The 144,179-nt window shown below is 38.8% G+C and overlaps 1 protein-coding gene across 1 annotated transcript; it reads right to left on the bottom strand.

Moving 5' to 3' along the window:
* Positions 1-25,876: 25,876 nt before the first annotated feature.
* adgrb1a (adhesion G protein-coupled receptor B1a) lies at positions 25,877-121,702 on the bottom strand. Its single transcript, XM_017486931.3, has 31 exons — positions 121,239-121,702; positions 90,916-91,843; positions 78,659-78,817; positions 77,349-77,423; positions 76,683-76,787; positions 74,122-74,286; positions 73,498-73,827; positions 73,302-73,403; positions 71,700-71,806; positions 71,416-71,610; positions 71,245-71,313; positions 69,166-69,274; positions 68,308-68,451; positions 65,085-65,160; positions 64,323-64,425; positions 62,515-62,558; positions 57,000-57,126; positions 49,651-49,760; positions 48,136-48,238; positions 47,884-48,034; positions 44,381-44,450; positions 43,979-44,045; positions 43,492-43,577; positions 38,270-38,368; positions 36,539-36,710; positions 36,311-36,406; positions 36,172-36,211; positions 33,302-33,927; positions 31,221-31,256; positions 30,960-31,118; positions 25,877-27,691 (listed from the first exon to the last, which is right to left on the bottom strand). Exons 2-31 carry the CDS (start codon positions 91,637-91,639, stop codon positions 27,497-27,499), a joined length of 4,644 nt encoding a protein of 1,547 aa, XP_017342420.1. The 5' UTR covers positions 91,640-91,843; positions 121,239-121,702; the 3' UTR covers positions 25,877-27,496.
* Positions 121,703-144,179: the final 22,477 nt, after the last annotated feature.

Here is a 144,179-nt window from a genome sequence, read left to right as displayed (position 1 = left end):
TCCGCTGGACTCAACTCTGACTCGGCCATTAAGGACTCGACTTGAGTCCAACTCGGCCCCTTTTGGCCTTGGTCTCAGACTCAATTGGTTAAGGACTTGGTCTTGAATTAAACTCAACAAAGGTGGACTCGGGCCCAACACTACTTTTGGCCATATAGTATATTTTTCTACTTGTTTAAGTGGAGGTGATACCCTGACAATCCCCGCCAACTTATAGAGCTTTTAATATATGATTTTTTTTTATAGGATTAATTGTTTTAGTATCATATTGTACTGAGGAAAAAAGTTCTGATGCAGACCATTCTTATGTAACTAAACATTGATCTTGTTTGTACATGCATTTAAGAGACAGAAGATGGGAGGAATAAAGGTAGGATTGACTTGCAAAACCAATGCAAATCAGCTCATATTGGTTATGTAGGAAGAAAGTGAAGAGGTCTTAGTGACCATGGCAGCGAGGGTGTTTATCTCCATGTGTCAACCTTTCAGCTCCTACTATCTTCATTGTTACCATGGCAAAGTGACATTTTAACTCACCTCAACTGACTGACAAAGGCTTTCTTTTAAAAAGGAATGACTATGGAGTGATTTTCCTAGCTAAGATGAATGCAGACAACAGGCCTGATCAATGAATGGTCTGATCTTACAGCCTTGCTGACAGAATTACTAATACACTGGACCCAGTGTACACCATTATCATAATGTTCTAAAGAACTTTTTCTGTCTTTGTCTGATTTATCTATGTCATCTAAAAGATCAGCAGAACTCAAAACTGAGCATTATAATAGCACTCACACTTGCATCACATAATAGCACTCAAACTCAGAAATTCACACACTTCAGCACACTTCAGACTTCAGTATATTATTATTATCTTTATTGTGTTCTTTCTACTAGAGGCACTACACTGGCAGACTTAGTTATGAATTAGACATTCGTTAGAACTTATAGGACACTACAATTAAGATCAATGTAATGTTCCTCAAGTTCACACACTTGGTGAGATTTATTATTTGTTGATTTACCAACTTTAGATTCACTGTCTAAGCATTCCACACTGATAACACCACAGTACATCTCAGATGGGTTTCTGTACCTTCAGATAGGACTGCCAAGTCACCTAAGCAATGCCTCTGGACTATACTGCTCAAAAAATCACAAAACAGGCAAGCAAACAAAAAGCAACAAAAAAAGAAGATCAATTCTATTGATTTTCTTTATTCAATGAAATAAAAAAAGATTGATAAAGCAAACCTCATTTAAAAAAAAAAAAAATTAAGTCCCTTGGATATTTATGAGATTGTTCCCTAAATTGAGGGATTTCTGAGATTTGGAGCTTTGTATCTGATAAGCAGAAATTAGCTGGCTGTAATGTGTCTGCTCTCTTTGTAAGAGAAAAGCCTGTGGTATTGACCAGGAAAACACTTTACTTTAGGTGTTTTTTTCTATTGCATGGTTTCCTCCTCATTCTGTCAATCTAATCTATCCAATTACTCAAGCCATTTACTTCTGAGCATTGCTGCACAATTGAAAAGAGATAAACAGCTATGTATACATTTGTACAACCACACTTTTTGTTATCAAGTATCTTGCCCATATACGCACACTGGTCTGTCACATAAATATCACATTGAATCAAACAAAGAAGTTAGGTAAAAATCCACTTGGTTTCAAATACAGCATGTTTTGCATATACACTGATGTTGTTGTGAATAAGTGTTCTCACTCACATCTATGTAAAATCTATTTTGTTTTAGATAATAATAATAATAATAATAATAATAATAATAATAATAATAATAATAATAATAATAATTCCATAACAACTGATAAAGCTGTTTAGTTTGGAAGTTCTGAAGTGTATATGAGAAAATAATTGAAAATTCTTGTATTTGGACCTCCTATGCTAATTGTTAGCCAATCAGCTTACAATAGTCAGAAAAAGGTTGTCACACAAATGCGAGAATCGACTGAGAACTCCCAGACTCCCAGACTGCAGTGTGGCATACAAACATAATTAATTTTCAATAGAACTCTCTACTGCAATTGGATCCTTCTATGACAGATTACTTTGCCTCACCATGGATGCAGCAGAGTCATGGTATCACAACGCCATGGCAGACTAAGGAAAGCTGATTGGAGAGCACCACCAAAACCTGGCCGAGCCTGAACTCACATTTTTCACATTTAATTTCACGCTTTCATATCGACCAGGATCCAGAAATATTAAGGCTGACTCGTTGTTCCATCTACATCCCTCCACTGACAAAGATCTGAACACCAAACCCATACTACCCTCCTGTTTTTTCAGAACTATCACTTAGGACATAGTCAAATAAATCTCTTACACTTCAGTATGAAGGTTCATACCACCCAACCTGAGGTGTAGGCTCATCACCAGGGCACACACAGTGCTAGCTACTGGGCATCTGGGGACCCAAACAACCTATCATCTCTTGAAGGCTAAGTACTGGTGGCCCACCATGATCACCAATATTCACCATTTTATTTCCTCATGAACAGTTTGTGCCCAGGCTAAAGTGCCAAGTATGCTGCCCACAGGAATGCTCCTGCCCATACCCACACCTCAATGGCCCTGGTCCCGAATTGCCACAGATGTCATCACTGACCTCCCTGAGATGGCAGCACTGTGATATTGGTCATCAGTGACAGGTTTTCAAAGTCTCTACATTTTATTCCCCTTCCTAGCCTGCCCACCACCTTCAGGACTGCAGAGTTCATATTTACCCATACATTTGGGTATTTTGGGATCCCAGAGTACATAGTAAGTGACTGGGTTACCCAATTCACTTCTAGAGTCTGGGCCAGCTTTATGGAGAAGCTGGGTGACACAGTGAGCCTCATGTCAAGCTATCACCCACAGTCCAATTGACAAGTTAAGCAAGGTAGTCATGAGACTGGCAGATTTCTGCCAACATTCTGCTCAGAGATCCAAGGGGATTGGGCTCAGTTTTTCCCATGAGCTGAATATGCACAAAACACCCTCCGCCACACCGCGATGCAACTGACTCCCTTCCAGTGTGTTTTAACTTACCAGCCACCATTGTTTCCTTAGAACACCAATCCCTCGGACTCATACACAGTAGATGAATGGTTTAGGCAGAGTTAGCAAGTATGGGAGAAGACACACCAGCGCCTAGAGCAAGTTTCTCAAAGTTACAAAGAGTTTGCAGACTGACACCATTGAGAATCCCCCAATTCCAGCCAGACAGTCCAAGGATGTAAAAAACTCAATCCCTGATACTTCAGCCCCTACAAGATCCTCTGGAACATCAATGAAGTAACATACAGTGAGAAAATGTGAGAAAATGAGTACAGCCCATGGAAATTGCATTTTTTTTTTTTTTAACATATTTGGACAAGCAAACATTTGATTATCTTAGAAACATTGCCTTTTAACAAAGGTGACACTTTCTGTCAAATGACACAAAATATTGACATTTTGTAGTAATTTTCTCAATGAATTTAACAGAAAACCAGATCAATCACATGGAAAAAAGTAAGTACATCCCTACATTTATCACACCTTCAAATCTATAAATTTAGAATCATGTGTCCAAGATTGGGTGCCAGTGATTAGAACCTGCTTAGGGAGTGCAGGTGGAACCTGTCTTTTTTAAATCTCTCACATCTAGTGTCTGGTGTTCTCTTTGTAACTGTGGCGTTTGGTGTCATCATGCCAAGACCTAAAGAGTTCTGTAAGGCCTTCATAAAAAAAGGTTGTGGATGCCTATGTGTCTGGCAAGGGATTTAAAAAGATCTCCAAATTATTTGAAATACATCATTCCACTGTAAGGAAAATCATCTACAAGTGGTGCAGATTTCAAATGCCAGTTTGACCAGGACTAGCAATCTAAGCAAATCCAGTCCAAGAGCAGACCGTCTGATGCAAAGAGAAGTCTCCAAGAACACCAAAATTTAATTTTTGTTCAAAATTTGTCAAAAATGACAACAGTTTCCATGGGGTATACATATTTTTCAACATGACTGTACAAGTTAGACCTACTACATCACAGTCAATTTTCACCCTCATTCCATGTTTCCCATCTCAAGCCTGGCAAGAGAGTTAGAGGAGTGACCCTTCCCATGGTGAGGATTAAAGACCAAGACTCTCTCACTTTGCCAGAATTGCCTTTTCTAGAACCCCACCCGGGTCATGCTCAGGAGGTTGAGGGGGGCTCTAAGCCGATATCACAACTTGAAAGTGGCCTTGAAAGGGTGCAACCTGTGGGCTCCTGTACAGTGGTCTGACAAGTGAAAAATAGCATGGGTGGGTGCTCACCAAAATCTTGCTGCTGCTGGTCTGAGTATGAGTAAGACAAACTGTGTAGTGAGTGTGTGGTTAAACTGCTCCATCAGCCATTGCTCTGAGGTATCAAGGGGCATGTTAAGAATCCTGTGCTTCCCAAACCACTGGCACAGCTCCTGTACCAGCCAGTGGCTTGCCCACATACAGGGACATGAAGCAGGCCCTACCCTGCCCATCATTGTTTTGCTTGTCTGCCTGGTTCTTCAGTCTTACTTACACATGCACTCACTTACACTCCCAGAAACCCACACACAGTGTCTGTTGATATATAGAGTGTTAGCATTTGCTGGTGTTCTTAGTGAATACATCTGATTCCCTGAGCAGCAGCCATCTGTTTAATGGGAGTTGGCACGGAGTTAATGCTGCTTTGATGAGCAAAAAAATAGAAGAAAAAAAACATTCAACTATGCTGCCACTCAGCTTCCTGCTTCCAACCAGTCATTCCACCAGATGAACCAGCTGAATGAGCAAATCCCCAAAGCCACACTCCAAAATCTAGTGGAATGCCTTTCTAGAAGAATGCAGATTATTATAACAGCAAAGGGGAACCAAATTTGAAATGAACTGTTCAATAAGTATATATGAATGTGATGGTAAGATGTCCGCAAACTTTTGGCCATATAGTGTATATGATGTCTATGTGTGTATTTACTGTAAATTAAAACTCAAACAGTCCTATCAAATATATTTGCGCTTTGGAGCTATGAGAGTCTATAAATGCTTTATAGTGTTGTCTAATGGTAGATAATTTGTGAATGTGGCCTGTAGATCAGTGCAACTGGTCTATGTGGGGCTCACAGACTCACAGAAATGCCTTGCTGAACTTATCAGCCTTTGACAGAGCCAGGGTAATTATCAGGGGAATAAAGGAATTTTATCTGTTGGTCAGTGGCAACATCAGCACACTGACAGCAGCCAGAGGGACAAATGAACACTAATGAATCTCCCAGGAGCCAAAAGCACAAGTCTGCACTTCAAGACACACTGAAGCAGCACCTCATCAATTAAAAGTAACATGTTCAGACCTTCATCTTGAGACCATTTTAGACATGACAACACTAAAAATGGTTTAATATGTTGAGCCTCTTATTCCAGACAGAGAGATGCAAATATCTTTTTTAATTAAGTAAATTATGAATGTTATTAGCTTATTTAAAAGCTAAATAAACTAAGTTCATTTATTTATTAATTTTCAAAAGCGGATTTAGTCCTTATGGTAGTTGACATAAAGGCTGTACCTTCTTTGCCTAGAACCTACCAAATGCCACATTTTCATGTTAGCTGTATGTGGTTGATGGAAACCCATAAATAAAGAATTTTTCAAAGTCTCCACCGACGTGACCACCACACAATTGCCCCTCTGACAGGACCATCCATCAAATAGTGGAGGGTCGAACTATTGTTAGCTTAAAAATCTAGCGACTGAAGTTTTCATTTCCACTGCAGGTGAATTAACACAGCAAGTGTTCTCATAATTTTACAGTAGGTGCTATTCAAAATAAATGTAAATCCATTAAATCAACATAACTTTTACATACCATTTATCGTTTTTGTTATAATTATTAATGGTTTTTAAAAAATTATTTCAATATATAAGATCAACAAACCTCACTCAGATGAAAGTGAGATTACCAAGAGACTGTCGAAATATGATAAAAAAAATCTAGATGTAAGTGACATGTCCAAAATGGGTTCAGAAGCATGCCGTGTGCTACGCTGGCAGTGACATAACCAAAAATTTATTTCAGCGGGATGAGGACGTGTACAAAATAAAACCACAATTATTTTCCTGATCTCTGAGGAGGATGTCAGACAGCAGTAGGCACTGTGATGACACAAAATTGTTATTTCTTCATTTAAGGTACAACCTACCATTGGCACCCTGTCCAGGGTGTACCCAGCCTTGTGCCTGATGCTCCCTGGGATAGGCTCCAGGTTCCCCCGTGATCCTGAAGAAGGATAAGCGGTATAGAAGATGGATGGATGGTACAACCTACCGTCAAATGGTCTTTTCAAAGTAAAGTCAAACGTTGCCATAAAATAGCTTAATGACAGTTCCACTGAACAAGATTAAAACCTTATTTTTGCACTTTTTATTATAAATCCTGATCTATTTTATAGTAAACTCCAACAGGTTACTTCACCGGCTGTCACCTCAGCATCTCTGTGCTTGTATTGTAGCTGTCTGGTTAGTAACTTTCGATCAGAAACAGAAAACATGCATCAATAAAATGTGATAAAGAAAGAAATGCATTCATAAAAAGCATTTATTACAATCAGTATAGTAAATATTATTACCTAATAGTCCATAGACTTAATAGTTGGTTAGCACTTCTCTTTCCTAGAAACACCCTTTCCTAATCTGATGTACACTTTGTTTTTGGCCCTTGAATGTCCCACAAACATGCTGAGGTGGCTCTGGCAGAGTTTGACACCCCTGATATACGTAATCTAAGGGTAATAATAAACATATATATATATATATATATATATATATATATATATATATATATATATATATATATATATATATATATATATATATATAAAATTGTAATTTAACAAAGAAAAACACAGAATCATTGATACGTAAATCATTAAGAAGAAGGACTCTTGGGTGGCGCATCTTTTCTAAAATGGAAAAGTCTTCAGGACATAGGACTTTGCATTTCCCTGTTTTTCAGTAATATGACAAACTGTGTTTTTTGTCTTATTAAAAAGGTGATAAAAAAAAGGAGATGCTTGTGAGGGAATGACTGTTTATAATGAAACTGTCTATGATGAAAGTGATAAGAAGAACTAACTTATTTCGCAGTGTCATATCACAGCAAACCACAGACTTCCCAACAGATACCTTGGACAAACATGGCTGCTTCAGACTACACTCCCCAGACCACAGACACACTGCCTCCCTCTCAGTCACCCAGCTTCTGATTGAGCACACCTGGGCTCAAACACAAACACACACTCACACACACACACTCACACACGCATGTTCACACACACAGGACGCTTTAAAAGGAGACTCAATCATGAACACTGCAAAGTATACACTCAGTTACCCTTTGTCTCTGATGTTACCAAGCCTTTGTTGATTATTGCTTCTCTGGTTTTTGACACTGTTTGTTTATTGTTTCTGATTTTCACCCAGAATACGCTAAGAATTAGTTTGTGTATTAATTAATCAACGTAAAACATTAGTTTAATAAGTATTAATACATTATTATCAATGTAATCACATCTTTTGTCTTAAAAATCTCTTGTCAGTGTTGTTCTTCTTGTTGTTTTTTTTGTAGAAAGAGCTATTTTTTCTCATGATAATTTCTTTTTTATTCCAGTGAAACGTTCTAGGTTTGGTGACAGTCAGCCAGGCAGCTCTGTTGTCATGAATAAATCCGAATTAACATCAGAATGTCAGTTGTGTGCTTTTTAGATTATCCCATAGCAGTGAGCCCATTGATGGATTGATGGAATTCACTGCCATCATTGTAAAATGCCACACAGCTTTTCTAATCCAGAGAGGTTCTTTGATGCTGTGAATGGATGAAATATTTTCTTCTCCCTTTGTTTTCTGAAATACAATCATGTGGGGAATATCTAAGTGAGTATTAAAATGTTCATTTCTGTATATATATATATATATATATATATATACAGAAATGAACATTTTATATATATATATATATATATATATATATATATATATATATATATATATATATATATATATATATATATATGTATGTATGTGTATATATATATATATATATATATATATATATATATATATATATATATGTATGTATGTGTGTGTGTGTGTGTGTGTGTGTGTGTATGTGTGTGTATGTGTGTATACATACATACACACTTGCTGCAATGTAAAGTAGTGAGTGTACAGCTTGTATAACAGTGTAAATTTGCTGTATCCTCTGTTATCACCAGCATTGTTTTAAAATGTCGTGCTTTAATTTGAATTAAATATATAAGGAAAAACTCCTGCACCATATTTCCTCTATAAATGAACACATGACTGTATTCAGAGTTGTGTTAGACATGCATACTTACAGGCTAGTACTCCAGATGTAACTAATGATTTACCACTTCTAATACAGATGCATAGGAGTTGTGTGCAGGACGGAGTTTGCTGCAAACAGAGGTGCTGTCTTTAAGGACAGGGTAAGCTGAGCATGAACATGGAGAACTTTCCTGGTTTAAATACTGATGTAACTGTAAAGTCACTGACTTTCAATACAGCCCATATATTTAATAAATTTCAGTAAAGACCATAGTTCAACAATGAATATCCCTAGCTTGATTGAAATATACTTACATGCCATGTTTCAAGCTCAAATTAAGTTTCATTCTCCAAATTATAGCAACCCATATGGTTTAATTATTCCATAGTAAATCAGCTTTCAAGAAACAGCATGCAAGTATGACTACAATTTATAACCCAGCATTTGTTTAAAATCTGTCTTCTTGTGTCAAGCAAATAATTAAAATTGTGTGCTTTTAAACACATACTGTATTAGTCAATTATTAGCGTACAATAAATTTAACTGAAGACTGAAGACTTTGTCAAATATTTAATTATTACTATGATTTTTCAAAAGAAATTGGATGAAATGTCCAGGGTAACATGCATAGCCTATGAGCTGGTTATTCAAAGGAAATTAAAAAGATAATGAAAAATGCACAGAGAAACATTACGTTTTAGGCATTTTTAACTTGTATTAAACAAATGTGTCAAAAGGCAATAAAGTAGATGCTGGAAGGTGCGGTGACATGTAAACAGTCTTTCACTAGCATGAAGATGATTATGAGCACATTTCTGCTACTCTGTTGACTTGAGAGTGGCACATAATGAAATATCCCTCTGTCTTTATGAAGTTCCTTTTAAGTTGTCTCCATTTTCCAGGTAGAAACTGCAGTCTTACAGAGAGGGAATGCATTATGAATAGAAGGCTTCTGCCTCACCTTATTACTTGCAACATCTTACTGCTTTAGTGAAGCTTCAGTGCTTCTGAGTCAAATCAATCTCCACTTTTCTTTATTAGCATGAAAGGGTTTCTCGCACCTTGCACTCTCCAAAAAGATGCATCGCAGAAGCATCCATTTGTAGCTTCAGTGGCCACATTACTTTTTAAAATCTAAGTGTGGTACAGATGCCATTATTTGTAATTGACTTTATATTCTGCTTTCTTATTTTTATTTTCCAAGAATACACTCTTTGAATTCTTTTTCAGATTGAAGAGGTGTCAAATGAACATCATAAATGTGTGTAGCAATCAAAGTGACTGACATCACTGTTCTGTTGAATTGAACAAAACGACATAAAGAAATCTTTTGTTTATTCAAATAAAAGATGAGAATCAGTAGCAAGCAACAGCAGTCAGAAAAAAAGGGGTATGTCAAAAAATGTGATTTTTTTATTTATTTATTAGTACATAGCTGTTACAAGGGTTGGGAGGGTTGCTTTAAAAATGTATTTCATTACAGTTACAAATTGCTTCATAAAAAATGTAAACAGTAACGTAGTCCAAGTATCAAAATATGAAGGTAATAGCATTCAAAACAGTGTTGCTGTGAATACAGATTTTAATACACTGAAAAAGACAAACTATTAGCAACACATAAATATATAAGTAAAATTGGTTTCACTCTGCTCACGTTTTACATTTTTTCCTACATTCTTTTGAAAAAAATATCAGATGCCACGAGTGTACTTTCTGCCATTACTTACACATTTGAATGGCCATGTAATAAGTTGAAATGTGACAACATGAAATTTAAAAATGACCTTATATATGGCCATGGGTATTGTTTTGACTCAGGACAGCTGTCATTTGCTGCCATATCATGGCTGACCCTGCGCTCTGACCCCAACTTTCTAACAAGCTGGGCTATGTGAAGAAAATTATTTCACTGTGCTGAAATGTATATGTGACAAATAAAGACTTCTTTTTCTATTGCCAAGTAACTGTTTGACGTTGTCCTACACAATAGCGCGTCACCTTTGCACGTTTACTGAGAGTAGGCTAATGGTTGAGAGGCAGGAATTTGACCAATAATTTCTACAAAACTTTTTATGATCGACCAATTGGTGTGCAAGAAGGCAGGAATAAGAGAGATGGGTTAAAGCAATGCAAATATGTGCACACATGATGCAGTATTAAACCATAAGCAAGTCATAATGGAACCAAAGCCGAATCTGGATTCTTTCTCAAATTTAAAAATTCTGGCCAGACGCTTTTTTAAGGTCAGAAAAAGAAGACATGTCTGGAAAAAAGTGAATGTATGGTTACCCTAACAAAAGCATTTCAGAGAACAATTTGTGTTCATTTCTACCAACTAACTAACAAACTAACTTTGTGCAAAATTCTCTGCAAGAGAGAACCAGAACTACAATGGCAAGCAAAAGTATGTGAACCTTTTGGACTTTCATGGTTTTCTGAATAAATTTGTCATAAAATGTGATCTGATCTTCATCTAAGTCAAGGGTATTGACAGATATAATGTGTCTAAAATAATAACACAAAAAAAATTCTGATCCCTCATGTCTTTATTGAGAACAACCAAAAAAAACCTTATAGTGCTTGTGGAAAAAGTAGGTGAACCCTTGAGTTAATGACCTCAAAAAAGCTAATTGGAGTTTTGTTAAGAAAATGAGTTTGGAGGTGTGGACTACAGCTACTTTGACTGATAAAAACCCCTCAAACTTTTGGAGTTTGCTCTGCACAAGAAGCATACGCTTATGTGAGCCATGCCTCTCCAAAATGAGCTTTCAGAGGATCCACGACCAAGATTTGTTGATTTACATAAAGCTGGCAAGGGTTACAAAGTGATTTCAAAGACTTTAGAAATTCACCAGTCTACAGTTTGGCAAACATTCTACAAATGGAGACACTTTGGGACTGTTGCTACTCTACAAAGAATTGGGCTCCCACTCAAAATGACACCAAGAGTACAACGAAGACTCAGCAATGAGGTAAAGAAACAACCCCGAATGACAGCCGAAGTTTTGAAGGCATCATTGGAACTGGCTAACATCTCTGTTTATGAGTGTACAATACGTAAAACATTTTACAAGCAGGGTATCTACAGCAGTACACCACAAAGGAAGCCACTGCTTACTAAAAAGAACATTGCTGCACGTCTGAAGTTTGCAAAAGAGCACATTGACACTCCGCAGCAGTATTGGCAAAATGTTTTGTGGACTGATGAAACTAAGATTGAACTATTTGGAAAAACCACACAGCACTACATCTGGCATAGAAAGGGCATGGCATATCATCATGAAAACATCATCCCAACCATAAAGAATGGTGGAGGAAACCTCATGATTTGGGCCTGCTCTGCTACATCAGGGTCTGCCCAGCTTGCAATCATTGAGGGGAAGATGAATTCCCAAGTATATCAGACAATTCTTCAGGATAATGTGAGAATGTCTGTACGTCAGCTGAAACTGTGTAGAAGTTGTTTGATGCAACAGGACAATGACCCAAAACACCGGAGCAAGTCCACAACAAAATGGCTTCAGAAAAACAAAATTCACCTTTTGGAGTGGCCAAGTCAGAGCCCAGGCCTCAACCCAATAGAGATGCTATGGAATAATGATAATGAGTCTTTATAAGTCACATATACAGTAGAGCACAGTGAAATTGTGTTCATCGCATACTCCGTCCTGTCAGGAAGCAAGGGTCAGAGGGCAGGGTCAGCCATGATACGGCGCACCTGGAGCAGAGAGGGTTAAGGGCCTTGCTCAAGGGCCCAACAGTGGCAACTTGGAAGTGCTGGGGCTTGAACCTCCGACTTGACTTGAATGACTTGAAGAGAGCCATACACATGAGATGTCCAAGGAATATGACAGAGCTAAAGTAGTTCTGCCAGGAAGAATGGGCTAAAATTCCTCCTGAACAATGTGCAGATCTGATCCACAGTTACAGGAAGCGCCTGGTTGAGACTATTGCTGCCAAGGTGGGGTCAACCAGTTATTAATTGTAAGGATTCACTTACTTTTTCCACTGCCATTTTGAATGTTGAATGAGTGTGTTCAATAAAGACATGAGGGATCAGAATTTTTTGTGTTATTATTTTAGACACATTATATTTGTCAATACCCTTGACTTAGATGAAGATCAGATCACATTTTATGACAAATTTATTCAGAAAACCATGAAATTCCAAAAGGTTCACATACTTTTTCTTGCCATTGTATAATCAAGCAGTTATGTATATTGTGTTATGTCAAAAGATAAATTTTTTTGGTTTAAAAAAAAAAAAATGTAATAGTATTTTTTTTTTTTTTTTACAAAATGTACGTGTAATCTGATTACTTTGTTTTTCGATGTAACTGTAACAGATTACAGTTAGCAGTTTTTTGTACCCTGATTATGTAATGCTATTACATGTATTCCGTTAATCCCCAAGCCTGACTGTTACGTATGACGTATGAAATAATATCATCATAATAATAATCTTCACTTTGATAAGGTATGGTCTGGCATTGTTGCTGAATGTCCTGTGATTAAACGACCTATTGTTTGTCTTGTGAAATGACTGCACACTCCTCCAATATTGCGTCTCAAATGAATGAGTGGCTGATGGGTTGGCAATTATGGCTGTGGAGCTAAGCACTATTGTTGATTTATTTTTAATGGCTTTTCCAATTATGAAAGCAACAATATCCATTAGAAGTTATTGTTGACGTATGCTGGTGCAATTGGAGTGCCGTTTTGTAGTTAGCTTTGTCATCACTTTGATTATCTCTGACTAGTCTTCTGCTATGAATCAGGAATTCTAGATCAATATTCAGATGAATTCAGACAGCCAAATAAAGCACGTGGACAACAGTGGTCATGAATTATTTCATTTTATTTCTTTCTCTGCTTGGGAAATACAGTATATTCACTTTGGAATGATGGAAACAGGTAACCAGTGGAGTTGATAGATGATGTAAACTGATCATTTGGTGTATGTGAGAGCTCGAACTGCTGCATAAGTCAAACTCTGGCAATAGTCAAGATGTAAAAATAATAATAATAATAATAAAATTTTCTAGGATAAAGAACATTTTAAGAAAAAGTGAATCAATATTAAAACTCATCTTTGAGTGACTAGGAATACAAATGCACAGATTCATTCAGTCATTCATTATTCTTTAGTAACTGCTTTATCTTGGTCAGGAGTCTATACTGGGAACAAGAGGTGTGAGATGGGAATACACCTTGGATACCCTCATTGCAGGACATCACACACAAAAAAACACACACATGTTTTGTGAGGCATGTGGATGGTGCTCTAGTGTTCAACATGGTCTCTACAACCTCAGTTGAGAGACCAGTATTCATGAGCTGTGCCCCTCCGGGGCCAGACCCACAATTTTCATATTTCCAGCCGAGGGGCATAAATCAACCCTCTGGCTTGAGACAGTAGATCCCTGGGAATCTCCCAGGGAGTGCCATCTAGCAGGGATATTATTGCTGAGAACCATATTCAAGATGGTCAATAAGGTGCTATGAGCTGCAGACGTAGACTGTCTTGGCAAACTCTCACTAGAACTTGTGGGAGCAGAGCGATCAGGGGAGAGGCATACAGATGTGACCTCAGCCACGTGTGTACCATTGCATCCAGCCCCAGTGGTGTGGGAGGAGTGAGGGTGAACCACAGCAGGCAGTGTTGCCTCCTCGGAAGCAAAAACATCCACTTCTGCTTGGCTGAACCTCCGCAATTCAGACTCCATCACTTGTGCGTAGAGCCTCCAATCCTTGGGCCTTAGCCCCTACCTCGACAGGATGTTTGCCCCCACATTCTGGTTGCCTGCAATGTACATTGTATTCACTGAGAAAAACTTTCCTTCCACCCAGAGAAGAATTAGCTGCGCCTGCCTGAATGTAACCCTTCCCAGTGGTTGATATATGAGACCACCGGTGTATTATTTGTCGCAACTACCACATGGTGACCTCTCAGTTGAGGAAGAAAGAATTTCAGTGCTAGAAATATGGCCCGCATTTCTAGGCGATTTATATGCCATTCCAGATGAGAGCCGCTATAGAAACCGTGAGCTGGATGGCTGTTTAACACCATGCCCCAACCCATGAGGGAGGCATCTGTCATTACCGTCTTGCAATAAGGAGACTCCCTGAAAGTGTGACAGAAGGCATGTAGGTATCACTGCATGACACTGATTACTTTCAGGGGTTTCATCCTCTGATGAAGCCCCCGACTTTTCAGCCTCCACTGAATGTGCAATAGGCCCAAAGGTATGACGTTGGCTGCTGCTGCCATAAACTCCAATAGTCTCTCGTAGAGATTGGAGGGGATGCTCAGACCCAGCTATATCTTTTGCAGTGTTGATAGGATTGACCCTATGCATGTTGGGAATAAAAACACCCTCATCATAGTAGAATCCCATATAACTCCTAGAAAGGTTGTCCTCTGCACTGGAGAAAACATACTTTTCTTGGGGTTCAATCTGAGCCCCAAGCTCCTCATGTGGGTGAGAACAACATCTTGATGTTGAATTGCCAACTCCCTGGATCGCACTAAAATTAACCAGTCATCCAGGTAGTTTAGTACACAGACACCCTGTAGTCGGAAGGGAGCCAGAGCGGTATCCATGCACTTCGTGAAGGTGCGAGGGGATAAAGCTTGAAAGAAGGGAAGGGCCCGATATTGGTACACATTGCCTCCAAACGCGAACCTCAGGGACTTCCTGTGACTGGGCAATATTTTTATGTGGAAAATCTGCCTCTTTTAGATCTATCATCACCAACCAGTCTTGGAACTGAATCTGTGGAATGATACGTTTGAGCGTCAACATCTTGAACCTGTATGTCCAAAGAGTACAGTTCAGATGATGCAGATCTAAAATTGGCCACATACTCCCATCTTTTCTGTGTACCAGGAAATAATGGCTATAAAAACCTCCCTCCCTCAGAGAAAGGGGTACATATTCTATTTACTGTTGCCACCACACTCACTTTCTGTGCCTCCGTCCACGTAGGGATTTATAGTAGGGCGAGAGAGACAACCTTTTATAACGTAAATATACAGTATCTCGCAAAAGTGAGTACACCCCTCACATTTTTTGTAAATATTTGATTATATTTTTTCATGTGACAACACCAAAGAAATGTCACTTTGCTACAATGTAAAGTAGTGAGTGTACAGCTTGTATAACAGTGTAAATTTGCTGTCCCCTCAAAATAACTCAACACACAGCCATTAATGTCTAAACTGCTGGCAACAAAAGTGAGTACACCCCTAAGTGAAAATGTCCAAATTGGGCCCAATTAGCCATTTTCCCTCCCCAGTGTCATGTGACTTGTTATTGTTACAAGGCCTCAGGTGTAAATGGGGAGCAGGTGTGTTAAATTTGGTGTCGTCGCTCTCACAATCCCTCATACTGGTCACTGGAAGTTCAACATTGCACCTCATGGCAAAGAACTCTCTGGGATCTGAAAAAAAGAATTGTTGCTCTACATAAAGATGGCCTAGGCTATAAGAAGATTGCCAAGACCCTGACACTGAGCTGCAGCACGGTGGCCAAGACCATACAGCGGTTTAACAGTACAGGTTCCACTCAGAACAGGCCTCGCCATGGTCGACCAAAGAAGTTGAGTGCATGTGCTCAGTGTCATATCCAGAGGTATAATAGATAATATAGGTATAATAGAAAATAGATGTATGAGTGCTGCCAGCATTGCTGCAGAGGATGAAAGGGTGGGGGGTCAGCCTGTCAGTGCTCAGACCATACACCGCACACTGCATCAAATTGGTCTGCATGGCTGTCGTCCCAGAAGGAAGCCTCTTCTAAAGATGATGCACAAGAAAGCCCGCAAACAGTTTGCTGAGGACAAGCAGACTAAGGACATGGATTACTGGAACCATGTCCTGTGGTCTGATGAGACCAAGATAAACTTATTTGGTTCAGATGGGGTCAAGCATGTGTGGCGGCAATGAGGTGAGGAGTACAAAGACAAGTGTGTCTTGGATACAGTCAAGCATGGTGGTGGGAGTGTCATGGTCTGGGGCTGCATGAGTGCTGCCGGCACTGGGGAGCTGCAGTTCACTGAGGGAATCATGAATGCCAGCATGTACTGTGACATACTGAAGCAGAGCATGATCAGTATGCATTATTCCAGCATGATAACGAGCCCAAACACACCTCCAAAACGACCACTGCCTTGCTAAAGAAGCTGAGGGTGAAGGTGATGGACTGGCCAAACATGTCTTCAGACCTAAACACTATTGAGCATCTGTGGGGCATCCTCAAACGGAAGGTGAAGGAGCACAAGGTCTCTAACATCCACCAGCTCCGTGAACTCCATGCCCAAGAGGGTTAAGGCAGTGCTGGAAAATAATGGTGATCATACAAAATATTGACACTTTGGGCCCAATTTGGACATTTTCACTTAGGGGTGTACTCACTTTTGTTGCCAGTAGTTTAGACATTAATGGCTGTGTGTTGAGTTATTTTGAGGGGACAGCAAATTTACACTGTTATACAAGCTGTACACTCACTACTTTACATTGTAGCAAAGTATCATTTCTTCAGTGTTGTCATATTAAAAGATATAATCATATACTTACAAAAATGCGACGGGTGTACTCACTTTTGTGAGATACTGCATGTTTTGAGTGTTTAATTAGACCAATTAAGAAATACTTTCTGTGGTTTAAGTGTGTCAGTCTTAGTTTGTTAAGTCATGTCATTAATTTGGTCAGCTGAGAACTATCCTGGAAATGTATGGATAAAATTTATATAATAATAATAATAATAATAATAATAATATATATATATATATATATATATATATATATATATATATATATATATATATATATATATATATATATATATAATATTAATCTATTATTACAATTATTATTAGTATTACAGGCTATAACAAAAAAAATAAAAAAAACACTCATACTGTGTATATTTAGTTAAATATGGTTCTAATATAAACTCCTTTTCCATCTCTCCAATCATATTCTGCTTGCAGGTGATCAGTTGGCATTTGATGATTTTTTAAATTTATTTTGTTTTCGCTTTTCACATTCTGTGTGATATATAATTATATTGGGCTTGTTTTGAGCTTGTTTTTGAAGCTGCAGTTGCTTATTTGTCTTGCGAGAGTTGGCAACACTGCTTCCTGGCCCGGACACATGGTTCTCGCTATGATGAGGGGCTGAATGTTGTAACCAACTGTCAGTCAATTAAATGGTAATGAACTTGAGTAACAACTCAGACATCGGTTCCAGTCAGACAGAACACAGTTGGTCGGTAACTGAATCCAACAGTTTTACACAGCTCATATAGCTTGTTAGTTTACCATCGGTAAATATTGTAAATAAATTATTTGTAAAATATATTTAATATTATTTTATATTATATTGTAAATAAAAATATATAAAGTTATATAATTGATGTTATATAATTTGATTATTTTCATTCATATTTTATTAATTTTTCTACCTCCATCAGTGAAACTGAGATATTTAGCAGATTACCTGATTAACAGATTTCTTCTGTTTAAAAGATTTTTAAACAGAAGAACAGCCCATCAGATGAAAAAGATAAAACAGAAAAAAATGTGCTATACTTTACAAATACAATTGAACGGAATTTAATTGAATTGAACATGCACACGCACACACACACACACACACACACACACACACACACATATATATATATATATATATATATATATATATATATATATATATATATATATATATATATATTTATATATATATATATATATATCTTAAAAATGATCAGTGGAAACAGGATCCACCTGAGCTCAATTTTGAGTGTCATGGCAAAGGCTGTGAATACTTATGTACATGTGCTTTTTTTGTTTTTTATTTTAGATAAATTTGCAAAGATTTCAAACAAACTTATTTCACACTGTCATTATGGGGTATTGTTTGTAGAATTTTGAGGAAAATAATGAATTTAATCCATTTTGGAATAAGGCTGTAACATAACAAAATGTGGAAAAAGTGAAGCGCTGTGAATACCTTCCGGATGCATTGTGTGTGTATATATATATATATATATATATATATATATATATATATATATATATATATATATATATATATACACACACAATGCATCCGGAAGGTATTCACAGCGCTTCACTTTTTCCATATATATATATATATATACATGAGCAACACACACTTGTGCTTCCTCTATTTTAAAAACAGCCAGGAGCATTAGTTTTGTAAATATTAATAGATAAAGTCTATATGCGTAATCATCGGAAATGATTTGCAGGTACAGCACTGTGCAAAGGTTTTAGGCACATGCAAAAAAAGGTTGTAGAGCAAAGATACCTTCAAAATAATGAAATTAAATGTTTCTACATTTAAAAAAAAATATCGTAAAGAGCAGTAAACAGTACTAAATTAAATGAAGTCAATATTTGGAATGACAAAAAATAAATAAATAAAAGTAGTAGTTTGTAGTACAATTACTGCTGTTTTATAAGGAAATTAGCTGGTAAGTTTTATTGAGCATTTTGCAGAACCAGCCACGGTTCTTCAGACTTTGACTGTCACACTAGCTTATTATATTTGCATCAAAACTCAGCAGCGTTCATTGTGTTTTTTTGTCTGAAAAGTGGTCTCTTATGTAATTTGCTACTTTTTTTTAATGACATGCAAACATTTTTCTGTAACATTTAATTTTGTGCTAGAAATCTAATGTTTGGGAATCTAAAATGTTTTTTGTACTGACTCAATAATGTAGAAGTCATAAAAGAAAAAAAAATATAACAAAGTTTGTACTAAAAAAATAGGGTGCCTAAAACTTTTGCTCAGTACTGTACATAGTAAAAAGAATGCCGGCCAAAAACAGATCCATGGGGACATGCCAAATAACTTAAGCAGTTCATTAGTCTTTCTCAATACAGATGAAATACTCTGTCAGTGAAGTAAAATAAAAGTAAACTAGCAGAGAGCAGTGGTAGCAACACAGGTGTGTGTGTGTGTGTGTGTGTGTGTGTGTGTGTGTGTGTGTGTGTGTGTGTGAGAGAGAGAGAGAGAGAGAGAGAGAGAGAGAGAGAGAGAGAGAGAGAGAGAGAGAGAGAGAGAGAGAGAGCAGGTCTATTTGTGTGGGCATGTGTGTGGGGTGTGTCTAAGTAGGTGTTAAAAATAGAGGGAACATTAATCACTGACTAGAGCAGATACAGATTATTGTGGATGGGTAAGTCCAGGTCTCTTTGGAAGCACTCCAGTCAAGAGAGTGAGAAGGCAGGTTGTAAATCAGAGCCTGTCTATGGCTGTCACAGTAGATGGATCTGAGTGGTATTTGTCACAAAAGTAGACTTGGAGGCATGGGGAAGATCAGGAACCACAGAAAACAACCCTTAGAGAAGGAGAAATCCCCCAAGTGAAACTTTGTTTTAAGTGGCTTTAAGGATTCTTGATTTTTCTATGTTGTATAGCGCTTAAAATATTTGGGATCAAATTTTTAAAAGAAGGAAACGGGATGAACCGGCATTTGTGCTAAGCATGCATAATGGGGTTTTACAGAGTCATTTTAAGCATTTAAGGTTTTTAAAAACCCAGTCAAAAGATGTTTTCAGCTATTATTAAAGCTAACATTCCTTGGAACTGTTATAAATTTATCAAGAATTATATGAGCAAACTGTTGCCCTGCACAGTGAGGAAAATACTGAGGGAGTTGCATGAATGAAGCCCTTTATTAGAGCTACTAAGAAAAAATGCATCACATGGACTTTGCACAGCATCACTGGAAGTACAGTTGGAATGGTATTCTGTGGTTAGATGAGGCCAAAATCAAATCTTGGCTTATGAAAAATGGGCAGTGCATACAGGGAAAAGCATCCATACATATCACATATCCACATAGAATTGTCACATTTATCACTTTTCGGAGGTCACATCCTGATACTTACACATATAACCTAGTCACATTTTATTTAATATGCTCAATTTCTTTTTTTGGACTGTAAATTCTTACACTCTTTTTTGTTCTCTGAGTTTATAGGGCTGCATCATATGGGATCTAATCAAGCCACCAGAGGTGAAAATTTTCAAAGTAATCTTGTTGATTTCACCTGATGAGCAAACACATGCAGAGCATAATTACATAGCAGATGCACCGAGAGTGGTGATTTCCATATAATTGAATCCAGATTACATTTAATTAGTCATCTTATCTGGCATGAGCTCAAGCACTGAAAACACAAGACTCTACAAACTATTTTAAAAAAAAACAACAACAACAAAAAACTACACTACAATAAATAAATAAATAAATAAATAAATAAATAAATAAATAAAGAACAAAAATATAACATCTGTAAATTATACAAATTTTCACTAATATGATGTAAAATATATTGATATAAAAAGCTAAATTATTTGTACTGAAATCTGTAAAAAAAAAAATAGTTATTTGGTGTGAAAGAACACGATCAATATACTGAAGAGAAAATAAAAATGAATTAATGAATGAAAATATTTTTGGTGTAAAAAAATACAAAAATGTCATATAATATTTAATATAATATGAGGGTAAGTCAAATGAAAACCTTAAAAGTGCAACAAAAAATATGATTTTTTTCCTCCCAGAAGAATCAGCACTGTAAAATAATACACTTTTGTAACATGTAAAGGAAATTTGTATTTGTATTTGTATTTGTATTTGTATAAAAATTTTGTAACCATTTGTAAAGGAAAACTTCAGATTTTAAACATATAACCAAAATATCAATACATTATGAACAATTGTATTTTTAACTGTTAATAATATTGCAACTTATAATTGATCACTAGACGTAGGAAACAATTAACAGTTAGTGAACTATGTTTTTTGTAGTTTATTATCAAATAAGATGCTATTCAAAACGCCAAGGAGCTTTATGATAAGCTCTAGGCCATTAATGCACACTAGAATTCCCCAAGCATCTAACCCTATCCTTATGTGTGAATGAATCTAGATTTTAGGTACAACAGATTTTATTTTTGATTTATGTAAGTGATATTGTACAGGTGACAGGTACACTATATGGCCAAAAGGTTTTTGTACACCTAACCATCACGCCCATATGTGTTCCTTCACTAAATTGTTGCAAATTTGGAAGTGCACAATTGTATAGAAAAAAATTTGTATGATGTAGCTTTTCAATTTCCCTTCACTGGAACTAAGCGGCCCAAACATGTTCCATCATGATAATGCCCCTGTCCACAAAATGAGGTCCATGAACACATGATTTGTCAAGGATGGAGTGAACCTCAACTTCACTGAACACCTTTGGGATGATTTGGAATGCTGACTGCTTGCCAGGCCTCCTCACCCAACATCAGTACCTAACCTCACACTTGCTCTCATGTCTAAATGGGCAAATACTCATAGCCACACACCAAAATCCAGAGGAATGCCTTCCCAGATGAGTGGAGGTTAGTATAACAGCAAAGAGGATTAAATCTGGAATGGGATGTTCAACAAGCACATATTGGTGTAATGGTCAGGTATGGAAACCATATAGTGTATGTGTATACATACATGTTTGTCCTGAATGAATGGTAAAACAACTTGAATGGGTTTTCACACAAAAAATATTTGCTTTTTAAATTTATGATTTGAAAAGCTCCTTGTTTCTCATTGTTCATGGGGAAGTATCGTTTGCATTCTGTAACGTGCCAAGCCTTTTATCCTCATTCTTTTGTTTCATGGTTTTGATCCTGTTCTCGTTCTTGTTTCTCGATTCTTGTCTTAGCCTGGTTTGTCCTGTTTGCCATTCGCCTGACCATGTGCCTGTTTTTGACCCCGCTTTTGATTCACGTTTTGGATTTGTCTGCCTGCCTCTCTTCATTAAAGCTCTTATCTGCACTTGCATCCATCTCAATACTCCATTACATGACACAGACAAAAATTGGCTTTATTTATTATTAAGGGTAATTTTAGTGATGGATCCAAATGTTCACATTTACCTACGTAAAATCCAATTCAAGTGTTTTATATTGAGCAATTGGACAAGTTTAAAAAAGGCACTAAAAGCTTTCAATTGTAGAAAACTACCAATTACCAATTGCTATTAAATGCTGTAATTGTTAGAAGTTAGGGTCATTTAGCAATCAGAACTCTCTGAAGACTTTTTTTGTATGTAGTTGAACAAAACTCTCCCTTCCAGATGCGTTTTTGCTAAATTTTACACAGATAAAGTCAGTGAAATGGGTCAGAAATGGCCGAATATGTCAATACTATAATACAGCCTCTTTGTATGTTTCCAAATTTTATCCATACATTTCCAGGATAGTTCTCAGCTGACCAAATTAATGACATGACTTAACAAGCTAAGACTGACACACTTAAACCACAGCAAGTATTTCTTAATTGGTCTAATTAAACACTCAAAATATACAGTATTTCACAAAAGTGAGTACACCCATAACATTTTTGTAAATATTTGATTATACCTTTTCAAGTGAAGTAGTGAGTGTACAGCCTGTGTAACAGTGTAAATTTTCTGTCCCCTCAAAATAACTCAACACACAGCCATTAATGTCTAAACCGTTGGCAACAAAAGTGAGTACCCCCCTAAGTGAAAATGTCCAAACTGACGTAAACTGAGTTCAAATTGACACATTTTGTTTGCAAAATGCTCTAATGCATACAAAACTTTAAAAACATGCAAGAGAAGCAAATATTTCTATTAACCATCATAAATTGTGCTCAAATGAATATATTCCTTCAATCAGTCATTACACAATGACCAACAAAATACAGTATGAACCTGCAACCTTCATTCGTGCTGTATGCCTGTGCCATATGTTGAATTTTACAGTACATAATCATAGTGTGTGCCAAAAAAAGGCAAGCAAGCATATCACAGCAGAAACAGTATTATTTTTTCCAAATGTGAATCCCCCCACCTGAGATATCAAACCCTACTGCACTCTACACTTTTTACTTAATTTTTAGATGCCCTGTTGAAATACTGTTTTATATATATATATATATATATATATATATATATATATATATATATATATATATATATATATATATATATATATATATAAATATATATATAAAGCAACATTTTCCAAGGGTTTTCCCCATTCATTTTATTCTTTTAGTCTTTCTGTGCCCATCAACTGTTATTTACATGCAAGACCTAAAACAAATTCAGACATTCATTATGGTACAGTTAGTGATTTGCACTGTTTATGGTATTACATAACCAAAAAACAAAGAAACTAAAAATTTCACCCAAAATCAGAAAAAATCACATTTAGTCCATTCGTTCATTTAATCCATTTGATGATTAGGCCACAGGTTCTCATCGCATTTGATGCTTTCCCTTGCAATACACACAAAAAAAATCCTTGCTCCTCTGCACCTATTACCAGGCAACCAGCATTCATTGCCTCCATAGAGACATCTGATCATATGGTTGGTTATCATACATCTTCCATTTCCAAGTAGTGAACTCCTCAATCGTGTTCAGAAAATGAGAGTATGCAGGGAGGAATTGTATCATCACATGGAGGTGTGCTGCAAACTATTCATTCACAGGGCGAGAATGGTGGAATTCACTGTCCCAAATGGTAAAATACAGAGTCATCAACAGTCCTCTATTTTCAGGTGGAACCAGTCTTTCATTCAGTGCATGCAGAAATATGATGAAACCCTCTCTATTGTATGGGCCAACAGTTGATATGTGGTGAAGGACACCATCATTGGAGATGGCAGATATTGGTGTCTCTCTGCCTTGGCCTCTCTTTACAAATATGTGCCTCTGGAATCTTTGATCCATGCTTACAAATAGGAAATCAAAGGTGGCATGGCTATAGATAGATAAGAATTAATTGCTGATTGAATAATTGTGCAAAGGATTTTCACACACGTGCATTTGCATTTGAGAATCATAATTATGCAAGTAATTGCTATTAGCTGTCAATAAAGCTTCCCTTTTGTTTGACACAATTAATGCAATTGAGAGTTTGGTTTTTGGATGTGTGTTAACTTTTACTAAAAAAAAGGTGTGAAAAATGTTTGAAACCAATGAAAAAGTGTTAATACATTTGCAAGAAAAGACTTTTGCTGTGGGCACACGGTGGCTTTGTGGTTAGCACGTTCGCCTCACACCTCCAGGGTTGGGGGTTCAACTGTGTGTGTGGAGTTTACATGTTCTTTTCGTGCTGCAGTGGTTTCCTCCCCCAGTCCAAAGACATGCATGGTAGGTTGGTTGGCATGTCCAAAGTGTCCACAGTGTATGAATGGATGTGTGATTGTGTGTGTGCCCTGTGATGGATTGGCACTCTGTCCAGGGTGTACCCTGCCTTGTGCCCCATGCTCCCTTGGTTAGGCTCCAAGTTCCCTGTGACCCAGTAGGATAAGCAGTATAGAAAATGGATGGGATGGATAGATGGACTTCCTGTCCATATTGCTGTTCTATGAAGATGATGATGATGATGAGCAAGTGGATCCCAATTTCATTAAGCATGTCTTAGCAAATCAAGAAAAGACTGTAAATAACTGTGCTCGCCAGAATACCACAGAATAATTCAGGCCATGTAAAACTTAACAGCAAAGGGTTCAGAGATGCATCGAGCAGAACAGTCATTTGTACAAACACTTAGCAGTTAGATCTTGTCCAACCAAGCGAAGAGGAAACTGTGAAAACAGATGTCCTCATGAATTAATAAGTCGAGTATGAAAAATTGCCTTATAAAATATGCTGGAGGGAAAATGTTCATTTAATTATTACTTTCATGTCATTCAGTGACTTTAGCCCTCCCGTGTGTGTGTTTGTGTGTGTGTGCACGTATGTGTGTGTGCATTCAACAGGCTTTCGTTCCGACTTGCAATTGCATAGTCACAAAGGCTGAGTTAGCTGTCACAGGATCATACAAGCAATATAAACAAATGAGTATTATTGTTCATAACAGATTTTGTTGGGATATTAAACAGGTTAGCATAACAATAGCACCTAATCAATCATAAATATTATTTCAATGCACAACTGAAGCTCATTAAACTACTATTTCAACTAGACTGCTCAAATTAACCTTTACCTTGTAGAGTACTATATGAAAATTACATTGCATATTTCATTTCTTCATTCGTTCTTTGATTTGTTGTTGAGAAAGCATATAAAATAAATTAGGCAGGACATTAGGCAGTCTGGCAATGAAAAAAAAGTAATGCAATGTTTATATTTTTATGCAAGAGTGCATAAACTATATTATTTAAATATAATAATAACTCATTTTTTAAAACCCGTATTTATGATAGGCTAAATCAGCACACTGCTGTGCTGTTCAGATTGGATTCCTGCTCACAGAGTGTAAATAATTCCAAGGCCACTCCAGTCATCCTCTCTGCCTCCTCTAATCACACAAGTAAGCAACTCTAGAGCTCAATATTCTCCTGATGATTGTCTGCCTTTGTTAGTTTATTTACTAATTTACATATGTTTGGGGGCACAAATGCACCGAGATGCACTTGTCAAGAACAAAAAACGAACAGGCAGTGTATACCACATTACAAACGATTATAGACATTTTATTAGAAATATGACACATTCATCTTGTGCTCTGAAAACTGTACATTAACAAAAAAGACCCAGTGAACTAAAAAAAGAGAGAGTGGGGAGGAGATGGTGGGAACAGGAAGTTTAGACAAGTACAGATCTTCTTGAGTGACAGTCAGTGATATTAAAACACACACTGTTACATAAAGTTACAGAACACTCATATAGTCCAGTAACCTGACAAGATTTGGGGATTGTGTAATGATTTTTATAATAAGAATAACAATATTCCCCAAGCACAGTAAGAAAGATATTTATAGGCTAAAATTCATTGTGTAGAACTCTTTTGGAAATAATTACAATGCTGTACAATACAACAGGACTCTGAAGAGTGAGCCTTGTGCTTTCTCTGTGTGCAACCATCGTTATGTCATCACATAAACTCTCTGCAAATTCATATACTCTTCATATCTAATTATAAGATACATTAAACGTATATTGTATATTCGTTCCCCTGACCTTCAAAACAATCTCTGAGTACTTTCATTTCACTTTCTCTTGCTTACGGTGATTGACACCTTTAAGAGTTCTGACAAGCTTGTCAAGGCATCACCATAAAGTGAAGAGCATCATGCTTACATGCCATGGGCACAGCACAGATGGGTATTATGTTCTCATCCACCACGACATGTCCTTTCTGTTCACATCTGGACTGAAAAAGCCACCAACAGGATCGAATGAGTCAGTTAATGAGATGCTGCTGAGTAAAACTGCAGACTTGCACAGATGTTTCTAAAGAATCCATGGATGGTTGGCATGTATTGGATGGTTCACTGGTTCATTTGGAGATAGGAGTGGCACTGACACAGGCGCTTTAGGTTGAGGAGGGTTGTGTGGTCAAATCTCTCATTTTGTGATAGTGGGGAGAGTATGGGCAGTTGTTCCTCTCATTAACAGTCATGTTCTGATGGCTTTGGGCTTTATATTTGGGTAATGGAGACCTTACCATCATGCCACCCATCATAGCCAAAGCAGCACAGAATCTTTTGTGGCACATGAGCAATAATAATAATAATAATAATAATAATAATAATAATAATAATAATAATAATAAAATATTACATTCATGATGACAGTTAAAGGATATGGACTGCCCATGAGGTTTTCTGGCTTTTCATACCATTTGTTTTCAAGATACCTTTGCTAAAAGGCTCCTTGTGGTTAATAATCCAAACATCCTTTATCCATAATGGTCTGAAATAGGTGTGTGTGTGTGAGTTCAAAAAAATGTAAGAAACTGAAGGCCACACATTCAGGATCCTCCATCCAACCACCTGAATTTCTGTTTCTCTTTTCCCATTTTGTTCCCATAGAAACACCCCAAAATGCCAACACTGCACTCACCCAGTCTCAACAGTCTGAGCAATGCCAAGCCATTTACACAACAACATGTTCAGGCCACTTTTTTCCCCAAGTATTATGATTGACATTCCAGCATCAAAATAAAACAAATTATACACCAGCAAAATTGCCCTGTTTCATCGCTCTTTCACATCTCACTCTCCCTGTATGTCTCTCTCTTTTTCCCTGCCAGAGGAGTTTTATCCCTACACCTCTGTGAGGAGCTGTAGGCTGCTCAGACTTCAGTCTGCAGGTCCATGATCTCCTGGCCCACCAGTGGTATGGTGGCGCTGGTCTTCTCCCACTCCACAGCCTGCAGCTCCAGAGGAGAAGCCTGTAATGGCTCCAGCTCCTTCCGCACCCATGATGGGGGAGAGTGAGTCTTCCTGATGCCCTCCCATGCCCGCTTGCTGGGTGTCTGCTGCTTATCCTGTTCAAGGAACAAACAAAAAGGGAACATATTTGTAACAATGTTGTGCATGGCATGGTTGCAAGGAGAAAGCCACTGCTCTCCAAAAAGAGCATTCCTGCCCTTCTGCAGTTTGCTAAAGGTCATGTGGACAAGCCAGAAGGCTAATGGGAAAATGTTTTGTGGATGAATGAGACCAAAATAGAATTTGTGGTTTAAATGTGAAGCATTATGTTTGGAGAAAGGAAAAACACTGCATTCCAGCATAAGAACTTTATCCCATCTGTGAAACGTGGTGTTGGTAGTATCGTGGATGGGTCTGTTTTGCTGCATCTGGGTTGGGACGGCTTGCCATCATCGATGGAACAATGAATTCTGAATTATTCCAGCGAATTCTAAAAGAAAATGTCAGGACATCTGTCCATGAACTGAAACTCAAGAGAAAGTGGGTCATGCAGCAAGACAACGACCCTAAGCACATTAAGTCATTCTTAAGTCATTCTAAGAATGATTAAAGAAGAATAAAGTCAATGTTTTGGAATGGCCTAGTCAAAGTCCTGACCTTAATCCAGTATAAATGTTCTGGAAGGGCCTGAAGCAAGTAGTTCATGTGAGGAACCCCACCAACATCCCAGAGATGAAGCTGTTCTGTACTGAGGAATGGGCTAAAATTCCTCCAAGCCAATGAGCAGGATTGATCAACAGTTACCGGAAATGTTTAGTTGCAGTTATTGCTGCAGAAGAGGGTCACACCAGATTCTGAAAGCAAAAGTTTTTTTTTGCCACTCACAGATATAGATATAATATTGGATCATTTTCCTCAATAAATAAATGACAAATTATATTATTTTTGTATGATTTGTTTAATTGGGTTCTCTTTATCTACTTTTAAGACTTGTGTGAAAATCTGATGATGCATTAGTTTATATTTATGCATAAATATAGACAATTCTAAAGGGTTCACAAACTTTCAAGCACCACTGTGTGTGTGTGTGTGAGAGAGAGAGAGAGAGAGAGAGAGAGAGAGAGAGAGAAGGAGAGAGAGACAGAGTGACTGAAAGTGTGGCTGACTGACAGAATGACTGACTGACTGACAGAGTGAATGACTGACTCCCCAACTGACTAAGTGATCAACTGACTGACTAAGTGACTGACAGAGTGTCTGGCTGACTGACAGAGTGACAGAGAAACTGACTGACTGACTGATTGAGTGACTGGCTGACTGACAGAGTGACTGACTGACTGAGTTACTGACTGATCGAGTGACTTCCTGACTGACTGACTGAATGACTGGCTGACTCACCAACTGCCTGACTAAGTGACTGACAGAATGACTGACTGACTGTCTGACTGTCAGAGTGACTGACTGTCTGACTGAGTTACTGACTGATCGAGTGACTTCCTGACTGAGTGACTGGCTGACTGACAGAGTGACAGAGAAATTGACTGACTTGACTGATTGAGTGACTGACTGACTGATTGAGTGACTTCCTGACTGGCTGACTGATTGCATGACTGACTAACAGAGTGACTGACTGAGTGACAGAGTGACTGATAGAATGACTGACTGACTCAATAAGTGACTTCCTGACTGACAGAGTGACTGACTGACTCAATTAGTGACTGAGTGAGTGAGTGGCTGACTGACGGAGTGACTGACTAAGTGACTAACTGATGGACTGAGTGAGTGGCTGACTGACAGAGTGATCAACTGACTGACTTGACTGATTGAGTGACTGACTGACTGATTGAGTGACTTCCTGATTGGTTGACTGATTGCATGACTGACTAACAGAGTGACTGACTGAGTGACAGAGTGACTGATAGAATGACTGACTGACTCATTAAGTGACTTCCTGACTGACAGAGTGACTGACTGACTCAATGAGTGACTGAGTGAGTGGCTGACTGACAGAGTGACTGACTGAGTGACTCACTGATGGACTGAGTGAGTGAGTGGCTGACAGACTACAGATGTGGCCTTTTTGGCCAAATGTGCATTTTTTCATGTGGTTTCACCTGAACTGACACGTGTGATCACGCGGCACCCTGCAGACACGCTTCTTAGAATTTAAATTAATTTCCTGTGCTTCACACAATAACCACCAGGTGGCGCATAAAACAATATACTGTAGCTGAACGCATAGTATACTAAAAAAACAGAATGTGTGGTCAGTAAGATTTAAGAAAAAATATTACGTATGGTTTTGTCCTACTGGTCTTGTCTTTCCTGCGCCTGCAGCATGTGTGTGATAACACATGATACCGCATGAAATCGCAGAATCCTTTACTCTTTGATGTGTATTTTCAATGACTATATCTGTAAATGGCAGAATGACTGAGTGAGTGAGTGATTGACTGACTGACTCAATGGCAGAATGATTGAGTGAGTGAATGAGTGAGTGACTATCTGAATGTATGGGTGACTGAGTGAGTAACAAATGTATGGGTGACTGAGTGAGTGAATGAATGACTGCCTAACTCCTAGTGAGTGAGTGACAGTAAGGGACTGAGTGAGTGACAAGTATTATTTTTGTGAGTGACTGAGGGAGGAGTGAGTAACTAAATGAGTTAGTGCCTGAATGACTGAATGAGTGACGGAGTGACTGAATGAGTGACTGAGTAATTGATTGAGTGACTGATTTAAAGTTAGAGCCTTGAAGTGCTTTGCATTTAAAAAGTGTTCCAATTTATAGTAGAAATGCTAAATGGACGGCATAATCAAATAATCAAATCAAGAGAGAGGGGAAAAAATGGTGAAAGAAAATGTACAGCAGCTTGAACATCAAATAAGTTAATTTATTTAAAAAATAAAATCCACCTCTCAAAAATGTCCCTTAACTTGAATGGAAGAGAATGCGGTACATGAAAAAAGCATTCACTTCCAGTAGCAGGTAATTTCACATCCACCTTGTCTGATTACATGCTGAGTTTAACCCTGTGAATCCATTAATCTTGGAAGCATGGCCCAATAGAAAGCATGTGGAGGGCTGAGATGACTTCTTTCTGGAAGACTAAACATGTAGGATTTGTTTATTTTTTACCATTTGTCCTCAATAAGAAGCTTTATCTGCTTCTCGGTCACAATGCGTCTTATCACTCACAAACAACAAACTAGGTATCTGGCTAATGTTAGCTGCTCATTGAAGCAGTATTTCTCTCCAGAAACACATCACACCAGGAATGGTGATAATCGCCTGATATTTCTCCACCCTGGCAAAGAAATTAGCAAGATGAGTGTGACTGAGAGGAAAAGGGAATTAAAAAAGAGATTGGCCAGGATGCTTACGCTAAGGTTGGTCTTATCACTGCCTCCAGATGACACGCTCCACCTCTTCCCAGGCTTGCTGTCCACCGGTGGAGATTCTCTGTCTTTCTCAGCATGCTGCAATTTTCTGTTCAGGTCCTGGAACATGTCCTGGTGGCGTTTTCTCGTGTGCATGATCTTCTGTGCAAGAATAAATAGGATAATGCAAATATCATCATGTACACAGTTCTCACATGAACATGTATTCCTTTTCACAAGACTACAGATGAATGCTGCAGGTACCTCAAAATCCAACTCTGCGTACCGTGATTTTCGTCTCTGCAATGAGTAAATACGAAAAACAATGTTAGGATCTTCAGTGTTACTGTTTTGTTTTGTTTGTTTTTTTTTAGAAGAAAAGACCACAGAAGCATTAATGTTGGGGCAAAGTCTGTAGAGCATCTTTCACTGAGAACTTGGCATGAACATACAGCAAACAGCTTGTGACCTCATGGCCTTTCGTTAGCCTGTCTCAAAGTGTCTGTGGAGAGCTTGACCTTCTGCTTGAAGCTGCAACTTTGCACTGCATTCTGGGAACATGTTTGGCCTGAGGTCAAATAAATCACCCTGGGCTCTGTGGTCACTTTGCTGTCCACACTAGTTACTGGCTAACATTCAAAAACGTGAACAAGAACTGACCTTTGGAGAACATCTATAATGCTGAACAGGCTAATTTGGGGTGTCCGTGCCACTTCTATTTGTGAGCAATGCTTATGGAATGACATTTTTTTTGTTCTGCTATTTAATTCCTCCAGAAATGCTCAAAGGTGTCCATTAGGAAAATGGGACAACTATTATACACTAAAGACAGTGGAGAGAAAAGAAAGAATGAGAAAATAAATCAGACAAGATCTGAATTAAGGATCTTACAACAATTAAACAAGCCTCATGTTCACTTTGAACACCATGAGAGTTTTATGATGGTGTTCACTTTGAACACCATGAGAGTTTTATGATGGTGCCTTTTGGCATGTATAGTTAATACAGAGCCATTTAGAAAAACAAGCCTGCTACTGGTATCATGAATAATTCATGCTGCACATCCTCTCTTAATTAAGCTACACATAAACAGTGTTGCAGTAGCTAAGTTTCATCATCATACAGCCTGCAGGTAGGCTCATAGTGATACACCGAGTCTGATTAACACTCATTCACTTTTCTGCCTGGTTAAGCTAAAGGCCTTGATAACCTTCTAGTAACTAATGAAATGCTACAAGTAGTGAAATAATTTGGCATGACTGTTGATAGTGTTTCATGCAATAGATGCAAATGAAGTATATTCAAATCAGATAAATCTTTTTTATCAAGATTATGTTATACACTCCTTTATGGACTGAACACTCCACATGCTGCACTTAGTGTTAATAATATTTTTTAAAAAAGATTTTATAACTATTTATAAATTTTAAGCTCTTTTAATATCAGATATGGAAAACATAGAAGTTTATTTGTAGTTATATCAGTTCTAAGTACAGACCGCTGGCAAAAAATGTCCAAATCTGATCTTTATCCTCATGTGTGATGGCAGTGTGAACAGTAAGGTACACTGAATCTGACAGTTTCAATTTAAATCTGGGCTACTTGCATATGTACTGAAATCTGGTACAGGGCTGATATGTGGTGATTTGTGATTGAAACTGTTGAGTCTCAAATATCATGAGATTTAGCCGCATACTGCCTGGATTTCACAGGCAGTCAGGACAAGCGTGACAACTTTATGCAGTGAGTTACAGGGTGTGAATTGCTTTAAAAACTAATAATTAACAAAACTTTCATGTAACTAGAAGGTTTCCCGATGAGATCCAACATTAAACAATCTATCTAATTCTATTTTGTGGCTCAGGAATGTTAACAAGTTACATGAACTACAAACCTAGATAAACAAGCTGACATTTATCAATTCTTATTTCACATGACTGATCTCACACTCAATATTCAGCTAAATTTTGTCAACAGTTTTCTTCTAATCATAATTGTTGTTGTTTTGTACATGAGGGTCTCCTGAGGAGTGTGAAATGTTCAGACTAGTATCAGATATTGGCTACACTAAAAACGTTAATTTGACCAACTTAAGGGAAAAAAAGTAAAATAAAAAAATTTATTAAATCTTGGAAATTGGGGTAAACTGGAGCTGTATTTAGCCACAGTAACAAACATCAGTAAGTGAACATCACCATGAGTAAATTGTTGTGCAGCACAATATATTATTGTGGCACAAAAACAGATGAAGTATATAATCTATGAATTAAAATTTGGAAACATCAACTTAAACTCCTAGATAATCTTAATATATTGCGTTAAAAACTACAGCCTTACTAACTTACCTCTAAGGAGCTCATGGACAGTGTGGAGATGGTCTCGCTCTTCGACATCACGCCTGAATTCCCTGGGTCCACTGGATCTAATGTGCTGTTAGTCCTGTGTGCCTCGCTGGAGATGTTCTGCAAGGGGGAGTCCTTCTCTGAGCATGGCACATTCACCCGTTCAGCAGGAAAACTCTTTAGCCCATATCCTGGCACAGGCTCTGTGCTAGCTGTGTTGCTCAGATGGATGAGTCTGGTCTGTGGCACATGCTCGATGCTGATGTTGTACTTGGAGTCCTCTTTGGTTGGCTTGCTTGTCCTGAGGGTGGTGGCAGTGATGGTATTGTTGTTGTAGCCTTGTGTCATTCCACCTCCCTCAGAACCCACGCTGTCCCCCTCCAGTTGCTTGAAAAGCTCTCCATCACATACGTAAATGGCCTTTGCACCAGGCAGCTCAGTGCTGATGCCTGCTGTAGCTCCTTTGTCACGGCGCAGTGTGAGCGTGTGGCTGCCATATTCTGCCACGTTCTGAAGGTGTACTTTGGCCATGCTGGCAGGCATCGTATTGAAGTTGGAGCCTTTCTGCACTGTGAGCTGCTGAGGGGCCAACTTCTCCTCACCCTGCAGGGAAGAGCGCTTACCGGGACCTGCGAGAGAAAAAGACAAGGCATCAAGATCAAGCTCTACAACACACTTAACAACACACTTCAGCTAAAAACACAGTTTCTTTTGCTTTGACTCTGCCCAAATAGGAGGGGCTGGATCAAGTCTGATTCCACCCCCTGGACTTTTGGTTCTGCAGCAAGAGGTACTTGACAAAATCAATAGGCACCACATTTAACACCACAATCCTCAGCAAAAGAATTCAGACCAGCTTAGCAGAATAACAGAAAAAAAACAAACAAGCAACATTTTATATATTTTTTCACCAGGGGGTTCAATTAACACACAAATAACTTTTGGGTGCATCCATTATATTGTAGAAATGAAGCTAGAAAGCTTACCTGACAAGCACTCTATAGGGGTTTTCTATTTATATAAAATGCCAGAAACAGATACATTTCCCAACATGTACCCATAAATAACAGTGTATTTGCTATGACAACATAAACATAAAAATGTTCTAAATAAACATGAGATAGTTATCTATAGATTAATTAGATAAACTTACATTTAACATTTGTTAGCTACTAGTGGCACAGGCATCAGCAGTTTTATAATGTGTAACCACTGAAACCACGTATTTACTGATAATCTTTCAGCTAATTCAATACATAGTGTACATTTGGTAAAGAGGTGGACTTTCAATGATCCTTCTCCCTCTGTTATAATGGTATGATAACTGTATAACACAGTGTCACAGGTTTTGGTAGATCAATATCTATTTGATTGATCAGTATCTGGCATTACTACAAGATTCATTCATTCATCTTCATAGACGTGATTGATCCAGACATCAGTAACTACTGCAGGGCACCATGCGTGCACACACACACACACACACACACACACACACACACACACACACACACATACATACAGCCAGACAGACACACACACACAGACAGCCAGACAGACACATAGACACACACATACACACACACACACACACACACACACACACACACACACACACACAGGGAAATCTCATTCAACATCATGCACACCTAGGGGGAATTTAGCATAGTGTTATTTATGTATGTGCCGTTATGTTTTTGGGAGGTAGGTGGAAACTCCACGCAGACCCTGGAGCTGTGAGATAGCAACTCTACTGCTGTGCCTCCCCTACTATAAGATGGTGACATGATATATTAAACTGCAGCAGCAGGGAAAACTTTAAATTAGATGTGCTAATGCTTATAATTTCAATGCTATTTTTTATAAAAAAATATCTAGTAGCATATTTCAAGGTATGCATCAAGCATCTATTGTGACATAATTATCAATACTAGTATAGATTAACAAGATAAAACTATTTAAAATTTACTAACCATAAATCAAGTTTACATGCCTAATCCTTAATGTAACATATTTATTGTTTTTTGCATTACAATTTGCCTGCATTATAGCAGTTCCATTATGGCCGCTCCAAATCTCAAACATGACTACTGGAATGAGTACATTTTCATTCATATTTGTTTATTTGGATGACATAAACAATCTACTAGAATGCCTGTTTATGCCAGTTGTGTTTAGAAACCAAAGTAGCTTGCTATTTAATATGGCACACTGCACATAGTTTGCTGCTTCTACTCAATTTAGGCAAATGATAAGAGATGTCTTTTGGAAAACAATCATTATGTGCTAGAAGCTCATGAGTGAAAGCAATGCTGTCAATGACAACAATGCCAGTACAAGCAGATGCTAGTGCTGTCACTATAAAAACACTCCTGATGCAGCCATCTTTGATGTAACTGGCCAGATAATGGACTATGTCCATTCAATTTATAATTGTACACACACACATAGAAAAATCACTCCTTAAACACACTGTCAGCCTTGTTGTGTCTCAGCTATGCTATGTGGCTAGATGCTGGTGTGATATGCCATCTGAGATAATCAGATTCACAGCTCAGATGGATATCAGAGTAGAGAGTGCTGTTTGATGGCGAGACGTCGGGAGGGACTTAATTAGGAGCGGCAGATCTAAGACGCAACAAGGGACAGGCAGCCCTATTTACCTGAGCATTACAACTCAGCGGCAAGCACACTGTGGCTCTCAAGGCAGAAATTGCATTATGGGTATGTAATGTGGTGCGCTTCTTGTCAAAACAGCCGGCCGCACCCTCAAGAGGCTGTCGCAATTGCAGTGGCTCTCAGGATGTGAAGCAGTTTGAAAAAAGGAAGCAATTCTCACTTAGAGGCACTGAAATATTAAGAAAAATGCATACCTGATCTGCAAGCAATGTCGACGTCCTTCTCAAAGTCAGTCTGAGGAAAACGCAAGAAGGCAGTTTTAGTGGAAAGTGGCAGAAGGGATATAGTGCGTATACTGACATCCTTACTGTGGAGTATTACTGATTTAATTACCATGAGCTGCGCATGACCATTCTGGAAAGAGCCTCCTGAGTCGCCATTTCCATCTTCCTGGCGGTCAACAACTCGACACTTCACTGCTTCTTGAACCTAAAGTACCATATAAACAGAGGTCAAAACCTGCCAGAAATCACCCATTTTAATTTTTCAGAAGATTTTATTTCTCCTTTTGGCCAAAAGATACAGTTAGTCATAGGTACAGTTTTGCCCATAATTGCACACCTCTCTGCGCAGGATGCAGTGCACCATCACAATGACAAAGCCCTCGAGGGAATCAAAGATGGCGAAGAGGATCTGGAAGAGAGCTGAGCGGCGGTCAGTTATGGCCAACACTGCAGACATCCAGGTGAGTGCTAACAGTGGCAGAACCACACATGAACTCCACAAAGATGCCCTACACGAAATGAGGGGAAATATAGACAGTTCAAAACGACAAAGGGCAAAGGTAAGAACTCCTGCCTTTACTGCTGGACAACTTTAACATGCGATAGATGAAATACATAATGTATTTTCCTATTTCAGTTTTAGATCTTTTGAGCATTTAGTATTTCAGTGTAAATCAGCATGAAATACTCAATTGCTCAATACAATTTTAACATGAGCCTGTTATGTATGTATGTATGTATGTGTATATATATATATATATATATATATATATATATATATATATATATATATATATATATATATATGTGTGTGTATATGTACATGTAATTAATAAAAAAATATATACTACCAAGACAAACAAGTACATGCATCCTTTAATTATATTCTTATATGTGTGTAATTCACATATACAATATGCATGTATGTTTGAACATGAATGAAAACATGGGAGGAGGAACAGCAGGTAAAAGAGTAACAAATCTGAATAAAGGACTATGAAGAACCCAAGAGAAAGGTAAATGAAAAGACAAATGAGATTTGAGACAGCAATGGACATGAAAAGCTCCCTGTCCTAATCCATAGCATGATAATAAAATTGTCTTAAACTTTGTTTCATTAATTTTATCATTAATTTTATCTACCATTATTATATATTCTTCTTCTTCTTCTTCTTCTTATTATTATTATTATTACCCCAACCAGTCATTTCCTTACTTTTCAGTTATAAGTAAACTGAATTGACCGATGACGCAAATAATTTGCAGAGATTCTTGCAAAAAAAAAAAAAACTATTTGCAATTTATTCTATGACCTCATTGTGGGCCTGTGTATCAATACATATAAAAGTGATATAAAACTATTTCAGGTCACATGAGGTCACAGAATATAATATGTATGATAACTCATCTACTATATATGTAGACACTTCATCATCTGCCTCCTTTCTGCACACACACACACACACACTGCAAATAATAGACTACTACACAATATCTAAACATTAATTACAACACTAATATTTTTTATACAAAAACATTCTCTGTAATAACTCATTATTATCTTCATATATATATGAATAGTAACTGCGGAGTACTTCTATAACTAGTGTTAAGGTAGTAAAAATTGCAGTGTTTTTCAAAGTTTTCAGAGAAACAGGAAAGACAAGACTCCTTTGTCAACCGAAATGACTTGTCCAAAAGGACACTTTATACTTTGTGACCTACACCGCAATTTTGACAATACATTCTGTGTAACCTAAACTCAACTAATCTCATACTTTTAGCCATTATGTTAACACACAGTGCTACACAAATACATATATGTATTAAGTTCTTAACATTTTCTGGCACCATACCATATTTTTTATATATTTTATATGGTATTCCCTAACATGAAACATGGGGGTGTTTCTCACTAGCTCCCTCAAGGAGACGAATCAAAGGGGAGTGGAGAATGTAGCAGGAGAAAATCGGAACCAAAGAAGAGTGAGGTAAGAAATAAGCAGGAAAGGAAAAGAGAACTGAAGGTTGAGCGGTAGAGAATTGGTAAATAATTAGCAGGACTAACATGGCGTTACTGGTAGCTGTGGTGGAAAGGTCGGCCGACGAGATAACTCCGCACTTGGCACATTTGAGCGTCATATTGTACAGTGGCACTGTCATCTGACTGCAAAGTCAAATCAACACACTGAAAATACACACATTCACTAACATACATACACACACTGAACCTTTGGCCACAGAATCCCCTTTCCAGCTCTCTGTCAGGGCTATGGGGTGTGTTTTAGAGACGGGGGAAATGACACTCTCAATTTTTATGTTTATTAATTGGCCTGATTCCAGATGTGGCACATGGGAGACATAGAGAACTACATTGGTTCATAACTGTGTGACTGTCATCATTTATGATTACATAAATATTATAAGATTTTAATTATTTGATGTGAAGCCTAAATGGTTTCTATTACTACACGATCTAAAGTCGTTTTAATGCAGCTACGTGTACAACAGAGACTGCCTTCATCACACTGTGAACTTGCAAACTGATAACAATATCTCACACACAATAAGCCATGCTAATATCATACATATTAAGCACACACACAGACAATTGTCTTCCTATACTTTTACAGACTTTCCATTTACATCATTATTAATGCAGCTAGTTAAAAGTTATGCTAACACCTAAATCTAACCTTAACCTTAATCTCAGAAACCAAATGTCTGTCTTAGTGGTTGTTTTGTTTGTTCGTTTTCCATAGTTTTCCTCTTTAGGACCAGCCAAATGTCCAATCAATGTCAAAACTATAAAGTATTCCTCTCTTTGTGGGGACATTTGGTCTCCACCAGGGTAGAAAATTGTACACACCAGCACACACAAACACATTTGCCTTATCCTTATGAGGACCTGCCAATTCCATTGGTAGCTAATTAAACCTATACCTACACCTTAACCTACCTACCTACCCCCCCCCCCCCCCCCCCCCCCACACACACACACACACTGCATCAAATTAATAAAGTATTAACAATTCAAATTTATAAAAAATGTAATTAAAATGTCTGTTCATTTAATATAGCCACCACATCTTTATAAGTATACTTCATTTCCTCGCTGTTCTCAGAATGCCGTGCACAAATATAGTTAGCATGGGTATATAACACAATGAGGTCACTCATTGTGACATCTCCAGAGACGGGCACATTCAAAAACCGAACAAAACAAAGAACATTATGTACTCATCTCTTATCTCTAAAATGCTACTCGGTTGTGATTCATTCTGTTGTCCACAGACACAAAATGGCCACTTGCAAAATAGCAATTAAAGCCATCAGCACGATACGGCTGGCCTCATGGCCAGTGAATCGATCCTGCAGCTGGCATACATGTAGATTAAACCCCACATAATATCAAAAATCCAATTCCATGCTAAAGGCCAATGCAACCAATAAAAGGTGGCTGCAGGCAGTGATATTAAAAAGCAATCAGTGTTTTTGTGAATTACAAGGTCATTTTACTAGTCTTTATGGTGAAGGCTAGAGGCACAGGAACACAGCTTTACTGCAGGAGCATATTGCTGATCGACTCTAATACACAGCTCTACTCCTGGCTTCATCTCCCGTCGTCATGTTTTTCAGTTAGACAGCGTACACATCCTCCCTCCACCCTGCTCCTCCGAAAGCTACATTTTAAAGAAGCCAACAGGAGTTTCATCTGCCTGAGGGCATGTGAGCCAGTCTGGGATGGAGGTAACTGCTTTTCCATCACTACTTCTAGCCTCTACCAGGTCGTATAGGCTTATGCCTGATTTTCATGTTACTAAAACTTCTGGCTTATGATCTTTCTTAGGAACTTCATCAATCCAGGTGGACAGGTCTACTGACGAAATTCTAATTATATCAAGCTTTCTATTAATAAAAAGCATTTAAAATATTGCTAAGAAGGTAAAATAGTTTTTTCAATAGATCAAAGGTGATTATTAAACGCAGACTAACAATGGGAATAAATTCATACAGACATTTCACTAGTCCAGGGTTATGCAACTAAAATTGGTAAATGTTCAGTTACATTAAATTACTTGCTTATGAAGACTAAGATAATCAACTAACATGACTGATCGGTGAAAACAGTTACCTTTTACGGCTTAAACATGTATGACTAGTTTATGGCTATAATTAAGCCAATTTGAAGTGGTTATGTTTGTTTCTCTCTGGCATTTCATAATTCAGAACCACAGACTGTGAACAGAAGAAGAAATATTTACTTGGCATTTGATGTGAGGTGAATAAACGCATACTTCCCTATTCAATTCAATTTTATTTGTATAGCGCTTTTTACAGTAGACATTGTCTCAAAGCAGCTTTACAGAAATTTCAACATGGTATACAGATATTAAAGGTACGAATTTATCCCAACTGAGCAAGCCACTGAGTGGCGACGGTGGCAAGGAAAAACTCCCTAAGATTCATTTTTAACTCCCTATCCATTCATATTTAAACATAGACTATAATGGCCAAAAGGTTGTGGACACCTGACCATTACACTGATATGTGGTTCTTCCCAAGACTGTTGCCACAAAGTTGGAAGCACACACGCAGCAATAAAATTTCCTTTCACTGAAACTAAATCTGATCCAGCATGACAATGCCCGTGTGCCCAAATCGAGGTCCATAAAGACATGTTTTGCCAATGTTTGGTGTAAGAAAGTGGCCTGCACAAAGCCCTGAGTTTAACCCCACTGAACACTTTTGGGATGAATTGGAATGCTGACTGTGCACCAGGCCTTCTTGCCCGACATCAGTGCCCAACCTCCCTAATGCTCTTGTGACTGAATAAACAAATCCTCACAGCCAGGCTCCAAAATCTAGCGGAAAGCCTTCCCAAAAGTGGATGCTATTATAACGGCAAAGGGGAATTAACTCTGGAATGGAATGTTCAAAAAAGCACATACGGGTGTGATTGTCAAGGTGTCCACAAACTTTTGGTCATATAGCATGTATAAAGGTTTTCACTGTCAACTTATCTTTACAGAAGCCATGCCATCAGTTCACTGATCAGACCAGAATTGATATATATATATATATATTTTTTTTTTTTTAAATTTGTTAAAACAAACCCATTTCTTATCTATTGTCTCTAGCCATGTAGCTAGTTGCTGGTCTGATGAGCTGCCTCGAGCTAAATAATTTACACAAATGCATGTGACTGGATAATCTGCAACAGAGGATTTGCTAGTTTTCCCCCCCACACATTTAGCAGCGTTGCTAGTTTTTTATTCAAATACTCAGTTCAATCTGCTAAAATACCAGCTGACGACCTCAAGTGCTGCTCAAGTTTACGCTTATCTATAATAACTCAATAGTTTGCTTAATATATGTGAGATGTTCACATTGTTTTATTCTGTCTATCTTCTGTGTTGGTTTAGTAATCACCAAAGTGTATAAAAATAAAGTGTCTCTGAGAAATCATTTCTGTACCATATGCTGGCATTGCAATTGAAACTGCCTAATAATATTCACCTTTAAAGTTCTGTATGGTAACAATGCATATCATTAGTCTGGCCTTTTCTATATTTCTTTTTTTGTAATCCTTTTCATTAAAAAAAATCCCAACCTGCATTGCCAAATCTCTGAGGTTAGCACACTAGCCATGTGTAGGTTCTGCACTGTGCTTAATTAGGCACAGCACACATTCATTATTTTAATTAAGCATGCTATGGATTTGAACCTCAATGAGGCCAAGGGAGAGACAGAGGGGGAGAGGGAGCCTTTGAAGGAATAGATGTCCTTCTGAAATTCAACGACACGCACATACACAGAGCAGGGGAGAGAGAGACAGAGAGAGAAAGAGAGAGAGAGAGAGAGAGAGAGAGAGAGAGAGAGAGAGAGAGAGAGAGATTAATTTAAATGTACCTCCTGGTCTCATTTCTGGATTAATTTGCATTCTTTAATTTGACATTGCTAAATTTTGAATAATCAAATCAAAGCCTCAAGAGCCACTTAATCTGTCAAATGGACTGTGGAAAAAGTCTGAGAATTAATCTAAGTACCCTACCAAGATCTAGTAATATTGACATTAGTCAAAGTATCAAGGTGATCTGAGGGGCCTTTGTCTGTGCCAATCAGTGCCCAGGTAGGCAGAAAGATCAGCCCTGAGTGGGAGCAAAGGGGGATGCTGTGGTAACCCTGGCACAAAAAGTAAGTAAGTAAATAAATAAATAAATCTGTCATAAATATCATTGCACAGACAGACACACTTGTGTTTTGACAAAAATGAAAGGAGAAACATAAAGCTACTGGATGCAGAAACAATGGCAGTGACGGCCACGCAGCAGCCTGCAGGCAAACATAAGCTGGTGCCCAGAAAGGAAATTAATATCAGAATGAGCAGTCCAGTGTCAAAAATAAATGCTATAACATAAATGACTATGGGAGTAACTGATTATTTGGTAATGGTATTAATGATCCATAACCACAACAGTATAACTGTCGTGATTGTACAAGCATAAAGTTAGACAATATAACAAATCCATACAGCACTATATTTAAGACTATAATAATGATTCTCAGTTCACATTATGATCAGTAGCCCCTTTATGTTATATGATTTAAAACTTATTTTAATCAATGAAAGGTAATGGGAAAACTGCTCAGGCTGAACTATATTGATTAGATATATGAAATGTTAGTGCATTGTTGTTTTATGTTTGCCTTTGCTGGGCTTGACTGCTTTCCTTTGAACAACCATTCCCATAAAACAAACAAACAAACAAACAAAGAACAAAAAAAAAAAAAACAGCCATGGACATGTACAAATTTAGAACATCTACTGCAAATAGCACCACCGGAAATTAAGAGAAGCTGGGGATACAGATTGAAAAAAAATCAATCAATCAAAGGAATGCAAGGCCATTTATGCATGCTATGTTGCTTTTGAAAGGATCAACAGCCAGTCCTCTCTGATCTCTCCACTGTCTCTACCCCCTCACTTCCTTCCTGATGTCTTTTGTCTACTTTCATCCATTAGTGAGCATTAAATTATTCCTACTGCTTTGCTAGAACAAATGATGCATATTTTTGTCTTGACCTTTTTATTCTGTTTCAATCCAGGACTCTCTTTCACGCTGTCCGTCTTCACTCTTCATCCCTCCCTCTCCTAGTTTGCTCTTTGACTTGATCAGTGACTAATCCACTTTTCCTATGTGCAGTCTTTGCAGGAAGAGAGACAGAGGTCTGGCTGCTGAGCCTATATGCTCTGCAGCTTTGATGGATGTGTGATATTAGGCATACCCTGCCCTCTCTTTCAGTTTCATATCAGTAATGCCGTCTTTGGACACCAGTTTGTTAAAAACCAGAATCCCGATAACCATGTTAACCTGGAGAAGAGAGAACACAGAGGTGAATGGACATTCACAAGACAAAACACATGCACTGATAAAATATAACTGGCACCAAGCATGATTACACAAAGCAGAGATTAACTCTCTAGATTCAATTATAGAGATTAGTCTACGCTGTTTTGTTTAAACAGACACCTAAATCCATAAATGATTTCTACCAGATATTGTGCTACAGGCTTTCTGGGAATAGTGTTTTAGCTAACTTAAAGGCCACTTATTGATAAGCAAATAAGGATTGTCTATTTATCCCTCCATCCATTTATCTATCAAAAGTCTCATTGCCTGCCCCAAAGAATTGTACATTTTTAGCAGCTGGCTAGGTGAGAGCTGAGAAGAAATCTCTCTCTGAAACAGGAAATCAAGGACCAAGAAAGTACCAAGACTACAGCTGCAGCTGGTCCCACAAATGCGTACAAGAGCCCTCCTTCCAGAGACAACCAGCAGCTAGCAGGGTAGGGAGAAACAAGGAGAAACAGAGAGAGATAGAGAGAGAGAGAGAGAGAGAGAGAGAGAGAGAGAGAGAGAGAGAGAGAGAGATGAAAGAGAGAAAGAGGGAGAGAGAGAAGTTAAAAAAGGGAAAAAAGGTGGACAGGGAAGGGAAGGGAAGAAGAACTGGTCAGACTGAGAAAGGTCATTTAAGACAGAGGATGTATGATCCATTACAGAAGAAGAAGTCTGCATGTTTGTGAAACATTAAATCCAGGAATCCATTCCGTGTTATTGAATAAGTGTGAAAAGGGTGCAACATACTGCAAAGGCTATGTGAGAAGTAGACTTACTAGTTAACAGTACCATATCCTTTAGCCTTGGTAAAGCCAACAGAGATGGCCACAACAAGAGCAGGTAAGCCTTTAGAAAATAAAGGGAGAAGAATGATTAGACAAGATCTACTGGATAATAATACATATGCCTAAATTTTAACAAGACAGGCATGTCTAATAAAGTCATTCACAATCATATAGCAAGAATGACAAAACACCAAACCAGAGCTGCAAAAACTAAGCGGTAAAATCGGTAATAATCAATAACTAAAATAATTGACAATGAATTTCTTTATCAATTAGTTGAGTCTGTGACGTTACTGTGGATAACCACCATCAGTGACATCACTTTACAATGGTGAAAAACGCATTTCTATGAATAAACACATCTGAAAGACAGCGGCGGTCACAGAGTGAGGTGTTGTGTGAAAAGTACACAATCCGGGTTGTCCAAAACATGAGAATGTTTTATATTAATTGCTTCAAACAAACTCGTAACTGTATTAACGTGGCTTGTCATGTCAGATGCTGTGACAGATGTTTGTGTGCTGTTTAATGTGTTCCAGACATGTTTTCTTCACTGCAGAAATTACATTTTTACCTTTATATCCTTATCTGTAAATGTTTGAATTTCGTGCCAGTATTTCCATTTTACACAAAGGTAAGGTAAAGCAAAAGGCACAATGTTTGAAGGGAAACATTGGGCAGAATGTGAAATAACGTTTTTTGAAAAATACAGAAAATAAAAATTGGGCTTTTAATCCAACTAATCAATTAATCGAAGAAATAATCAACAGATTACTTGATTATCAATATAATCTTTAGTTGCAGCCCTACACAGAACCTTACTTGGTTTTCACATTACTTGAAAACACTGTATTATCCTCTTTATTAATACTATTTGGACTGTTTAGAAGTAACAACTACTAGCAATGATTAGAACATGCAATTCGCCCAGGTAGAATTTGTCAAAATAATGCACTACTTTTGGGAAATCGAGAGTTTGATTCCCAACAATGCCACAGCCAGCTGGGAGCCAAGAGAGCAAAATTAGCCATGCTCTCTGGGTTGTAGGGATGGTATACGCTCTCTCCCCTGTCAATCACACCAATAGTGGCCAATTGTGGACATCTGTGACCTCATGTACAACCCCAATTCTGGAAAAGTTGGGACAGTATGGAAAATGCAAAAAAATAAATACAAATGCACCCTGTACTATATTGAAAACAAATTATTAGCACATTATTTGATCTTTTACTTTGTGAATTTATTTTTGAAAATATACTCATTTCAAATCTGATGACTGCAACACACTCCAAAAAAATTGGGACCGTCGACTGTTTACCACTGTGTAACATCACCTTTTCTTTTTATAACATTTATTAAGCATTTCGGCGCTGAAGTCACCATTTGGTTAAGTTTAGCAAGCAGACTTTTCCCCCATTCATCCATGATGCATTTCTTCAGCTGCACAACTGTATGAGGCCTTTGTTTCCTTATTTTGCGCTTCATAATGCACCACACATTCTCAATCGGAGACAGGTCTGGACTGCAGGCCGGCCATACTAGCTCCCGCACTCTATGCCTACGCAACCATTGTAATCCAGGGAGAATGTGGTTTGGCGTTGCCCTGCTCTGGATGGTAGCATATGTTGCTCCACAATGTGTACATATCTTTCTGCATTAATGGTGCCCTTACAGATGTGCAACTTACCCATGCCATCGGCACTGACACAGTCCCATATCATGACAGACACTGGCTTTTGGACCTGATGCTGATAAGAGCTTGGATGGTCATTTTCCTCTTTGGCCCGGAGAAAACGACGGCTGTTTTTTCCCGAAAACTATTTGAAATGTTGACTCGTTGGACCACAAAGCACAATTCCACTGTGCTACTGTCCATTTCAGATGAGACTGAGCCCAGAGAAGTCAGCGGTGCTTCTGGACAGTGTTGATGTATGGCTTCTGCTTTGCATAGTAAAGCCTTAACTTGCATTTGTGGATGCAGCAGAGAATGGTGTTGACTGACAAAGGTTTACCAAAGTATTCCAGAGCCCATGTCAGGATATCTATTACCGACTCGTGATGGTTTTTAAGAAAATTACGTCTGAGCGATTGGAGATCAAGCGCATTCAGAAGTTGTTTTCGGCAGGGGCGTAGCCTTGTCTGGGTATTCGGGGCTGTAGCCCTAAAGATGTTTTCTTTAGCCTTGCATAGTTATCCACATGGAGTGGTTTGTCACTACATAACTGAATGCCAGTAAAAGAAGATTTTACCTTTATATCTTCAGTGAACCAAGGCGAGACCAATCAGAGAAGGTTTACAGGAAAATACATGGAAACACTCGTGCCTTATTGGCTGACAGGTCTCAATTCTGCCAAATGCTAGCTCACACAGTCAGTGTAAGGAAAAATTGATATATACTGATTTTTTCTTAAAACCATTAAAGGGGTTGAAACTGATACGCTAACATCCTCTGATGCTGAGCAGGAAAGCAAGGTGTGTAAATGTCTACATGAGTTCCAGTTTATGGGAACATGATATGAGCAGCGCATATGGAAAATAATGTACTTTGCATGGCACTGTAGCAGCTAAACCCATAGCTTAGTTGTATCTCCACTTGACTAGTAACACCAAACTAGCCTAGTTAGAAAAGTTTTCGATTTTATCTGTCTGGTAGTCCTATAAACAGTGACAACACACAAGGCAAGTTTTATGATAAATCCAACTTTTTCTGATCATGGCATACACTGACAGCTAACTTACCTCAGTGTCCATTAAACAAAACTAGCTGAGCTGGAAAAATGCATGGAGAAGAATCTGGGCTCAGTTGGAATATTCGCTGATGCATTTGTTGGCAGATTGGTGAGCCTCGACCCATCCTTGCTCTTGATGAACTAGGCCTTTTTTGGAGGCTCCTTATATACTATGATTAGACAATTGCCTCACCTGTTTCACATCATCTTCTTATTTCAACTTATTTGGAACGTGTTGCATGCAAAATACTATGCAGTTGATTAGGTAAAACATCAAATTCCTTGTCTTTATACGATTTTTGTTTAAATACAAGTCAAAGTACATTTACACATCACTCCTCTTTGTTTTTAATTAGCATTTCCCCTACTGTCCCAATTTTTTCGGAATTGGGGTTGTATGAGGAAAAGTGTAGATAGTGCTTTCCTCTGAGTGTGTCGGTAGCTGTTGTGTGATAAAGGAGAGGTGGGTGAGAGACAAACGGGGGAAAATCCCAGCAGAATGCAGTCCTTGCGACTCTTCATCTCTAAGATTACTGTTGGATTGTTGGTCCACACTTTAACTGTCTATCACTATTCCAGTATCTCTCTGGTGACTCCTGTACATGTGCGTTTAGTCAGTGAATAAAAAAAGGTCTCTTAGGCTGGCCTGCTTGGTAGTCCAGACTACGAATGGAGTGCCTAGTTTGTGTCTGAGAAAATAAATTGAAGATAGCTGTGAACACTGGTTAAAGACAGCTAAATATAGAGCAGACAGACAGAGCTCACCCCATCCCAAGCAGAGGAAGCGTTTGCGTATGATACGGTTTCTCAAACGGCCAGTCACAGCCATATAAGACTGCCAGGCCTCCGTCAGAACCCAACAGAAGGAGGAGAGAAAGAAGAAGTGCAGAAAAGCAGCCACAAGAGTACAAACAACCTGTCGTGGAGAGGAACAGAAAGAGACAACTTGCTTTTAAGGATTGTAGAGTGAATTGTATGTGTATTTGTGTGTGTGTGCTTGTTTCCTATAGCAGTTACCTTGTTTCGTGTCTGAGTTTGACCAATGAGGATTAGTGCATTTGAGGAGATGATGGACAGGCAGAAGTTGATGAGAATGACTGAGCGTTCAGATCGGATGTACCTTCAGGAGAAGAGAGAAACTCTGCTTAGAAAAATCTGCAGCCTCCACACAATGACTCATCCAGGCAGCAGATACCATGATGATATTCATAAACAGCCATGTTCACAGTTGCGCAATGAGGAGCTTATACAGAAATTGCATCCTCAGATGTAATAGACATGCTGTCCTTGACACTTTGTGTGCGTAATGCAAAGTTTGTCAAAAAAAAGAGGTGTGTCTCAGTAACACTGTTTCTCAGTAAGACTGAACTTAAGTTGATTTTTCTTAATCTGTCTGCATTTTCTATCCCGTTTTTTTTCTTCAGCCTTAAAGGCAGTGGTGTAGATGCTATTAAAAAAACTATTTTTAATATTTTGAATGGGCCACCCAAAAAATCTGCTTAAGCACTTATGTAAGCCATGTCTGAATGCAGACAACTGTACCTGCCTAAATATTATTACATAAATATTATCATTTGGACTTACAAACACTGTCCAAAACTCATTGAGCCCAAAGTGTTCATAAGTTATTATTTTAGATGCATGGTATGAAGCCCTAGAATGATCTATCATGTACAGCATAGCATATTATGATATACAAATACTGCTTCAAATATATGGGTGAAGAGTTTTTTTTTAATGACATGGTCATTAAAAATATGGCTGCACAACGTGCATTTGTCAAACTGTGTGAATGCCTATGATTCACCAGCATGCTCAAAAGATACTCAGCAGAAATCTGAAATTGCTGTGTGCTCTCAGCATGTTTTGCATGAGCTGTTTGATTGTTCTTTGGTTGACTGGCGCTGTTAATTAGGACTATTTGACTTTGATGAATAAGTCAGGGCTATTTAACTGCAAGGTGTACAGTAATTGCAGTGCACTTTGCTTATATTTATAGATGTATTAAAAGTGTAACATAGTACAGTTTCCAGAAAAATGGGACATTTTGGAGAAAAATTGTTCAGCAGTTCATTGTTTTATGTGAATATTTTTTCCCTACTTATTATATTAAATGCAAATTGTATTGTGTCTAGCCCACAGGTTCCCTGTTGAATATACCCACACTAAAACTCTAAAACGTATGAAATTATCATAGTGTACTGAAGAACAGCGCTATAACAATCATCATATACTTTTCATCCTGAAAAATACAGTATATCCTATAAAACCTTCAAATATTTGAAATACAATTAAGAGACAAAAATCTATTGCTTGGAAAGGTTAGTAAAGCTTAATGCTGATACTGAATATGTGTGATCTGTCTGCTTTCTCCATCTTTTTGTCAGTTTCATTGTGGGAGACCAGGGAACATACATGATATATACACAAGCATGCAGATCTTCTATGCATATACACATATACATACTTCGTTCTCATTTGCTTTCTGCTTTAAATAATCCCCTTTCTGCCCTTTTTCAAGCTGCTGCGTACCTCCACACAGAGACGTAGATGATGATGAGGAGCAGGAGTGTGAGTGAGGAGACCCCACAGCCCACAATCAGCGTCACGGACGGAAGCTGGCTCTTGGATGGATCCATGCTCTGTCAGTTAGAAAAAAAGATGGTTGTGTTAGAGCTAATAGAGTGCTTGAATAGCACAGAGTTTGTCTTCTTCTCCTTCTCAGACAGCTGCAGTGAGATTAGTGCTGTCCACAAAGCACTGGCTGAGGAGCAAGGTCAACTCAAGGTGACTCAGTAAGGAGCTGCTTGAGGAAGGGCCACACACACCAGAGCCAAAATGCAAAACCATCACGGCAGTCCTCGCATACAATCCTGCTACAAATGCCCATAACACTGCTATGCAAGTAAGATTTAACAAACGGACTGCCACCGTCACCCTTGTGAAACGAATCTCGCCATTCCCATGTTGGTGCAGCTGATGCTCCAGTTTCCATGGTGATGGAGTTGAGAAACAGCGGCCACTGCAGTGGTGGATGCAGCATTAACCCGACTAAAGGTGGCTGTTTGTGCGTTCAACATGAGCTACAGTGTGTGCTGAGTGTCTGTGTGTTTCCGTTTATGCCAGCATGCATATGTACACGTCTGTGTGCTTCTACTCTTTGTTGAAAATTGTGATACAAAGAGGAAGTGATGTAAGATCTGATTTTTAAATCCGTTTTTCTTCAGATAATACAATGAAACTGGATGGATCACATCATTGTGATTTAAATTATTCAAATTATTTAATTGAAATATTTAGAAGTATGGAAATACATGGCACAGGATATGGGAGAGCTAGCTAGTGGTTGGGAATTGACAAATTACCAAATTGGGAGGAAGGTGGTTTAAAGATGTACTGTAATGCTACTGTAACTACTGTAATACAGACAAAATCAAATAATTTGCTAATACGTGAAACATTTGGAAAAAATACTGGGCCTAAAGGTATAACAAAAAATGAACAGATGTCTTAAAACTGAACAGATGTTGACAGAATCTCAACAGATGAAGTCATGGCAGATGTCCTAAGGACATGGACTTTAGGAAAAGTTGCTACTCTGTGTCCTACGTGTGCTTTCAAGGAGGCTTGTGGACATGGTCATGCTGTGTGCACTCAGACATGTTGCATGAAGGACAGGACACTTCAGGGCTCTGCAAATCACATTCACACACACACACACACACACACACACACACACATACACACACACGCACGCACACAAATAACTATAGCCTGTCTCATCTCCAGGTCTGATGGCCAAGCAGAACGAAATTAATTAAATCCTTCAGATTAATCAACACTGCAGTGAGTTCTTCTCTTTGCGCTGAGAAATATATTTGCACATACTATACAGAAATATCCATCCATCCATCCATCTTCTACCACCTACTCCTTTTCAGGGTCACAGGGAACCTGGAGCCTATCCCAGGCAGCATCGGGCACAAGGCGGTGTACACCCTGGACAGGGTGCCAGTCCATTGCAGGACACAATCACATACACACTCACACGGAACTCGACCACTGGAGGTGTTAGGCGAACGTGCTAACCACTAAGCCACCGTGTGCCCCTTATACAGAAATATATGATACATATTGAATTGTCTAAAAATTGGCTTGTGAGAGTGTTGATGTCTATAAGACAATCTGTATGATTTGAGCCATTATTATCTACATATCTATCATAGTAGGCTGCTAAACTACAGAAACTTTCAGAGTCCATAACATTTCATGGCTCAGTTACTTCTCAGTGGTGAAAATGGATTTCATAATTCCTCTCTAATATTCTTATTATTAGTCATGTATACATACAAGAATTTTAAAGTGCGTACCTAAAGTATAATTCTGGCCAGTTTCGATGCATCTCAACATAAAATCCCAAGCACTGTAATTCTACTTGTGTGTATGTACCCTGATGGATCTGAGGCATCACTATATGAATGATAGATTGTCTCAAACAATCCTGAACATTACAAAATCCACAGTGACACAGTGTGGAATCAACACAATGTCTGTAATAGACAAGAATCCTTCTGGGCCATGCCCAAATGAAAAAGACAGCAAATCCCACCTCAGCACATCTCTAATTACACGCTTCACTAGATCAAAATAACTGGCTTGTACCTAGAACATGTTCCTCTTCCCTAAATGGGAGGGCTGTTTCCTTTACTGTAGCTTTGCAGGTCCAGATGATATTTGTGTTTGGGAATTAACACTATACGGAAAAGCAGTGTGATCTGTTCAGTGTGATGCAATGGAGACCTCTCAACATGCAATACAGAAGCTGAGCATCGTGAAACAAATTGCTTCATCACAAACAAAACAACACAGAATTTACTTTGCATGAATAGTTCATTAGAACTATCCTAAAGTCTGGAGAAGTCATTTTGTTTTTGAAAATTGTTATTGTGAGTTAAAGCACAGCACTGTTGAATGCTCAAATCTAATTGGTCAGAATTTGTTGATTAATTTTCTATAACTGCAGCTCTGACATTAGTTTGGCTGCAAGGTTTACTGTATATTAATATGTTCATTCTGATATATTATTTTTAGTTTCTATTGTAACAACTTCCACAGGGGCCTTAATGGTGGATGCTCTACAAATGGCTTTAAAACGTGTAATTCTTGAGACGGTCAGGTTTTCTGTTGGGAGACTTTTAGGTTTGCATTTCCAATGTCAGCGATGAACAGTTAGAGTTATTGCTATAACTTTAGGTTTTTCTGACACAGGAAATTTTTCAGGACAGAGGACGTTGTGGATTCTTGCTACCATGACCGCTGCCTTTTTTCTTATTAACTTTAAAGAGAGAGAAAAAAGAGACTGTGTCCACTGTAGCCTAAAATATCTGTTTTTCCAGGAGTGGAACCCAGTGTGGTCTCTGTTCTAGCCCAACTGCAACAAAGTCAGGAGCATTTTATGTTCTGTGCTGTGTTTCTGCTCACCATGGTTATAACAAATGATTATGTGACTTTAGCTTTTCTTTCAGCTCAAACCAATCTGGCCATTCTCCTGACTTCTCTCATCAACAAGCAGTTTCCAGTCACAGAACTGCCGCTCAATGGATGTTATTTTTTCTTCACACCATTATGTATAAAGTCTAGACAGTCCCTCCAGGATTTTGCAATTTCAGAAATTAATGCAAAATCAAGAAAACTCATACTCACAGGAGCCTGCAATTTTTCAAAATTAACACATATTTTCCGTAGGTTTGGGCCAAGACGCGTCATGTGATGTCATCACAACGCACATTCAACCAAAGCCCTCTTCAATTCATGTGCGTCAAACATGAGTACAGCTAAAATGTCTCATTTACCAACCAACATCACTGCGAAAGACCATGGAAAACAATTTTGTGCGATTGCAATTTCGCCAATTCAAGTAGTTTTCCCACAAAAAAACACCTCACAAAAACTCAGCAAATTGTATTGCAAATTTTAGAAAAAAGAAAAAAAAAAGCTGCAGCAAAATCAAGCATTTTTGGCCGTAACAGTCCAAAAAAAAACAAAAAAAACTCCTGTATGGACTGTCTAGAAACTACGAGTGAAAATCACAGGAGATCAGCAGTTTCTGAAACACACAAAGCAGCCTGTCTTGCACCAACAAACATGCTACGGTCAAAGTCACTAAGGTCACACTTTCCCCCATTCTCATGTTTGATGTGAACATTAACTGAAGCTCTTGACCTGCATCTGCAGGATGTGTATAAGAGTGTGTATAAGAGTGTGGAATGTAAGCTTAAGCTACATCTTCATCTGTTTCAACCATCCATTATTCATAAATGCCACTCTATATTCACATTAGTTTCCTGTATGAAAATAGGAACAGTAAATCTACAATAAAAAATCAGCTAATTTCAAATTTATGCATATCAAAGACGATCCTCTAACTCACACCACCGTGTGATCCAACACATTTTTCACATTAAAATATAGTATTTGTGGAGCTCAAAAAATATCCTGGCCAGATGAGTACAGAGATGCAAATTAGAATTTCTTCAGGGAAACTCAATACAGCTGTAGCATTTTAGAGGATCAATGCGGTCGAACTGGAAGAAATCATAAACTGTCAGTTAATGAATTACTACAACACTTGTAATAATATGGCCAAGAATATTTGATGACTCAGACCTTCTTAGGAATCAATGATCTTTTGCAACTCAATGGCAAATGCTTTGAACCAGTAAACTGAAGCAGCAGTACAAACACTTGAACTATGCTGAACTATGGATGTTCTGACTAGCCTTAAGACTACTTCTATATGTTAGTTTTTTATCTTATTGAAAAAATACAATTGACATGTCATTACAAAGATACATGTTATTTCAAGCATTGTCAATCTCACCTAGTCCTTTTCTGTAGACCTTCATGCGACACAGTTCAGGGGTGGGAAAATCACTAGCCTAGGCACCTGGGACAAGCAAATTTTGTGTCTGGGCAATTAGTTTTTATTTGTGGTTGTCAAGAGAGCAAGCAGGTTCAAGAGTCAGAGAAAAAAAAATAACCAAACTTCCTACTGACTTTTAAAAATCAGTTTTGCAAAAAAAAGTTTTCATTTGGTGTGTATGTTTAACCATAATGCACTTCACAGTGATGCGATTTACCTCAATGCTGCACTAGACAACTGACGAAAAGTGATCGGGCTGATGGTCAGATCATACACGAATTTCAGAAGATCTTTTCACAATCAGGAACGTGCAGGTGTGCGGAAACACTGATAAAACTGAACAAAATAAAGTGCAGCACATCCGGCTTACTACATTCTACCTCGCATTCAAACATATCAAGAAAAAAAAGAGATGCTAGCCAGACTTGCATAATATCGTTTACTTGATATGTGAGGACAGGAGAAAGCACCTTGCAAATGTGATGTGCTACATTAAATTTTTCAGGAAAGATAAGGACTATGGCTACACAATCGCCTCCCAAAACACAGGAATGATCAAGCACATAGGAGCTCTCACTTATCCGGTGGGCTTGCTAATGGATTTATCATTTGTCCACCCCTGCAGCTGCAATTATGAAGGCTAGGCTACAGGGCAAAGTAACTTATTAAACTCAATTACATCTTGCAAAAAGAAAAAGCAAACACACACAAGAGAGCCATTGGTTACACAGTAGATAACTGACTGCACCAAAGTCTGATTTTGCTCTATAATTTCCACACCACACATACAAGATGGGAGTAATAAGTGGTAGACATGAGAAAGACATGAATTAAGAAGGTCTATGGGCCATTTCCTCTGGCTCATTTTCATTCTGAAGCTGTAGGAGTTTAGTTGCAGACAGAGGGAACATCATTTGGAGCATTCAGGAGGTGGTTAGTGTAGTGGCAGGAATAATTAGCAGTGCAGTGGTGGGGGGTACGACAGAGAGCCAGAAAGGAGAGAAGACAGGGAAGGAGGGCAAGCTCCTTTGCTGGCACACGACATGACCGATCAAAATGGTCCAATATGCTTCACCATGAGGAATGTAACAAGCTAAGAGCCACCCTCCCTGAGTCTGCTGCCATCTGCCCAGGTAGACCAAGATGCCTACTGACGGCAGTGAGCTTGTCCAAGGACTGGACAGGCTTTACACATGGATCAAGCATAATGCACATATACAGGACATGGTGAAAGAGAATATAATCTAAATTCAAATGTAGGATGCAAAATTAAAACCTACAAAGCCCACTGGAAGTTAAAAATAAGAAAACCTTCCTACCCTAACAATGTATAAAGAGTCTCCCTTAAATACACAACCAAAGTTATGACTGTTTTTTATCCAAGTTATGCACACTGTAAACCTGTACTTGGGGACACGCTAAGGACATAATACACTGAAACGCATGATGTGTGTAGACAAGGTGCATGCTGGGAAACATTTATACAACATACCATAATATTTAGCAAATTATTATACTGTTTATACTGTATTCAAAATGTTTCCGTGTTTATAGTTGTAATTCGCTCGTCTGTGATATTGTAACAAGTTCAATGTCTTTCATGACATAAAAAAATAGACTGGCACACATCTAGTGTCGACATAGTGTACCGTATACTGAAATACTGCAGATTGAATTCAGTCCAAACCCCTAACTGATGCAGTAAAACCTAGTTGAGGCATCATTTCCAGCCTGCCGAATGAAATGACTGGTGCTTCCACAGTGATGTGTAGACAAATGTGTTATTGTCGATGCAGAAACCTTTTGATGCTGACAATGAAAAAAAAACACATCTCTGGTTCATGAAATACAGGGGAAGTGTTTTCGGGATAGATGTGTGGGTTTTCTTTCCCCATCAAGGCTGTGTGGCCTAACGGCTATGTGGGCCAAGCAGCATAAAGGGAACGTTACTGTGCCTTGTATAGCTTTAAGAGCCTTGGCGGTCCATGCTGTTACCAGGGCAACTGGTGAACAAACTGCTTCAGAGGCAGTTTCCAGTCTAATAATAACTAATCGCATTGAATGAAGAATCCACCCAAAGATACTGCTCATCAAACTGAATGCACCTCTGATGCTTTTAGATTAAAATAAATAAATAAATAAATAAAAATAACCCTGATTTTAGGGTTAAAGCACTGGATGTTTATGTAGGACTGCCTATCAAAGGCCACATCTGGATTCATATTTACTGCAAACCTTTCATTTAACAAAAAATCAGAACTGATCAGCTCTTTTATAATATGGGGGGGGGGGGGGGGGGGGGGCGCTAATACAAGCATGCAGTAAAAATAAATGTAGCTGTGTTTAGCTTTATAGTCAGTGTCCAGCTGTGAGTATTTTCACACCAGGCTACATAATGCAGGTAGAATGTTGTAGCATCCTACTGTAAAAGCCATATTTAATGTATACTTCAATCACAATTACACATCTACATTTTCTATAATTTACTATCCAGCACCATGTCCATCAAACCTAGAACAAAATGTATACATGTCCTCTTCATACACTGAAACTAGTCACTGGCATAAGCCAATTTCCTGTAACCGCATACATCCTTACACAATGGCAACGCTCAAATCTGCATTTTATGGCACTAAACAATTTGCTAATATATATATATATATATATATATATATATATATATATATATATATATATATATTCTGCCATAATATTTAGTATGCTGTTATGGTTATGCGGAACACGCTACAGAATGGTTACAGAAACACGCTAAAAATTGTCGGGAGCTGGAGAGCGCGCTTAATGGAGAGGGGGAGGAGGGGTTGAAGAGGTGGGAGAACTGTCACAGGAATGTGTGGATACGTAACGAGGGCGCCTAAAACAACCAAAAGACCAACCGACACATTCACACAAACGCGTCCTGCGGCGTCGAAGAGACAAGAAGAGGAGATGCACTTACCGCGTCGGGACTCAGGCGGGCCAAAATGGCGAAGGCGGAGAGGCGCTCGCACACGCACTTGGTCCTGAAGGCGTGCACGGGCACAGCTCTGCAAGCGCGCGCCGACCACGAGCCCAGCGGCGACGAGCTGAGCCGGAGAGAGAGAGAGAGAGAGAGAGAGAGAGAGAGAGAGGCAATCAGCTCAATCAAACAAAAAGGACAAAATCAAAAACCTTCAGCTGCTCCAATTTTATCCGCGTTCTTCAACGCTGCCGAGCCGGAGAACAAAAGAGAAAAAAAATCACAGAGAGAGAGAGAGAGAGAGAGAGAGAGAGAGAGAGAGAGAGAGAGAGAGAGAGAGAAATAGGCGAACATTGTGATGCTCTTCTGTATTTCTGCATGGACAGGTTAGCTATGGGAATGATGCACAGGAGGGAAATACATTTGCTTAAACTATGGATAAAACTAATCTTGTGACTGCAACAACAATAATAAACCAATGCACAATATGCAAATGTATATTAGTGCTTAAAAACAATCTTAGAACTATATACCTTAGTGGCATGTCCAAGTTTTTTTTATACATGGAGTGGCTAATTATATAGTATAGGTTATAAAGTTATAAAGTTATAATATAAAGTTATATTTGCACATATAAGTTGTTCTGCACTTCATGCTCTGGGGGAATTATTGAAAATATCTACACCGATGATCAAAATCAATTTGATCTACAAACACTTTGAGAGTTGATTTATTTCAACATGTGTGCCACACCTCTTGTTAAGGTCTTCCTTGCATGGTTATATATTCATTAGTAGTGCTGTTGCAATTATTTTGTGTCTGATTTCTGAATGGGTTCTCGGGGCTTGTCCATCTAGATTATGATTAGGATAAGAACTAATACTCTTGGCTCATTTTAGTATGCTTGGGCTGGTTAGTGTTTTTGGCAAGCAAAATTAGCCTCAACTTAGTCTGACAGGTTCTATCATCTGGCTTTAGGCATTCGTGACAGATTGAAAGTAACAGCTTCACACGTTAATTCCTGAATCATAATCCAGTGTAATGTTTCTTATGGCAGTGGTTTCACGCCCACTTAATTCAGACCTAAATTCATTAGCACATCAATTGCATTTTGCTTACTCTTGAACGTGATCATCTGGGTAAGAAGCTGAATTAAGATCCTTATCATGAAAACCTGCTTATTTATTTATTTGTTTGTTTACATTTACATTTATTCATTTAGCAGACGCTTTTATCCAAAGCGACTTACAAATGAGGAAATACAAGCATGTTTGTTTGTTTATCATTTTTTTGCATGCACCTTGTGAATTATTGCTTCTGCCTTCTCAGGGTGGGGGCTATGTTGATCAGAGCCACACTAGCCAATTGAAGATACACACAAAAACAGTTCAATTAGGGATTTTCTCCAATACGTTCAGCTGCCTCATTATTCCGAAAAGATGCACTGGCTTGATCACCTGCCTACAACAAAGCACATTTTACCTCTTATCCTCTCAGGTTGGTAGTAGATGTACAGCACAGAAAACATACCTAGCAGATGGGAATTGGCTTTGATAAAAAAAAAAAATTGGAGAATATTGAGTCACGAAAACATAAGACGTAAACATACATTTTACAACATAGTGTAACAACTCAATAATATAAATCCAACATCGTGTATGGGCAGCTGAGGCCATGGGATACCACACAGCTCCAAACAGGGTTACATATAGTAAGTGCAAATAACCCGAGCCCACATTACCCATGGTGCAGTGAGGCTTAGAGAACAGCCTGGGGCAAATGGAATGGCAATAAGGGTCATGCCTGTAGCTCCAGGGAAGGCTCAATGTTAACAGCATTTTCTCTGAAATCCAATATATTATTACCCCCAGCAGAGTCTGTGTGGGTGATGCGATTATCTCTGTCGACCACACAGACATTTACACTCAGCATAGCACCACTGGATTTTTGGATCACTGGGCTGACAGTGCTGTGGTGTGTATAACGTATAAATGTGTGTGTGTGTGTGTGTGTGTGTGTGGGTCTGTGTGAACGTTCACACTAGCAGGCAACAAAGTGGCAAGCGACCATTCTTTTTCTATGTATGTGCATGACACTGAGCCATGATTTCCGTGACAGTGGCAAGTTTCACAGTGACAGTACAACAAGCACGGCATTTGAACTAAGATTTTCTCTATTTTGTGCAAATTAGATATGATGCTATACAGTGTCCAATCCAAAAGATTGCTTTGAATGATTCCTTTAACCACTCCTATGGTGTGTGTGGTCAGACATTTCTTCAGTACTCCACTCAGTTTAGTTCCACCCTGCAATTAATTTAACTTACTGTTTGACATTCAAAAATGGAAGAAAATCTTATAACCATTGTTTCATATTATCCTGTCATATACCGTGGTGCTTGAAAGTTTGAAGAATTTTCTATATGTCTGCATAAATATGACCTAAAACATCATCAGATTTTTTCCTAAAAGTATACAAAGAGAACCCAGTTAAACAAATTTGACAAAATATTATACTTGGTCATTTACTTATTGAGGGAAATGATCCAATATTACATATATGTGAGTATGTAAACCTCTAGGATTATCAGTTAATTTGAAGGTGGATTTAGAGAATTTAGGTGTTTTCAATGAATGGGGTGACAATCAGGCACGAGTGAGCACCCTGTTTAATTTAAAGAATCTATCAGTCTGATCTTCACAACACATTTGTGGAAGTGTATCATGGCATGAACAAAGAAGATTTCTGAGGACCTCAGAAAAAGAGTTATTGATGCTCATTGTGTACAAATGGAGGAAATTCAAGCATTGTTACTCTCACCAGGAGTGGTTGACCAACAAAGATCACTCTAAGAGCAAGACGTGTAGAAGTCCACGAGTTCACAGAGGAACCCAGAGTAACTTCTAAGCAACTAAAGGCTTCTCTCACATTGGCTAATGTTAATGTTTATAAGTCCACCATCAGGAGATCACTGAACAACAATGGTGTACATGACATTGTTGCAAGGAGAAAATCACTGCTCTCCAAAAATAACTTTGCTGCCCATCTGCAGTTCAAAGATCACAAGGTCAAGTCCGAAGGCTATTGGTTAAAAAAAAAATTGTGGATGGATGAGATCAAAATAGAAATTTTGGTTTAAATGAGAAGGAAACACTGCATTCCAGCATAAGAACCTTATTCCATCTGTGAACTATGGTAGTAGTATCATGGTTTGGGCCTGTTTTTCTGCATCTGGGCCTGGACGACTTGCCATCTTTGATGGAACAATGAATTGTGAATTATATCAGGGAATTCTAAATGTTAGTAAATCTGTCTGTGAACTGAATCTCATAAGAAAGTGAGTCTTGCAGCAAGACAACGACCCTAAGCACACAAATCTAATAGTTAAAAGATAGTTAAGAATAGTTAAAGAAGAATAAAGTTAATGTTTTGGAATGGCCAAGTCAAAATCCTGACCTTAATCCAACAGAAATGTTGTGGCAGGACCTGAAGCTGTTACACTCTCGCCGGCAGATGGCACTGTGGCATCGACATGCACGGGCGGCTTTAGAGAGTGTGCGTGCACGAGACTGAACTCTTGTATACGGACACGTGCCTTACTATATAGTATAATACTACCTGAATGTAGTGGTGAATGCGTTACACATGCTAAGCGGTCTTATTTTCGTGTCCTGCTCTCGTTCTATGCCTCGTCTTTAGCTTATGTTGAACCTTGATGATCTTGTCCAGCATCGACCGCATTTTCTGTATTTTGACTGTTGTTTGTAAATAAAGACGCTGATCTGCACCTGCTTCTGCCTCACCTCCCGTTTTGTAACAGAAGCAATCAGTTCATGTGAGGAAACCCACCAACATCCCAGAGTTGAAGCTGTTCTGTACGGAATGTGTTAAAATTCCTCCAAGCCAATACGCAGGACTGATTAACAGTTACAGAAAATGTTTAGTTGCAGTTATTGCTGCACAAGGGGTCACACCAGATACTGAAAGCAAAGGTTCCCATAATTTTGCCACTCACAGATATGTAATATTGCATCATTTTCCTCAAAAAATAAATGACCAAGTATAATATTTTGTCTCATTTGTTTAATTGGGTTCTCTTTATCTACTTTTAGGACATGTTAAAATTGGATGATGTTTTAGGTCATATTTATGCAGAAATGTAGAAAATTCTAAAGGCTTCACAAACTTTTAAGCACCACCGTACAACCTCTAATTAAATTTATGTAGAGACATTATGAAGAAAAATAAAGTTACGAGGAAAGGAAGTAGGAAAGTTCATTGGTGCCTCTGGTGACTGTATGCACCTAATACAGTTAGCTTGCTTTGCTAATGTGTCAATGAGGCTAGTATAAAGACTTACTTTGTGTTTAACTACTTATGTTTTGGAGCTATATATATAGAGCTACACAGTGCATGTCCAGAAACAAGAACAGTAGTGGTTATTTCACACCTATAAGACAAAAACTATAAGTGACTCGAGTGACCTGATAATGTGAATAAAGGGTAAGAGAGACATAGAGAGAGAAATAAGCTTAACATTTAACATGTAAAAATGCGTGTTGCGCCAGTGGATGTCTTGGTAGCAGTCAGTCATATTGATTGTGCAGATTGAAGAGTGTGAAGCACCACATGGACCACATGCCTTCAAGCTGTTATCAAGAAAACACGCAGTGACAAGGGCGCCACTTCACATTCCAATTTCTTTCCCAAATATTAACTCATTAATCACTGCAGCTGTCCAAGATAGATTTTAATTTTGCACCAAACCCACTCCCTATCCTACTGCCCTTCTCTTCAATATATACCTTGATTGCATTTTAGTATTTTCATCACACTGTGACTTTCCTAGTCCCCCCTCACTCTTTCTCTCATCCTTGTCTGTCTTGTCACCCTGCACTGTCTCACTCCACTCATTTAGGAACAATGCAGAAAGCATTTTACTTGTAGGTTTTGTGCACTTTATCCATTTAAATGCAAATGTTCCAGCCAATGCAATATATGCACTCTTTCTGTTTCAATCAAAAGATAAAAAAGAAAGCACAGGGATGAAAGTGTAGGGCATGAAGTGAAAACAGGACTGAGACAGGGCTACACAGGCCACAGGATTGCACCAAATGATACTACCATTTCACAGCTTGATTTCCGTTGTCCTTGTCACTCACTTTCACTCTGTTACTTTCTGTTTTTTTCCTCTTTCTTTTGTCCCACTCTTTCTATCTGGCTCGTTTTTTTCTGTATGTGATAGACGTGCTCTCCTAATTCCGATTGGTTGTGTGAGTGTTGCAGAAGGATGACAGTGAGTGTAATAGATTGTGTTCTCTCTGTCTGATCACTAGCAGTACAGAGGCAATGCTGAGTGAACTTTTCCACTATGACACTTCAGTGTCCTCTGAGACAAGCCTCTTAAAATCACTCGCTCTTGTGTCCTATTTGAGTGCTAGTCTCTCACAGCAGACAGGGCAAAGAGAGAAAATAAGGGTTTGTGCGATCGGATCAATGAGAGCAAGCCTCTTACCTGTCACTCTCATCCCAGGAAATGCATGTTTGGTTGTTCGTGCCCTGTGTGAACAAAAGAGAGAGACAGCTATTACCTTGTGTCACTGAACCACACAAAGAAGCTTAAGTCTTATTTTTAGTTCTCTGTGCCTCATATTCTTGTGTAATATCAGTGAACAAGAAATCAACTAACTTACACATGACACCAAATCATAAATATTAGCTGCAGATTATAAACCTGTTTCAGGTAAACTGTCAATGTAATGGTAGTGGGTGGTGTATTTAAGCAATATCAGCACAAGGCATGAGGCTGCAGAGTGAGAGATCTCTCTCAGAGTGAGATCTCTCTCACTTTTATACAACTGTTCTATAAACAAGAAATTAATATCCAGTAAGTGACATTTCAGACACAATAAACCACACTCATCAGAAACAATAAGGCATACTCACTTTACAGCACGTCTGCTAGTGGGCTATCTAGATCACACTGATTTGTACATTCCCCTTAATGGTGCTTCTCTTTAAATGAACGTCCCTTCTTCCTTTTAATCTTCAACTGATCAGCTTTCATATTTTAAGCTAAATGTTCTGTCCCTTAAAAATGTACTGTTTGCCATGTGCACTGATGATGTTGCTTACACTACTGTAGTAACTGTTTCAAAATAGGAAATGGAATTTTGTTTAGCAAACAGACAAGTGGAGTGAAACAAACAGTGGAAATTCCCAGTGCGCGTATACAGTAGGAAATATAGCAGTCCATACAGGATTTCACTGAGTTGTTTTGTGATTGTTGAGGCCAAAAATGTTTGATTTTGCTGCAGCTTTTTTCCAAATTTTGTGATGCAATTTGTAAGTATTTTGTCCTTTTTTTTTTTGCAGAAAACTACTTGAATTGAGAAAAATTGAAATTGCACAAAATTGTTTTGCATGGTCTTTTGCAGTGAAAGTTGAAACATCAAGTGAGATCTTTTAGCTGTACACATGTTTGACACATGTGAATCGAGCAGGGCTTTGCCTAAATGCACGTTGTGATGATGTCACATGATGCATCTTGGCCCAAATCTGTGGTAATTTTGAAAAATTGCAAGCTCTTCCGAATATTGCAGAGTTTGCTTGGCTTTGCGTTAATTTCTGTGTCCGCAAAATCCTGGAGGGACTGATATAGGTATTCTTGGAATGCCAATCAAATTAGTGGACCAGAACTAACTGTATAAATCAGTATAATTATGATATACGACAAAATGAAGTGGAACGTTGGCTCAGGAACACAGTTTATCATTGAAAATAGGTAAGAAGCAAAAGCCTGAGGGGTTAAGTAAAAAAATACTATTTAGTATAGTTAAAGTATAATGCATATATAATAATAAATAATAAATAATGCATATTCAATGCAAAAAGAAAAAAATGCGGAAAAAAAATTAGTTCAAACGAAGAACGATGAATTATTAAGAACGGTAGGAAGGCTTGCTTTTCAGACTTTTCAGAAGCAAAAATATATTGCTTCTTTGTTTCTTTGTCCTTTTAAGCTAAATGAATGATCTAACACATTTTGTATTTATGCTCCTGGCAAGCAGTCAGGCAAAGAAAGCTATTAAAACCAAACAGCAAAATGCTCCTTTCTTTAGGTTGTACTTGTGAAATTATTATTATTATTATTATTATTATTATTATTATTATTATTATTGTTATTATTATTATTATTTGTTTTTGTTGTTGATGATGATGCACCACCATTAAATGTTTCAAAAGACAAACGAGTTCAAACATCACTTTCTTTTATTCTGTGTGCATTTCATCTGATTGAGTTCAGAGGTCAGAGTGGCTTACGTTGTAAAGGTGTGAGAACTCAATCTCCACTGGGGCAGAGAGAGAAATAGGAGTGGGTTTGATCGTCACAGAGATCACCTTGGAGTTCAGCACAGTGCTGTTTCTGTGAGGACAAAGAGAAGAGAAAGTGAGAGAAATGGGAAAGGATACAAAGGAGAAGCTGACCTTGAGCTTCAACCTGAGCACCGGTATCCAGATTTCAGTCAGATTAGAACTGCAACTTCATATATAAAAACACAACTAAACATAATAGCCATAACACATTAATAAGTCTGCACACACAAAACACACACACACACACACACACACACACACACACACACACACACACACACACACACTCGCACACACAAACACCTGTACAAGTACATAATCAGTCAAGATGAGTGTTTCTGTCAGCTGGTGTCTCTCTCCAAACGCCATATGATCACATTCAGAATGATAAAAAAAGAGGTTACAAAAAAAAAGTTCAAGGGCAGGAGGAAGACAGCACAAAAAGAAATTAATAAAAAGAAAATTACTACTGCAGATTAACAAAATGAGAAAACATCAGACCTATTTCTACTTCCCCAGCTATTAACCTTGAAATACTTTTCCTGTAATTGTGTATTACTTTTAAGAAGCATACTGAATGAATTAACAACCCACAGACGGCAATCAGTTCCTGCTCATTGCATTGCAGCCTGGATTAGCAGAAACATGAAAGGACCAAGCAAAGTTGCATAAATCAAGAGGAGAAGGTGGAGTGACACAGCTGCTTACCTCTGAAGAGACAGGATACTGCCAAGGTTTCGGTAGAGGACAATGCCAGTTACAAACGCTGAAGCCTCATCTTCAGCTGCAATGCAACACACACACACACACACACACACACACACACAAACACACACACACACACACACACAAACACACACACAAGAATGTGCACAGGAAAATTACTTAGGTGGCAAGGAGGGGCAGCAGGTAGCATTGCCACCTCATAGCTCAAGGGTCCCTGGTTCGATTTTGAGATCAGGTTACTGTCTGTGTGGAGTTTTACATGTTGTTACATGTGAGGTTCCTCTAGGTTCTACAGTTTCCTCCCACCTCCCAAAACACTGATGATAGACAGACTGGCTATACTAAAGTCTCCCATTACTGAGTGTGTGCATGGTGCCCTGCGACAGACTGGTATTCCATCCAGGGTGTATTCCCACCTTGCAAAGTGTTCCTGGGATGGGCTACAGATCCACCATGACCCAGACCAGAATAAGTCCATCCATCCATCCATCCATCCATCCATTCATCCATCCATCAATTTTCTGTACCACTTATCCTACCCTAGGGGACTCAGAGCACGAGGCAGGGGGCACCCTGGACGAGGTTCCAACCCATTGCAGAGCACAATCGCACACACACACACACACACACACACACACACACACACACACACACACACACACACACACACAATCTCTCTCTGGACAATTTGGAAATTCCAATGAGCCTACAACCCATGTCTTTGTACTGGAAAACGAAACCAGAGTACTCAGAGGAAATCCCGAAGCACGGGGAGAACATGCAAACTCTATGCACAAAGGGCAGAGGCACGAACCATACCCCGACCCTGGAGGTGCAAGGCAAATGTGCTGACCACTTAGCCACCGTAATGCTGTCCCAAAACCCCCCGGATGAATCATTTACTCAATTTGAAGTAATGTAACACATGATATTAAATAAAAGCAAGTAAGCTGGAAAATATTGCTCTAATTGGTCCATTCAAACTTATTGTAGCATCTGTAAGAGGGAGAATTCATGTCATGCAGCCTATACCTGCAATTAATACACACACACACACACACACACACACACACACACACACACACACACACACACATACACATATATATATGCTTGTCATACACAGTGACACCTAATTCACACAATCACACTTTCACATTGGCTACCATGACGGCACATATTAACATATTAGGACTGAAATGTCAAAGCTCTGATGAAAAAGCAGACAGATGAAGCGTGGGAAAACACGTGCTTTAGTGCAGACACGCTTCACAGCTGGAAAGGAAGAAGTGGGGCTGGACAGCGCCCAGAGCTTGAATACATGCAAACACAAACACACACAGTGTGTGGCTGGCAGACACAGAGAGAGTGAGTAAGTTAGGAGAGAGGGAGAGAAAGACTGGCAGCCAGGCAGTGTGTGTACAGACTACACCTCTGGGGCTGCAGCTGAGCCTTCATGGGTATGGAGGGGCGGAGAGCCAAAAGAGTCTGGGCTACTTTTCTGTGATCCCTAGGGACAATTTTATTCCTATCTGCCTCCACTCACTCTATCTGTCAGTACAAAACAGCTACAGCTGCTATGGGAGCAAAAGTAGAGTCATGGAGAAAATACCCTCTGGAGTTTTTCTCTGTGCTCTCAAAGTTTATTTCATATAAGCACCACTCTCAGCATGCCCCAAACTTGACTCGTCATCAATCTGCACCGAGTGTCATGGAAACTGAGTCCCCAGTGGGAGTGGAAATTAGGCCTAATTGCTCTTGATTGGCTCCTGTTGACTCCTGATTAAGCAGCAACTGCCCTATTAGCATAGTCACAGGGGAGGGAACTTCTCCAGTGATGCATATGTTTGGACAAACAAATCTCAGCCCACTGCTCTTCCTAAACAAAAATAAAGCAATTTTTTTCTTTTCAATAGACCTCTCTCTGTATAAGACTATGGATACTACCTGTGGACACCTAGGTTCCCCCTTGCTTATGAATGCCCGTGCAGCCGTGCGCATTTCACTTTCACTTTCAAAGTAGCGGCAATTGCTTGAATGGTGGGTTCATTATTATTATTATTATTACTAATGAAAAACACAAAAACTACAAAACAGTACAATGACAAACTCGCTTATATTAAACATATAACTTTTGAAACCAAATCTTCCGTCATTGTGTTGTCAGTCAGCTCCCCTCGCTCTCACTCATGCTAAATGAAATCTGACTCCTGCTGATCTGTATTGTGACTCTGACTCATTCTGAATTGAGCAGACACGTTCAGTTTTTAATTGTAGCATCTGTTCTCTAACTGAACTAAATGATTTTTATTACTAAAAAAGGCCTAGTACACATCAGGTGTGGAAGCTATTTCTATCTATATCCCTATGTTGCATGCTGAGCAATGTGATTGGGTTAATTCCTGTTACAAGTTTTGTGATAGGGAAAGGGATATTATTGATATATAAAACGGAATGCTGATAGGAATGGAGCACTGTAATTAGTTCACCTTTGTGGTCTGAACAAAAGCATGGCTAAAAAACTTTTCATACAAGAACGGCTCCTCATCCGCAAACATTCCTGCACCATGATATTCATTGCATCCAAGAAAAGTGCTGTTCTTTTCTACTTGAGTATTTGCACCAAAAAAAGGAAAATAATCACCAAAGCAAAACAGTAAATTGATTAACCTAGTGTCTCCCAGTGTGCATACCTGCACACTTAAAAGTGAGGTGTGGAATTGTGCAATCAATCCACAGTTAAAGGAATTCTTTAATGTGAAAACAAACCTGTGACTTTGAGCCCCTCCCCAAAATAAGCCCAGAATTGTTTGTGGGTGCTGACTGGCCAAGTGCAAAAACACCCTTAAAGTTAAACATCTCAAAGTAGTAGACCTGTAAACATAAGTGTGTCTTGTGTGTCCATCCATCCATCCATTTTCCATACCGCTTATCATTCACAGGGCCATGGGGAGCATGAAGACTATCCCAGGGAACTCTGGGCACAACCAGGGTGTGATGGGTGCCAACTCTTTGCAGGGCAGTTTGGATATGCCAATCAGTCTACAATGTATGTCTTTGAACTGGGGGAGAAAACCGGAGTACCCACAGGAAACCCCCGAACCAGAGCAGATTCAAACCCCCAACCCCAGAGGTGCGAGGCAAATGTGCTAACCATGAAGCCACCGTTTTCCCATGTTTTGTGTGTGGTGTACAAGCTACTCACCTGGGTTACCGGAGGAGACAATGCTCTTCGAGATGATGACCTTGTCTTCAGAGTTGCGAGCCCAGTCCTCCATGCCCATCCAGCCCTTTTTTGGAAAGCTGATATCAGTGTTGCCTGCAACAGGTCGCTTGTGAAGGCTCAACACTGTGGGAAGACACACAGACAGCCATTAGAACTAAAATAAACAGGCACATTGTTTCAGCAAACCTGTCCTTGTGCAGTCTATAGAGATAATTCCTAAGGTTTATTAGCTTGACAGAATACACTTAAAATGTTTATTTACTGTCTGTGTTTGCGTGCATGTGATTAGGCATGGGAGTAAGAAACTATCTGCTCAGGGACAGATGACAGTTCCATAGCTGGACATGCATTTCTGACAGGTGATGGTAAGGAACTGCTCTCGGCCCACACACCCCCACCTGCTTCTCTCCAATCTGGCATTCTTGGTCCCCCTGAGTGTCCTAGTGAGAAACAGCTCATCTCCTGCCTGTCTCTGCCAGTTTCTGTGTGTGAGTAAAGCACATCTCCCATGTGGGCCCTGAGCTGTGGAATTGTGGGTGGATCACAGCGGGATATGAATGCCCTGCGAATGCCCAGAGCTACAGGATCTGGGTAAATGTACATACACCTGCTTATCCCAGAAGAAGTGTAAATATCTCAGGGGAATGTTTCCTTCACATTGAGGATTTTATGAACCAGTGTTACTGACATTTCCAACTCCAGAAAATAATGTGCCAAAAATATCAATAGCAGTACAGGAAGGTATTTAAATTAATTATCTGTAAATGTATATTAGTTTTTGAATGCCACAGTGATGCCACATATTTTAGAAACAGCAGAGCTGTTAATATGACTAACCAAGGTTGTCTGTGACCTCATAGTTATCTTGAAAGTCCTTCATTCGGAGACTTATGACGTCAATGAAATCTTCCACCAGACGAAAGAGCTCTTTAACATTAGGACCTAGCTGAAAAATAAAGATGCCAGGAAAACGATTAAACAAACCAAGACTTTAAAATGGTAGGAGTGTTAAAGGAAAATGAAAGCAAGTGATGACAGGATTGTTAATATAAAAGCAGAGAATTAGTTTAAAGATTCACTATATATATTTGACCCATCAAATGCCCTTATTAATCATAAATGTCATTAACTTTATAGAGTCCAAAACTATGCATGCAATGTGTTTCTGTCAGTGAGTGTTCTAAGCATATGGATGTGGTCCTAATCTACAGCTGATTAGTGATGGTGATGCAGACTGCAGAATGTTTAAGGACTGAAAGAAGAGAGTGGAAGCTTCTCTCTCTGTAATGCTCCTACAATACATACTCCTCTGCCAGACCCACAGCTGACTGAGTCATACCTGCTGCACTCCCATTTCTCTCTCTCTCTCTCTGACATTTACAAATGTGTACCAGAACAAAAGTTTAATAAGTGATAACACCACCTTCAGAAACTAAATGTAATAATGCATTAGTCATATGGTCCAAGCTAAATAATGGGTTTCATAAAGGCCATTCTTTCATGGTTAAGATCCAAGTCAGAGAACAACTTCATATTAAAACTAAGAAACTCAACTATGTGTAGCAGGATGAGAATTTCCCGTGCTAGTATCGGGGTGACGTCACTTATTGATGGCCAATCATCGTTAAATCTGCGCTATTTAAAGACCCTTTGTTTGGTCACCTGGTGACGCATCATGGGGGGCCCCGGCTTTCATTCCCCTTACTTGATTTGTTTGTTTTGCAGGTGTAAGTTATTGACATTGGCAAGTTTCTTTTTTTATTTCGTGTTTGATGTAAAGTGTTTTTTTTTATTGACTGTGATTAATGTGTTGGTCCGAGTTCTTTGGTGGTGGGAGTTTCCTCACTGAGTGTTGTGTCCTTGCTGTTGCTTTAACTCTCTCACAGTGTGTGTGTGTGTGTGTGTGTGTGTGTGTGTGTGTGTGTGTGTGTGTGTGTGTGTGTGTGTGTGTGTGTGTGTGTGTGTGAGTGTGGTTGTGTGGAGTGGAGTGGTGTTCGGAGACCCATTAAGTTGTGAGTTAGCCTACCTGACTTCTGGTAAGTTGCAGCTCTGTGTTGTCATTGTTTCTTGTTTTTGTTTTTGTTTTTGTTGGTGGACAAGCCAGCAGCGATAGACCAAGTTTATTGTCCAAATTTATTATTATATCCAAGTTTATTATTGTGGTTATTTTCCCTGGGGTATTTTCCCATGGTAAAATTAGCATAGTTGGCAGGATTCGAGCAAATTCCATTATATGGGTTTCCCTCCACTTCTGGTATGCCACGTATGGTTACATTAAATATACACTTCTAATTACTAGTGGTACTAGCGAGTGGGATACCTCTAAAATACAGTTTTAAAAGTTCTTGATTCCAACTGTGTAAGCATGTTGGAATCTAACAAGCATAAATAATGGGTTATATTGATGCTACACTATCACCTTTGCTATTGCATTGCAAAGCCACAACGACATGGACTTTAACATTAGTTTTTATTTGTTTGAAGCACATTAAACCTTGGAGGAATGAGAGGCAGCTAGAGAATACTGATAGACCAAAACAACTTTCATCTTTTTAACTTTTTGTCTGTGGGTGTGGGAGACTAAAATGTTAGCTTAATACAATATATTAATGAGGTTGCTATTTGAATTTCAATCTAACTCATTTGTAAATTTGCAAAGTATGGCCATAGTGTAAACAAGATAACATCAGACAAAGTGTGCTGATAAGAAAATAACAAATGTGCAAGCGGAAACACTCCTCTGCTTTTTGTTCTGCTCTTTTTGCCTCTGTCATTATTTTCTTATATCGAGACTCTTCCTTGGGTATAACTTTTAAATGAAACACCTTGAAAATATGGCAAATTAATCATGAATCATATTGTGTTTATTCCTGCTATATACAGTATATTTAGTAAAATGTAGGAGGCAACACTCACCAGCTGTGCTTCTTCCCATCTCTCTCTGTTTTCTTCCATCAGCAGGTTACTAACGGACTGAACAAAGTTCTGCAGACCAACAAGTGCACAGTAAGGTTTCATATAGTGTAACAATATCTCCATTATGTCTCTCACTGTCTTTCTCTGAGTCAAATTTTGTGCTGCACTAACCCTCATGTCAGCACTACTGGGGCTGTAGTAGGACCTCCTAAATATCTCTGTCATGTTCTTCAGGATGTCGATTATAGCCAGCAAGTCTCCGCTGTAGCTGGTCCCCTCACTGGAAGTTACCCTTAGTTTGTTCATAACCTCTGAAACTCCATCTCCCACAAGCCCTCTCTGTGCCTTTGACAGGTGGTCACGGGTCTAAAGAGATTATTATCATCAAAACATATCCAGTTTTGACAATAATGTGCACTAGGTTTTGGTCAATGTGCTGTCATCAGAGTGCTCACCAGTGTTTGGATGCTGCGATAGTCGTTCGAGATGCACTTCATATAAGAGGGGCTTTCCCAGTAGGCAATTCCCTCTTCATCCAGAGAGCAGCGACGAAATATGGTGCCTGAAGCAATAACACACACAGTGGCAATACATGATAAATGCAGCCTGTTAATGGCAGTTTGTTAATAGTGAATGTTCTCATGTATGTATTTGCATGAACAGAGGCACTATCATTGTATTTCATTTAATTTCATATGTGTATGAAAAGGTACAAACCTGAGGCCTACCCCTAAACCTTACCCTAACTTTTGAATCTTTTTATACAACTTGAATAGTCCTGTGACTAATTTTGAATTTGTGTGAGGCAATGTTGGTTCTTCAGAACTCCTTCAATAGTACGTTTCTTGCTTTTCTTGGTAACTCAAGTAGTAAAACCTTCCCTTAACGGACATTATTGACAGCATCAGTTAACATTAACAAGCCACATATTAAATGCATGTATTACCAAACCTGACTTTATATCACAGTCCTGTTGAATTTTCAAATTAGGTGTTGGTTAATTTTCTTTAAATGCACAGCTTTGACAGGACAGTAGTTCAAGTGAATTCACAGATTTGATGCACTCACTCTAATACTTTATCGTTTATTTGTAACAACTCATTCACAGAAAATTTGTATGGCAGATGCTTCACATGAACAAAAACTAATAATAAGCATGTTTTAAAAAGTGTTGTTATGTAATAAAGAAAAATATATAAAATGCCAAAGCTATCTGTAAGAAGACATAAATTTAACATTTATGGAAGTGTCAGCTCTTTGTAATGGTCACTTTTCAAGAGAGAGGACTTCTGATTTCATGGTAACATGATAAATGTCATTTTTTTGTTCTTATTAACTTCAAGAGAGAGAGAAAAAAGAGGCTGGTGAGAAAATGACTGTGGATAACTGCTATAACACAAGTGATAACAGGAAGCACCTTGTTTCATAGATGTTCCACAACATTAAATGTACCTATAAATGGTTAAATAACTATAAATGATTAATGAATTGAAAATTATAATGGTTACCAAATTGCTGCAGTATAATAGGAATAAAACACTGGGATATGTTGTCATGGGATGTCACTTTGGGATGGTAACAGAAACTCTGCTTTGCGTCCGGTTACATAATGTCATTTTATATTACTTTCTTGTTCTATGCTTGAGTAAAAATAAGTCTACAAGGACCAATATAAACAATTCTTTAATTAGTATACTTTCAGCAGATTATTGGCCGATTAATTATTAGGCTATCAACATTTAGTAATTTCGTGTCATTTAATTTTATATGGATTTATTTTTAGTTACTAATAGAACTATACACTACTGTAGGTTATGCAGTTATATTTTACAATTAATATGTGTTTACTTATTATTGTTAAATTTACTTATGGTTTCTTAATGCTGAAGTTGGCGGTTTGTAAAATGTTAACTATTGAAATAAATAGTGTTAGTTAACATGTTTGTTACACTTTATTTGATTGAAGTTGATAGTACTGAATCTGAATGATGCTGAGAATAGTGATGAGACATGCAGGTGTGTGCTCATATATGGGTGGTTCAAGTTTGGTCTCTTACCAGCAGCATTTGGTGGGCAACGTACAGCTGCTGTATCTCCAGCAGGAGTTCTCTTCCACACTACATTTGAGAAGTTCTCCTCATCACAAATCTCATGTGGTTCTGTATTAAATGAAAAGTTTTATTTTGTAAAAAAAAAAATAATTATATATATATTATACAAGTAAAACATTGACTGACATTACTAGCATTGCACCTGGGCATCTCTTCTCATTGCAACGCTGTGTTTCCATGCGATCACCTGGGCAAGGCTCCCCGGCAAAGAAGGGCCCATAGCACACTCTCTGCCTCTGCTGGCTCCCCCCACCACAAGTCTTTGTACAGCTCGACCATGAACTCCACTGCTGCCACTGTCCATCCACAGGGCACTCCCTCAGGAAGCAGTCACGCATCTGCAGCCACTCACCCTGACATTCTGAGCCACCGTATGATGGGCCATTACACTCGCGTGTGCGCTGCATGGTCCCATTTGAACATGAAACTGAGCAAGTACTCCAACTGGACCATTCATTCCACACACCATCCACTGGGAAGAGAAAGAAAGAATTGGGGAAAATACAGAGAGAGAGAGAGAGAGAGAGAGAGAGAGAGACAGAGAGAGAGAGAGAGAGAGAGAGAGAGGAGAGCTTTTTGTTGCCAAGCCTTTAGTCCATTCTAGAGTGGTTTAAAAGCTCCCTTAGTCACCATCTCTGTGAATGAGGCTGACAAAGCTGCCTTTCAATATCACCCCTCCTACACAGCCTCTCATCTGCCTTTAATTGTGACACTTGATGGAAGTCATTAAAGCTTAATGAGGCGCTCTTTATTTAAAGATCTTCACCTGGGCAGACAGCGATGTTGCAGAATTTGGTCTGTTTCTCTGGGCCCACGCATTCATCACCTCCGAACTGCGGTGGCTTGCAAGTGCGCGTACGGTCCCTATATCCACGGCCACAGGTAGAAGAACACAGGCTCCATGGAGACCACTCATCCCATGCACCGTGCACTGCAATCAGAGCGGCTAGGGGATGATTTATAGAGAGAAAAATACCGGTCTACACACAAAAACCATCTACTTAAAATAAATTTTAAAATAAATACATAAATAAATAAATGTGAATATAAATAAAAAATGTCACTACAGTAATGTCACTGTACGTCTCTTTTGTTAAAACTCTGAGGCATGCAAACCACCACATATGATGCGATCTGAGATCTTGTATGTTTTAGTAATATGAGGCATGACTGTGTTTGTGTTGGGAGATATTTCATATGTGGGTGGCTGTTCGAGGACCGCTTTGCATATTTATGTATATCCCAGAGGTGTTAAGATGTGGGTATGCTCTGATGTGCACTTCCTTCAAAAAGCTAGAGACAGGGAGTGAGGGAGTAGAGAGGGGGAGAGGAAGAAAGAAGAGGGGATGGAGAGGGAGGCGCCGATCATCATGCCATTGGGAAAAAGTTTGGCACTGTTGGTAGATGTCATGCTTTGCTCTACTTAAACCCATTACTATCTTGCTGAGCACTGGAGCTCAGGGAGAGGGGGCCTCAGCTGGACAGTTGGAGTGTGGGTACTTGGCATTGGAGTTTCAGGAAAAGAGAGGCTGATGGTATTGGAGAGGGCGGGGCGGGCTTCTCTTACCTGGGCACACGGCGGTGTTGTTGCAGGGTCTCTGCTCACGCAGTGGCCCGCTGCACTGCGTGCTGTATGAAGCTGAAACACAGAAGCGCGTGCGGCTCTGCCAGCCTTCGCCACATGTAGCTGAGCATACACTCCACGGGGACCACTCCTCACCCACAGGAGAGTCTACCGGGGCAGGGTGGGGGTAGAGGAAAGGGAGTAGGGGGCAGGAAGAGGCAGGTTCATAAGGGGCAGAAAGAAAGAAAGGGCCGAAAAGAATTCAGGAATTCAACATGCAGGAACAGCTTTCGATGCTAAAAACGAGAGGCGTCAACACCCTCAGGCCTCTTTACATATCCAGAGCATCCATCTCCAAACAAGGTGAATGCTTCTTTTCAGGATATGTCAAGTGATATTTTGAAATGGCTATTCAGCAGATGATTTCGACACCTGTGACTTGCAGCCAATAGGGAAGCAGAGCGAGTGACAGAGGGGTCTGACAAAGCGCAGCTGATGGAGCAGGGAAATCATGGCAGTCATGCAAAGGAGAAAACTGTCTTAATCGTTCAATAAAACAGTAGCAGACTTTTATCACTGTCCACTAAGCAGATGGCGTGCTTGAAGAGCAGAAATATGAGCCTTCATGAGAGTTCAGTAGGACGTGTTGAGCTGTCATGACTATCCAGTAAGATGATATGAGCTGTCAGAGCAAGGAATCAAGACGTACTAGCTTGGAAGCCTCACTTAAATAAAAGCAAATCTAATTTCTACATCAAATCTAGTAAAAGGTATTCGGCAGAAGAAGCAAGGGAGAAAATAATTTTAAAAAAATTCTGTCTCAAATTATTATAAAATGTAATGGAAATTTTAAATAAAATCAAATAAAACTACTGAAAGACATTGAGAGAACATTTTATTTTGATGTAACTTAAAACATATTTGAAGCAAAACATGTACCCTGACTGTCCTGGGCATAATTAAGAACACAAGTAGTACATGCAATATCTAAGATAACCCCATGCAGCCACTTTTATTTCACAGTAACTCAATCTCTAATCTGATGTGTCAAGCCAAAACTCAGTACAAAATAAACAATCATGCAAAGACAAAAGACAGCATGACTAGACAGAAGCCATGTGTTGCCTTTAATGGTTATGAAGTGGAGATGTTGGCTCAACAGGCTCTCAGATATTTGAAAAATATTTTTACATATTGACTTCATCATTCATAAACAAACTGCTGTCTCACTGTGAACCATGCCAAGACACATCACGGGACACACACATCCCACTCATATTCAGACGAGATGAGGCCATAGCCACATGCACATCCAATCTACACCCCTGCGTGTATCTATGTGTGATAAGTGGTCACAAATAAGTGTGTTAATTTGATTTTATGTATACATGTTTCATGTTATACGTTAAGTGTCACGATTTTCATGACTTATAACCTGACTAAGACTCAGCTGACTGAAGTTTGACTTGGTACTTGAGCTTTTAATTTTAAAGTTTTATCTATTTAATCAATAATCAAGTTTTGATTATTTTATCAATTTCATCACTTTTATTATTTTTATATTTTCTTACAGGAAATTTTCTTACGCGAAATTATTGTTTCGTCAGCATCACTGTTAATCACACTACACTACACTAGCCTAACACAAAAAATTTGACTTGAACGTGTGTGTGTGTGTGTGTGTGTGTGTGTGTGTGTGTGTGTGTGTGTGTGTGTGTGAGTCCAAGCTGCAGTATAAAGGAGGCTGATGCCTCTATTCTTACCTGTCTGAGGAGACTGCTGTCCAGCACGGCTCTTGTCCACATCCTCTCGTTTGCGGCTGTCCGCCGATCGCAGAGATTGGCTACGAGAGCTGTATCGGCCTTTGCCTGCAGGATGGGGTGGGGTTAGCGACTAGACTGGATTTCCTATTGGACAGAGCTGTGCGTGACTGTTCAACAGCATCTGCCATGCTTGGGAGATACGGAAACACGGCGATGCTGATTACTGGGGCTATGCTCATTCCAAAAAGAAGTGCACTGGATGTGTGCCTGTGGGATATTATTTGGCCTATTGTTTTACAATGGCACAGTGGTGTTGAGCATATATTGTCAGTGTTTGCACGTGTATGATCAGTAGAGTCTAAATAATAGGAAAGAAGAACCAAGAAAGAATCTTAGTACAATTATTTAAGAATGAGAGAGGGAACTGTGTTGGGCAGTTTTAGCATGCTGGTGTGTTGGAAGGCTGAGAGGTTGAGATGGAGTGAGCAGTGGATGTAAGATGAAGGCGTGAAAGATCATGCATGAATGGAACACATATATAAATGAAGACATTTACAGCTGATGAACCTGAACATGGATCTGTCAATTAACTCATGAGCTTTTCTTCACAATGAAGTGTTCGTCCCATTCACACTTCCTCATTCATAATGTCTGAACTCTCCTTACCAAGATTGGTGTCCTCCAGTCCAGTATATTTCAGTGTGCTTAAAACCTTCGCTTTAGATGAGTACTGGCTGTAGCCTAAGTTAAACAACAGGCACAGAGAGAGAGAGAAAAAAAACATTCTATCATTCTATCAAAGCTCACAGCAGGAAAACACCAGTATCTCATTCCCTGGAAAATATAAAGAACTTAAGAAGAAGAGGATGATACAGTATGGATCAAAAAGAGAGGCAAGCAGAATGTGTAGCCGGTTAGACTGTGCGATTATGCCAGTCTTTTAAGATTTTCACTTGTCACACTGTAGGAGTATATAAAAATAAATTTTTTGCCCAGTCTATAACAGACCATGAGATGTGTTCTCCATGTAAGATTATACAGTGAAGATCCTCTAATGACAGAGAAAGAAATGACAGAGAAGAAAATTACTTGATTAGTGCTTAATCGTTAGCATGTTTGCCTCACACCTCCAGGGTTGGGGGGGTTCCATCCCCACCTCCACCCTGTGAGCACACAGTTTGCATGTTCTCCTTGTGCTTTGGAGGTTTCCTGCAGGTACTCCATTTTCCTCCCCCAGGCCAAAGACAGGTGTGTGAATGTGTGCAATTGTGCCTTGTGGCGGATTGGCATCCCGTCCAGGGAGTCCCCTGGGATAGGCTCCAGGTGCCCCACCACCCTGTGTAGGATAAGTGGTATGGAAAATGATGGATGGCTAGACAAAATACAAAGTAAATGAATAAGAAGGGGACTTTGGAGCCGTTTGAGGATGAATAAAAAAGGACACTATGGAATGTCCATTCTTCAAACTAAGCTTGAAGTAATAAGTATAATTTGGCATTTGTGGTAGCTTTCCAACTCACTACACTAGAGCCCAGGTATGAGAGTAGGAAGGTAACATTATTATTATTATTGTGAGGAAATCAGTATTTTAAATGATCATGTACTCCAATGTAAACATTTCATCTTGTACATTGAGTTTTGTGTCATCCTATGACATCCTCCTTTTGGTGACTTTCAGATGAGTGTTGCAGCAGCTGTACAGTCTGACTGTCAGCTGTCTTTGGTCACAGTGGCACTAAAATCGGTGCCAGTAAATGTCACATTATGCCTCCTAAGACCGCCATTCTCAACTCAAGAGCAAAAAATTTTTTGTATGTGGTTTTTGTCTGTGACAGCAAAATCTGATCAAAAATTGTACAGTGTACACCGGCTTAAGGTAGAGGGTGAGAGAAAGATGGGGAAAGAGAAAAGGCATGAAAAAGAACTGTGAAGTAACACAAAACCATCTGCAATTACACACACAGAGCAGAACTCACCAATGCAGGGTTGAGGGTTACAAGGATGGCCCTCTTCTAGCACTCCAGCACACAGGTACGCCTCCTCCGGAGGTGACTGACACACACGTGTGCGTGTCTGAACACCACCTCCACACTCAGTGCTACATTCTCCCCAGTTCCCCCAGCTACTCCAGCCTCCTGAGATACCACACACACACACACACACAATTAGCTGGCTACCGCAGTCCTGGAGCAAAGCCAATTTTTTCCATCCTAATTTATATGAATTAAATTGCAGTGTCATTTAAAAGTCCCTGTCCAGCAATGATGTCCCCGGTTTCGCGATCCCATTATGATAGCATAAGGATGTGAGAATGGGCCCATAAATACCAGTAGAATGTGACTCTCTATGTCCTGTGCTCTCATGAATGTTTAATAGCAGACAGTGCCGCCTGTCTGCTCCCACAGGCCCCGACAAATATGTATTAATCTGCATGAATAGAACATGAAGCTGGCCCATGTTCTGGCACAGACAATTTTAATTACTCACAATCAACTATGTGGGAGGACAGGAGCTGATATCATAATGCACTCTCAATGACTAAAGACGAAGCGAAAGAGTGAGAGAGAGAGATGTTGAAATGAATGTTTTTGCAATATGTTTTTGCAAATTTAAATATTTAAAGATAAGTCATATGAGGTGTACAAGTGTGATTTTAGATGCTTTGAGAATCCAGACATACTGAGCAGTTGTTAATGGCTCCTGGAAAAAAAAAATAAACATAAACACACTGCGATATTAGCAGCGTTATAATTGGCAAGAGTATTCTGTCCCCATTACATAAATGATCCTTGTGCTCAGGTTTCCTTTAGGAAAACTGGCCTATGACTGTAAAACATGCACTGACAAGCAGCATCAATATCTATTTGTTTGTGCAGATTGAGTGATTAAAGGCACACTGTTTACCCATGATGCTGGAATTGGTTTTGCTGCAGGCAAATTCACCTGCCAAACAACATAATTGATCCCAATCCATAAATGACCAGCATTGAATGCACAACAAAACATCTAATCCATATAGCCAGTGACAATTATGAGCCAAAAATTAACCCTGGAGACTTCCAGCTGCAGTCTGCTTAACCTCATCCATGAGCCACGCCCACAATCAGATTGTTCCCTCGACTGATAATGCAAACAGAATAAACAGCAAGCTCGGCCTATCCCTCGTGGATTACGGGAATCATGTCGTGGGCTGTCACATCTTCACATGGGATGCTAATGAAGTAAAACCTGAGTGAAATAACCTTCAGCTTCCCTTCTGAATGATTTCAGGCTTATTTAAAACAAATGGGTCTTATGAATAGCAAGAGAGAGAGAGTTGGCTAATATAGCAGGGATGAGGAGGGGAAGGCTTTCTGTCAAATGAAAGCTCTCAGGAGAAATGAGAAGAAAAAAACAAACAAACTCCATTTGGAGATAAGATTCTCTCCTACAGTGAAAAATGGTCTGTGAATATGAACTTTTTTTCGGCTCAGTAATCACAGGCTCTGCATGAAAAGGGAGGAAGAATAATGTAGTGTTTTCTTTTTCTCACCCTAAGGACATTTTATTATGCCTTCAATAATTCACTGTGCCTCTCTTGCCCAATGGTACCTCCTGTAAATTCAGGCTTCCTATAGTAGTTTTTATCATCTTTAATCTCCTGTTCTCTTGTGTTTCTCTTCCCTCTTTGCATGTATCCATTGTCCATCCTTCTCCTTGTTTTTCTGCACCATGTTGCAGGGATCATGTGGGTCATGCTGCTCATCATTTTGGCACTTGTGTCCTTTTGTGCATATGTGTGTGTCCGCCCTGCTCAAATGAGCCTCAAAGTCACCTCTGCATCCCGTATGGCGTCTGGCAGAAACTGAGCTGAGGATCTGCTTACATATTGTTCTATTATCTCCCATACTCATTCCCATATCACTCTGAAATCACTGGATCATCCTGACTTGGACGTGCTACATAATAAGTTCTAATGTTCATACACACAGTTTTTGTCAGTTGAGAAGTGAGAAGCGCTGGGAACAGTTGCAGATTCTCCAACACACGGCTACTGCTGACACCCAGAGGACAGTCGCAGTCTACTGCACACACACACACATACGCGCGCACACACACACACGCGCACACACACACACACACACCATCAACTTAGAAAGAGACAGCACACAAGTGGCTGAAAGAGAGAAAGGAGAAGGCGGTGAAGTGGGAGCAAGAAGAGCTATGATGGGAAAGGAAGAGAGGAACAGAATGAATCACAGATGCCTACGCTAGATGAAACACAAAATAAACGCAGGACACATAATCTTTTACATCACATTCTTATATGAGTGATTTTATCCTTTCCTTTTCTATAAAAATAGACAAGAAAATATCATTTAATTTTTTCCCCTCTCTGTAGAAGCAGATAAATAAACTTCATATAGACTCCTTCAAGTTGTGAGAAGAGCACGTTATCTCTTCTCTTTCTCTCTCTCTCTCTCTCTCTCTCTCTCTCTCTCTACTGGAAAAAGCTCTCACAGGTCTAATCCACTGTTTTCTCTGTATGTGTGCCTGCGCTCTCTATCCTGCTCAGGATAAATATTTGAACAGTTGCACCCGCACAATCGCATGTTGTCAATTAATCTCACTCCAGGTGCAGGAAGCAAATCTCAGTGCTGCTCCCATGTCTACATGTCTCCTTCTTGTCCTCTGCCTTCCACCGCAAATCTTGTAAACTCCACGTGCACACAATAGCCATTTTCTAGAAACTAGCAGGCTCTTCCCTAGCACACAACAGCGCAGACCATGGGAAGGTGAAGGCTAACATGTGCTCCTTCTGAAACACAGTTTTCTCCTGTCAATAGATTGGCATAGGCATCTGAAAGCAGTTGAAGAGGGGCACCAACTGCCTTCTTCCATATGAATGTCATTCTGCTTGACAACGGAGCGAGTACTCTCAGCCTTCAAGTATTGGACATGGATGGCTGTGAATTTTTCAGGATTAGAAGTTACAGATGAATCCCCAGACGATAGAACATGCTTACATTAGAGATGTAACTGAATATGAATACATTATTTGGAATGAACAGATAATGACTTCTAAACAAATAGAAATACAGACACAAATAGGAGGCACACTATGTTTTTCTATTTAAGTTTGCAAGAATAGTTTATCTGGTCAAGACTAAAGGACTTGGCTCCTGTGGAATGTAACAAAAAAAATTGCATGAGCGAGTGGATTTTACTTTCACGCATAGCGAGCAAGTGGTCAGTTATGAAGCTCAAGGACAAACATAAACAGGAACTGTTTATGTAACTTAGTTCATGTTTATGTAGCTTAGTAGCTCCCTGGTCAGGGTTGCAGTGGTTTAAATTAAGTTACTAGTTTGTTTATATTTTAAGAAATAGAACCAAGTAAATTGATTAGAAAATATCATGAGCAGGTACAAACAAAATTAATAACGACATGAGCAGGATTATTATTATGAACTCAAGTGAACTCCAGGGTTTCCATGGTCATTGGGGTTCATATTTAATGAAACAAACAAACAAACAAATGGATTATTTTTATTTAGATATATGGATCCACCATAACGCCATACTCATCACAACTATTATCAGAATACTTGAAAGCTAAACAAGCAAACAAGATAAAATGCATTTTAGATCATTTATGAAACACCAGATTGCCTTAATTGCTTATTTACATGATCATATTTTCCACATTATTATCATGGGTAAACTTAAAAGAAGCTGTTTAATTTGCCTTTTCTTCACAAATGAAAACTGTATTTAGCTCACTTCCTAAGAGAGAGAGAGTAGATTATGATGCATACCCAGAAACACATTAGCAAGAGCAGCGATGTTGAATAAAAATGAGAATGAAGTCAAACGGATAAAGAATGTGATGGCAATAAAAACATGTATTTGGTAGAGCATTCTTTGGTTGCAGCTGTGGGTCAGGCAAGTCGACGTTTCAATTTCGAAGATGGATGCCTCTCCTCAGCAGAAATGAAAAGGAAAAAAAATCAGCTAAAAATCAAATGCACCTTCGCTAAAGGGATCAGATGAGACAGGGCAGAGATGAGCAGCAAAATACCGGGGCTTTCTTATTTTCGTCACATTCATCGATCTTTATCTGGGAAATACTTGGTCATCATCAGTTCTTTTTGTAACTACATACAGTATGTACAGTATATGCTGTGGGGGAGAAATATACACACCCACACACTTTCGGTCTACATAATAAAGGCAGAATCATTTATCAGTGAAGTAGTCTTGATTTTCAGGTAACCACATCAACTGGACAAACATCAGCATGCAATGAGGTGAAATTCACTGCACCATGTCTTTCTGTGTTTCTGCTTTGTTCCACACAATGTGCACAGCCATCAGAATTGCTCCATTTAATTTCATACTGAAACTGTTCCTAATTCAGGCAACAGTGTGGAAGTCAGGACAGCTGGAATCCAAATTACATAGGTACTAAAGGGTTTGAGAACTGAACAGCTACAAGTCTGAAAGTCTGTGAAACTCCTTTAAAAATTCAAATGCTCTATAATTTTATACTGTCACAGACAGCATGGACATTATGAATAGTGCTACACTGTGCGTTCAAATCATATAAACCACAGAAGGTAAAAGTTATAACTTTTTATGGCCAAAAACAAGAACATTCGCAACTCAGTAATACTATAACATTTAGCTAAATTTTTCACAAAAATTCAAGATTTGTCATAGGTTTTTTTGTTGTTGTTTCTGTCTCTGCCCCTGCCCTCTCATTGATTTGTTAATCAACTGTGTTCACCTGTTCCATGTTAGTTCTTGATTAGATTGCATAGATGAGATGTTTTCCCTGTTGTGTCAATGTATTGTTACAAAGTCTTGGTCATGGACTATTGTTGATTATTATTGATGTGTCATGTTTGTTTGGTTTTGGCACTAGTTCCCATTTCTGATTTCTGATTATGGATTATCCCTATTTAACTTTGCCTGCCTGCGTCTCATCCCCTGCTATGGACTCTGATTTCAATTATTGGATATGCTCCAAAAAAAAGAAAGGAAAAAAAAAAAACATACTATACTTGCTATACTTGCTATAGTGCTATACTCACTACTCAACGCCTCCTCATTTAGGATTGGCCACAGAAAATGTGACTATAAGAATTGCTTGTTAGAAGAAGTATTTACACATAATCTTACATATAGGACACATCTTGCACCATTTTTTAAATTAAATTTTATTAGAAAAGCACTACATGTTTTATTTATTAATTTTTTTATTCATTCATAAATTCTGTTAGAATCTATGGAGGAAAATTTGTTTGGGCAGTGCCAATATGTGTGTGCATGCTTTTAATACATACGTGTGTGTGTGTGTGTGTGTGTGTGTGTGTGTGTGTGTGTGTGTGTGTGTGTGTGTGTGTAGACAATGTCAGCAATATAGCCTGATATTAAGGATAAATAAAAGAAGAACCAAATGTTGGGTCACTTGATTTCATCTTATAAACTAGTGTGTATCTTCTGTGTTAGCAGTAAAGCTAGTGTTCCTATGGAAACTGCCCAGGCTCTGTTCATATGTCTGTGAGTTGGTGTATATGACATCCTACATAGCCATCTGTATGACCTTTTTGGGTAAGTGGAAAATTTAAACACACTAAATCATCCTGAGCCAACCCCCGTCAAACAATTTGCATTTCTCAATCCCTTTATCATTTTTTTTTTATCTCACTCACTTTATTAAATGTTCTTTGCCTGCCTCTATCTCTGTCTTAAAGCTCTTCAGTGATAAGGATGTTTGCGCAAGTGAATGTGTGCCTGTGTGGGTTCATGTGTGTGTGTGGAACATGTCTCCACCTCCAGAGCTATGACTCATACAGAGAGGCAGGCTGAGAGCCCACCTCCACACACACTTACACACACACACACACACACACACACACACACACACACACACACACACACACACACACACACACACACACACACAAACACAAACACAAACAAAGGGAAAAAGAAACACAACAGGGCTCTGCTGCAGGTCTGCCTAGAAAAAAGGGAGGAGACATGTGTTCATTAAGGCATGCTCTCCAGGGCTTCTTTGGTGGGAGCTCAGCCAGGCTAAAATGTGTATGTGTGTGTGTGTGTGTGTAATGGTGGCGGATTGGGCAGGTGGCTCCTCTGACTGGGCTCACACCTGATTGCCAGTCCTCAGGAGGGGAAAGCATGTTTACTATGGCTTGAAGTACACCCTGATAAATACTAAGACAATTCGTCTTCATTCAGTAACTCTTTCTCTGGAACTGATGAGGTTTTAGAAATTTTTAAATATTTAAAAGAAAGTAAATGTTCAATATCTTAAATATTTAATATTCAAGATTCTGTACTTTATAGGTCCCTATTTAAATGTAAGAATATTTGTGATATTGATCATGTTAAGTGCTTTGTACAAATGCTCAGATTTTCCTCATGCCTAATCTCTTCTATTGAAGCATGTGTTCAGACGACACTTCAGTGGATTTGAACTAAAATGGATCATAAGGTTTTGCACAATCTTGTGGAGTCCATGCCAACTCGAGTTCACACTGTCATAAAAGCAAAAAGGGGACATACCAAATGCTAAGAAAATCATAAATTCATGTAAATCTTTCAAAGATTCTACTTTTCCCTCAAGCTGCTGTCAATAATATAATTTGTAATGAAAATTGTTATTAGAAAAGAATGCAAAATAGAATTATTTTATAAATAGAATTATTTCTCACTAGTATCAGACTTTTGGACCCCACTGTGTCTACTGTATGTTAACTGGTCAAAAACAACAAGAAAAAAACAACAACACAACACCAATATGGTCTCACATGTAAAAATATATAACAATTTACATGATAAAATTTATATCACAAGATTTGAATGGAGTTGATGTTGTGACTTAATTTCAAAGGACATTGAATGAAATTCAATCACATTACACTCACTTGTTTGAATTCATGTACATTTCTAATGAAATCAGTTTCCACAAACAAAATAACTGGAAAACTGTATAGTATTTTGGGAGCAGTGAGGTGATTGCATATTAGTTACCTGACGTATGCTTTTACATTTAATTTACTAACAGAGTCTGGTAGTGTTTTTCCCACCCATACTGTTAGAAAATCTTAGAAAAAGAAACCTGGAAGGGTCATTTTATTACCCTCTTTCTTTTTCCTGAGATTGATGAACAAAATTGGATGAGCTTAGCAGTTACACTGGCTTTAAACTGCCACTGGAAGATGCTGTTGTAAGTACAAGGTGACCTTTGCAAATGCTATGAGTGTTTAGACAGATCTGTGCTTCTAATGTCTTACTGTCAATAAGGCAGTGTCTAGAGAGGACAAGTACATGTAAAAAACACAACTGGATGCTACTCTGAAAAAAAAAATCCCATGGAAGACTTACAGTTTAATGAAAAATATGAACTGATGGAGTGGAAAAATTTGAGACTGAGAATGAAAACGGGAAACAGAGGCAGAGAGATGGAGGGTAAGCCGTGAAAAGAGATGACCCCCCATCAAGAAAGAGTTGAAATTCTTGCTGCATTCCTGAACTGAGCTCAGCATGCTTTTCCAGCATATTATCCTCGATTCACTGATGAGCACTGTTCTCCGACAGCAAGAGAGACAACAAAAAGTTTCCATTTGCTCATTTGATGACAATTTATAGCTGAAAATCAATGGCTTCCTTAATAATACACACAAAACCAAGACACCAATGCACTCACTTACCCACGCACATGTTCTGACACATGGCTGTGCCAGTCCTTTATTATCAGATGTAAAGAATCAGCAGTAAAATTACTTAATTAAAACATGAATTTTTAATGAGCCCTGGGGTTCTGAGGAAGGCCATGGAGATAGAACGTAAGCAGTAAGGCATTGTCCCTTAGAGAGAAAGAGAGAGTGAGATAAAGAGAGAGAGAAAGAGAGAGAGACTGTTCATCTAGTCAAGATAAGCACTGTGTTCATCACTTGTTGAGGACGGGCAGTTGAGCTGTCTACGCCGTGTGCTAAAGAAGAATGCCCCAGGTGGCCAAGCAGTCCCACAACATACCTCCACACTGAGTGGTGCCCTCACAACCATTTTCAGACACCTACACTATATCTGTCCAGATTTGTTTGCGGGTCTATGTGTGTGAGAGAGAGAGAGAAAGAGAGAGAAAGATTGCAAAGTGTACAATAGCTTGAGGATTCTTAGCTTAGGATTCCAGACACTTAGTTCTTTAGGGACAGTTTTTTTTTTTTTTTTTTTAAATCCTCTTGCAGAACTCAACAGTATCAAACTGAACCAGGTTCACACTGCCTGGCAAAGACATTAACACAATGCACATTTATCTTACTTTACTAAAACCTTTGCAAAACATTTGACCAGAATACAGAAGAAGGTTTATCACCACCGCCTCCTCGAAATGCGCTTTATTCCTCCGTAGCCACCCTCAACCCCGCAAACTCACTTTTTCTCCAATCAGTCTTTCCAGCATAGGCAATAATCTGTTTCTGCTCTGAGCTATTGAGTGTGTAATGAGTCTCCTCGTCCTCTATGACGCCTCTGAGCAATGGGTCACACTCAAACAACAGACACGCCTTTAGCATTTTAACGAGGAAAGTGCTCGCTCACGCCCTACTCGAAGCTGCTTTTTTCTCTTTCTCGAGCCAAGCATTTTTGCTGGAGGGTTTAGGCCGGGCTCGGCTGATTGGGCCGGCGTGAGACAGACATCTTTCCATTAATTTTCATGTGGGCGAGCACAGAGAGACAGAGCCGAGGGGGTTGCACTGTACTGATAAACCACCTGTCTGCCATAAGTCATTTGTTATTTCCTCTCTTGCTTGGCTCTCTCTCAGCTATCATCTCAAAAAATGGACCTTCATGCCACATTAATCAATTATTTATTCGCTCTTTCTCCCTCTCTCTGTATCTGTCTATCTATCTCAGATGACATCCAGTCATCCTTCCATCCTTCCATCCATCCATCCATTTAACCATCTAAGTGACCTTCTCCTTGTCAAATACATATAATTCATCAAAAAAGGGGAGAATTTTTTTTACCTCAAAAATTTGACCTATGAAAATCATCTTTTTAAATAAGCTTCACGGAAAAAGAGATAAAAAAAAAGAGGAGGGAGATTAGATGACAAGCCACTTCATGAGGTCACAAAGGACAGCAGTCCTCTATTGTCCTGGCAGCAATATCAATAACGGATTGGGTTTCCCACCTGCATCCACTCTCTTAGGAGAAATCAGAGCATAGCAAAAGATTCAGTGACCAGCCTTCCCTTCCCATCCTCAAATCCCCCAGTGCAACACTATCCCTATCCCACATCAGTCTGGGAGGATGCCTGCCAAAGAGATGCTCCCACAAGTCCACCTGATATCCCCAGCTGAGCCCTCCACAGGCAGCGTGTGGCGCCAAGCAGCCAAGGTCACCTAGTCATGACACATCAGCTGAAATGCAAAACCACTATTTCTGCCCTCCTCTCTTTCTCACTCTTTGTCTCTTCTTCTTTGGCTAACTTACATCAATTATTGTAGACACCTTGAGCAAAGAATAGAAGACAATATTCTACATTTTACTCACAGAGTATCTTTCATTTGACATTCTATACTAACAATAGGCTGTATCAAAGAAAATGACGTATAATTGACAGTAAAAATGCTGCATTCTTTTTTCAATATAATACAAACTTTTTAAAATTTAAAATTATATTATCAGCAATAATAGTGAAAAGTAAAATCTTAGAAATATTTCCATGAATTTCTTAGTGTTTGATACTGTGTGTCCCTTTTTGCTTTAATGACAACATGGACATGCTGGCATGGGCTTCCCAATTTTGTGTAAAACCTGGCAATCCATGTTAGATCATATCCTGCAGTGTCATCTGTATATGTGTTTCAATGGATGGGATAATACTCAAGGAAAATCTGACCTATTGTACAAACAGAGTTAACATGATTAATATCACAACTTATTCAGTGAACTTAAGTTCTGAACATTCAAGATATTGAACTTTTCTTGTCTTTATTTTAAATTTTTCATTCTAAAACGTTCTGTTTATTATTATAGAAATGATAACCCAGATTTTCAATGGACCCCACTGTGTATTGACCAAAATCGTGTAGCAAAATGTTGGCTTTTGCAATAGACATTTATGAATTAAATCAACTGGCAAAATGACTACTTAGTGAGTGACTGTACTGAATCCTGCTTGGCTTAGGTGATGCAAACAGAGCTACAAAAGCTACAGTTAGCTAATTATCCCACAATTAACCTTTGTAGTAATGATATCACAGAAGCCTGCAATTTGAAAAAGAGCTCTAAGAGAAACCCTGTTTTTAGCATTTTCAGTGAGCATCGTGACAGATTTCTGAGGTTCCAAAGAAGTTTGGATTTCTGTGGGTGTTTTGGTAAATTGTCAATTTCTCATGAACCAAAATCACTAATTAATTAACTCTGGCCACGTTATAGCAATCTGGTATTAAACAGTGACACATCACATCTTCCAAAAGGTTTAATATTCATATTCTGATCACGTGTCATGTGTAGAAAGATATAATAGTTGTCAATATTCTATTTCTGGCCAAATAGCTTTCTTGTATTTGGTAAAGTAAATGGTGTCATCAAAACCATTCTATTGAGAGTAGGTGTTCTGTGAACCTTCACTTTTACACTCATCAGTGAGCAGTTTCCTACTTTCTGGTTAAGAATAGATTTTGGGTAGGAGAACGTGGTCAGGCATCAATGAAATATTTATTCACCAGATGTGTCATCGGTATTCAACACTGGCACTCCCATGCATTGTGCTGGAGAGAAAGAGAGTAATAAAAATACTGTGTATAATACAGTATGTTCACCATTTATGCTCAGAAAAGAAAAAACAGACAGCTTTGCAATGTCAGGCCCTATTCAACACTGGAATTAGGGCTGGGCGATAAAACAGTATTGGTATTAATCAATGGTACACCTTTATCCGTAACAATAGAAAAAACGTTCGGTATAATGCCCAATAAAAACAACCTTCAAGCTTGCGCCATCCCTGGATCATAAACAGCCTTGATAAAGTGACAAGCAAACAGCCAATAACAAGTTGCGTATCTGTGGGGTTCAGTTGCGCCATCGCCATGTGACATCAGAATACACACGGGTGCCGTGCCTGCCGAGGAGATTGTGAATAAAAAAGAACATGTCATCACACTATTTTGGTTTCTTTCCGTCTGACCAACATCAGAACACCATCGTGTGTAAGCTTTGCAAAAAAAAGCCGTCCCGGCCAGGTACGGTGAAACAAGCTGCGAGAGACTTGTAGTGCGCATGCGTGTGACTCTGAACAGTGGGCAAGGAAGAAATGTGACATTTTGCTGCTTTTGTGTTTTCTGTTAAAATGTCGGCTTTGGGGAGGACAGTCCTCAGAGCAGGAGCTCGACTTGTCAGACGTGGACCTCAGTACAGTGTTATTCGGAAGTAAGTGTTAAAGTGGGAGTTTTATAAGAGGCTAGGCTAACTATGCTAACAGGCTGAGCACAAACCAGAGCACCAAGAGTCACATTCTGCGTTAAAATGTGATATGGATCTCCCTAACATTTTCCTTGATTGTTGTACGTTTACACTTTTACATTGCACACATTTTGTAACATTTTATTTATTAGGTTCAAGAGTTTCTTTAACGCTTGTTTATTTAATCTTCATATAAGATATAAGAGAAGATATTTGTTTAAATTCTATTTTGTTTTTGACTGTTAAAACTAAAATTATTTGTTGCTTGCCTTAATAAAGTGGGTAAATTAAAAATACACTGATTAAATTCAAACCTTTCTTTCTACTGGTCTTTGGTTAAAAAAGCTTCAAATCTATCAATAATTATTGATACTGTATGATATGAAACATTATATCATGATACATTTTTTGGCTGTACTGCCCAGCCCTAACTGGAATATCCAAACTAATTTAATGGTTTAAAATCCTAGGTTATTTTTCAGCTTTTCATCATAAAGCATATTATTCAGTAAAGACTATTCAAAGATTACAATGGAACTAATAGGTATATAGTTACATGAGACATCCAAGTTGATTCACTGAAAAGTTCTGAGAGTTTATTAAACAAACCTACAAACTCTCTTCATTTGTGAACATCCTCCAAGAGGACTAATGAGGCATAGAATAAGTGAAATTAATGTGCAGCAATATTTTAATGGCAATAGTGCCATGATAATGAAAAAGAAGTACAGCTATTAGCTATCACCTCACCATGGTTATCTGTGTCAGATGGTGTTCCTTTCACAGTGGGATAACAGTTCTCTAGGTAGACTCCATCTCTGTAGCATCCATTGCCCTCTTTGTCATGCAGTGGAGTGTTCACGCACTGACAGGGAATCTGCATGATGCCACAGGGACGGTTGGAAGTGCTATATGTCAAGCAGTCCTCCAACCACTGGCACAGCATCTGGCAGGCCGCCATGCTGGGGTTCCGCTTGCCTACCACCAAGTACTCCACCTTAAACTCCCCATTCCCCTCTTCTTGACCTGAACCCCCTCTTGCCGGTCCTTTCCGAATCTGCAAGAACTGCTTCCCTGCTTCCAAAAAGGCCATGTGGGTGGAGGCATCGCACAGTTTCACTACTTCATCAAAGCTTTCCATGCCCAAGTAGGTACGTGTGGTCTCCAGGAAGGAGTCGTATTGGAAGGTACGGTGTTGCTGAGGCACACAGTCTTCTGTAGGCTTGGTGACTTTGATGAAAATAGTGTAGCGCCTTGGGTCTGGATTCTGCAGTGTCCAGGAGCAAGGAGCATTAGGAAAGGCAAATGAGGAAAAAAAGAAGCCAAAGAAGCGGTTCTGGACTAGAGTGGAGCAGGTGTCTGACTCTGGGCCAGAGGGTGCAGTGCTGAGACCACCCAGCCACAACAGCAACAGGAGAGGGAGGAGCTGGAGTGAAAATGGACAGGTCCTCAAGACTTTGGATATCATGGTCATACACACTGTCCAATGGAAATAAGGGCTAAAGAGCAAGCTCACTTTCTCTTGCGCCCCTGTCTTGAAGTCAATTGCCTCTTCTGGATGACAAAGAAAGGTCTTCTGAAGTGGGCCAAAGCCTGCTGTGCTTCTTGTTCAGGATGAGAATCAGCTTTGGTTCGCTGATCCAGATAGATGTTGATGATGCCTCAGGCCTTGACAAATCTGTAGGATCAGAGCATACAAGAAAAGCCATATGAATTAAGATGAAAAGCGAGTTATGAAATTATCATTCGGAAAACAGACAAAACTTGAAATGTAATAGCTTCACAGAAATATGGGCATAGACATAGATAAACCTTCCAGGTTGTAATAAATTATAATTTGACATACACTATGGCATGGACTAACAATAGTATTTTACAACATCTTTGTTGCTTATGACAAAAAACCCATTTCATTTAAGGCAGGTACTTTTCACAAAATGTCACCCTCCCGTATTTCATCAGTGAGCCTGATATTTTATCTAATTATAGAGCAATTAATTTAAAAAAAATTAACACCTGCAGTCAATCATTACTGCACTGCATTTGCTGCTTGGCAAAATGATCAAGAGATTCAATCTTAGTGAATCATTAAGCTAAAAGCTAATGTACCGGCTCTTCACGCCTGTATGTCACCACTCCCACTGACAATTCAATAACTCCAGCAGCATATACTGGGTACAATGGCTAACAAACTATGATACATACAGTATAATGGAAGCTATTCTAGCACTGAATATACAGGCGGACCAAGCAGAAGGCATTTGAGCAAACGGAAGCACGCTGCCAAAACAACTGTAAGGATCAGGGAGCCACTGCAATCACACACCATGTGGGATTCTATTCTGGCTTAATCAGTGTTTGCTAAAAGCTCTATTTTCCTCTTCTTTTTTACCCAGTATTTGTTGAAATAAGTAGAGCCCGTCTGTATTATCCAGCTGTGTATATATTTAAGAAGGAAAGAACAATGTGGCATGAGAATAAGAATGAGATCTCACAATTGTTCAACACAATTGTTTCAGAAGTAAAATGACTCAGTAATCAGTAAAATTACTTGGTGGTCATTAATTAGGTGAGCCTTGGTTTTGGTTTTGTTTGAGGTATTTGAGGATGCACTGTACATAAATAGGAACCAAATCAAGTTATGCTAACCAGTCTAAGTTATACAGCGCTGAACCCACTCATCCATGAACACTGTTTTATTGCAGATACCAGGCCATGATTCCCCTGGAAACAGAGGCAAATGTCCAGTGGCATGCACCCAGGATTAGGAAATGGGGGTTGGGCTGAGCATCAACATAGCTGTTTGGCTTGTCTTCATTTCCTGAGTGGGTGAAAGAAAACTACCCTGTGCTTTTCATGTGCAGCACAGTATAAGGCATGAAGACATCCCAACAGTATAGCTGTAGCTACTCTTTTGAATCTTGGGCATAACATAGCATTAACTGCAGCACCAAGCATCCACAGGAGCAGACCTAACTCCCTTGGCATCAGTCAACTCTGTCAAAACAACTAACAGCAATTAATGTGATACTTGGCTTATGGTGGAATCTACTTATTTAGCCTCTCTAGCCCTGTATATGCTACTATCACATAATGCACTAGGTAGGCTGTCGCTACTGTATGATGCTTGTATTATCATGACACCAGGGTGTTTATCAATCAGCAGTGGCTCACTAATAGCAGACAGAGTACATCTACTCACTTAAACCACTTCTCCATGCTTTGCATCAAACCGTGTAAGTGGCTAGATGATCTCAAAGCTCGGTTACTGCCTGGTTAATGGGCCACATCAGGTTTGGGAAATTACGAGATGCAAAGTAATATGCCTGTTTTGGCAGTAATATGGATAGAGAATGCCACTTTATGTGTTAAGAGCCTTTTAAGGTTCCCATTCTAAGGTTCTTGAGCACAGTCCTTGAGGACACCCAGCTAGCCATCATTTAAAAAAAAAAATTCCAACTAAATTCTAAAGTTGCATTCATTGTTCATGCAAAAGAAACTCATTCCATGGGCACTGAATTTACAATTTCTGTGCAATGGATTTGGTCTGTTATAATTCTGAAATTTTTGATAAGTAATAAAATGTATGTTTGCCCTTTAGACTGAACTTAAAATGAAACTTATTAAATAACTATGGGTATTTTCCATATGGAAATGTATGATCATGGAATGCAAGTCTTAATGCCATTCAGGATAGCCAGTTGCTCTCCATGGTGCTGAATTTACATAATCCAACAAAACTCAGCATCCATGTTATATTTACTGATAAACATGGCTGAATGTAGGAGCTTTACTATTGTTAGTAATATCAATATCAACAACATTACATTTATTAGATATTATATATAGTATAGTATCTGGAATACTAGAACTCATGCCTCCGCCGAATGCACATTATCTGCTATTTGCACACTACCAGTAAAGAATGTACATAGTATGATTACAGGTCATTCTATGCACATAATAGGTATATGTGATATTTCCTATGCATGTTCCTTTGTTTATGTCACTTATGTTGTATGTTAGATGTCCATAGCACCATCACACTAAGAAAAATTCTGATACATGTCTATGCATCACTGTTCACATAATGCATTGGTTAAAAAATCTCTTTTGACTCTCAGCAAGCACATCCAATGCTGCTTGCCTTTGTACATCACCTCTCATAACTAACAGAGGGACATATACAGAGTCAGGATCTTTAGTTCAATACTTCAAATTACCAATGACCTTGGAGGCAATTCATGCCTCCAAGGTTAATACTGGTTTAACAATGTGGCTTCCATCCTTATTATTTGGCAGTTAATGAAATAGCACTTGATCCAACACATCCTATTATTATTCATTATTATAAGAAATAATTAATCCTCAAGTAAAGCAAAGTCTCCAATCTCCTCCATGTGAAAAAAAAAACTTTCTATGAACTTGACACAGATGATATCATTAAATAATAAATAGTGTCTTATCTGTGTACTTAATATTACCTTAGAGCCCAAAACATTTGTTTCAGCATGACATGCTACAGATATAGAAGAAACTGTATGAAGTTGAAGAAGTACACTTCCCAGTTGTACATTTCTATTCAAAACTATACAGTTCCATGTTTCTGGATTTATGGTTTGGCCTTGCTGGCGTGTGTAACTCTCAATGAGTCTGCAGTTACGTCTACAAAGGCTGTGAAGAATTTAAGCTGTAACATGGTGGGATAAGGAGACAGGTGGCATGTTGAGTCACACACATTCCCAGAATGTTAGTCACCACAGCTTTCTGCGGATATCTTAGCAATAGCACAGTCACTGTAATGAGATGATGCTCCTAACCTGTCTCTGCGCTCACAATGATGAACAAATGTGATATGAGGGTGAAAATACAGGGGAGTTTGCAGACTCTTTATTAGCATTATAATTAGAAAGATAAATGTTGGGTCAGTTTTCCTTCATTAAGCAAGTATGGTAAGGTAGAAACAGGCAGAGGCATTGAATGGTTCATCTGGATTCTCAGTGCTTAGTTGCTGCCACTTGCTGTTTACCTAATATTGGCTGCTGTTAGCTTTCATGTTAAAAACAACAACAGACAAAACACTTACCCAGAGAGTCAGAGAGAGACAGAAGGAGAGAGATCAAGACCATCAGAGGGAGAGAGAAACTACATAACACATGTGACTGCTGCTTCTCTTGGGTATGCTCTCTCTCATTAATCATATTCCTTACTCTATTTGGTGCCAATCTTATATATTTATTTATATATAAATGTATTTTTTGCCTCATCAAATGAAAAGTGCCAATGACAACTCCAGTGAACAAGGTTATTTGAGAAAACAGAACGCAACGAGCAGCACATTCTCATTCAAGACTATTCACATTCTCCTCTATCTACACTTTAATGTCTATGACAACCAGCACGGGAGGCCTCACACGGCTCTGGAATTAAAGAGATAATTATCTGTCTCTGATGATGAATGTGTTTACTGTGCTAAATGCCGGGCTTTTTCATCAACTCAGAAACTCCTCTTGCTCCGAGGCAAATGACTGCAAAATGCAATATGATATGCTGCCATACACAGCACTTCATATTCCTGATCCTTAATTTTTAAGGGTCATGAACTTTCACCTTTCAGGACATGATTCACAATTTAACATCACAGAGAGTTCAGTGTTTTAATGGCTGTTATTGAGAATAAAAATTGCTCTGATGAATAAAAATTCAACAATCATTTCTTTTCGATTTTTTTCTTCTCATCTCATAAAACAAAGTACACACAGCCAGTATTGGCTAATGTCAGAGATTATACTAATGCATGATCTGCTGATTATAGCCTAGCAGATGACATATTGAGCAGTAATATTTATTGAATTGAAAAGCTATCACTTAAGTGTGACATTGTATGAGAGTTGCAGAGCTATAAAAAAAACATTTTATATATATATATATATATGTAACATGTGCCAGAAAGGATTCTGAATATAATTTAACTTGAAACCATTTCAACAGGGATTGTCTCAGCTAAGAAAGAAAAAATGAGGTGGGGTGCTCTCAGTAAGAAATACAATTAAATGAATAAACAAAACTGCATAAGCACTTGGAATGATTTCAACATTAATTTAATTACAATAGTCACCCAGTATATTGAATCTATCACCATGACACATCACCATCATCTCATGCTTTACAAATTCAGAATGATTTGCAAGACTTAATACGTGTGAAAGTTTATGAAGGTTAAGACTGTGGAGGGTGTGTTAGTATTTGTATATTTCATTGAATTCTTTACCATAGAATAGAACAGAAAAAATTTTGTTCCACCTGTGTTTGAACAGTTGTGGTTGTTTTTTTCCCATTAGATCAGGTTCAGCAGATGGTACTTAATTTTATAACCCCCACCCCAGTTTCCAATAACATTGAAAACATTAATCAGGGGTCAATATCAGAAACTCATATTGACATTCACACTCCGTGTCACGATTCCCCCTTGAAGCAGCGTGCTCTAAGCGCGAATGCGCGAGCACCTGCTTTTCCGTTGTTGACTGTAATGACATCTGGACACTTGTGTTTTGTTTATGTTTCTGTCATGTCTCCTCCCTGTTCTGTCATTGCCTGGGATTTCACGTGGGTCTGAATTGCTCTCAGCTGCTAGCGGTTTAGACGCTGATCATGTCCGCATATATACCGTGCGCCTCCCAGCACACAACGCGGAAGATTAATACTTTAGAGTTAGTTTAGTTCGTATCGTAGTCATAGTCACGGTCCATGTTTAGAGTTAGTTCGCGCTGGATTATCCGCTTCCAGTCCCTCGTCGTAGTTCGTTTCTTGTTTTGTTTATCGACCCTGTTTTCCGTGACCACGACCTAGATTCCTGCCTTGCCCTGTGTATGCCTGTTTGCCAATCGCCTGACCTCTTGCATGTTTATGGATTACGTTTTGGATCACGTTTTGGATTTGTCTGCCTGTCTCTCTTTTAAATAAACAACTGTTCATCCTGCACTTGCATCCGTCCTATCTCTGCTCCGTCACGATTCGTGACAGAATCTTCCGCCCAACATGGATGCAGCACGAGGACGAGAGAGAAGTCACGCCAGAGAAACCAGGGAAGTAGTAGGACAATACCTCATCGGGGAACGCTCGGATTACTAGCATTTTTCGTCTGTGCAATTTACCCAAAGGTACGCCGTTGAATTGCCACCAGAGACAGCGGGATTGGGGAGCTACCCGCTGGAGTTCCTCTTCAGCTGCCAGGTGTATTTCTGCAGCTTGGCGTTTCCCAAGCCTACTAAGAGAGAGTGGATCAGGTTCCTGGTGTCCAGGTTTTGCGGTCCGGCCTGTGACTGGGCGGAGCAGCTGGTGAATGCTGGGTCGCCAGCCCTCCATGATGTCACTCAGTTTGCAGAGCTGTTTATGGAGGCATTTTCACAGCCTGGACAACTTCGTGGTCTTGATTTACTGGGGTGGAGAGTCAGTGGACAGCCCCAGGTGGACCCACCATTCAACCTCTATTATGAGGAGATGGACAGGGCAGTAACCAGCGATCCACTTCAGTTTCCGGCCAACGCGGGGGTGTAATCTCCGAGATGTATGACCGAGGGCTGCGGGAGAGAGATTCGGCTTCAATGTCCCACCTGCAAGAAGCTGGGCCTCCAGGAAGCTTTCTTCTGCTCTCAGGAATGCTTCAAGAGCAATTGGCGGGAGCATAAGAAACTCCACCGGAGAGCCCATGCAGAGACCCAGCCCGGGATCAACAGGGTGACCTCGGAGCACCCGTCGGAGGTCATAGCACCAGAGCTCAACCCTGAGGTCCAAGTCCAGTCTCAAGTCCCTGAGGTCCAAGTCCAGTCTCAAGTCCCTGAGGTCCAAGTCCAGTCTCAAGTCCCTCAGGTCCAAGTCCAGTCTCAAGTCCCTCAGGTCCAAGTCCAGTCTCAAGTCCCTCAGGTCCAAGTCCAGTCTCAAGTCACTAGGCTCTGAGATCCAAGTCCAGTCTCAAGTCACTAGGCTCTGAGATCCAAGTCCAGTCTCAAGCCTCCAGGCTCTGAGATCCAAGTCCAGTCTCAAGCCTCCAGGCTCTGAGATCCAAGTCCAGTCTCAAGCCTCCAGGCTCTGACGTCCAAGCCAAGCCTCCAGGTCCTGAGGTCCAAGCCAAGCCTCCAGGCTCTGAGGTCCAAGCCAAGCCTCCAGGCTCTGAGGTCCAAGCCAAGCCTCCAGGCTCTGACGTCCAAGCCAGGCCTCCTGGCTCTGACGTCCAAGCCAAGTCTCACGTCCCTGAGCTCACGTTCAAGCCTGCTGATCCAGTTGACCAAGCTCTGCTAATATCTAAGCCTAACGACCAAGTTCTGCTCACGCCCCAGTCTGCTGACACGCCCAGCCAAGCTCTGCTCACGCCCCAGTCTGCTGACACGCACCGCCAAGTTCTACTCACGCCACAGTCTGCTGACATGGCCACCCAAGCTCTGCTCATGCCCAAGGTTTACCTGGTGACCTCAGAGCCTCAGCCTCCCTGTTCAGCTGAGGTCGTCGCTCAGCCTCCCTGTTCAGCTGAGGTCGTCGCTCAGCCTCCCTGCTCCATGGCAAACATCGTTCCCCCCTTCTGCTTTGAGGAGGCCCACGCTCCTCTCCCTGGCCGCACGGAGGCCCACGCTCCTCTCCCTGGCCGCACGGAGGCCCACGCTCCTCTCCCTGGCCTTACAGGGGATGTCGCTCTGCTTTCATGCTCCGCCGAGGACGTCGCTGAGCCTGCCTGCCCGGCTGCGGACGTCGCTCCACTTTCATGCTACGACGAGGACGTCACCCTGCTTCCCTGCTCTGCTGAGTACAGTGCTCTGTTTCCCTGCTCTGATGAGGACGTCGCCCTGCTTCCCTGCTCTGCCGAGTACAGTGCTCTGTTTCCCTGCTCTGCCGAGTACAGTGCTCTGTTTCCCTGCTCCGCCGAGGACGTTGCTCTGCCTTTATGCTCCGACGAGGACGTCGCCCTGCTTCCCTGAGTACAGTGCTCTGTTTCCCTGCTCCGCCGAGGACGTCGCTCTGCCCTCATGCTCCGCCGAGGTCGTCGCTCTGCCCTCATGCTCCACCGAGGTCGTCGCTCAGCCTGTCTGCCCAGCCGACGTCGTCGCTCAGCCTGTCTGCCCAGCCGAGGTCGTCGCTCCGCTTCCTTACGCCGCCAAGAACACTGTGCAGTTTCCTAGCTCTGCTTGGGACGTTCAGCGCCAATGAAGTGGGATGACTCATGGCACTCCGGGAGGAGGAGTAACCCCCACCCCAGTTTCCAATAACATTGAAAACATTAATCAGGGGTCAATATCAGAAACTCATATTGACATTCACACTCCGTGTCACGATTCCCCCTTGAAGCAGCGTGCTCTAAGCGCGAATGCGCGAGCACCTGCTTTTCCGTTGTTGACTGTAATGACATCTGGACACTTGTGTTTTGTTTATGTTTCTGTCATGTCTCCTCCCTGTTCTGTCATTGCCTGGGATTTCACGTGGGTCTGAATTGCTCTCAGCTGCTAGCGGTTTAGACGCTGATCATGTCCGCATATATACCGTGCGCCTCCCAGCACACAACGCGGAAGATTAATACTTTAGAGTTAGTTTAGTTCGTATCGTAGTCATAGTCACGGTCCATGTTTAGAGTTAGTTCGCGCTGGATTATCTGTTTCCAGTCCCTCTTTATAGTTCGTTTCTTGTTTTGTTTATCGACCCTGTTTTCCGTGACCACGACCTAGATTCCTGCCTTGCACCGTGAATGCCTGTTTGCCAATCGCCTGACCTCTTGCATGTTTATGGATTACGTTTTGGATCACGTTTTGGATTTGTCTGCCTGTCTCTTTCAAATAAACAACTGTTCATCCTGCACTTGCATCCGTCCTATCTCTGCTCCATCACGATTCGTGACAGTCCGAAACTAACCAGACCGCTTCAGCTGCAATAATTAGCTAATTAGGGTGGAGACTCTAAGCATAGGTTAATCAGTGTCAGAAATGCTGTATACTTTTATTCATTCATTTAGACATAACTCATATATGGTGAATAATTGTTCTTAGAAATGCATGTCTAAAGTCATGCTAAAAAAATAAATGATGTGTGCTCTATGGCATCTAGCTCTATACTCTGCTGCTCTCTACCATACTTTTACAGATTGTTTTGCAGTCTATGCTTGGTTTATAGACTTGGTTTAAGATATGCAGAAGAGCACATTTTAGTTGCAGAATTTGCAAATTTTAGTTTTCTCAACTTTTATTCAGTCATAATTAGCCTTTATTTGCCATTTTATCCCATTACACATAGCCCTAGCTTTGTTGCAGTTGCATTTATATAGCACTTTTCTTGACACTCAAAATGCTTTACATTGTATGTGGGGGGAATCTCCTCAACCACCACTAGTGTGTAGCATCCACCTGGATGATGTGATGGCAACCATAGTGCGCCAGAACCACACAAAACACCAGCTATTAGTGGAGAGGAGAGATTGATGTAGCCAATTCAGGGATAGGGATTATTAGGGGGCCATGATAGAGAAGGGTTAATGGGGGAATTTCACCAGGAAACCGGGTTATATCCTTACTCCTTTTACGATAAGTGTCTTGGGATTTTTAATGACCACAGAGAGTCAGGACCTCGGATTAACGTCTCATCTGAAAGACGGTGCTGTTTTTACAATATAGTGTCCCCATCATTGTACTGGGGTATTAGAACCCACACAGACCACTGTGTGAGCACCCGCTGCTGGCCTCACTAATACCACTTCCAGCAGCAACCTTAGTTTTCCCCAAGAGGTCTCCCATCCAGGTACTGGCTAGGCTCAACCCTGCTTAGCTTAAGTGGGAAAACAAGCAAGAACTGCATGAAGATATGGCTCTGATCAGAAAGGAAATGATGGCTGTTTCTCAAGAACAGACTTGTGTTCTCATGGAGACCAGTCTTGCCAGGCTACCTTGGAAGAATGAACTCTGAAGGTCAGGAGGACATAGAACACATCTTTGTGAGAATTGAGATGTGCTGTGATGTTCATGTTGTGCAAAGGACCGTCCCAGCACATTTCTAGTAGTGGGCCAGAGTCCTCATCTCTTCAGTGCTCCCTAAGTAATATTGGTCAGTAGGTTAATAGATTTATTGTTAACTAGCTGATTAACCAAATGTTAATTATGCCTGCCTGTTTCAAATCCCCCCATAACATTTCCATAACCCTCTATTTCTTCTTTTTGAGCCATTCCTTGGTGGATTTGCTAGTGTGCTTAGAATCATTATCCTGTACAAAGGTCCACTTTCAGTTCAACTTCAACTTTCAGACAGATGGCCTCACATCTTCACGCACTCTTTGATATGATGCAGAATTCATAATTGAATCAATGAATGCAAGCTGTCCAGTCCCTGAGGCAGTGAAGCAACCCCAAACCATAACATTTCCACCACCTTTCTTCAGAGTTAGTATGAGGTGCTTCTACATAAACACTGCATTTGGTCAACTGTTACTGTGACCAAACAACTCTATCTTTGATTCATCTGTCCAGAGCACATTATTCCAAAAGGCCTGGTCTTTGCCTATATGCTCATTAGTAAACGGTAGTCTTTCAAAGGCTTCCTGGCATGCCTTCCATTCAGGTCAAATTTGTGCAATCTCTGATTGTAAAAGCATGCAACTTGACACCAACAGTTACAAGACTTACTAACAAATCCTTTGATGACATTTTGGAGTTCTTGGAGACTTCTTTTTACATAAGATGGTCAGCTCTTGGACTGAATTTGATGGAATGGCCAGTCCTGGAAAAATAGATTTTTTTTCCTTACAGTGGAATGATGTATTTGATGATGTACTCCTTTTTTCCTGTTGTTGCCGTATTATTTTTATTTATTTATTTATTTATTTAGGCCATTATTTCATTTTAAAGCCTTTATGTCAGTCCACAACCCTGACCAGGATACATGGTAAATAAAAGTGAGAGTGAGTGAGTAAAGTATAGTATATTACAAAAGTCTTCATATGAAAACTCACATGAAAATCTTATTCTGCTGCTGAAAAAAAATTACACACAATTTTACTTTGCTGCAAGCTGTAATTGATCACACTTTCAAGACTTGACTGATGAGTGTACTTTTAAAGTACATTGTGAACATGCACAATCCAGAATTAACTCAGCATGAGGTTTGAGTTAGCTAACTGTCATTTGCTTTTTTTCTAAATTGAATTTAGGTATTTTCAAGCCCACTTCTTTGAAAAAAAAAACAGAAACTGAATGTAGACGTTCTACATAAGATAAATGTTCTATATAAGGACAGGTATTACTCAGTAATGCTCTGCTATAGCTCGTGCGGAATTTCCTTCAGGTTTGTGGTTGGCTGGATATACTAGTCTATTACACACAGCACTATCCTCTTTCTCCCCATATACCTCTTGTACAGCTCTGAGGTGTGTAATGGGTTGCAAATGAAACATTACATGGAGAATTTCATAAAAAGGGCAAGGTGTTTTAAAAAAAAAACAACTTTTGACAAGTTGTGTATTTTTGAAGGATTCTGGTCTGCTGTGATTGCCAATGATGCTGAATTTAATAGAAGGTAGTTTAGATTTATGGGGCAGAAAGAGGATGTCCTGAAGCCACTGCAGTTTAACTAATGCTATGTTTCTCCAAGGGTCAGAGATTCATCATTTATCTGGATTTGTGTTGCTCACATCTGGGAAACTCAGTAATATTTCTTAGGCTTGTGTAATGTGGAGATGGATAAGAGCACACTGCCAAGAGGTGCAACGGAAATCACAGAAGACTAGTAATTAAGAGATTAAAAAATTAAGGAAACGGAAAAGAAAATTCATGCTCTGCTTAGCAAAGCTCTTTCATCTACCCTGTTAAATTACAAATGGCCTCCATCAACTAATATTAATCCTCAAGTGAGTTAAATTCTCCTTTGTGGAGGTGACAGGAATGTGAAAAGAGAAAATCATGGAGGTGCTAATATTCAAGGGGGAGGAAAGATTTACCAAAATCATATTGAAACTGGATAGATTTTGCAACAGTCTTTAATACCATTAGACAATTAATATAGGAGAAAAAAACATGTATAGTACTATGCAAAAGCCTTAGGCACAGGCAAAGAAATGCTGTAGAGTAAAGATGCCTTCACAAATAATGAAATTGAATGTTTCTACATTAAAAAAAAATACTGTAAAGAGCAGTAAGCAGTGATGAATGAAACTAAGTCAATATTTGTTGTGACTGGAAAAAAAGAGTAGTCTCAGGTACGCGTCCTACAGTTTTATAAGGAAATGAGATGGCAAGTTTTATTAGGGTGCCTAAGACTTTCGCACAGTGCTGTATATCATTGTTCTGACAATCAGTTGGCACCAATGGTTTTATGACCAGGTTTAAAAAAAAGAAAAGGCTCAAAGGAATCCCTAATGCTCCACATCCTAACAGAAACAAATCAAACCTGTAATAACCACTTTAGAGTCTCAGACACTTGATCAATTATTTACTCTTTGGTAGAGAAAGTATTACTACAATGTTTCCCTGCTATAGCCATTGAAAATCAGGACCATTTATTTTTGTTCCGTTGCAAATTTTTTTTTTTTTTTTTTGCTTCTTTGTAATTATTTCTGACCATGAAAATAGAAACTGAGTACAAACGGGTTACACTTGGGTTACACTCATCTAAATTAGCAATCATTATTGCTAATGTTATTATACTTGTGCCTGCACAGAAATAAAAGCACTAATAGTAAAATAAAAGACTGTAAAAGACTGTGTTACCTACTGGCTCAACTTTTTCGTTATGCTGTCATAGCTGGAGCCTCTGTTTACACTCTGATCACAATACACACCCTTTTAAACCACTGCAGGGCAAGAGCATGTCAAATAATCTGTTCTCTCTCTCTCTCTCTCTCTCTCTCTCTCTCTCTCTCTCTCTCTCTCTTTCTCACTCACTCTTTCTCTCTCTGTCTGTTGTGCTGTATGTGTTCTGCTGCTGGATGTGATGCTGGTACCTGATTCTTCTAAAGCTGTAGCTCATCTTGCCCTCTGGACCTGCCTGACTCATTGTGATACTTCTTCTGCTTTGAGCTTCTGCACTTATGACTCACTTTCTGCTGCTGCTGATGGTTCCACATGGATACCCCGAAGATTTGCTCTTCTAAAAATTACAGTAAAGACAAATCTTCCAAAAACTGCTCGTTTGTAAAGAAACTGTTCACATGCTTTGAAGGATGCTTTGAAGCATGTGTTTTTATAATTCTTTTAAATATAATTTCATCCATAAAAATTGCTCCTCAAGATAAGTGACATCTTCAGCTGAGAAGCTGTCTTCTGTAATGTCTTCCAAGCAGGAAAAAAACTTGACTTTGACTTTAAAGGGATGATTATTAAGTAATTAATAGTGCAATATATTGGACTTAAATAGCAGTCTTTTGACTGTATTCACAGCCTAAATCATAAACACCAGATTTATCTATTGTGGTTACATCAAACTGGACTTAATACTGCTCTTCCCTCAGACTGATATTGTGCAAGAAAAAATATAACACGTCTAAGTGCAGAATTGCATGTAGTGCTGTTTGCCTTTTCTTTAAAGAAAATAATAAAAATAAAAAGTGTGTTTTAGAAAAGCAGAATTAATTAGCCAACTTGAACACTAACTAGCTTTAGTAGAACACAGGTTAGCTAATATCAACAAGAAGGTTGTTGAATTTTGTTTCGAATGGGAGTTTTGTTTCTCAAAATATGAAAATTTTGATGTACACAATATGTAAGTATTTTGAAATTTAATCCCAAGTACAATGGAAGCACTCTGTTTTTCCCAATACCTTGGTTAAATAACTCTTTTTATTATATGATTATACTGTTATAATAGTGCAGTGCTACCAGTGTTATCTAGCCAGAAGTAAGTTCTTTGTTTTTGTTGTGTAACACTGATTATGTTCTATTGGTCTCTGAAACTAAGTGCATGTCCCAAATTCATTCAAACTTATGCAATGCAACTTTTTTGTGCTTTTTTGTGGAAAACTACTTGAATTGGCAAAATTGCAATTGCAGGAACCTGTTTTTCGTGGTTTTTCACAGTGATGTTTGTTGGTAAATGAGATCTTTTAGCTGTACTCATGTTTGACACACATGAATCAAAAGGTTGCTTTGACTGAATGCACATTGTGATAATGTCACATGACATGTCTCGGGCAAAATCTTCAGTAAACCTGCGGTAATTTAGAAAAATCCAGTTCCAGTGAATATTGCAGCGTTTCCTTAATTTTGCATTAATTTCTTTATTCGCAAAATGGCAAAATCCTGAAGGGGCTGACTTATGTGAATCTGCAGTAGTATACCTAAAATTAAGGTATAATGTCCAGGAGGGATGCAGAGGTTTCAGTAATAGCTATTACACATTTCCATAATAAATAACTGGCATGTCTGTTACATTTATAGCACACTCTGTTTATCTTACAGTGTTTCTAATTTAGATGATGGTTTTAGGCTTATTTTCCAAGTGAGATGTGACCGTTTAATGTCACTGTGACAGCTTGTACATGTAAAAGGCCAGTTTTGCAGTAACTGATTGCAGTGAGGTGATATACACACTGTCAAAAAAGCTAAACCATAACTGGTCAGAGGGGTGGAGCCCTCAAGGGTGCATCTTCTGTATCTTTATTTGCTTCAGAAATTAAATTCAGTGTAACTTATTTATGGGATATAATTGGGCCACAATTGAACTTGTTGCAGAAGGTACAGTTACATCTTTGTAATGATCATTAAAAGCATGATGAGGCTTTGATGCATTGTTCATCCAGGTCTCTTGATTTAGAATTATATCCACTTTGTTGTTGTGTCTGTGTCCTAGTAATGTTTAAAATATGTAGCATCTTTACATTTTTTTAAACTGTGCACTATTGAAATCAGATGAAATCAGATGTCAAGTGCATGGGGCTGGATTTAAAGCTGTCATATTGCTTGACTGCGATTTACTCTTTTTAAAAAAATACTTTTACTCCCTAAAAGCCCTGACTCCAGAATAAATAGAGCTAAACTATGTAATCCTTTGTTTGATCAAAGAGGCCATGTGGCCTGGCAGTCGGATCTGCTTTCTCTGACTTTTTTTGTATAACACACTGCATGCATTTTGACTCTACAGTGTAGAAAATGATAAAGACTGACTCTGTGCATGGAGAGAACAATCAAAAGAACATCTATTCAGTAGCTGCAGCAATAAATACACAGATAGTACAGTAAGAAAAAAAGAATGAGAGAGAGAGAGAGAGAGAGAGAGAGAGAGAGAGAGAGAGAGAGAGAGAGAGAGAGAGAGAGAGATGGTGTAGAGTGACATGGTGTGGGAGCTAGGCAGACCGGCTGGTGGAGAGGAGAGAGAGCTCCACATCTGTTTCTAAAATGATCTAACAGGCGGTATCTGCACGCACCCTTTCCCTCAGCACATCGAGCCCAGATCTGTTTGTTTTCACTGTCATCAAGAGTCCAGACGATTGTTTACCTGAAGCTAATTTCAATTAGGCGTCTAACTGTCTGCTGAAATGGATGGAGCAGGGGATGTACCAGTGGGACATGGTCTCTCTCAACTCTTTTACATGATCAAACTTCTTCAACAGTCATGCCATATGTGTGGTGAAGAAAATCTTCAATCGAATATGGCTTTCACCCTGCACATTCACAAACATTTTTGTCACTCAATTTGTATGAAGATTTGAAGATTGTTACAAAGATTAAGCTTAGGGTTAAGGACAGGGTTAGAATTCATACCTAATTTTAGAAACTGATTTGTATGAAATAATAATTTAAAAAAATCCAATCACATCGCAATTGATCACTTAATTTTGTACTTGAATGTTTTCTTGGTTTTTCGTATGTGTGCTAGTACTGAAAACACTAACACTTTTGTGCACAATTTTTTTTAATCACAATTTTTTTATTACTTAAAACTGCATGTCATGTGAATTTGGACTTTTTCTATGCTAAAACATTAAATGGCATGTACATGTGCAAGAATGCCATGAGTAAAAAAGTAAAGTACATGGTACCTGAAAAAAAACAACCTCTTCCAATATTAATTAACATTCAGGTCTAAAATATGTAATGCTGATATCCAAAATGATGAAAGACCATATTAAAAAATAAGATTCTTTTAGCATTTTTCTTGAAATGCACCATTTGCACAGTTTATGAGCAAATTTTGGAGGAAAAAAATAATTTTCTACTTTTTTAATTTTATCTTCAGTGAAAAATAACTTTTTAAAACCATTTATTGTATTTTGGAGCAAAATTATTTTTAAAAAATCATTTGGGATTTTTATGTAGAAAAATTGTAACTTCATGTTGCATTGAGAATGGTAATTGACTAGAGAGCAACATTTTTATAATAATAATAATAATAATAATAATAATAATTGTTGCTTTTTTAGTAGTTTTTTGTCTGTTTATATATTTTTCAACTGTACGTGGTTCATTTTTTCATGCTACACACTTCAAATAGAAGATTTGAGAAAAGATTTTAGGAAAAGATTACTTCTTAATCTCTCTCTTACAGCTTTGATACAAACTTCATAAACTAAAACAAACAGATCTTACACTGCATCCAATTCATTGCCTCCTCCGATGGATTACACATGTGAACCAACAGCTCATTAAGTGAATACATCCTCCTTGTTTTGTCCAGCATCTGTGCCCGACTTGTCTCCCCATTTGTCTGATATTCTCGTGATACTCAGCGACATCGTCTCTTCATGTGAATGAAAGCAATTACCTCCTGTATAATATGACTGGTACATTTAATACAACCCTAATTTGGGTTTCATGCCAGCTAAATCTGTTTGTAATTTGTATTATTGTGCTAGAGCACAAAGCAAATTACAGACATGGCATTGCCAACATTTTTATGAGGTGTTAATGACAAATTCATTGCAGGGGAGTTTAGACACCGGCCTCTGGAAAGCAGAGGCCCTTAAAAAAAAGACCTTTAGCTTCGTTTTTCTGTCGGATGCCAAGAAAGTATGTGTGTGTGTCTGTGTGTGTGTGTGTGTGTGTGTGTGTGTGTGTGTATGTGTGTGTGTGCGCGTGAGTGTGTTTTGGAGAGAGCTCTGAAGATGAACTGGCTAATCGCTCATAATACAAAGTCTTGCAAAGGAGATGTTGCAGATGGCAGAGAGACTGTCAAAACATCCCTTCCTCTCTATCACAAATAATAGTACAGATAATGATGGCTTTGTGCCAATGCACAATCATATACATATGAGAGGGACTAGCAAATCAAATCAAGCCATATCACATTCAGATCAAATGAGCCAGACAGCTCGTTTCATTTTAAAGGCAGAGAAATGGATTAGGACTCGGGGGTATTGTATTCTACTGCAGTAGCCTCTTTTATCTAGAGTCCATCAGATGGACTCATTTACTCAAATCACTGTAAGCTCACGTTAAATTGCAAGTTGGGCCAAGAAAACAATGCTAGGTTATCCTGGTATGCCACAAATTAAACTGCAATCACAGTATCTGCCTTTATGAAGAGAATGTTTCTTTCCAAATTATACATGCACCCCATACGGAATATTTGCTTGATGAACACTTTATGAAAAGCTTGCAGTGTTAGTTAGTGACGTCACTAGCAACAAAAGAATGTGCTTTTTAATAAGAGCTTGACTTCTTCAGTCACGTAACTCCATGCCCATCGTCAATTCGGATGACAGTATAGTTAAACAGAGTAGCCTCTTTTGAGTTTTCCCTTCCCTGAGTTGCCTTAACCACAAACACACACACACACACACACAGAGAGAGAGAGAGAGAGAGAGAGAGAGAGAGAGAGAGAGAGGGATCTGTTCAATTCCTCCGTTCAATTCCTCCGATAGCAGTACTAACAATCACAATCTGTTGGCTGAGTCTATTCTGGGTGACTGACAGGAAACATCTGCTTGAGGAGATAAGGAATATAAGTAGATGTCTATAGCACTAATTTGGACTAAAAAGAAAATACCATAGTTATGTTAAATAAGGAAAAAAAATAAAAATAAAAATACACCAATGTCCTTCTAACACAGCTCTGAAACAATCTCTAGTGTCTAGTGTTATGCTAGTTAACCTCTAGAGAAAAAGTGATCAGTGAACACACACTATATAAAGAAGCCCACCAGATACATGGTGAAATGTTTCCAAGACTTTACATCCAGTCACTTTAAAAGTGACACCTTGCAAAATTGATACTTTAGGGTTGTTTGCTATTTTGGTTTGATTAGTTTTCTCACTGCACATAATTAGAGGCATGAGACCTTGAGACATGTACTGAGTTATGTGCTCTTGTTTACTATGCCCTGTGCTTTTGGTCCTCTTTTAGTCATGTCTCCGCCCCGTCTTTTCATTGGTTTGTTATCAGATTGTGTTCACCTGTTCCGTGTTAGTCCCTGAATAAGTTTGTCTATGTATACCCTGCTGTTCCATGTATAAGGCCAAAGTCTTATGGTGCTTTTTGGATTATTAAATCTGAGACTTGTTTTCTAGTTTACACATTCATTCTTGTTTTCAACTTTTGTGGTTTGATAATGATTATGGATTATCCTTGTTTGATGTTCTCTGTCTGTGTTTGGACACCTGCTATGGACTCAAATTATTATTCTTGCATTCGCCCCAATAAAGCTCATGCATGGTTTTAACATAACTAGCTCCCTGCCTCTCAACACGTTACAATGGGCAGCATAAACAAAAATAAATTCTCTGAAACAGTAGTCCTATGGATGAATTTTACAGAAAAGACAAATTGAAATTAAAACAGATTTTGGGTAAGATTCATCTGTAATAAACATGCAGAGCCCACTTCTAAACAGCCTCTGATTATGAGCATGTCAACTTGCATGTGTGCAAGTGTTTCAAACAAAGTGATATCAACTAGCAAGGAGCAACACTAGTTAGCATCTGAGCTGACTTTGACAAGACAAATTCATAAGTCCTGCGTTACATTATACCTACCTAAATATGCTGTTTGGTTAGAAATACGCCACATCGTGAAAGAAATATGTGTTTATATTTGACAACTGCCCTTAGACTTTAGGTTTTACATGTTCTGTTTTTTTTCAGTTCAGGGAAACGTTTTGAAATGCTTGTCAATGGCAGCTGCATATATGCTATTTACTACATATAAAATTTTGGAGCATCCCTTTACCCCTACTATTATGTATTTAAATTGTCTTGGATGACTGAACACAGAATACATTCTACTCTTCCCCTTCACTTGGACAATGCAGCAGAGACAATGAGCATTCTGCTGCTACTGCTGATTATCTCAGCTATGATTCTTGTACTATTTTGCTGAGGCTAACATCAGCATTTGAAAATAATACACTAGAACAGGAACCCTAAGGCAACACTTTAGATCATAAACTCACCTTCACTTGACCTCACTCTCAATCACAACAGTCCTGCTGCCCTCCTTCAAGCACCTGTCTCTCCTAAACAAGACAAGAGACACTGTAGCCACTGACCTCACTGCGGCTCGGCAGAAAACAAGTGTTTGAGTGTGTTTATGTGTGTGGGGGCGCTGGGAGCACAATGCCAGCTCAGTGCAAGTACTGTGGGAGTCAGGGGGACACAGAAAGAGGGACTAAGAATCACCGTGTGGGAGAGAGAGGAAGAGATGTGAGAGTGCGAGGGAGGCAGAGAGCATGTGGGAATGAGATAGAGGGTAGAGAATCTCTGGGAAAGCCGAGTTGAACGGAGCTATTGAGTGCGGGCTTCTCGCCTCTGCCTTCATTAACATGCAGATGGGAACATCTGTCCACACTCTGCCATGACGGCTGAAATATTTACGACTTGCTGTTTACCAAAAGAGGACCTGTCTTACGTGCCCATGGGTGCATCGCATTCTTTCTCCAAATTATCTTTCTCTTTCCTTTCACTTTCTCTCTATCTCTCTTGTGCTCTCTCTCCAACCCACAACTCTGAGCCTGGCGTGCTGCTTTGTCTGATAATGGTGACGCTGAGTGACAGTTTTTAATCCTGTCCTCCTCTAATGATATTTGCTTCTCCTCTGCGCATTGGTCGGCTATCAAAATGTCACAGGCAGATTTACACAAGTCCAACCTTCCAAACACAGCTTATTTTAGCCTGCTGCTTTGCAGAGAATGGGAAAATATATATCTAATAGAAATCAATGGGGGAATTTACATGAGGTAACGGCCTCTAATGTCTCTGTACACAGGCCTGAATAAACATACACATAAATTAAGAAGGGACATGTGTTCACTGCAGAGCTGCAGCAGCAGATAAGAAGGGAACACAGCAACCTTTCGTGAGGGAACAAGCTTCTTAGGTCACGCTACACATCCTCAGTAGTGTATAGAAAAGAGTTGAGTTGAATTGTCAATCGTGACAATTATTAGCCATATTGTCAATGTCACATTCACTGTGAAACACAAACCTCTATAGCTGTACTATTCATTGTATTTTAATTGTGATCATGATTTTTTTTTACCTTCCCCAATTAAGGAATCATATTTTTTATTTATTTTTATTTTTTTTTCAAATAAAGAAACATTGCAAACTGCAATATTGGTGAGCTTAAATAAAGTTAGTTAACTGACAAAGATTAAAGTTACTTACTTTAACACAGATCACAAGCAATTTATTCATATAACAGTATGTGGTTGAATATTGTGCTGGAATATTTATTTATGTATTTACATTTTGAGTATAATTCTCTTTATAATCATCATTTAAAAGTTCACCCAGATAATTAATACGACTAAGGTCTCATTCTGATTCAAAGATTTATATATTTGAAGGAATACAGGCTTATAATGTACATGGTGAAAGTGAAGATTTACTGTGTAATACTGTGTAATTATTAAAATGATTAAAATCATGATCGCCAGTGCTGTGTAGATCAGAAACAAGTGGGCTTCTGAGTCTGTTTTCTTTCAACATCTTGAACTACAGTACATCTATATTTTTGTAAATCTGCTTTGTGACAATGTCCATTGCATACAAATGTTTGTCTCTATACAAATAAAACCGTATAAAATTAGTCCATACAGGATTTTTTTTTTTGTGATTGTTGTGTCCAAAAATGCTTGATTTTGTGGGAAAATATGCTGTAATTTTGAAAAATTGCTAGCTCCCCTGAATATTGCACATTTTATCACATTATCATCCATCTTTACACTCTTAGAAAATCTGAAACTCTTCGGGGTTCTTTGATTGTCCCTCCAGGAAAACCCTTAAACGTTCTACATAGAATAAGAAAGTACAACAGAGTGTTTCCTTCTTGGAAAGGGTTCAAATTAGAACTCTTTTTTGGAAGCTAAGAAACTTTAATTATCCAGTCAACTCTTAAAGAACCCTTGAAGAACAGTTTGTCTCGAAGTGTAGTAACCTCGATAACTGAAGGGCTTTGATGCGATTGCTCATCACAGTGCTGAATAAAGCACAACAGGCCTTCAGGGCATAATTACCCAATGTCAACAGTTAGTTCTCTCACACACTGGCTTCACAGCAAGGTCTTATTAAGAGCCCAGAGCGTACTATCGATAGTCTGCTTATCCATATATGCCAGTTTCATGTCCTCAACATCATGGCCTTGGGAAAAATAAGCAAAGCTGTTACAGTGTCCTGTCTGTAGAGTCTTAGTGCAGTGACAGTGGTGTCACCTCAGCGCTGTATATGGTTGAAGAGGGATAAGAGTTCTGCTGCTATCTGAATGCTGACAGTCAGACATTCACTGTCAGTTACTGAGGGATGACCCATAGTATCCATCAAACTGTCCATCCTTGAGAGACTCAGAGAGCCAGATAGGGAGGGGGAGAAAGAGAGAGAGAGAGAGAGAGAGAGAGAGAGAGAGAGAGAGAGAGAGAGAGAGAGATCAAACATCTCTAACCTGATAGTAACAATATATCTTTGACTTTTCATGGTCTCTGAGGAGACACAGAAAGACACAGTGTGACAGAGAAACACCCTATATCCTTTGGATGCATGTCCCATGTCCTGACACATTCACACACACACACACAATCAAATGTGCACAGTAAACATTACATGCAGCTGCAGTTTGCCTCAAGAAAAAAAAAAAACATTTGTGCAGAATTTGGGACTTAATGGGATGGAAAGACAGAGGTCGCGCTGCCTCAGACAAATAAAAAGTCTCAAAATGCTGACAGGGCCAGATTGGACAGGCTACATTACTGCGAACAGATGCTTCTACTGTCTTAACTTCGTTTTCTTCTTTTTTGGTGAAGGGAAAACATACAAAATATATTTATAGTAAACAAGGAGATGAATTCAAGCCTGATTACTGACAGGTTGTTTTTTTTTTCTTTATTTCAAAGGCTGTTTCTTCACTGCCACATTAGAGAATGAGGAATTAGTGGATGAGATGCATTTGCGTACATCTGTTCCTCCACAACACACACGAAACAGCATGAGACAATTACAATAGTTGGCACAATATCACAAAAGCACCATATGAGCCCCGAAAATGAGGAGTAAACTTTCTTGTTAAACCTAGGAACAATTCAATCATTGTAAGACTAAAAAAAATAACTATATCAGTTAGTACTAAATGTTCCAAATGAATTTACATAACTTAGCAACAATGTCCTGAAGACAGGCAGGATGACATAAATGGCATAGCCTCAATGAGCGGTTATCAAACTTGATTATGCTATAGGCTACTATTTAGTGAATTGTTAGAGTAAATTTGTAACAGGTAGTGGAGAGTCAACAACATAGATATCTAGCATACAGTCTAGCAGATCATTTTGGGCGGTTTTCATTTTGACCAGTTCAAACGTGTTTGAGGTAACATGGGTTAACCACCAAATTACATGCCAAAAAACACACGAAAGACCTGAAACTAGCCCAAGAAAATTTGGTCATTGGAAAAAGAAGGATGTTTTTTTTCTTTGTCAGCGTTTGCATAAAATAACAAGTACAGTATTTCACACATATTTCTGATGTACAGACATTATTGACTCCATAATACCCCTTTCCCACTCTCAATCTTTTCAATATATTTTACAATAGAAATGGTTCTGTACATCACAGACGCACGGCGTCTGCACGTTGATCTTTGCTCAACACAGGACTAAAGTAAAACCATGTAGTGTCTTGGCTCCACAAACACAATGGTAGAGTTACAAAAACACAATGGTAGAGTTAATAAAAGTACTGCACAGGTTCAGGCCTCTTGAGATCCTGTAGGATTTATACACAGAATGGAGATGGTGATGTCAGATAGTGTGGATTATGCATGCACTTCAGATCAAAGCTACCCTTGTTCTCACTGCAGAACACAGTGAGTGTGAAAAGAACATTTATGTTTCATTCATGTCCTATTACAGATGCTTTGATTTAATTTTGTACACATGCTGATCTTAAACTGACACCAAGGAGCAATGAAATCATGGGGCTTTGATTCATTGTGTAAAATTACACAGGCACTCCAAGATGTAATGATTTAGAGCCATTGAAATGATTCCCAGCCTCGGATGAATTGCAGACAGTTGCACTTTGTAAACATATGCAGAATGAATCACTAGATAATGGAAAAATAATTAAATATATGGTACAAAAGATAACAGTGAGGTGTTCTCACTGCTTTCAGAGGGACTCAGTGTAAATAAAAGGTCAGAGGCCTTTGAACGGTAAATGGATGTGAAATAGAACAATAACCATCATCACTCTCCAGTATGTCACACACGGTTTATATGTGAATGTGCGTATGTGCTGAATACTATAGAAAATAAAAGCTTGAAAAATGAAAGAACACTACAGAACATATGCAAAATTAGAGTTGAGGATATATCAAACACAAATTCTTCACTTCACAGCTGTTAGCTGTTTTGCAAACGCATGCATTTGCAACTGTCTTAAATCCTATATGAATCTGCTCACCAATAAGGTCTGGGACTTGATTTGAACAAATGTCTGCAGAGCTCATTTTCATTTCTTTAATAGCAGGGAGTTATCAGTGCTTATCAATTGCATGTGCTGAACAGGCCGCAAAAAGAGCTGCATTCGGTCCTTTGCTGTGTTTTATCTCATCTGCTATCAGCAGTACTTCCACTCGTCCTGTGGCTGAGAAAGAGAAAGGACATGTACATTTACATATAAGTGGGCAGGACTGTGGTATCCCCACTGATGTGCATCATTCTGACTTTAGCGTCTGTAATTAGCTAAGATAGGTGGTAAGACTCTCCAACAAAATTTACGCCTGCACATGTGAATTCCACCTTGTTACCTTTCATGGGGTTACACTCCTTAATTAGAACAGTGTGATAGAGGTGTGTTCTCCTTCACGAAATCCTCACAGCTTTATTTTTAGTGCTCTCTAATCTTGTGGGCTAAAAGACACTCAGTCATGCCCAAAAACTAAGGCAAAAAGCTTCATTAAGTAAGGAATAAGACACAAAAGGGTGTGCTGTTAAATGACAATTAACCCGTGATAGAGTGGAGTGATTATTTTCCCATAAGAGCACATCTCAAAGTGTTTTATTCTTCTTATACCAAAGCAATTTGCCAACAATTATGCTTTTAATTTATTAATAAATGACGTGCTTTTTAACCATTTATAATTGCATTTAATGTTGCGGAGGGTCCGTCAGACAAGTTAGTTCATTTACATTATAGCAGCTATAAACATCCCTTCCGTCACCAGCCTCTTTTTATCGAGGTTAATAAATGAAAGTCACAGCTTGTCATGTTACTGAGGCTATGGATATGGATAAATTTGAAAACGTGTTCTCTTTTCTACATTTTGGTCTACGATCTACACTCAGGCAGCGTTGTTATCCAGCGAAAACAGTGCTTTTTGAAAATGCTCTCCCAAATGGATAAATTTGAAAATGCCATTTTCGCATTGTAGTATTGACTGAGAATATGGAGATATTCAGAAACGATGATGTATTTTCAGTCATGTGATGCAGTCATGTGACCCATTCAATTCAAAACAAACAAGACAGTGCACAATGTTGTACTGCAGTTGTTGTGCCTGCTATCCAGTTTTATCAAGTTGCTAAAGATTAATGTCACTTTGTACAACCTTTAGATTCACTTTTAAATAAATGCCTGATGGAAATGAAGGGGAATGAAATGAGAAGCCGAGAAGCACAAATTCCTCTGTCCTGAAAACTCTCCCATCAAAATACTCTACTATCAAAAATTTCTTTGTTAAATAACAACACATTTTTTAAAATTAATTTTACATTACAGCTGTTTGAATAACACTGTAGCCAGAACTGCTATTATAGAAAATTAACCAAAACCTTCTGACCAATCAGATTAGAGCATGTAACAGCGACATGGTAAGATTTACTATGCATGCTATACTGTAGTAGAACAAGACAATGAGTCACCATAAATGTTAACTTAAAATTGCATTCACAATTGAGAGTAATTCCAGTGCTGTTTCTTATCATGGATTACCTCACTTTGGTTCTGTTCACAATAACAGCTTGAGCAGATTGCACAGAAGTGTGGCATCCATCTCAGCATCTCTGTGTGACAGTGGAAAGTCGCCATCTTCTTTAACAAGGCATGGGACGTGGACAGGGACAGCTAATGTTTTATGTCTTCCCTCCCTTCTTTATTCTATGCCCATGGTCACTTCTGTGTCTGCCAGCACCCCGGCAAAGCTTCATTAGAGAGAAACATAGACCCTGATTAGGATCCCAATTTGAGGAGCGAGCCACCAAATGCAATCTAGTTAAGTCCTGATTGCTGGGCTGAGGATAGCCAGAGGCTGTGAAACTCTTTCTGTTGGGTTTTTAACCCACAAATCACTGAGCCTGCCTCCTGCTCCCAAACGTTCTCTATTCCAGCCCTCAAAATGTTCAGCAAAAAGGTCACAGTGCTTCATCAGAGTGTCTGAGCTCAGCTGGTATAATGAGAACAAATTCTCGATGTCCTTTGATTGTACAGGGCAGCAATGTTGTCAGCCTTAGAATTAGCAGATTTAATGCACTTAATTGTGGCCATATTAGCTCACAGGCACAGCAGCTATTATTCACAGTCAAGTGTAATTACACTTACACTTTCAGTATGCTAACGTCCCCTGTACTCTGTACATAGTGCGTAATATGCACATTTATACCACAACAATGTTGAATTCTCAAATGTGATTGGTCAGAAGTGGTTGATTACTGTTCAGCAACAGCACGGCTCGGACAGCACTGTGGGCTGTATTTCACATCGCAGGTTTATATCATTATTATTATGTGCTGGTTCTACTCTGTTATTTTTTGTTTAGCAGCAGCTCATTCATAGGAACCTGTATGGCAGATGCTCCACATAATATAAGACTAAAAATGAACAGATTAATAAAGAGTGTTATTATTAACCAAGGGTCCATATATAGCTGTTGATATGGTGACGCTTTCTGCAAAGAGATGTTTCTCGGGTATAATAGTCAATTAGTTTTCTGCCATGCCAACTTTGTGTTTTCCACTTTTACAGTAAGTTGACAAGCTGCATTTTTTAAATTAACTTTAAGAATAAGAAAAAAAAAGAGAGGCTTGTGAAGGAACAACTGTTTACAGCTGCTATAATGTAAGTAATAACAGTAACTGACTTGTCTCATGAATGTTCTACAACATTAAGTGTAACTATAAACAGTAATAAAAGATATATTTTTAATATAAAATATTTAAAGTTGATATATTTTAAGACAGTCTCTCCAGGATTTTGTGATTTTGCAATCGCAGAAATGAACACAAAATCAAGCAAACTCTGCAGTATAGGAGCGTGCAATTTTTCAAAATTAACACAGATTTTCTGCAGATTTGGGCCAAGACACGTCATGTGTGAAATTTCAATTTCGCCAATTCAAGTAGTTTTTCCACAAAATAAGCACAAAAACCTTCGCAAGTTGCATCGCAAATTTGGAAAAAAGCCAAAAAATAGACTGTATAGACTGTTTATACAAATGATAAAAATATAACGTGTCATTTTTTAATAAATTCAAAATTGTAATCGCTGGCAAATCACTGTGGTATAAGAGGAGTGAAACACTTCATGATGTACCACCTTCGAGGTTGTAACAGCATCACACCACACTCACTGATTAGTTTCTTATAACAGCACACCCAGTTGTGTTAGTAAATACAGTAAAATAGTAAATACAATACTTACCACATAGTATATCTGTACATAGTAAAAGCATCAGCAGATATTCTAGTTCCAGTGAAAACGATCTTAAATTGTCAGCCGTGAATCTCCAAGCCCGGTGTGAAATGAGCTGATATTTTTTCCAGAGACATGTTAAAAAAAAAGGTGAAAACACCTTTGTGTCAAGAGCTACAGTACATCTCAAGCCTGTATGCTGATGTTTGCAAGGAAGAATGAGGAATGTATTTGCTGGGCATGTTTTATGGAAATATATATTTACACAAAGTTAGCCCTTTCTCTCTTTATGGTCCTGCCTGCAGCTAGGGGTCTGCTGTGAAGGTGAAGGCGCCTAAATGGCAAAAGTGGGGAAGATAACAGTGGGTTGGCAGGAGAGAAAGAGAGAGAGAGAGAGAGAGAGAGAGAGAGAGCAGGGTCTGAGGAGGCAGGAGGCACAAAAACAAAGCGAGGCATCTAGGCTGAAAGGTACGCATGGCTGCCCTCCAAAAGCCAACTGTGCCGGCGTGCCCCATCTCATCCCCTTCTGTGATTAAAACTGTGCTGTCACGCTACTCTTGCAAAGGCTATTTTTATTCTTAATGTATCCCTCTCTCCTTCTGCTTTAGATTAAAAAAGAAAACCAAGCTTGCCAAACATCTGGGACCATAGGGTAAGAGTTTTGTGCTGTTCATCTTTGCAGCTGGAAATAACCCAGTGACAAACAAAAAGCATGTTTTAACAGAATCAATGAATTTTATGCTTTTTTAATTGAAAGCAGCATTTTTATAGTGTATAGAACTATTAACATTATTAAAGCTATTATAGCTATAATAACAACATATTAATAACAATACATTTTTCACAAGTATTATTGTTGTTGCTGTTTTTATTACTATTATTATGGATAACACAATCACAATACATTAAAAAAATACATTTTCTACTATATTTTTAATTCCACTAAATATGAATGTGTCATGCATTACAGTAGATCAAGATGATGAAACAATATGGATTTTGTGATAAATATCACAGTGCCGTTTTTGAGATATTGTTTGTATCTTTTGTATATTACAATATTTTTGTGCCTGTTTCTTTTCATTTATCTGCTTTTTCTACATTATGCATGGATTCACATGTTTGTTACATGTGGTTCAAGCGTTTGATTGGCACTTTGTTAGCAAAACAAATAACTGAAAATGTCTTCATGTATTATATGATATAATATCCCCCCCCGAACAGGCATGATAACCTTTTGGTCAGGAGTCTTATCAGTAGGTTTTCATTCCAGCTCAGCAGGATCACATCTCATTACAGTTGTTTAATCAATTAACCTGTCTCTTCACTCTCAGAAAACAGTACCTTTTCTTATCGCTGATGTGATACTTTCAAGGGTACAGCTTGTGACCCCCAGTATGTATCTGTTAGAGATGCAAAGTATACCATTAAAGCTTCACTCTTATTGTGACTAATTACAGTCCATTTATGTAGCAGTGCGTTTTTAAAAAATAGGCTACATTATATTTTTGTTTTCAGGTGAAAGATGCATATTAAAGGTACAACACATGTACCCTTGAGGGTAACACCACCATGACAAGAAAAGGTACTATTTTTATATGAGTGTTCTGACTACATCATTTAGGTGTTGACTAAAGATTCCTGGTGTGTGTGTGTGTGTGTGTGTGTGTGTGTGTGTGTGTGTGTGTGTGTGTGTGTGTGTGTGTGTGTGCGCGCGCGCGCGCCTGACTGAGGTTAGGTTAGGCACATGTACCACTGAGACTCTTAGTCGTGCGCCCTGAGGTGTCTCCCGTTTTGGGTAATATTAGAATAGTGCGCTTATATCTATTATAGCCCCCTATCGTTCAATCCCGGCATTACAGCCACGAGTCCGTGCGCTCTGGGAAAATCTGCTGCCTGCGCTCACACACTCTCATTCCCAGCGCCATACACTTACGTGTGCTCTGTAGCCGAAATCATGAATGCAACATGTGCTCATCTATAACAGGTGCTGGAAATGTTTACGGATAAAGCCAAAAAAGAGAGAGATTTAATCTTAATAAGAGTCATCCTTTTGGATTAGTCCGGCATCCGCAGAGACGCACGAAATGCTTGTGCGTTCCTGCATTGAACGCTTCATTCCAGCAGCATGCAGGGGATTTAACGGATTTGCAGTAGACACACACACACACACACACACACACACACACACACATATTGTACAGTAATAGCTTAATTGTATACACAGAACCTTTTTACATACACAAACTCTACGGTTAAGCCCAACATGCGCAAAAATGTCAACGGCACGAAAAGTGCGTGTTTCTGATCAACTGTACTGTTAAAGCACTCAAACCAGTCGAAATATTTATGAAGTTAGGTGCGTCGTCCCATTCCTGTCACTGAGGGTAAAAATAAGAATGAGAGAGGCTACAGCAAGCCGAAAAGGGCAGACTTCACACTTTTAAAAGGAGACCATAGGGTGATAATCCAGAGGGAGATCTGACAGGACGCAAGTGCGGCGCCTCACAACGGGAAATGAAAAGAAAACAGATGGCAGCATTCTCAGGTGAATTTCTGTGTTCTTTTTGCGCATGGGAAATATTTCCTTTATTCTAGCTTCAGAAATGTAACGGATTTATAGCCTACGAACTAATCAACCCGCCTAACCGATAGGCAGTAAGCCTTCAGAAAGAACCAGTTTAAAACAAAATGCGTAGTTTAGAACATAACAACAATAAATAAATAAACAAACAAACAAACAAACAAACAAACAAACATGGACACATTTCCGTTTAAGTAAAATGTGCTGTCATGAAACCCACAGGGTCACCATATTAATATTCTCTCACAAATGTATATTCCCGGTTTCTAATGGGGTTTTCACACTTATGGAATAGAACCATGTTTGGGATAAACGCATCAGACCATGAGTGTGAAGTTCTCAAACGCGCGCGCGCACACACACACACACACACACACACACGTCTATAGGAATATCGGGAAGGGAAGCAGGGGGTTTACCTTTGTAAAGTTGGCATCTCCACTCGCCAGACGCAATCGTTCAAAACCCTTTCCCAAAAGTCCTCTACCATTCCGCCAACTTGTCCAAAAATATGTCCAATTTTCCTTCTTTCAACAGGCTAGAGCTGTTCAGTTCGTCTTCCGCGGATTTCTGGGAAAACCCGAAACACAAAGCGCAATTAAATGAAGAATCCGTCCATTCGGAGCAGTGCGCAACTCCAGTTCAAATGTCTGCCACTCTCATAAAATGTGTCCTTGAGGAATTCTCTTTGTGTCACCACGAAAGGTGTGCAATAAATCCGAAAGTCTTAATCTTGTTGTCCTGTTTGTTTGAGATTAAAGTGCCCCTCGGGTGGAGTGCAGGCTCCGAGGAGATGTGCTCGGGTCTGTCTCGTGTCCTCTGTGCTGAGGGACTGTGGAATTCCTGCTCGCGGCTCTGTCCTGATGTCCCTCTGCCCGGCCGTCTGTCCGCACTAAACACATTCGGGCTTTGAAACCCGGGGGTTCGTCACTGAAGTGTTTAGCTTGCAACGGTGCCCCCTAGTGGAGATGCAGCAATCGGCAGGTCAAACTGTAGTAGGGCGAGAGAGAGAGAGAGAGAGAGAGAGAGAGAGAGAGAGAGAGAGAGAGAGAGAGAGAGAGAGGCACTTCTTTGAAGGACGTGGACTACTAGGCATAGACTTGTTTAATATTTAAGAATAGTCTATTTATTTATTTATTTATTTAAATGATTTATTTAAATCAACCTGATACAGACATGTTCTTGTGTCACTGCCTGTGTGAGTGCTGCTTCTTCTCCCTATGTGTGTGTGTTTGGTGACATTCCTCTGGGTTCTCTGGTTTCCTCTGAACTTCCAAAACATGCCAGGAAGTGGATTGGCTATGCTCAATTGCCCCTAGGAGTAAGTGAGCGTGTACAAGGTGCCCCACAATGAACTGGCGTCTCATCCAGCGTCCATCAAAACCTGTGATTCTGTGGTTCCTATGGTTCCTGTGATGTTAAGTGTGGCGTTTACATCCAGAGTCAAAGATGGTTTTGTAGTTTACTAAGCAACACATTAGGGTGCAAATGAGATTCAGTTTTGACTGGGCAGCCAATTATATTGTCTTTTATTATGAAAGTACTAGCAACAGGCACATTTGTCTCTTTCAGAAGGGTTGTTTATTTTTAGGCTACTAGAGCCATACACAAGCTAATATTGACATCCTAAATAGACTAAACTTTCCATTTATTAAAAAAATAAATAAAAACTAGATCTTATATATATATAAAACTAGATCTCTCATATCCTGCAAAGCAAAAGTGGTTTAAGCTGCCCAGCAGATAAATTCATCACTTCAACACAGTCCAGCAACAAAAATGCAAAACATTACTGAAGCTGCACCTTCCCATGCACCCCACCCTCATCGTTGCCCTGCATCCTCGAGTATCCGTCTGCAGTGAGAAGCTTCACCCAGTCTGGCATTTCTCAAAAAGCCCTAGGGTTACTTTCACTGAAGCTGAGTCTTTGCCTAGAGTTGGGCTTTGTTTTCAGGGCTTCACCTGGATCTTACCCTGTACTTCAGGCCTCTCACAGCTTCTGCATGCCTCATTCTTTTGGAAACAGGCAGCTTCCTGCATGCTGTGTGCTGACAGGATTTCTCTAGTCCCAGGATAGCTGTAGGAAGCTTATCATATTAAAGCTGTTCTATATAGAAAAAAGCTAATCTCTGCCAGACCCTGCCAGACTTCAGTGAGTCTGTCATCATGAAGTCTGTGTCAGGATGTGTCAGTCACACTGAAGCTTTTCTTTTTATGAGAGTAATGGTTGAACAAGCATAGTCTGAGGAGTAAGGGTAAAACTGTGCACACATGTTAACTTTGCACCCTGTACATCTTTGCTTTTTGTACTTAGACTATGGGTTTAGGGAAAAATTTTTTGTACATGCAAAGCCTTAAGGAAAGCAATAAGCCTTCCATAATATCAGTTATTGTGTGGCTTGTCCAGTGCATAGGTTTCAGACAAAAAATCCCCCTCATTATGCTCAAGCTCATGGATTATTTATTAAAGTTTTTTTGTCCTTGGCCCAAGCCACATCACTGGAGAAATCTGAGTTTATACTTGAACTGAGAGGGGTCCCCGTCTGATTTATGTCTCTCGCACACAACATACACATACAGTAAATAAACAGACATACAAATGTACATAGAGAAGCACCACAGAAGTTAGAAGTAATCTAAAAAAAAATCTGTGAGTATATTATAAGTGATATATCTGGTGCTAAAAATATGTGCACAGAAAAACATCAAAACAACATAAATGCTTCTTCATATTGCTAAGAACAGAAATATATAGAAAGCTTAACTGAGAGTACCTGTGAATGTAACTCACCTTCAGCAATCATCTTATTTCAGCCGCAATTTACTGATGTACTTGTGTGTCAGTTATATGTGGCAGCATGGGACAAAAAAGTTTGATACCACTAGTGAAAATGCTTCAATTGCATTCTTTTCTAATTTAATACAACAATTTTCATTACACATTAAATTATTGACAATAACCTAGGTGAAAATCTTTGAAATATTTACACAAATTTCAGAGTTTCAGTGTTTTTGAGCTGACATGGACTTCACAAGTGTATGTAAATGCTTATGATCCATTTTAGATAAAATCCATCAGAGTGTCATCAACACATGCTTCAATAAAAGAGATTAGGCATGAGAAAAATCTGACCTTTTGTACAAAGCGGTTAACATGATCAATATCACAAATTTGTTTACATTTAAAGTTGTGTTTTTGTCAGTGGATGTTCATGGATGCTCACTTCTCGGTTGGTCCGTAACACTTTCAGTTAAATTGTTAATACGTTTGGCAACAGTGTCGTATGTGATGTACTTGCCATGTTACCTGTTTCCATCGTAAGCTTGTGACAGCTTCCCGATCCAGCCATAAAAATTATTTCAATACATTCTTCTTTTGTCAAAGGCATTCTTAAAGTGTGTGTGTATGTGTGTATATATATATATATATATATATATATATATATATATATATATATATATATATATATATATATATATATATATAAAACTTGTTAATTTCCCCTATGTATGTAATCACCCAGTATATTTCAGACTCGATCTACCTTTCTCTGCCACATAACACTGCCACATGACTGAGATGCAGCTTTACACAGTCTGAGAGCAGGAGCTTATGTAAACCTGAAGAGCTGGTGTCATATGCATCACTAACCATTAACTGCCATGATTTATTCACTACTTTACCAAACAGCCATAAATGAATCACTGAAATATTCATAGCATGCAAATTAAGCATCTTTTCACAGATTTCCAGCCTATAAGCTTTAAAGCAGTATGTATATAGAGATTTATGTTAATAGTGTTGACCCAAAGGACTGCTCAGATGGACCCGAGCTTTGTTGACACTCATGTCTTCATGCATTCATTTGGCATATACTGAAAATTCAGCAGCAAGGCAGAATCCAATCTAAACTTATACCTCGGTAGTTAAAGGGTAAGACTTTTATCAAGGGGCCTTGCAGTGCTTCTTTGGCAATCCTGGCATTTGAATTCAAAAGCTCACTAGTAGGGAGCATGTACCTTTAACAGATTTCCACTATCCACTATTTTCATGTTCTATGCAGTTATGACCTTAGATATTCATCTTGGTGGGTGTTTTGATTGTGTTTCATGATATGTGTTTCAGTACACCTATACATATATTCACATTTATCAAGTATGCCTACCATATACAGTAGGTACTCATTCTAGGTTTATATTTTTGCAAGTCTATAAAAGTCACCCTGTTTGCTGTACATCAATAAAAAGGGACCGCTATAGGATGACTCTAGTTGAAAAGTCAGCATACAGTACTGACACTGATGTGATAGCGAATGTTGCACTGGGCTATTATTTGAACCTAGAACTGCATGAATTGCCTTATAAAGGAAAATAAGGGATCGGAGGTCTATTTTCTATTGCCATATTACTGTATATAGCGCTTCCCTTTGTGTAGATTATTGTTGTTAACTCAGAATTTAAGCAGAAACACTGCTCAAAATTCCAGGTAAAAATAGACAAAGCCTGACACCTACCCTTCACAGATCTCTGTAATGCACCATTAAAAAAACAATTCTGCCTATCACAAAAGAAAATTTTATGGCATGTCATCTTTTCATGACAGCCTTGGGGCATGCCTTATTCAACGAATAAATGTGGCAGAAGGGAACATTCTCTGCCAACTGGGGAAAAAAATGGTTTTAACGCAGCCCCTAGTGCGTCAACACTGAAAGCATCATCACATCCTCCATCTGTCTGGTTTAGCTCTGCAGCCACCCACTCCAAGACCAAGCCACAACGCGCTGTCAAAGTCACTGACTGCAGCCTTCCAACCAATAACGATCTGCATAAACCAAGGGCATAGAAGTATGTATGTGAATTAGTCACAACTTGAATACTTCGTTCATTCCTAGCACTTTCTTTGAATAAATGAAAATGAGTCTGTTAAAATAGGAGAAGTCCTGTATTTCTGTTACCCAAACCCGCCACAGCCATCCTTCTAAAACTAAACCACTATTTGAAGACCTGCAGTAGCATAATCGGCGTGAGCCGTGACAGTCCATATTTACATATCTGTACACACCGTATTTACATATCTGCATTAATGACTGCATACAAAGTGTACGTAACTGTGTGGGTTATAAGTCATGGCTATTATTCATTATTATTTCCTGAAAAATTGGTGGTCTATAGAGAACAAATCTAAAGGAATTAAATAACTTTCAAGGAAAAAAGGTACTAAACTGTATTTTCTTTCAGGGAACAAAGGCTTGTCAGTGGGAAGTTACCTTCAAGGGTACATCTTTTGTATATTTTATTTAAAGTAACTAGAGAATATAGTTTAATTTTTCATTTAACTCATTCAGGCAAATAGTCGGCTGTAGATTTAATGAAACACTTATAATGTTTGTACATTAGGGAACAAATGTATATCTACTGTACCTTTTATTTGTGCCCCAGAAAATGTGTTTAAATTTTACTACTGTACTAAAATTACATTGTTCCAGCACAAACTAAACTCACATCCAATACAGACCTATGTGAATATCACTGCATAATTGAATAAGTGTATATGTTTGTTTCCATGTATTCTTTAACCATTTGCTAGTTAAATGTTTACACTGGACAGTACAGACATACAACAGTTGCATGACTGTGGGAAAATTGTCAGTTGTTTTCCCTGACCCAACCTAAGTCTTGCTCAGATTGTGTTGAGTTCATGTTCAATTATCCTTTAAAAATAAGAGAAACTGGCACACTGGTAGCATCTTACAGCATGTCTGTAGGATGTCTTATTAGCCTTAATAAAGCCTTAAAGTTATTCACTGCAAATCATATTATTCAGACCTTTGCTGTAACTGCAGTTGAAATAATGGAAACAGTATGTAGTTATGAGTGAGCAATACAAATCTGGAACTGCCAAAATGTCCCGGCATTTTAAGAGGTTCATCTGAATATCTGTAAGAAAATCTGAACATTAGAAGCATAATGATCAGTATTGTAGTTATTACAGGTGTAGCAAGCTGCAGTTATATCAGCAGAACAACACTGCAGTTTTAATGAACAAGCTTGCTAAACTGAAATTTCTAATTTATAATGCATATATAGAGGAAATGTTTATAGGGCATTAAACATCCAACCATCCATTTTCTGCACTGCTTATCCTACAAAGGGTCGTGGAGGAGCCTGGAGCCTCTCCCAGGGAACTCAGGGCACAAGGCAAGGGACACCCTGGACAGGCTGTGAACCCATTACAGGGCACAATCACACACCCATTCACACACTACGGACAATTTGGAAATGCCAATTAGCCTACAGCACATGTCTTTGGACTGGGGGAGAAAACCGGAGTACCTTGAGTAAACCCCGAAGCACAAGGAGAACATGCAAACTGGGCCATCTATTTATTGTATCCTATTCCCTTATTTCTCTGGTCTGCTCTCTGACAAGTAACACGCACACTAACACACACACACACACACACACACACACACACACACACACACACACACACACACACACACACACAGCCACACACAATTAGTCTAAACCCTTTTTGTGATTGGTGCAGTCAAATTTTCAATTATCAATTTGCTGTATTTCTGGATGAAATGTAGATTACACGACGATGGAGAGAAAGCAGAAAGGCTGGCCAGAAAAGACAGATGCAGCAAAGTGTTTAAATATAAACAGGCCTTTAAATTCCAAATCAGCAGCTAGTGATTGTGATGGTGTGCAGAGCAATGATTAGAAAGCAGTGCCACAGCCTAACTAATTAAATGAGGCTAAGGAATGAAGCATTCTTTTATATCAGCCTTTATTTACAACTAGTTTGTGCTTGTCTCTACAGAAGCAAAACAGCTTTTATTGTTTTGTCTATCAGAACCTTCACTAAGTTACATAAAGTGCAATGTTGGCTAGCAGGAACGATGGCTTTGAAACTACAGTTGACCAAGCTTAATCTTAGCAAGCTGTGCTATTTCTTTGTAACACGTCATTGAACTCCACGACTTCACTCTGTGACACACATAATTCTGTCAGGTATGAAAGTATGTACGCAAGTGCAGGTATACAAAGGTTTATTGATCATAGCAAACACTACAAAGTCCTAACACAAAATTTAAATCAAGGTGCAGGCAAGGGTCAAGTGATCAATAATCAACATGGACAAGGGCAGGCATGAACAAGTTGAGAAAATCAGAAATGAGATCAGAAACCAACAATGTCAATCAATATACAACAGCTTGATAACAACTGATATAAACAAATGCAGAGCGTATACTTCACAAAATGAAGGTGCAGTGAGGGCGCTTATGTAGTGTGTAGGTGATTGAGTCCAGGAGTGGGCAATCAATAGTCCGGTCAAAATTGATTGAGTGCACATAATGGCTGTGAATTGTAGTCCTCAGTGGCCATGTTTGTAGGCTGCGAGTTTAATACCAATACCAGCATTTCCATGTGGTGTGTCTCAAATTATTACTTTTGTTAGAATTTTTTAACTTTATTTAACATCCTATACGCAGTTTGTTTGAGTCTAATGACTTTTAATTGTTTAATGACTTAAACGGTCTTGCTTGATGTACCATGACAGAAATGCATGTGATTAAGTTAACAAATTTATATGACATATAAAACTTAAATATTTTTAAGTTTTTCATTTTTGGTGACATTTTACAAAGCGAAGGCCGTGGTCAAGTCACTGGAAATTCAGTTATCACTGTCCCAATTTTTAGTGAGTCAGTGTATACAATATACTGATTCATAACCTAGGGAGCTAGGGAGCTGATTGAGACACACCAACAATTCTGGATTCTTCTGAATTTTTGTTAGTGCTAGTAACTTGCACTAACGAGACTTGAAAAGGGAGCACAAGTGGTAATAGCTGAAATCTAATGAAAGCTTTCTTAGATAAATTATTGAAATATATAAAAATGATTAGAATGGATTTGATTCACCTTTAGCATATTGTTTGACTGACTGTATGTGAAAATAGGTAATGTAAGGGGATAATGTAACTATTAGCAGAATTTTAGAATCCGTTGTGTCAATAGATAAAAAAAAAAAAAATGTGCACACTGCATGTACATCTGTGTGGAAAGATATACCATAGTTCACATTCTAAAAATGACCAATAGGAATAGCACCATTCTGTCTCAACTAGCATGTCAATAATGATTATGTCTTAATTTCTGTGGGAAAGGAGGTTTTGTGCTTTTTCTTCAGTACAAAGACACTCCAGGAAGCATTATTTTCAACCATACCAATTTTTTGTGTGATGAGCATGAGTACATTGTGGGGACCTTCCTATCTCTGTGATTTATACACAGATTGCTTATCCCATGGGAGTCTATCATAATCATGACAGACATCTTCAAGCAACATTACATGTACACAGTATGTCTGGAAGTCTTATCTCATCTGAATAGTATGTAGAATTTCATATCATAAATGCTATACATTATTACTGAATACTTTGTTGTTTATTACAAGATTTTTCTTATACAACCATGGTGAACAGAAAAGGATCACAGAATGCACAACCTGTAGACCCTTGAAGGCTGGTTCTGCTCCTGTCTTCCAAGACAGGCTACAGTGGGAAAAGGATCACAGAAACTCGATATGTAAAGACTGGAAAAATATCACCTGGTCATTTGTTGTAGCCCATCCACTTCAAGCTTCAGTGCATTATGGATGCTGAAATGCTTTTCTTCTCACCATGTTTGTAGTGTTTACATCCTGTGTCATTTGAGTAATCATAGCCTTCACCTGCATAACTGACAGTCATTAAATATGTTGTGTTTTTTGCACCATTCTATGTAAACTTTATAGAATGTTGTGTATGAAAATCCTAGGAGATCAGCAGTTTCAGAAATACTCCAACCAGCTTGTCTGGCACCAAGAACCATGCCACGGTCAAAACCACTTTTTCTATTCTTATGCTTGATGTGAATTTTAGCTGAAGCTTTAGACCTGTGTCTGCATAATTTTATGTATTGTTCTGCTGCCATGTGATTGGCATTCTTGCATTTTTTCCTTAAAGTATAAGAAAGAAAAAAATTAACCAATAAAAGAAAGAAAACAAGCAGATTATGTGTGTTTGACCGACTGGTTATTGTAATCATTTACCCAGAGTGAACATGGTTTATACAAAAATGACAACAACAACAACAACACACACACACACACACACACACACACACACACACACACACACACACACACACACACACACAGGACAGGGATGCATACTAACAGACATATGTTGCTGTTACAAAAACAACATAAATTGCTATTTACAGTACATGTCTATACATGTTTTTCCTCATGCTTTTTCTCACCTCCTACATACAGTTATACTCCTTAATGTCTTTTTTTATTGCCAACTCCAACTTTGTCTCACTGATAAGTCTGATATGCGTCGCTGGTTAGATGGGCTATTTGAGAACTGAATATGAGGGAGTGCTAATATGAATGGAATTTTTAAGCTTATTAAACTTGTTAAGGCTGATCTAATTGTCAGCCATAGATTGTCTGTAGCTCAACTGAATGGAAGACCTTGTTCTCATGCTTTCACATGAGAATGCTATATGAAGTATGAATTATGAACCATTTAACCCTGCAGCCGTGCCTTTGACTTGAAATTTCAGTTGCTGGAGAAAGAAAGTGTTGTTTGTTTGTTTGTTTTTTCCTGGCAGGGTATCTTGAAAATGTGTGTATTTCAGGTGGGAGCACTTAGCATGGGTCTGCACTGGAAGGAAGGTGTTTGGGGACAAGCTAAAGGGGTAATGCCTAACAAAGCACAACTAAGCCCTGTTGTTCCACATATTTTTATGTGAATGCTCTCTCTTTCTCTCTGAGCACTGAGTTGAACATATGTGCTGTGTCCATGAGCAGTGTTGGGTAAGTTACTCAAAAAAATGATCCACTACAGATTACTAATTACTACTTTAAAATTGTCATTTGATTACTGATTACTGCATATAAAAAGTACTGAGATTACTAATTACTTCACTTTCACGTTACTTTCAAAACCTTCAAAAATACACTACAAAGTGAAACTCATAGTTCTTTCAGTAATTTTAGCATGTGTCAATGTATGACATGGTCAGAAAAAGTTGGGTGCTGTCACTGTATGTAGCACTACCAGACTGATAAAATATAAAATTTTTATAACTAGGCTAGTTTGGTGTTGTTAGTCAAGGGAGACACAACTAAGTTATCATGCAAAGTACATTATATTTCCTTATGCTCTGCTCATATCATGTTTATGTAAACTGGACTCATATAGACATTTACACACCTAGTTTTCCTGCTCAGCATGAGAGGATGTTACTGTTTCAGTTTCAACCCCTTTACTGGATTAAAAATCTGTGTATATCCATTTTTCCTCACACTGACTGTGAGCTAGCGTTTAGTAGAATTGAGAGCTGTCAGCCAATAAGACACGAGTGTTTCCACGTATTTTCCTGTAAACCCTGTCTGGTCTTGCAGTAATATAAAATTATTGGCAGTCTTCTTTTACTGACGTTTAGTTACATAGTGACAAACCACTCCAAGTGGAAAATGTTAGTTTTTTAATGAAAGAAATTAATACTTTGGCACGATTAAATTTTTGTCTATAACACCGATTTAATAACATTTAATCGCATTTTCAGATCAAAAGGTTTTTAAGACCATGAGAAACATTTCAGTCAAGTGTCTCCAAACTTTGACTGGTAGTATACCTCGGGGGTTTAGGTAAGGTATGGAGGCTGATTGTCAATTCAGACAGTCTCATGTTAAAAAGGGATGTTCTCTTTCATTATTGTTTTCCACAATTATCATAGTTAAAAGTTTCACACACACACACACACACACACACACACACACACACACACACACACACACACACACACACACACACAATGCAAAACAGAAACTTTTATTCGTAGAACTTGCTCAATAAGTCCACCATTTTTTCTTAATACCCAAATTCATGTACAGTGCATCTGGAAAGTATTCACAGCGCTTCACTTTTTCCACATTTTGTTATGTTACAGCCTTATTCCAAAATGGATTAAATTAATTATTTTCCTCAAAATTCTACAAACAATACCCCATAATGTCAACATGAAAGAAGTTTGTTTGAATCCTTGCAAATTTATTAAAAATAAAAAACAAAAAAGGCACATAAGTATTCACAGCCTTTGCCATGACACTCAAAATTGAGCTCAGGTGCATCCTGTTTCCACTGATCATCCTTGAGATGTTTCTACAACTTTATTGGAGTCCACCTGTGGTAAATTCAGTTGATTGGACATGATTTGGAAAGGCACACACCTGTCTATATAAGGTCCCACAGTTAAAAATCTATGTCAGAGCACAAACCAAGCCATGAAGTCCAAGGAATTGTCTGTAGACCTCAAAGACAGGATTGTATCAAGGCACAGATCTGGGGAAGGGTACAGAAACATTTCTGCAGCATTGAAGGTCCCAATGAGCACAGTGGCCTCCATCATCTGTAAATGGAAGAAGTTTGGAACCACCAGGACTCTTCCTAGAGCTGGCTGCCCAGCCAAACTGAGCGATCAGGGGAGAAGGGCCTTAGGGAGGTGGAGAGAGAAGAACCTTCCAGAAGAACAACCATCTCTGCAGCACTCCACCAATCAGGCCTGTATGGTAGAGTGGCCAGATGGAAGCCACTCCTCAGTAAAAGGCACAGGACAGCCCACCTGGAGTTTTCCAAAAGGCACCTGAAGGACTCTCAGACCAAGACCAACACAAAGATTGAGCTCTTTGGCCTGAATGGCAAGTGTCATGTCTGGAGGAAACCAGGCACCAGTTATCACCTGGCCAATACCATCCCTACTTTGAAGCATGGTGGTGGCGGCATCATGCTGTGGGGATGTTTTTCAGCGGCAGGAACTGGGAGACTAGTCAGGATCGAGGGAAAGATGAATGCAGCAATGTACAGAGACATCCTTGATGAAAACCTGCTCCAGAGCGCTCTGGACCTCAGACTGGGGCGAACGTTTATCTTCCAACAGGACAATGACCCTAAGCACACAGCCAAGATAGCAAAGGAGTGGCTACAGGACAACTCTGTGAATGTCCTTGAGTGTCCCAGCCAGAGCCCAGACTTGAACCTGATTGAACATCTCTGGAGAGATCTGAAAATAGCTGTGCACCGATGCTCCCCATCCAACCTGATGGAGCTTGAGAGGTCCTGCAAAAAAGAATGGGAGAAACTGGCCAAAAATAGGTGTGCCAAGCTTGTAGCACCATACTCAAAAAGACTTGAGGCTGTAATTGGTGCCAAAGGTGCTTCAACAAAGTATTGAGCAAAGGCTGTGAATACTTATGTACATGTGCTTTTTTGTTTTTTATTTTTAATAAATTTGCAAAGATTTCAAACAAACATCTTTCACACTGACATTATGTGGTATTGTTGGTAGAATTTTGAGGAAAATAATAAATTTAATCCATTTTGGAATAAGGCTGTATCATAACAAAATGAGAAAAAAGTTCAGCGCTGTGAATACTTTCCGGATGCACTGTATCTATCTATATATATATATATATATATATATATATATATATATATATATATATATATATATATATATATATATATATATATATACACACACACAATGATATTTGTGTAATATGAATAATTGCTAAGCAATGAGTAAAACATCTTTAATCAAAGTTTCAGTGAAATACCCAGAGGAAGTGTACATTGAAACAAGGAGAACATCCAATACTCCACAAAAACTCAGCTCAAACCTGGACATTGGAGCTGTAAGGTACTAACACTACCTGCTGAGCCAAAATACAACACCACCTAAAAGTCTTACCTTATTATCAAGTTACTGGCCTTAAACCAAGTTGTTCATTATATGTTACGAATTATTTAGCAGTTACAGTGAACCTCTACATTTATATTCTATCTTGCAACAGGCATTATACATTTTATTAGCGATTTCATAATAGTAACTATAACATCTGCTTCCTTCCCTAAGTGTTTTAATTTGATTTCATTTAATTTCATTTGTAATTCTTTATTAGAAAGCTTTGTTTTTTTCTATGTCCTATCACACACTGGCAACCAAGGAGACAGAGTCTACAAAATTGGAGAGTTTTCAATCAGCAGCAAGTCAGACGATCCCACTGGCAGCTATTACACATTGTGATTTTCTTTAAAGAATGCTGACATAGTTAAGACTTGGAGGAGGGAATTAGATGACATTAATTAAAGTGAATGAAATGGGCTCGGCACAGTGCTGGAGGAGAGGTGCCAGCAATGGCAGTGTCATTTACATGATGTGAGGAATTGAGCATTTGTGTGAGAAGCTGGCTGAAAGGTTAAGGTCCTGATCCTCTTCTCAGCTATGAGCCCACTCTGCAGCACTGCAGTCACAGAATTGTTTCTGTGGGAATTAGATAATGGATTAAGCTCAGCAAGGGGCCAAGAGGGAATTTCACTGAGAGATAAATGAGGTGACATGGAGTTCAGAGTGAGTGTAAAAATATTTTCAGATTCTGCATGCAGCGTAGATGTGTGTGTGTGTGTGTGTGTGTGTGTGTGTGTGTGTGTGTGTGTGTGTGTGTGTGTGTGTGTGTGTGTGTGTGCCCACGCACACATGTGGCCATGCATATGTTGCATATTTGATTTGATAAGATTGTTCTTTGTCTCCAGCCTCAAAGGAAAATAAAAACTTTCTGGATTTTGCCTGCTCTATGAGGCTGCTAATAATAAATAAGTTAAATGATTTTGCCTAAGCTGTTATTTCGTTTTATTTCCATTTGATGCAGCTCTGAAATTGCTAAATTCATGTGCCACAGATCACATTATCATTTCTCATCAAGACAGAGGCGCACGGAAAACCTCTTACAGGGCACATTTTCCAGGGCTCACCTCAGCATATATGCAGGCCAGACCTTAGAGAAGAAGCTCAGCACATTTATGGGATATTACTGAAATGTTTTTTCATATAAGCCTAGCTCTTCCCCACTAACGCTGTAACAACATTTGCTTCATAGTCAGCAGAGTGGACTCTTAAGTGTTTTAGCTTTAAATACTTATAGCTCCATAAATAGGCATGAGAAGCACTTCACTTGTATGCTCATAGCAAAGATTTTCGTTTACCTCATATTGCATATCATTATCGCTTCACTATACATATGTCACTAATTTAATTGTTATAGCAATAATATTATACAATATGACAAACATACACATTCATCTGACAATTAATTGTCACTTAAACTTTCACCAACCACAAAACCGTGTTTACTCTGGAGTATAGGCTACTATTAAAGACACTGCTTTAATAGACTGCTAATTGAATGTAGTCATCCTCTAATCCTGTAATGAATGCACAGTGCAACACACATCTACATGAAGCACATATTATCTGAACATATATGAACATGTAACATATATATATATATATATATATATATATATATATATATATATATATATATATATATATATGTTACATATATATATGTATATATATATATATATATATATATATATATATATATATATATATATATATATATATATATATATATATATGTGTGTGTGTGTGTGTGTGTGTGTGTGTGTGTGTGTGTGTGTGTGTGTGTGTGTAATAATATTGAAACATGACCTGGGATTTATTTCTCAGTTTGCCACAGAGACGAAAACTGCAGCATCCAACCAGTCAAAATGTATTCTTGAAACATAACTTCATCTGTAGAAATGGTGTTGGCCCCACCCTTCCTGTAAAGAGACTTTTTCCAATTCTTTAATAGAAGAAGCTCTGAATAACTCATAAGATTTTTTTAATTTATGATATCAATTAAACTCATAAAATGTTTGAATTATTATGGGAATAGACAATGTGAGACTTTGGTTAAGCTCTGACTGGCAAACTTTCATTTGTTGAAAATCAGTACTATGGTCAGATTGCAGATTCACCAGAAATATATCAAATACATTCATTCCCTTCAACATCTACAAAATTGTTTTCCTGTATTCCTGCCAGCGTCTGAACCATTACACAACATAGAATGGTCTGGCGGAAGGATGCAATTTATGTAAAATAACTGTGTGACCTTTGTAAAGGATTTAGCTTTTGTTTATAGCCTCATTTGTTGTGTTCATTCACATTATTTTTTATTTTACCTTAACATCCTCTGAGACAATGTTTCTTGGTTTGCAAAGGTTTCATCAGGTCCATTTTCCCCTCCATCACATCAGGTCCATAAGCTCTGAAAGGGCCTGGGGAGGCAACTATTTTAAACAGACTCTGGAATAATAGTGTCTTTTGTAAGAATTGAAATGCAACTGGTCATAATGTAAATTCCTGTTATAATTTACATTATAGCAGTTAAATTATAAACAGCCTTCCCCTCACCACCCTCAGTTTTTTCTCTTTCTTGAAGACAATAATAAAAAAATAAAAAAATAAAACATTCAGCTTTTTATATTACCAAGAAAACAGAAAACGCAAAGTCCTCTGTCCTGAACATTCCCATAGTTGAATACCTATAAACAGTTACTAAACTGACACCTGAGACATAATTCCAAAAATGTTAAATAAATGTTTCCTTAGAGAAAAGTTGACCATAACAATAATTAAACAATTTCTTTGTTGAATAACAACACATTTTTAAAATCCATGTATTAGATTATGTGGAATGTTTGCCATACACGTCATTGCGAATGATCTGTTACTATAGAAACGATAACACATAAAACTGTGGTTTGCCTTGCAGCCAGTGCTACTGTCAGAGCTGCTGTTATAAATCAAAACCTTCAAATTATTATTTGCTTAGTCACTAATAATAACATGATCACAGAATGTAGCTCTGGTTAAAGGCTATGGTTTTAGTGCTGACTAATGCGTCCTGCTATTGTACCGGTGATCCCAAGTTGCTCCAGGGAGACTGTAGGCTGCTTTGAAAAAAAAAAAAAGCAGCTAAATGACTGTAAATAATAGGAGCCAGAGGTGGAGGGATATAAATGTCGGATGTGTTTATTGAGTCATTGAGGTCAGACCACGGGCAGACAGGGTCAATGTAGGTATATTCATAATTGTGGTACTTAACACAGGAACACCCAGACCTAACCTAACCCGAGAACAAGGAAAATACTAGAAGCATGATGTATAACAGCAGTACAAAAAAACACATTCAAGACACGAGCTGCATTTTTAATAGTGTACTATGCACTACATACAGTATTGTGCAAAACTAGGCACCCTATTTTTATGAGTACAAACTTTGTTATAGATATGTATTTTATGACTTCTACATTATCGTGTTAGTACAAAAACATTTTAGATTTCCAAACATTAGTTTTCTAGCACAAAATTAAATGTTACAGAAAAATAGTTGTGATGTCAGTAAAGAAAGCAGCATGTTACACAAGAGACCACTTTTCAGACAAAAAATATAATGAAGGCTGCTGGGTTCTGCATGAAAAATAAGAAGCAGTGTGACAGTCTGGAGAAGAACTGTCTCTGGTTCTACAAGATACTCTGTAAAATATACTGGCTAATTTCTTTATAAAACTGCACAAATTGTACCCAAGACTTTTATTAAAGAGTCGTCACAGCAAATATTGACTTTGTTTAATTTATTACTGTCTACTGCTGTTTACAGTATTAAAAAAAAAACAAAAAAAAACATTAGCAACATCTCAAATAAAACACTAAAATTTAAATGGAAAGGTCAAACTACAACATGAGACCTCATGTTATGGAACCACCTCAAAACAGCCTATGAACACAACAACAACCACAGATTACAATGTCCATTCTAGTCCTTTTCCTTCACTGTGTCTATAGTGTGTTGTTTAATGATGTACTCTCTTGGTTTGTTGGTAATTTAGCAAATTTGAAGCCATATTCTTGATGACTATATTCATACCTTACCTGGAGTAAGCTCAACCACAAGGAGGATGTGGAGTAGGAGGCTTAATAAAAATGAATTGATTTTTTTTTTTTTTGCCTTTTCTAAATTTAATTTTCATTGGGATAATTCCAGTTACAGTACAATAAAATGCCTTAAAATAATAGACTTTATTTGAAGCATATTATACAACCCCAATTCCAAAGAAGTTGGGACAGTATGGAAAATGCAAAAAAAAAAGTGTCACGTAATGTAGACTGAGAAGGAAGCTATTGCAGGTATGGCAGTTTAATAAAATAACAAGTCCAAAGGATCAGGCAGAAACCAAGGTACATAGGCAGGCAAGGGTAAATCAATCAATCAGACAAACAGGCATAAACTAGGCAAGGCAGAGAATCGAGGTCAACAGAGTAAACAAAGTCAAAAACCAGAATAAACACAATATAAAACACAATATAAAACACAATATAAGGCTTGGACTAATGACAGAGACTAAGCAACTGCGTGTAATACTTCGCAAAATCATAGTGTTCAAAAAGTCTCTTATATAGCAGAGTGAGTGAGTGTGAGATTGGCAACAGGTGTGTATGATTAGAATTCCAGAGAAGGTGAACATGTGTGGGAAGTGTAGTCCTCTTCGGCCATGTTTGTGGTTGGTGGCGTATCCTGGGAAATGAAGTTGCTGGTTTGCTGTGATATGACACAAAGAGTCATTTGAAAATTCAACTCACTCTGTACTATATTGAAAACGCATTATTAACAAATTATTTGATGTTTTATTTTATGAATTGTATTTATTTTGTCAAATAAACACTCATTTAAAATCTGTAACACACTCCAAAAAGTTGGAACAGTCGACAGTTTACCACTGTGTAACATCATCATTTCCTTTAATAACACTTATTAAGTGTTTGGACACTGAAGACACCATTTGGTTAAATTTAGCAACTGGATTTTTCAACCATTCATCCATTATGCATTTCTTCAGCTGTGCAACTGTACATGGCCTTCATTGCCTTACTTTGCACTTCATAATGTACCACACATTCTTAATCGGAGACAGGGCAAGACTACAGGCAGGCCATGCTAACACCTGCACTCTCTGCTTACGCAACCATGCGCTTATAATATGGGCAGAATGTGGTTTGGCGTTGTCCTGCTCTGGATAACAGCATATGTTGCTCCAAAATGTGTACATATTTTTCTGCATTAATGCTGCTATCACAGATGTGCAAGTTACCCATGTCATGGGCACTGACACACACCATGCCATGACAGATGCTGGTTTTGGACCTGATGCTGATAACATCTTGAACGGTCCTTTTCCTCTTTGGCCTGGAGAACACGATGGCTGTTTTGTCCAAAAACTATTTGAAATGTTGACTCATCAGTTCATAAAACATGATTCCACTGTGCTACTGTCCATCTCAGATGAGACCAAGCCCAGAGAAGTCGGCAGCGCTTCTGGACATTGTTGATGTATGGCTTCTGCTTTGCATAGTAAAGCCTTAACTTGCATCTGTGGATGCAGCGGCGAATGGTGTTGACTGACAAAGGTTTACCAAAGCATTCTCGAGCCTATTCCCTCTGGATATCCATTACAGACTCATGACAGTTTTTAAGACATTGACGTCTGAGGGATCGAGATCACATGCATTCAGATGTGGTTTTCAGCCTTGCACTTTACGCACAAAGATTTGACCGGATTCCTTGAATCTTTTAATTATATTGTGCACTGTAGAAGGTGAATTGCCAAAAAATCCAACCAATTTGTCTTTGTGGAATGTTCTCAAAGTGTTGTATTATTCGCTGATGCATCTGTTGGCAGATTGGCGAGACCTCGACCCATCCTTGGAGGCTCCTTATATACTATGATTAGACGATTGAATCACCAGCTTTACATTACATTCTTATTTCAACTAGGCATATCACTATTATTCGTAAATTGCCCCTGTCCCACCTTTTTTGGAATGTGTTGCATGCATCAATTTAAAAATAAACATTTACCTTCAAAAACGATGCAGTATATTAGATAAAATAACAAATACCTTATCTTTATATGTTTTTTGTTTAAATACAAGTCAAAGTACATTTACAAATCACTCCTTTTTGTTTTTATTAGCATTTTCCATAGTGTCCCAACTTTTTTGTATTAGGGTTGTAAATTAATTTTTTTAATTTAACATAACCTTTCATATTTACTGCTTCGCCATCACATTGTTGTAGAGATTCCCAGTGAATGCTCATTTTGGCTGGATAGGAGATTCTAGAAGCAGATATTTTGGTTTCTGTGAGCTTATCTAATTTCTTTGTATTCCATGAGTTTCCCCTTTACTTCAGATGAGCAATAATTTATGTTTGTGACACTATTGTCTTTATACGTGAGATTTTGAGTTTTAGTTCTCACTGCTTTCAATATAAGCTAATTTATGGTAAATTCATGAAAATTCACCACTGTTGACCTTGTTGGAGAGTCATCTTGTGGCCTTGGTAACAGGAAATTGCGTGTTGAAATCACAGCTCCAGATCAACATCCTTTCTTGAGAGGTAGGTTGGTTTTCAGAAATCTTTCTACAAATGTGATCATAGATGACCCTTCTTGACCCATATAAATTAGAACATTCCTTTGACCTGATCTTCCTTTATGGCCTGTGAGTCCTAAAGTTCAGTATTCTGTTTCCAGCTCTTTCATGCACTTTTTGTTACTGTTATGCTAGTTCCCTGGTGCCCTATATCCATCATGGCATCTTGATTTATGTCACTTTAAATGCTCTTTCCATCAAATCTATCCTCAATTCTGATTTTAAAATTCTGCAGCTCTTTGCTGAGCATTGCTTGTGAAGTTGTGTTTACCTTCCTGAGGTATCAAAGCTGCCATATTCAGTTTGTTCTTGTTGCTTCTTTTTGCACCTTAATTTTGGTAAATTTTTTCCTGTTTATGCCCTCACTCATCTCTCTTTTCAAAATTACCAATGACTCGAGACACTTGCCTTGCAAAGATACATAATAAACAGAGTAAATGTGAGACAAAATAAAAAAAAATGATCAATTGTATATGACCAGTGCACAGTCTATTTTTAGCTCTTGGTAAATGGCACACTTATATAGTGCTTTTATCCAAAGCGCTTTACACTGTGTCTCATTCACCCATTCACATACACACTCCAGTGGTAGCAGAGCTGCCATGCAAGGCGCTAACTTGCCATCGGGAGCAACTTGGGGTTCAGTGTCTTGCCCAAGGACACTTCAGCATGTGGAGTCACGTGGGACAGGAATCGAACCGCCAACCCTACGATTAGTGGACAATCTGCTCTACCACCTGAGCCACAGCCGCCCCTTGAAAATATACTTGAGGAAGGGGCCCAGATCTTGTCAAGTTTTTGGGACACACCAGTTTTAAAAAATCTCAACCTTTCATGCATGAGGGAGGCAATCATCTCAGCCAGCCATTTTTGAAAGCTAGGTGGCGAAACTGACTTCCATACCATCAAGATAACCCTCTTTAGCCACCACAAGGCTTGGAAATGGGGGGGCATGGAAGGACTGAGTGAATTTCAAAGGGGGGCGGTGTTCCAGTTCAAAATGGGTAAAAAGACTTTAGGGAAATGAAGACGGTTTCTTTTATCCTCTCAAAAGCCTACGAAAGCAAGTTCCACACATAAATGCAAGTTCTGCACATATGCGTTGTGGGGATATTCTCTGTGTGGTTTTGTAATGTTGACTTTCTTGATTGGCCATAATACCTTCATACTGCAGCTAATGGAAACACTTCACTATCAGCGCACATCCTCATAGGACTGATCAGACCACCTCAGGTAAGTTAACAGACTCTTAATGGAGCCAATAATCTTAACAGAAACAACTACTTCCATGTTTAATCTATTTTGAACACCCTTAGTCATCTTTATTTTCACTATCATAGCTTGCTGAGTATTATAACCACAGTTATGTTAGTGTACATATTTATTAAAAATAGAAACTTAGTCATTAGTTACATGGGGAGATACCGTATGCAATGTTTGTAAAGTGTTTTAGCTGTCGTTTATGCAGATTCTCAAGCGCCTATGGTCTTTTACCGTACCACTTTCATTTTTTTATTGCAGTAACTCTGAAAGCTGTCACTCTTATTTTTGTTGACAGTCAAAAAAGACAAAAGAGAGAGAGAAGGGTTGGAAGGGCAGAGAGGCAGTCACTTGAGCAGGATGAAAAAAACTATATTAAATTACTTTGGACCACATGGTAAAAAAGCTAGGAGTGAGAGAGAGGGTCTTGATATGGACTGTGTTTGCTTTGTGATACACATAATTCATGATCTGACCTTTCATGTGCCTGTCTTGATACTCAAGAAAGCATATTGCTTGGAGGAGACATGAAATGAATGTAATGTTAATATATATTATAGGGGTATATATTTATATTTATATGTTTATATTTACATTATATTTATACTCCGGTAATCTGAAAGTCCCCTTTCCCTTCACACCCAGCCTCCCCAACTAGACTCCCCCATAGTATCTCAGCCATTTCCACCAGTGACCACCACCATACCAAACATAAGTGACGACTGTTGTGAATATGGCAGAGCTAATGTAGGGTCAGAGCATCCAAACGAGCTAATTCCAAATCTGGGCTAATATCCTTTTCAAAAATGTGTGAGTACCAGAGGAATATGTTCTTCCAAAACCCTGACACATCAGAGCAGGTGTGCTCTTACTGAGCTCTTACATTGATCTCATAGAGGGGATACTGAAGGATAAATTTTGTTAAGTTTTAATTTCAGATAATGTAACCTATGTATCACTTTAAACTATATACGTTGTATTCTAGCCTTAATAGAACAGGTATGCATTTGTTTCAGTCCCTCTTCCCACATGTCTTTCAAAATATTGATGCCCCCACTTATATCTCTTGAATATATTTAACTTATCCCTATGTAGTACTTTCGATTTTTTCTGGGATTTACTCTAATCAAACAATAGCTGTTGGTCTTTGTGACCATCTTTGCTACTACACTACTGGTACTCCCAGTTTTTGTTTAGCAAACTATTTATAGAAAGGACTCACAAAATTTAGAAGTGTTTGACACAACATCATCTATGATAGGACATAATAAAGTTTCTATCGATCTTTCTATTGATTATATCATTCAGGACAGCAGTGTTGGTGTGTCTTTCCACTCTCCCACAAGCCTGTGTTGGATCACTGAGCAGTGATGGCAGGGTCATGGAGCGGTCACATCCCCCAACACAAGACTTAACCATGGAGCTGTAATTATGACCTAAATAAATCTGATAAAACTAAAAGGTTTACTAACATTCTGGATAGACTTTGACTAGAGGGAAAGATATTATACTAAATGGCTGACATTAACTAGTTACACTGTGATTACATTAACACTCTAGCTAACAAATGGACAATATGTTTTACACTGATCAACTACCACTATATAAATGAGGAGATAAAATGTGCTAAGTGTTAGATGAGCAGCTTTGTCTTCACAAACAAGCATAATGAGCAGCTAAGTAAAGCAAAGTGTGTTTATACTCAGTGCTCAGAGGCGTTGCTGTACTTTTGGCTCAGAGATGAGGCATGCAGCTGTCTTCACATTTGGGGGTGTCAGCAGTTGAAAGGTCACAGTTCACCAATACATAATACAGCAGCATAATCCCCTATTCTTAGTGTGGACTGACAAGTTCGAATTTACCTTTTTTTCCCATGTGTTTTTTGTTTGTTTGTTTGTTTGTTTTGTTTTGTTTTTAATAACCCACGGGGTAAGATATTATTCTAGATTAGAGATTATAGTTATATTCTACACAAATAGCTAGTTTTCTACAGTATGTTAAAAACTAAATGCTTAGTATATACCCAGTATGCGACAGCACGATTCTGGGTTGACATGACTTTGTTTACTTTGCCATGTGTGTTTTGATTTGGTTTCTGTTCTGTCTCCACCCCTGTTTTGTGATTAGTTGTTTCCCTTATGTGTCATCATTGCCCACAGCTGTTTCTTTTTCCTATTTAATTAATTTGTCTATTTATACACTTGTGTTTCTGTATTACATCGTGAAGTATTCTTGCTGTACTGAGACTTTTTTTTTCTTTTTTTTTTTTTAAACCCTCTGTGTGTACTGGTCCTGTTATTTGACTTCTCACCTGTTTTTGATCTACGTGTTTTGTGTCACCTAAACTATACTGTTTGCTATATTATACTATACTATATCTATACTATATTACCTATGCTACACCTGTTTTTGGACTCTGATATTCCCATTCATTTTGGAATTGTCTGCCTGCCTCATTAAAAGCTTTTACTGCACTTGCATCTGTCTACACTCACCTCCATTTCATGACACAGCGTAACTATTTAGGTAATACTGTGGCTAGTTAGGCAGTGGTAATCTTAGCATGCTGACAAGTCAAACTGAACATAATTCTGTCTAAATATTTTTTATGACTTAACTGTCATACATTACTTGTTGAACTAACTCTAC

Source organism: Ictalurus punctatus, chromosome 1 (assembly GCF_001660625.3).
Source record: "Ictalurus punctatus breed USDA103 chromosome 1, Coco_2.0, whole genome shotgun sequence".
In the NCBI taxonomy this organism is placed as follows: Eukaryota; Metazoa; Chordata; class Actinopteri; order Siluriformes; family Ictaluridae; genus Ictalurus; species Ictalurus punctatus.
This window is presented reverse-complemented; position numbering and strand designations above follow the sequence as displayed.

Bases quoted from the DNA above. Each gene is read 5' to 3' on its own strand.
- adgrb1a (XM_017486931.3), bottom strand. From the start codon at position 91,639: ATGACCATGATATCCAAAGTCTTGAGGACCTGTCCATTTTCACTCCAG. The intron at 65,161-68,307 runs GTGAGTAGCTTG...GTTGCATTGCAG, and splicing joins TGTCTCCTCCGGTAACCCAG to CTGAAGATGAGGCTTCAGCG. The intron at 31,257-33,301 runs GTAAGTTAGTAA...TACTCATTGCAG, and splicing joins TGTCCATGAGCTCCTTAGAG to AGACGAAAATCACGGTACGC.